Source organism: Myxocyprinus asiaticus, chromosome 45 (genome assembly GCF_019703515.2).
Source record: "Myxocyprinus asiaticus isolate MX2 ecotype Aquarium Trade chromosome 45, UBuf_Myxa_2, whole genome shotgun sequence".
Classification (NCBI taxonomy): domain Eukaryota; kingdom Metazoa; phylum Chordata; class Actinopteri; order Cypriniformes; family Catostomidae; genus Myxocyprinus; species Myxocyprinus asiaticus.
In genome coordinates this window covers 22,216,477-22,351,350 of record NC_059388.1, presented here as the reverse complement: position 1 = coordinate 22,351,350, position 134,874 = coordinate 22,216,477, and the positions used below count along the sequence as shown (strand labels likewise).

The window sequence follows — 134,874 nt, the reverse complement described above, 5'->3', positions numbered from 1 at the left end:
ATTTCTTGGGTCCGGTAATGCTTGTCCTGTTTTCCTTAGAGCAGTAGAGGTTAAGTGTTATCCTTTCCACTCTGCTTAACATCAGATTGACAGCTGTTTGATGTGACATTGCAGGCTTATTCAGCCTAGTCCAGAGCTCTGGGGGGAATTTGTCCTCTGTGCGACCACAGATCTCAGCACGTCAATTAATGGGATCAAACAGCATTAGCTATGTGTTAAGCTCTGTATCACTAGTATCTGCTGTTGCCACTGCAAACATGATAAATACAATGACACAAGAGTCGCAGATTAAGATTATTGCTGTTTAGGATTATTCTGCACTCATTCCCTGTATTTCTCGCCCTCTCCCTCTCTCGTCTACAGTGATGAACGAGTGCCCAAAACAGATAGCTTTCCCCACACCCCACACAGGGCTGATCACTGGAGCGTACGCTAATGAGCTTTGAAGCGGAAGTACGTACACACATGCGCACACGCACGCACACACACACACACACACACACACACACACACACACTAGCAGCATAAACACCACATAGCCAAAGTGTTTAACCCTATATCTTTGTATAGGTTGACACATTAAGTTTAAAAGGTAAAATGTTAAATATACATAAAATTGTATATATTATATATATGTACACTCACTTAGCACTTTATTAGGAACACCTGTACACCTACTTATTCATGCGATTATCTAATCAGTCAATCATGTTGCAGCAGTGGAATGTAAAAAAGCACGCAGATATGGGTCAGGAGCTTCAGTTAATGTTCACATCAACCAGAATGGGGAAAAAATTTGATTTTGACTGTGGCATGATTGTTGGTGCCAGACAGGCAGTTTTGAGTATTTCTGTTACTGCTGATCTAATGGGATTTCCACACACAACAGTCTCTAGAGTTTACTTAGAATGGTGCCAAAAACAAAAAGCATCCAGTGAGAGAGGTCAACGGAGAATGGCCAGACTGGTTTGAGCTGACAGAAAAGCTACGGTTACTCAGATAACCACTCTGTACAATTGTAGTGAGCAGAATAGCATCTCAGAATGCACAATAAACTGAACCTTGAGGCGGATGGGCTACAACAGCAGAAGACCATGTTTGGCACTTTATTAGGACCATAGTTTTCCTAATAAAGTGCTCAATGAGTGTATATATGTGTGTGTGTGTGTGTGTGTGTGTTTAAACACATTTTTGCTGTCATTAGTTCATTTTTAATGATCCTGTGGTGTGACAAAGAGTTTTTTAAGTACAAACATTCCATGTAGTCATAAATGCTGCAAAAAAAAAAAAAAAAGCAAGCAAAATGCTGTTTTAAGCTGTTTGATTAAAGCATGTCACACCGCAGGACCTGTGAACTTTCTGAAAATATTTCACGTCAGCTACCCATCCCCATGTGTCACATAACCCCCACCTGTGGTTATATAGATATATAGACACAAAAAAGCATTAATAATTCTTTATAATAAGTCTGTGTGTGTTTCTGCGTGACATTTTGTATGCAATAGTGAGTGTGTATAGGTGACTTAAAGCGCACAGAGGAGCAGAGAAGTGTAACTGAAGCCTGAAACCTAATCACATACACTGTTCGTTGCTCATTAATTTTGAATATGTTCTTCAATACAGAAAATATGGCTTACATGACCCGACAGATATCTAAAACTGAGATAAAACATGAGCACAAAAAGTTACACACAGATTATGAGCTTCATATGAACCATGACTCTACAAAACAGTGGAGGGGCAGGTTTTAATACAGACTCTAAAAGTAATTTCAGTGCAATGAGATTGAGTTTCAGTCTATGCGTGAACCCAGTACTATTCCTGTCCAGGTGACACACCTCTTACACTCCAAAGTGACCGTGCAAGCATACATAACTCACTAACACACACAAACACTGTTATACAGGTGGCAAGAGTTATAAGTGCAGCTAAGCTGCAAGATGAACTGAGAAAATGGTGAGAAAGACTTCAAAATGAGATCCAAAAAAGTATAGGTCACATACCTTCTCTATGATCTGGGTTTCTGCTGGCTGTAATACTCGTGAGTGGACAGGTCCCTGTGTGCTCTGTTCCCTTGGGACGACATTTCATCTGTGGTATTTTAGTCGTCCTGATCTCCACATCCTTCTTAGACAGTCTGCATGCACCTAATTCCTCCCTTAGCACCCTGTTTTCCCTCCCATTGAGAATGAATAACTGCCCGGCTAAAAGGGACGGTGTCCCTCACCTCTCTGGCTTTGCCCAGCATCTGCCTTGGAAGAAAGCACACCTCCCTTTAATTCACACACAGCTCTAATCAGCTTTCTTATGAGCCATCAGCCAATCAGAGTGTCTAGGATAAGACACAGAAGTGAACAGTCACACATAAGAACATGTACTTACTCTACAAACACTTGAATGCATACAGTTACAGTATACTAATACACAGGAATTCTACAATTGGGCGAATTTCACGAAGCCCGTCAAGGACAGGTCTTGGTAATATTTATCCTCCAAATCAACATAAAAATATTAAGAAATTATATTTAGCATCAAGAAAATTAAGCTTTGTCTGAACCATTAAGATTTTGGCATCATGACATTTTCATGAAAATAAATTAAAGGAATATTCCCGGTTCAATACAAGTTCAGCTCAATCGACAGCATTTGCTGCATAATGCTGATTACCACAAAAATAATTTCGACCTGTCCCTCCTTAATTTAAAAAAAGAAGAAGCAAAAATCGAGGTTACAGTGAGGCACTTACAATGGAAAACCCTCCAATTTTTGGAGGGTTTAAAGGCAGAAATGTGAAGTCTGTAATTTTATGAAAAGCACTTACATTAATTATTTTTTAAAACTCCTGTATTAATTGATCTGTAAAGTTTCAGTGTTTGTTGATATTACATCATCATGGCAACTAAGTTGTAAAAGTGGCTATAACTTTACACAAAAAAGGTTAGTAAGCAATTTTATCACGCTAAAATCATGTTAACATGCATATTGTTTATGTCTTGTGGATATACTTTTGAAACAGTGAGTATTTTAATGTCTACAAATTGGCCCCATTCACTTCCACTGTCAATATCTCACTGTAACCCAGATATTTGCTTTTTTTAAGGAAAAGGATGGACGAGTCAAAATAATGTTTTTGCTAATCAGTATTATGCAACAAATGCTGTGGATTGAGCTAAACTTGTATTAAACCTGGAATATTCCTTTAAAAGCCAGTTTCTCCGATTTCCAATTCTTATTAGTGTGAAAATGAAAATAAGAATAAGAATTTTCAAATCATAGTATTCTTTGTTGTTTTGCCTTAAATGTCTGATTAAGAAAAAAACATTGTGAAATACTGAGAACAATGATAATTGCAAACAAACTCATTTTGATTTTGCGGTCAAGTAGAGTATGATCTTGATACGTGTTCATGAGATTCACCCAATCACCCAGATCAGTTTATTAGTACTGCTTTATACAGGGAGTCTTGCTATAAACGTCTTACCTTGATACAATGATGCACGGATGAGTTTACCTATAATCTTTGCTGGCAAGAAAAATCTCTATTTTTGTATAAAATCCAAAATATAAATATGCTGTCATTTTATGATACATCTGCCACCATAAAGTGACAACTGGCTCATTTATATAATATGTAATATTGAGACATTTTTGTAGATGATGGTCTACCCTCTCTATGTTTATGTTTAAGTTTAAAACATTTTAGCCAAATCATTACATAACAGGGCTTAAGTGTCTCTTATTCCGTGTGTTTGTACTTGGCTATTGTTTAGAGACAAATTTGTACCCAGAAGTGAGCTAAATCGGACAAAACCTCCCTTTGTGGACATTTTGGGATGTCTTGATTTGTAAAAACAATCTATTCATAAATTAAATAATGATTTTTAAAATTCTAATAATGAAAAAAAGTTTTCTATTAGAGTTAGGTTTAGGGTGTGGGTTAGTTTATAGTAATTATATAAAAACAATAGAAGTCTATGGTAGAGTATGTTCCTATTTAGATAGCTGAACAAATGTGTGTGTGTGTGTGTGTGTGTGTGTGTGTGTGTGTGTGTGTGTGTGTGTGTGTGAGAGAGAGAGAGAGAGAGAGAGAGAGAGAGAGAGAGAGAGATGGTGGATTAGGTGTTTTGCTCAGGCCAGAGTCAGACTAAGATTAAAGTATTTTGTTTGTGAAGGGCATACTGCTGTCTGTCACTCTCTCTTTTAATATGATTGTCAGGTCACTGTTGTGTCTAGGATGCTCTTCTGCCAGTGTGATCCTGCTCACCTCCAAGTTATCACCTGTCCATCAAACCACTAAGATGATACCCTGATATGTTTTGTTTAACATGTTTGCTGTATCACTTTAAATAAAGTTTTCACTGCCATTTTGTTTTCATCCAATTAACTTGTCATCATTTCTGTTATTTCTACTGGATAACATATGTTTTTAGAGTTTCAACTCAATATTCTTTATCAGTAAGTAAATTCAAAGTCAATGAACTTATGGCACCAAGTTTATTTTACTTACAATTTTAAGGAAGCGATTAAACTTATATTTTCATTTTTGTTTTTGTGTGTTGTAATTTTCATCACAAAATTCTCTCAACACTTTTCCAAGAAGAAAACAATTAGAAGTGAATCAGCATGAATTGACTGCATCAACTGAGACTTAGAAAGTTGTGATAATGTGCCAGTTCTGTTTGGGTATGATTGGACATGGTTTACAGGGTTAAAGTTTATGCCCTCCGGTCAAACTGGGTCTCTGTGTGCTCTAGCTTAGCTAATGAGAGAAAATAGAAATGTTCGAATTAATGCAAAAACATAGGTGAGATTGCCTTAATACTGCTCCAAGGGTGATGCCTTAAACTTTTAAATGAGAAAGAGAAACTGAATGATAGGAAGGGTATTAGGAAGAAAGGACAGGTTGAAAGGATGGGAAAAACAAGAAAATATAGGAGGATGAGGGAGACAAGGAAATACATTAGGTGTGGTGAAATGTACCATTCTCGTCTCGGACAGAGCTCTTTTTAACTCTATAATGAGCCTGAGATTAGGGGCTGAGGGGGGTTGTGCTGGGTGACTGACTGCTGACTTCATCACTTGTGCTGTGATGCTAAATATAAATGAACTGTTGGGAAGCAAGACAGCAGGGAGTCTTTTCTTTTATGTATTAAAAATAAAGATGCACTTTTATGCTAGAAACACTTCATGGCTGCCTTGCTGATTTACGGATGATTGTCAGGCCACTAGGGTACCTCCCTCAGGTATCCAGTGTTTGTTTCCATAGTTACTGTGCACTTCTGTCCACCTAGGGGATTGTAATTAGGAGGTTATTTTTTTACACTCTTCATACAACTGTGGGGAATGTGTGTTTGTAAAAAACCTAAAATTACTTACAAAACATTATTTAAAATGTTCAGAAGCGGTTTCCCACATAAAAAACAGTATAAATAATGTTTTCATTACAATATAAAAATGCAAAAAGGTTTCTGAGAGGGTTAAGTTTAGGTGTAGGTGGGTTAGAGGATTGAAAATATCATTAGCTCAGTATAAAAAACAATTGAAGTGAATGGAATGTCCCCACCATAATAGAAAAACAAATGTGTGTGTGTTTATGAAAGAGAGTGTGTGGTATAGGATAAGATTTGTTTAGTGTTCACTAATCAGAATCGAATACTCAGCAAAATTCATCTTCCAGCATAATCAGCAAAATCCGTAACAAATTTGTCATCATTTACTCACCTTAATGCCATCCAAGATTTTAGAAGAATATCTCAGCTCTGTTGGTCCTTACAATGCAATTGAATGGTGTCCAGACCATTGTAACTCCAAAAAGCACATGAAGGCAGCATAAAAGTAATCCATACTACTCCAATGGTTAAATCCATATATTACTAATTCCATTTACTTACAAAGAGAATGCGAGAGAGTCAGTGTCTTTTCTTTGGCACTGACCTGAATCCTTTCTACCCAGAATCCTCAGATCCAGGGTGGGTTTATGACTCGTGAAGAGACCTCTGATTCACGAGTGGGCAAACACTTACGCACGCACACACACACACGCTTGTATGCCATAAGCACACATTTATGTGAGCAGAAACACAAGCACATACACTCACAACTCTCGAGGATACATAGTGACACACTTGTATTCTGAAGACACTTTTTATGAGAGAGTCATGATGGATGTGTAGTGGGGAAGTTTTGTTTCTATTGCTCTCCTGTGAGTCACACACACACAAACACCCACACATAAACACATATAAACACACACACACACACACACACACACACAGAGAGTCTAATTACATTTTAGGTCAAACCTTGGCCACAAAATCGGTCATTTAAGTAAGTTTGATGTTTTCATCAAGTTTGTGTCATTAACAGTGTTGGGTAAGTTACTTAAAAATTGAAATCCACACGGGGCCTGGGTAGCTCAGTGGTAAAATACGCTGGCTACCACCCCTGGAGTTCACTAGTTCGCTAGTTTGAATCCCAGGGTGTGCTGAGTGACTCCAGCCAGGTCTCCTAAGCAACCAAATTGGCCCGGTTGCTAGGGAGGGTAGAGTCACATGGGGTAACCTCCTCGTGGTCGCTATAATGTGGTTTGTTCTCGGTGGGCACATGATGAATTGAGCATGTCTCCATGGCAACGCGCTCAATAAGCCACGTGATAAGATGTGCGGGTTGACTGTCTCAGACACAGAGGCAACTGGGATTCATCCTCCGCCACCTGAACTGAGGCAAATCACTATGCCACCACGAGGACTTAGAGCGCATTGGGAATTGGGCATTCCAAATTCGGAGAAAAAGGGGAAAAATCCTAAAAAAAAATTGAAATCCACTACAAATGACTAATTATTTATCTAAAATTGTAATCAGATTACTTTACTAATTACTTCATTACTAATTACTTATTACTTTCTAAAACACTTTCCGCTCAAAAACTTCAAAAAATGTCAATATTTCTTTCTTGTTCATTGTTACACACAAGTCATACACTCCGCATCTCACATTTCTCCTTCACAATGATTCATTACCAGAGCATAATTAATGTAGAGAATGGGTTCAATCTTTAGCCACTGGCAGATGGGGAGACAACAGTGGCAGCTCACAAGACCTGGCAGTCTGTACTGGTAGGCAGGGTTGGGAGAGTTACTTTTGAAATGTATTCCACTACAGATTACAGAATACATGCTGTAAAATGTAATTTGTAACATATTCCGTTAGATTACTTAAGGTCGGTAATGTATTCTAAATACTTTGGATTACTTCTTCAGCACTGGTAGATTTTTTCACTTGTTTTGACTATAAAAATTCTGTCGGTACAGTAAGACAAAATACAAATGTTAAAAATACATTCTCTGAAAAACCGAAATATCTTATGCAGTGTTGTTTCTAAAACAAGATTAATCTAACTGATCTTGTTTTAAGGATTTTTAGATATTTTTACAGGAAAACAATACAAAAATTATCATCAAGAATACGATTTTTGCCCTAATATCAAAGGTCTTTCTAAAAAAAAAAAATTATGATCCAACGTGAATTTTTCTGATAAAAATATATGATTGTGCCTGTTAACATGTGCATGTAAAATGGCTAGAAATAGCATTTTAGCTTACAATTTACACAAGGTTTATTTCTATTTCTTCTGCTCCAAACTTACTTCTCTGTCTGCTCGTATGAATGTAACACATCATAAGAGTTTCACCTCTGTTCAAATGCACTTTGGATCGCATCATTTATATGTATAAATGTTTTCCATCTGAAAGGACTAAATATTAAATGAAACAAATGACAATAAAATGCAAAGTAATCTCTTCAAAATACTTTTTACCAATGATATAAATTGTAAATTATATAAATTGTAACTGTAGTGGAATACAGTTACTTATATTTTGAATTTTAAATACGTAATCCCGTTACATGTATTTCATTACTCCCCAACCCTGCTGGTAGGAGGCAGCCACCTAGTGGCAGGTCACGTGACCATTCACGTCTTCAAATGGCTGGAACAACTGTCAGATTTATGAGGATTTTTAATCTCTTAAATCAATTTACAAAGCTCGGAATTGTGCTCCCTTCCTTCCACTGTCACTCCAAGGAATTATAATAATTTGTTCTCTTGGATATAATCATGGATCTAATGCTGTTTTACAGAACTTGCCTTTAAAGCGGTGGAATTAACATGATCAACAGCCCACCACTATTGCCTTTAATAGCCCTGATTTTTCCATATTTCTTCCATTATCACTTTCCGAGAATATCATTCATTCGTTAATGAATGTGATCCCAGCTTGCTGAAAATTTCTGGTAGTTCTGAGGGCCAAATTTCCCGATAATGATGGATCTTAACTCATAAGAGCGTTCTCTATGGTTCTCTAGAATTTAATTTCTAATAAATCAAGTGGCCATTTTGTACCAATGTCATGCACACAAATCTGTGTGTTTAACTGATTTAGGCCTAATTATTTGATCATTCATTAATTGTTTATTTTTATTTAATTAATATTATTATGTCTTTATTTTAAATTGTATAATTATATATTGTTATACATTAGTTCATAAAAATTGGCCCACAGGCATATGTATATGCTAAGTAGATCTACAAAATTATGTTAATTCAAATATAAATAAAAAAATAAATACAAATTATTATAAATTTTAAGAATCTCAAAATAAATGTATTAACCATATTAAATTGAATGTGTGATTTTGCAAATTGTGAAAGTGTGATTTCGCAATTGTCCTGCAGGTGTCAGCATAAAGGCAGGTGTATATGGTGCAAATTTTGGCTGTCGTGCGAGCTCCCGACCGATTTTTTTCCATTCGGGAGAGATCGCGTAGAAATTGTTGGTGCTCATGTGGTCATTGCTCGCATGTGTAAGAGGAATTACAAGCGAGGCCGAGCGGCTTACAAGCAACTCTTGACCTCCCGATTATTTTTAAAACTTTCTAAAAACATTTGGCTGCTGTCGCTTGAATCGGCTCATGAACAAAGTAATTAAATTAATTTAAAGTCAGTAACTGTAATCTGATTTCAAGAATTTAAAATGTAATTTATTACATTACTTTTTCATACTAAAAAGTAACTAATTACTTTGTGATTGGATTACACCCAACACTGGTCATAAAACAATATTCTCCCAGGAATGGATGTGGATTTGGAAAAAAGTTTGCACCCCATCTAGTGGTGATTCGTATTCACTGCGGCCTTTCACACATTACATCATGAGGTCACGTAATCAAGTTTCCAAATTGGTATATATTGTAATTAAATTTAAATTTCTATAATATTTGTTAGAACAGCAAAGCATGACTAATACGGTTGCTGGACACATTATCAACAATGACCAAAAATGAGGGGGGCCTGTGTAGCTCAGCAAGGATTGACGCTGACTACCACCCCTGGAGTCGCAAGTTTGAATCCAGGGTGTGCTGAGTGACTCCAGCCAGGTCTCCTAAGCAACCAAATTGGCCCGGTTGCTAGGGAGGGTAGAGTCACATGGGGTAACCTCCTCGTGGTCGCGATTAGTGGTTCTTGTTCTCAGTGGGGCACATGGTAAATTGTGCGTGGATCGCAGAGAGTAGCATAAGCCTTCACATGCTGGGATTCCCCGTGGTGTCATGCACAGCGAGCCACGTGATAAGATGCGCGGATTGACTGTCTCAGAAGTGGAGGCAATTGAGACTTGTCCTTCGCCACCTAGATTGAGGTGAGTAACCGCGCCACCACAAGGACCTACTAAGTATTGGGAATTGGGCATTCCAAATTGGGCGAAAAAAAACAATGACCAAAAAAAAAAAAAAAAAAAGAACTGTGATCAAATCATGCATGCAGTGAAGCTATATCTTTATGACTGTTTACTCATTGTTTGCATAACAATCAATTTCTATGTTTACATTGTGTATAAATCAAAAATATGATTTAGTCTACTAATTCTGTAAATTTAGACATACATGTATGACTCCACATCGAACAACTAAGATGTACTGTTTTTTTATGTTATATTCCTGACATGCTATATTGTAAAGTCATGGTCTTTTATCACAACTTCAAACTTAAAGAAATTGTGAATATATCATGAACACCTCTTAATGTCTAATCCATTACAGAAGGGAAATCAACAATGAATACAGTGAATAAACTCGAGACACCCAAAAATGAAAATTCCGATATTATTTACTCATTCCACTCTAACCACGTATTATTTTTCTTTTAAATCTGTGAAACATAAATAAGGATCATAAAGTAGTCCACACGTCTCTTATGTATGAGAAACAGAAGGAAATGTGAGTCATTATTTGCTGAAAGTCTTGCTGCTTTCCCAAAGCTCTCTGATTTTGTTTAGCTCCTGCTCATTTTAACCTGGTTTGTCACGAGACATGGTAGAACAAATGAAGTCTGAGCACAGATTCTTCACCTCATCCTTCTTTTCCTTATATAGCATCAAGTGGTTGTACTTCCTTCCGCCTGTATGCAAATGCTTGAACTCGATAATCCCCAACATGTTGTCATTTTTTTTATGAGGTACAACAGCTTTTCAATAAGATTTATGAAGAATAAAAATGCCCTTTATACTAATGGATTTATTTGAAAGCCTTAGAATTACCTTATGTTTATGAAGAATGTGTTTTAGCTTTATTTTATTTACTTTATTGTTATATGTGCTCACTTTTGTCGAGATGTCTCAATGCCTTATTTAAAGGGAAAGTTCACCCAAAAATTTAAATTATGTCATCATTTACTCACCCTCATGCCAACCCAGCTGTGAATGGAGATTTTTTTTTTTTACAATAAATCTCCACTTTCACTTACAGATCTTAATGTGAAACTAAGCAGGCACCACATGTGACTTTCAAATGTGAAAGTGAAAGTAGAGATGTTAAAAAGGACTTAAATATTGATCTGTTTCGCACCCACACTTATCATATTGCTTTTGAATAAATGTATTTAACCACTGGAGTCTTATGGATTACTTTAATGCTGCTTTCAACTGCTTTTTTGACCTTCAGATTTCTGGTCACCATTCACTTGCATTTAAAGGACCTACAGAGCTGAGATATTCTTCTAAAAATCTTCATTTAGGTTCAGCAGAAAAAAGAAAGTCATACATATCTTGGATGACATGAGGGAGAGTTAATGATGAGAGAATTGTAGTTTTTGGGTGAACTATCCCTTTAATATATACAGTAAATGTATATATATTTTTTTAATGAACATGATGTTAAAATTCCAGGACATTGACATTTTTTTTTCCAGGATACATATATACAATTCCTCTTCCTCACTTATATTCATTTATCATTGGATGGTTGTCATGTGCCATGACTCATGACCAGGGTTGGGGAGTAACAGAATACATGTAATGGGATTACGTATTTAAAATACAAAATATAAGTAACTGTATTCCACTACAGTTACAATTGAAATCATTGGTATTTAGAATACAGTTACATTCAAAAAGTATTTCGATTACTGAAGAGATTCATTTGCATTTTATTGTCATTTGTTTCATTTAATATTTAGTCCTTTCAGATGGAAAACATTTATCCATATAAATGATGCGATCCAAAGTGCATTTGAACAGTGGTGAAACACTTTCTTATGATGTGCTACATTCATACGAGCAGACAGAGAAGTAAGTTTGGAGCAGAAGAAATAGAAATAAACCTTGTGTAAATTGTAAGCTAAAATGCTATTTCTAGCCATTTTACATGCACATGTTACCAGGCACAATCATATATTTTTATCAGAAAAATTCACATTAGATCATAATTTGTTTTATCTAGTAAGACCTTTGATATTAAGGCAAAAATCGTATTCTTGATGATAATTTTTGTATTGTTTTCCTGTAAAAATATCTAAAAATCCTTAAAACAAGATCAGTTTGATTGATCTTGTTTTAGAAACAACACTGCATAAGATATTTAGGTTTTTCAGAGAATGTATTTTTAACGTGTATTTTGTCTTACTGTGCCGACAGAATTTTTATAGTCAAAACAAGTGAAAAAATCTACCAGTGCTGAAGAAGTAATCCAAAGTATTTAGAATACGTTACTGACCTTGAGCAATCTAATGGAATATGTTACAAATTACATTTTACAGCATGTATTCTGTAATCTGTAGTGGAATACATTTCAAAAGTAACCCTCCCAACCCTGCTCATGGCAACAGGGTAAAAACATTTTCAATGTCTCAGATTCACTTATCGGTACTCAGAAAGTGGGAATTGCATTGTTCTCTTGGCAGACATTGGTTACATGTTTATTGAATCCATCATCATTTTTCCCAGAGACTTTCCACACAGGTCTGGTCCAGCTTGGATTAAAATATTTTATATTGGCAAATCAATTAGGGGCTGTTCCTTTTTCAGGCTCAAAAAGACATTTGTCCAAATTTACTAAGAATCCTGTACTATTCATCACATTCTTTCCTTGGGCAGGAAATCCATACACCTACCATCAAAAGGCATTTCAACAAAATTGTCTCATACTGTACCCCAAAGAAAATTCTTGAAGACTTTGGAGAAAATCTGGGGTTCTATTCTAAACATATAACTCAATCTACAGTTTATGTTATTTTAATTTGATAAAGCCTTTTAGTGTCCTTTATTGCCTAACAGGTGTTTTAAAAAGAAAGAAAAAACATCTGACTAAATTATGAACACTTTCTACAAGTTTCGCCGATACATATGTCCTCCAAATGCTACCAAAGAAACATCAAAGAAATATATAAATAATACACTCAAGAACACCCTGAAATTATAGAGGAAATATTTATTTGAACAACCAAATGCATGCCAGAAACACAGATTTTACACAACTGACAGCTCCCTTCTTCTCACTTGTTGCGCCAGCCAGCTTCAAAATTAAGTACATCTGGGGCAAGAAGTGGATGGGAGAGCCATCTAGTGGATATACCTCTGTATTGCATTAAAATGACAATTTTGCCAAACAGTGTGGGGACAAATTGCATGTATGAAAAGACTATAGACCTATAATACATAAAGGGACAGGGTATGGATTAGATGGTGTAATCTTTGCAAATGGCAAAAAAACAAAAACAAAAAACAAATAAAATTCACATCTCATACATTTTGCAAGGCACAGAAATGACCTCTCACACAACACTGACAATAAAAAATATGCACAATGGCAGAATTCACATGCAGTGTGTTCTTCGTGGTATTTAATCAGACCCACACATTTCTTAGGGAGATTCACAGCTAATCAATGGAGATGAATTATTATTATTTTATTTTTTTATTAGCTTTGCACAATGAATGAATTAGTAATTAGAGAGACCTGGCTGAAGAAGCTGTGAAAGAGAGAGCGAGATGTTTAAGAAAGGATGAATGAAAGTAAGTTTGAGAAGAAAGAGAGTAAAACAAAATTAAAACTGTTGAACTGAGCAATAAGAAACTTAGAAATAAAAATAAAAAAGTTAATAACAAATAATTGGTCCATCTATGGGTGTTGCGGCTGGTCGGCCACATATGTTTGCAAATGAATAGAAAAAAATATTAATATCAAAAATAAATGCAACCCTTTGAACATGAACAATAACCAGCAATAAATAATCAAGTGGTGTTCCGCTGTATATATTTACATATATTCAGCATTCAGCCTAACATAGACTGATTTAACAAATTAATACGATGCAACCATATGAAATATGAGTAATAATAATTTAGAAATACACTACAGACATTATGGAAATATCTTAAACACATCTTTAAAAAGATACTATGATTTGCACAAAGATGTTCTTTCATTTTTAATGCAACCAACATTGAGAACCATCATCTAGACTTCTGTAATCTAAAGATAGTTCAACTATGTAACTGGCTTGGAAGAGCTTATTCATTCATCTCATGCACATTGTATTTGAAACCTAAGTTTTGGCAGAAATGGTTACCACAGTTATTGACTTCTTAGTCAGGCCCACTTGATTATCTCAAACATAATTAAATACACTAACATCTAAGTCAAAACACTTCTGAGGATCATAGGTTAGACAAGCTGTTACTAAGGCATGCCTTATTTTCACCTTTGACCAGTTGTATCCATATTTACTTAGTGTTGTTCTATATACAGTACAATGCTTGCTCCTTTAATAGCTATTTTACAGTCTTTACAAGTTAGATAAACTGGCCTCCAGTTTCCTTTGTGCTCCATTTGCTCCCAAGCAAGCAGTAGTCCATGCCATCTCGTTCCCAACTATTGTCATATCAACAAATGATACAGACAAATACATTTAAGGGAACAAAGAACATCTCCTTTGATACCCAAAAGCAAATTTTTCCATTGGCACTATCCCATCTAATTGCAGAGCTTTTTTGGCAAACAACAGTCTCAGAATTGTCCTATTATCAAAGCAGGCTTGAAAAGATTTTGTAGATCGGTACACACTCCTTTGATATCCTTTGATGAAAGAACATCATGTATATGAAGTTGGATTTGTCTGTTTGGCTAGTGTAAAATTTATTTGCTGTTACATCACAACAACAAAGTGAATGTGCTTTCCCTGGCAAACAAGTGAGATGAACAAGATTCCAGTTGAGTTCACCATTTTATACTGTAAGTCTCTGTCAAGATGTTTAGGCTTTGCTTTTTATTCTTCGCAGTTTTGTTTTGTGCTCATTTGTATGTTTGCATATGAATGACTGATGAAGATGCTTGTATATTTGTTGACTGTGTGTGTATGTAATATTTATGCATATGTGAAATCAGTCAAAGTGTCTCTGTCACACACTGCGTGGTGGTCTTTGCTGTTCATGGGTCCTGCGGTTGCGCCCCCTCTTGTTCTCCTGGAGCTGATTCCACTTTGCTGTGTTAGAAAGTCCTCTCTGTGGGGTCTGGCTACCTCTCTTCCCCTGGTTTGGTTGTGCTCTATGGGTGTCTGAAGCAGTTTGGGCCATCTGTGCGTTCTGGGTGATTATACTATCTGGTTTGTTGTTTTGACCTTCAGTGCTTGCGGTACATGGTGGGATTTGACTCCTTTGCAGGCCAGCTGATTTTGGTAGAATCTGATCGCTTGGGTTGTTTGGCACTTTGGGTGTGTTCTGGTTTCTCTGTGTCGGGATCTGTAAGCTCTGAGCTGTTGTTTGAGGAGTTTTCTCAGTTTTCCCACTTGTTCCGGCATTAATTTTTGGAGCTTTCTTTCCTTTAGGCTTCCTCTCTCTCTTCCAAACTCGCTCGCAGAACTCATCCACACTGTTGAGATCCGGGTGCTCCAGTAGACTCATGAAATCCCGGTACCAGAGTTTGTGTTTGGGGGTAGGCTCCTTATCACTGGCCCCTGACCTTAGCAGCAGCTCTCCCACACGCTGAGAGGGGATAACCTGCAGGTTAATGCGTCGCAGGGGCTGGATGAAGCCGTGCTCAACTGCATGGCAGTGAAACACTCCTGAATCAGCTTGGGTTAGACTTCGGATCAGCAAACCTTGGCCCGTAAGACTTACCCTCTCATCAGCTGTAATCTAACAGAAAGAGAGAAAGAGATAAAATTAGGAGTGCAAAAATCGAAAAGTAAGATTTTACAGATACATGATACATTAAACAGGGTTATTATAGTGTTTATAGTATTTATTTATTTTTTTTTATTGTTTTCCATTGATCCATACAATTTAGTTCCATTTTCATTGGTTTTCATTCTTTGACTTAGTTTTAGTTTTCTGAGTGTTTTTTAGTTTTAGTTTTTAAGTATAATATATATATATATATATATATATATATATATATATATATATATATATGTATATATATATATATATTATTATTATTATTATTATTATTATTATTATTATTATTTAAAGGTGCACTCAGTAATTGTTTTCTCATTAAAAAAGTGTAACTTCTAAAGACATGAATTTTGCAATATATGTAGGAAATCATGACCACTCACATTAAATTGAAGACTCCAGTCATATCAGTAACCTTATAAAAGCTGTTTTATTCTAGATGGAGAGGGTCCGCACATGGGGGCTGCCATGTTAGAATCACATGAACAGCCAAATACAACTCACTTAATCTCAGTAACCATCCTGTTATTTTACACTTTCACTCATTTATTAAAGTAATCCTGACTGACTGTGAATAAAAAATTTCTACAATGGCATCTAAAACTGAAAACTATTGATTTAAAAGGATGCTGCATCCAAGCCACTAGGTGTCAGTTTAAGTCCAAGACGACAAAGACAAAAGTTACAGAGTGCACCTTTAATTTTCTGTTTTAGTATTTAAGGGCTGTCAAATTGAATATGTTCACTAATATAATTGTAATAATTTTAATGCCATTAAATTTCTCAGGGCCATCCAATGTTATCATCTAGTGCAATTTTTTATGTTTAAAGGAATGTTCTGGATTCAATACAAGTTTAGTTCAGTCAGCAGCATTTGTGGCATTATGTTGATTACCACATATAAAAATAATAATAAAATAAAATACAAAAATAAAATTTACAATGAAAGTAAAAGGGACAGTCCATAAACCTTAAAATACACACAACATGTAAGTGCCTTATTATAACCATGCTTTTTCACCTTTTTTTTTTTATTTATTTTTTTTATAAACGAGAGATTAGTCAAAATTAAGTTTTGTGGTAATCAGCATAATGCCACAAATGCTGTCAATTTAGCTTAACTTATATTGAACCCGGAACATTCCTTTAATGAAGGCAGAGTGTGAAGGTTTCAAATTTTATAATTTACTGTGCATCAGAAACTAAAATAAATCGTGGTCATTTTTGTTTTTTTATTTTAGTTAGTTTTGGAGTCGTAAAAATTTATTTTATTTTCAGCATTTAAATTGAAGCTGTTCATAATTTTTATCATGATTAAAGCTATTGGCAGGGAGAAACTGGTCCCAGGACAGAACGCAACCGTTGAGGTCACATCTAAGGTGAAAGTATACACTAGAGCACAGTCAGAGGATTTTCTTACACAGCAGGAAGGCTGAAATTTGACCGTTATTAAATTAACATAATGACTGTCTGGGGTGAGATGTTACTTTAGTGCTATTTTGGCCTGATCATATCTGAAAAAAACAAACAAAAAAAAAACAGCTGGAGTATGTGTGTTTCTATGGGAGGATGGTTATTATGTCATATCCTGTTCAATAAAATCCTATAATTTACTAGTAATAACATGCCCCTTCTCCTTCATAAATGACAACACTATTTAACAGTAATTACTTCAAAGGTGAAGTGTAAAGTACATTTTGATGTTACCCAGATTAAAAATGTTCATTCTGTATTCATAAATAACGATTGCAGCACTGGATAGTCTAGAGAGAACAGGAGTAACATTTAAATTAACTCAACACACAGTGTTAGACTATTAAAACTGTTAAGCTGCCAATTTTAAGGAAATCGTATCTGGCACGTGAAGACTCTTGAAACTGAACACAGCGAAATGAACTTTGTAGTGCAATCCTGTTTCAGCATGGATTTTGAAGAAAGCGCTGTGTTATACAGTCTGGTGTATGCATATGTATGTGTGTACCTCATGTTTACGTTCATCGTTTGGTCTCTGTAGCTGCCAGTAGATCAGAGCTCTCTGAGACTTTGGGCTGCATTCTAGAAACATACTGCTGTTTTCTACGCCATACACACTTCTCTCCTCCACACTGCTGTAACCCTCCAGATCATCTAATACAAACACACACCCAAGTTGGCCTTGTCATCAGAGCACTGAAATAGGAAATGTGTGTGTGTGTGTGTGTGTATACACGTATGTGTGTGTTTATTCTTACCATTGTGGTGCACATCTGAACACTGGGAGAGAGGATCTCCGTTTCTGATGTCTTGACGTCTTGTTCTCCTGTTAAATATGAAAAGATTTTATTAGCTGTCTGTGCTGTGATGTAGATCTTTTTCATTTTATTCAGTAAACATCATTGTTCCTTCTAAAACCCTTTGTTCATATTTACCTTAGTGCCTTTTGCATCATTACTATATTCCTACCACTAGAGTGCACTGTTCCTTTTATCATTTTTCAATATTTCCCAACACACTTCAATGAATGTAAGACATAATGTACCGTCAGCACATTATTATCCCAAAAGTGTAAGAGTCTTGTATCACCCTGAAGGGATTTATTTAGCAATATTAATGACTGTGCATTATCCTGATATATATATATATATATATATATATATATGAAATGTTGTTCAAAATATTTTATCATGTGAGAGGCGGTGATATGACATTAAACTAGCACAGCTATGTAGGAAATCAGTTGCCTAGGACAACAGTCAATTGTACAGTTAAGCAGTCATAATATAAAAATATCTGACAGCAAAATGTCGCAACTGACCAATCAGTATGCCAGAGAGCTGTGTAAAAAGAAAGAAGAAAATATGTGAACACTTGCTTGTTTGTCCCCCATTTGGTGTTCAGAGGTGTGACTCAGGGAGATATTTCATAAGGTCCATTATGTAAGAACTACACCTGAACTACACCTCAGAGGCCTCAAATATCTTGCAATAACAGTTCTGCACTTCATTCTTGGCTGAAAGAGTCTTTTAGTCTCTATCAGAGCCTTGCGGATTTGTGCCACTTTAAGACAGCAGCTTTACCTCTTAAACGCTAACACAGGCCAGGGCCTGAACAAAGGCTAGCATTCTTATTCCTTCACAAATGCCTAAAAAATCAGGTTTTGGTGTGAAGGTTGGCTGAAGTGGTTTAACTTCAGTAGATCTTGGAGAATGATAAGTGGAACATAAAAACCTGAGATTCTGTGTTAAACGAGTATTTAAAATACCCTCTTCATAATTTTCCATGATTTGTCTTCCTCCTAAATTCTTGCTTCTTTCATACATGCTGTGATGTAGATTTCTAAACTTTGTCTAGGTTCAAGATAGTGCACAAACAACAGCCAAGCAAGGCCAGCACTCTTATCCTTTCACAGACATATTCAAAGACTTAGAAGATTTCCTGTACTGAACTGAAAAACAGCATCTGGTGTGAAGGCTGGCTGATGTCGAGTGGTTTAGCGTCCTCTTAAATCTCCTCTACTGCTATATTCTTTGTGTCCTGACATTTCAGCATGTCCTTCTGTACTCCATTCAGTGTCTTTCCATTTTTCTTACATGTTTTGCTCACACAAACACATTCCATGACTTTGGCTGTTTAGGCATGTGCGGGAGGTGTGGTAAAATGTCTGTTTTTTATTTCAGGCACAGTGAAAATATTTGGAGTGACGTGGACCATACAGTGTTGAATAAAGTATCCATTTGTCATACCTGAGTAAAAGTAAAGATACCTTCATGGAAATTGACCCAAGTAAAAGTTAAAGTTGCTCATGAGAAAATGACTTAAGTAAAAGTATTAAAGTAACTGATATTAAATTAAATCAGAAGTACAAGAACATTCCATAAATTACAGAACAGTTCATTAAACCCATGGCAACTTATTTGATTGGTGGTGCTCATAGGTCAGTTCAATGCAAGTGAATGGTGGCCAGACATTTCAAGCTACAAAAAGCACATTAAGGGAGCATAAAGCTATCCATATTACTACAGTGGTTAAATCCATGCTCTCTTAAGCGATTCAGTTGGTTTTGGGTGAGAACAAACCAAATTGTAACTCATTTTCACTGTATATCTTGCCATTGCAATCTCTAGGCACGATCATGATTTCAAGCTTGATTTCACTGTCAAACTTGAAATCCTGATCGTCAAGGAGACTGCTAATGTCAAAATTTATAGTCGAAAAAGGAGTTATATTTTGGTCTATTCCCACCCAAAACCAATTGGATCCATTCAGAAGAAATGGGTGAAACCACCGGAGTCTTATGGATTACTCTTATGCCGCATTTATGTGCTTTTCGGAGCTTCAAAGTTCTGGCCACCATTCACTTACATTGAATTGACCAACATAACAGCAATATTCTTCTGAAAATCTTTTGTGTGTGTGTGTGTGTTCTGCAGAAAAAAATGAAAGTCATACACAGTTAAAACAACTTAACAACACCATAGCAACAACCTGACCACCACCTAGAACACCCTGTCAACTGCAGAGCAATGTGCAAAAAACACAGAAAAAAATCTTAGCAACAGCATAGTAACAACCTGGCAACCACATACTGTAGCAATGCGCCAAAACACACATCAGAGATCACCTTGACAACTGCATAGCATGCCCTAGCAACCATCCAGAAAACCCTAGTAAGCACATACTGTAGCATAAATGTGCTACAAAGCAAATATAACACTTTAGCAACCACCAGAAAACTAGTTTTGCTTAGGCAAAGACCATTCACATCTTCATAAAATATAAAACTAATATTGTTGGACATATTCATGAGCACTGGTAATTATTAATACACATCATACCTTGTTTAAATGTAGACGCATGTGATTGACTTTTATATGAACAGGTCTCCTGGAAAGGCGGGAGACTGATCGCACATTATTTAACGGCTTTCATAATGTTTAAACCCAAACTTATCAAATTAATTAGTCCAAAAAAAATGTCACTTGTGATTTTGATTCAGATTCGTGATTTGCAAAACAAATCATTCAGACCACTTTTTGAATCTTTTTGTTCAGTTCAAAGGAATTAAATGTAAAAGATTTGACTCAAATGATTCTTTCAATGAATCATACATCACTATCGCCGATCTGCATGCATTTTTACACGTACAGCTGTTATTTTTTTGCGGTGTTCAGTCGCCAAAGTAACAAAGGATCTGGAGAAATTTATCGGAGTAAAAGTATCAATTTTGAAATTCCTGTACATTTTCAAAAAAAAAAAACAAAAAAACTGAAATTCACAATGTAAAACATCATATAATGTGTAGTTGTAGTGCTTTCAATATAGCAAAGGGTGAATATAACTTACAAATCACTCCTTTTTGGGTTTTTTTAGCATTTTTCATACTTTCCCAACTTTTTTGGTATTGGGGTTGTAGTAAAATAGTTGTCAACTTGTCTAATTATGGCTTCTGTTTATGCTTACCTTTTAGCAGTGGGAAAATATCTAGAGCACTCTGTCCCATCCCAGGCACAATATGGATCTCTTGCAAGGCAGCACTCTGCACACGCCTTCCCGTACACCTCACAGCGGTGGAGGGGCATCTGGGATATGCCTAAATCTGAACCCAGGTACAGCTGTTGCTGTTGACAGATGAGAAAATATGCATTTTAGGACACAATTTAATCTCAGCTAATGGCTGGTCAAATGGCGAATGGTAACATGTGATCACTTGATTTTAATAGCAAGCAGACATACTTGTTTAGTGGATAGCTCCATGGCAGTAATGGGTGTTGTCTCCTAGATGAGGAAAACAGAGTTTAATCACATTTTAAGATCCAGGGATATCTTTTTGAAAGCATACTGTAGAGATGAAGACAGATTTATGAAGGAGCAATTAAACATAATGTAGTAAGGTGAAAATTATAGTTTTGGGATTTTGATTCCCATAGCAAGTGGAAACACACAGCTCTCCATACCCTGAACACAGTCATCTCTTCCAGCACCACTTCCTCCAGATCATGCCAGCTTTCCCTGGGAATGGTCACCACCTTCAGAACGGTGCCTAAATCTGTATGAGAAAACATATTTTCAAAGTTCATTCAAAGTAATACCCTGTTGATACCCAGTATTTCTGGACACTAGTGTAAGTTGTGTTTTGGTGTGCCCATCAGGCTTTTCAACAAGCTTAACCAGCAAGACAACTTTACCAGAAAGACCATGCTTGTTGACCAGCATTTTTTGCTGTTAAACAACATGGTTATGCTTGTCTGCCAAACCAACACTTAATAACATAATCAGCCTGGACCAGCATCACCCTTAAGTAATTACTGTCTATAGGACTAATTTCTTACCACAGAAATAATGCTTGTTTTAATATTGAAGGCTTTTAAGGAATTGCATTTCTGAAGTAAGATGTTTGGTTTTACTAGCCTGTGCCGATGAACATGACATCATACTGTCCATCCTCTGCTTCAACACGGTCCACCACCAGCTGAGTGAACTGGTATTCCACGTTTGTGCGCACCACAATGGGCTTTCCCCCCATCGACTGCACTGGGTTATACATGGCTGGGTGCAGACGCGCAAATGTGATTACTTCATCTGGCAGGTCTTTTGTGGAGTCAAAGCCTCCGAATGTTTTGCTGGGACACTACGGGAAGAGAGGGAGTAAAATAGGCAATATAAACACACCTGTGACCACACATCAAGTTCTATTGATTAGTAATATTAATGCACCAAGTCTACATATCTCCATGTGTACATGTCACCTACAGATAACTAATGAACTATTACCTGGAGGAAGAATTGCTTATTGTGAATATTATTATTATGAATAAATGTAATAATTTACTATAATAACAATGTTATACTGTAGTAAATTTTCTATAACATTGTTGCTTTATATAATAACAGTGATGTTAATATCACTAACACACAACGCTTTTGTGGCTTATTGCTTTATTTTAACACAGGTGTGCAGAAATAAAGCTGTAGTTTGTCAAAAAAATTAACAGGTTTTGTTCATGCCAAATGTATTGGCCATTGTACTCACTGTGCCAGGACGGGGGTATGGCACTCTGCCCTGAAAGGGCACCCACTGGTAGTTTGGCCCATCCCTGTGGGCATATGGACCTAGAAATACCCTTCGAATGTCTGCCATACTATACATGCAGATAGCTGATCCACGGAAGATATTACTGAAAAAATAAAAATAAATAAATAAAATTGGGGGAAGGTTTAAAAACATTTCACAATAATGTGTAACTTTCCATAAATGCTTTTTTCAAGGTGAACAATCCATTGTACTGGAGCATTTAAAGTTAACTGTTCATATTCACACCAATTTAACCTATGTAATCTGATGTATTTTTATGTGAAACAGGATATTAAACAAAAAATAAAAAATGTAGTTCTGGAATCTAATTTATCCATCAGTAATTGAATAGATCTTGAAAAGTGTGCATTCTATACCAGAACAGAACCAGGTTGAAAGAGAGGGGCTGAAAAATAAAGTGCATGGAAGCATCAGTTGAAAAGGAAGGTTGTTTTTGAGGGGGAGTAAGTTATTACATTTTGAAGAAACATTTCAAAGAAATTTTTTTGGAATAACGTGTACAGATGAATCCTACACAATAAGACTAGGAACATGTATGCAGAAAATAAATAGAGTACATTTTGATTTCAAGTTGGCTTTAATGTTTGTGCATGTGTACAACTGATGTACACATTTTCATTTGTATTTCAGTGTGTGTAAGTGTGTGTGTGTGTGTGTGATCAGCCTATTGCATTTGCAAAATGTTAATTAGTGAAAAGTTAAATTAACCACATTGCACAGGAACACACTTATTCTCTATTACACAGTCAGAGGCCCACACTCACACACACACATACAGGTTTATGCACACATGTGCTTACACATTTACACACACACAATGAGACAGTGAGAGATAAAATACAGCAGCGCTCAGGCCCCATTAAGTGGCAATATTAAAAGCAAGTTCCTAGAATGCGCTTCTATTCATCTCTGAAATGGCGCACTTAGAAAACCAATTAAAGCAGTCTAATTCTTTAAAGCCCGTAATTGAATTTTCGAGTGTTGTGTTCCCTGCATACATTAGGAAATCAGTGAGGTGGGAATACACATATGGGATGTGCTCGGTTTGGACGGCCGCCGCTTTCGCCTCTCTCACTGTTTGACAGTGATAAATCATGATATGTTTGTCTTCTTCCTCATATCATGTTTACATGCATGCACACCTACACACACACAAATGGTGTTTAGGTGTGTGAACACACCGTGCACTCATCCATCATCTTAAATGTCTTGCTCTCTTTTGAAAATAGTTTATCTGCTTTTGTTACATCCCCCATCCCACCGCTGCTCACCAGCAGGCCCAGAGGATAGCCTGTCTGGCTGGAGACGAGGTTCATGTTACCACCATAATCATATTTCCTCTCAGCTTTGCTAAGCCAAAGCTGAATGGGGAAACAGGTAAGAGGGGTCACGGAGCAGGATGAGGAAGAATTTCCCATCCAGAGCACAGTGACATGAAGCGTCTGTCTGAGTCTAACCAGATTACTGGACTGAAAAGCTCCTAAAAGGGCCAAACATATCGCTTCGCAAAATCACTTCACTTACAGAAGAGAAAGGAAGGAAGGACAAAAGAGGGAATGAAGGAAGGATGTAAGGAAGAGGGAAAAAAGGAAGGAAGGAAGAAAGAAATGAGGAAAAATAGATAAAAGGAAGAAAGGCAGGACAAAATGGGAAGGAAGGCAATATAAGAGGGAAGGAAGGAAGGATGGAAGTAAAGGAAGAGATGCAGGAAAAAGAGGGAAGAATGGAAATAGAGGAAAGGAAGAAAGCAGGAAAAATAAATAAAATAAAGGGAAAGAAATAAAGGGAAGGAAAGGCAGAAAAAAGAGGGAAAGAAAGAAATAGAGGGAAGGAAGTAAGGCAGGACAAAAGAGGTAGGAAGGAAGGAAAGAAATAGAGGGAAGGAAGAAAGGAAGGGACAAAATAGGGAAGGAATTAAGATAGAGGGGAAGAAGAAATGAAGAAAGAAGGAAGGTAATAGAAGGAAGGAAGGAAGGCATGAAGGAAAATAGAAAAAGGAAGAAATGTAGGGAAAAAGTGAATCAAGGAAGGAAATAGAGAAAAGTAAGAAAGGCAGGATAAAATAGGAAAAAAGAAATAGTGGAAAGGAAGAAAGGCAGGAAAAAATAGGGAAGGAAGGAAAATAGATGGAAAGAAGAAAAGCAGGAAGGAAGAAAGGATGGAAGGAAGGAAAGAAGGAAAAAAAGATGTGATGAATGTAGGAAAAAAATTTAGAAGGAAGGAAAAATAAAAATAAATAAAGAACAGTTCACATTAATTTCAGCATTACCTGGATGTGGTAAACACAGCGTAGATCACTGGATTCTTTGGGTCTTTAGCGCTCATTAGAAAGACGTCCTCTGGAAATATATATAGATATAGATATTGATAACAATAATAATAATAATAATAATAACAATAATAATAATATTATATATATATATATATATATATATATATATATATATATATATATATATATATATATATACACACACACACACACATTCTTTCAAAAATGTACAGCTATTAAGAAGCCGTTTCTGTACTCAACATCTGCAATAGGATTTATAATTGTGTTACACACTAACACACACACACACACACACACACACACACACATTACTTACGCAGCTCATCAAAATGTGTGTCTATGCCATTGAGGCCAGGCACTGAACAGGTCAGCTTGGCTTTCAGGAAGGTCGTCCATTTGTTCACAAGACTCCTGTGTCCACCCATGTCATTCTGGAAACACAAATAATCAGATTCATCACATGCTCACTAAAATATAACTAGCTGTAAAACATTTTTATATAGTTACACAGCCTTGGGTCATGTCCAAAATCATCCAAAGTATATGGATAGTGAGCATATTTTATGTTTCTGTATGTGTTGTTACCTTACACAGTTGTCCTATCCTGGAGATAGTAGCTTTGCCTGTATGTTCCCCGTCCATGGCATTCTCTTTGAAGAACAAGAAGATTTTGTCATCTTCAGGATTATCGCTCTCAGGGATCAGGTGTATTCCAACAAACCTGGGGTCTGGAACACACATACAGTACAATGCATCACAATCTACATAGGAAATCTATAAATCCAAAATTATGGGCTGTTAAAAGATATCAGAATGATTGCACTTGCATAAATCCATCTCAGCTTTTCCAAAATGAGCCAAGACATCAGTATTGGCCATGAGGGGATCACTCTTACTCAACCGTGTCCACTCTCTCGCAGAAACAAAATGTAACACATACCCCACCCACATGGGTGGCACACGCACACAGATACATGCAGGGCCACATTACAGCGCAATCGAGCTAACAGGATGTGAAGCATAAACAGCGGAACGAACAGCCGGAACGGACATTTACCACAGAGTGACTCTGTGTTGTGTATTCTGAGTGTGTGTGTATCCATAAAGACGTCCATGAGAAAGTTCCACTCATACTTCAGAGTAGGCTCATGTCATTCAATATACTTACTAATGCTAAAAGACCTCTTCATTTTGGCAATCTTAGACATTCCATGAAATCGCTTGATGAGCACAGCTCTCTTTCCCGAACTGATGTTTTTTAAATTGAAACAGGAAGTTTTGTTGGGACAATCTGTATGAATGTTTGCACTTTAGAGGCCGAGGCTCTCTGAAGTGCAGGTTGAACAACTCAGCCATTGGCTGTATTGTCTGAAGAGAGGCCCGTGTCTCTATTGATAAGGGCTTGATAGAATATCCATGTGACTAATCCTCCAAATGACACTGGCTCTTTTGTGAGAAAGACTGCTTTCGGAGGGGTGAAATGGATGTAACGTCTGATGTATCCGTGGCAACAGATGGTGAGAATTAAGGTGAGATGAGCATTTTCAAAAACACCTTTCCTCATGAATATATGGGGGTATTGATGGTGTGGGTGCTGACCCTGGGCACGATTGAAATGGGAGCCACTTGCAGGAACAGCTGAGAGCGGATTAACTACATGGGAAAACCCTGAGTGGCTCTTCAAGCTTGGTATTGACCTTTTGTGTTCCATAAGTCCACAAAAATGCAGGCAGGATGTCGGAGGAAACTCTTAACACCCCAGCCAAGCTAATCTCTACTGCAGACACTTACAAAGAAGTTATTTCTTTCTCTCACACAGATAAATGCACATACACACATGTGTGCAATGATATACACATAAATTGACATTTATTTTACAAATACCTTCTTGCCAGACACTTTCTTACAGAAGTAACAAGAAGTTGCATATATTGTCTGATTTCTTCAGCAGACAGCTAAAAGGATAAAAACTGAGCACTAAGACAAAAATCACAAAGGGCAAATAAAAGCACAGTGCCAATATGATCAGAACAACATCTTCTTCATGGCCAAGAGTTATGTTTTATTTTTTTAACACAAAATTAGGTTAAAATTACAAAATAATCCATTTTATTTTCAAGGTGGTAAATAGACACCAATCACTGAATATGCAGGCAATGAGGTCATGTGACTACAATAATCATACTAGTCGTTGAAATGTTTATCGTTGAATAATAGTTTCATATGCAATTTTTAAATAAATAACAGCAGGTACTGTATATACAATGTGTAGTTAGCAGTATGCTAGTATTCCATTCTAAACATAGCCTGAGTTTCAACATCATCTCAACTAACCAATCACTTGTCCTCTATAAAGCATTCTGTCCCATCAGGGGAATCCTGGCTTACCATTTAGCCATCTAGAGTCATGCTGCTCGGTTCTGATCGGATGCTGTGACCCGAGTGTTCGGAAAATGGCAAAGTCTCGTCCCATAAAGTCTGCTGATGTTCCAGAGTATAGTTCCCCATCTGCCAAATAGATGAGAGTGTTAGCTATCAAATGTTTAAACAGATCACAGCTAACTTCCAATCTAACAAATCAAAACCAATACATCAAATTCTCTCACTGACTCACCAAGCAAGAGGGATGAGGACTGCATCTTTGGATCATAGGGACTTTTCCCACGTCCATTCTCAAACTGGCTGACATCCAGCCTGAATATATTGTCCTGAAGAGAAAGATAGTGAAATAAACAACCACAGCAAGGAATGAATAGAACTCTGCAGAACCCCCAACATATAAAACTGGAACATGTTACATTATTTTACAAGCACCCATCAGAATGGCATGTGACACTGTGAAATTCAAAGGCCAAATCGAAAATTTACCCACATTTGCCGCTTGACGGGGGTTAATTACAGACCCTGTCTACAAGCACTCTTGTATGTTTGTTTATTAAAGGGGTCATGAGATGCCTTTTTTTTTTAAATATGTTCCTTGAGGTTTATTTATAAAAAAAAAAAAAAAAAAAAAAAAATACATTTGTAAAACGTGTTAATTTTCCACCCTCATTCTTAGCTCTCTGCTCTTGACTGACCTGCTCTCCCTACTTGCCATCTCACTGCTTTGCCATGCTGAGCAGGCTACGAAAGTGATAAGGTAAAGTAGGTGTTTTGATGTGTTGTTGTGCACAGTGTGACATCACAATGTGGAGGAAGTAGAGAATGAGTTGTTTTGGCAGCTTGGTTTCAACAAATGCTCTTTTTGCAGTGAGGAGGAAGTTTTGAGTTCTGAAACTTTCAAACTTATGTTTTTATAGAAAAAGGACCTCTTATATGTCAAAAGATCGAGGAAAATGTGATTCCTCATGCCATGACCCCTTTAAATATTTTGGTGAATCCGATTTAAGCTTTCAGCTACCAATAGGAGTGATGTACTATCAGCTCAACCATATTCAATTCCATTCCACAGAATTCCTAATATTTTTGTTGCATGGAAATCTAGGAAAAAGTCTACAGGTTCTATCTGGGCCTGCTGATGGTTATGGAGGGCTTAATGCCATAAGGATCCTGTTTAAAAGACACATTGGGAACAAGTCTCACATCAATAATAACACAGTGTGATTCTGAACAAAACAATTCGTAAAATACTTTCATTTCCATTTTAACAATTTGGCTCTCTAAGCTCATGCCAAAACCACACAGCTCTCAAGTTCTCTTCTCTTATGTTAAAAAACACCCTATACTGAGGCCATGATTAATCAGTGCGAATCAAATCTGAAAAATGCACTGACATTTTACCAGCATGGAAAGGCCATCTCATTTACCATAGTTAAGGCACTTGTAAATAACACACTCACTGCTTTGTGATGCTCTCATTTTCTACTTCATTGCTCTGAAATTGTTAACAAGGTTAACGTTAGCAGAAGATTGCCACCCTCAATTTCCTTTTCAATCCTTTGAATGTATTCACACCAGTGCGTTAGTATTTTTTTGTGAGATTGTGGAATTGGCCAAAGATAATTACATTTCCAATAATGGATATGAAGATTTTTGTGAGTGACTGTACCTCTGCTCGTTTGCCCATCTCCAGATAAGCACAAATAGGATGGAAGGCTCCGGTGCCACACACGTATATGTGTGTCTGGTTATACGGCTGAAGCACACGAACATAGTTTGAGCAGTCTTTCTGAAAAAGGCATAACACAAAAACATCATCCAACCTTAAAATGTAAAACAAGTCTAGCAGTATATTTACTTTATATTTAAACATCAATCAAACATGAAACAAATAAATGCTTTGCTAATGATACTGCATTATAGACAGCATATTAGTCCCTCTTTCCATGTAAGTCTATGGGATTTCTTTTAACCTTTTTTGTCATCTGCCAGATGAAAATCTTAAAGGTGCACTCAGTAATTTTTTCCTCGTTAAAAAAGTTCAACTCTTAAAGACATGAATTGTAATTATGCAATATATGTAGAAAATCATGACCCCTCACATTAAAATGAAGACTCCAGTCAGTAACCTTATAAAAGCTGTTTTATTCTACATGGAGAGGGGCTGCACATGGGGGCTGCCATTTTAGAATCACATGACCAGCTGAATACTACTCGCTTAATCTCAGTAACCATCCTGTTATTTGACACTTTCTCTCACTGATTAAAGTAATCATGGCTGAATTGTGAATACTAAATTTATACAATGACATCCAAATTGAAAACTATTGCTTTTAAATTATGCTGCATCCAAGCCACTAGGTGTCAGTGTAAATCCAAGATGACATAAACAAAAGTTACTGAGTGCACATTTAAATCTGAATAAAAAAAGTCATAGCACACTTTCCTTAACAAGCTGCACAATCTGAGGTATCATTTCACATCATTCTATAGTACTAAAAGTATTTTTAAAACCCCTAACCCTAAGTATTCTTCAGAAATCGATTTATCGAGTACACTTTCTGAGCCAACCAGTCGAGTATAAAAAAAAAACAAACAATACACGAATATCGCAAATTGACTTTCCTTTGCATATTTGACAGAATTATAACACTGTAGTTTCCCTCTGACTCTCTCACCAAATCTCGCAGTTACAATTGAGTCCACTGGGGGCGCTGTGGATGTGTGTTGTCGATGTGTTGGATGAGAGAGGAGGAGATATAATGGCGTCTGTGCTTTAAAGCAAAGCCAAGTGTGGCAATTCTATATTTTGATTCTATTTAAATTTGACCCTATTGGTATCTGGGGTCTTGTTGGAGTCATGCAAATCAACAGATGAGGTTTTGCTTTTATGGTAAAAAGAAAATGCCAAGCGGTATGAGAAACTCGGAAGCTTATCAGACCAGTATGTTTGTATGTGCGTTAAATCTTGTGGGCAGGGCGCACTTTACTTTCACCACTTGTTTATCTGAATAAGAATAAGAAAATGTGATAGCCTTTATGTATCTTCAAGAGTTTATATGTGTGCATTACCCAAATGTCATCAGTATTGGTTTCTATTTAAGCTCCGGGTGAGTGCAAATGTTTTTTTTACTGTTATTTATGTATTTATTCATTTTTTATTAATGCATATTACTAATGTTATTTTATTTTTTCAAAAGAAAAGTGTAGTTTATGGAAGTTATTTTATTTTGAAACAGTTCTTGGTAACTTCGTTGAATAAAACAAAATCTAAATTTCATGGACATGTTATACTTGCTATTTTTAATTTACATTTTAATTTACAAATAATCAATTTTTTGTTTTTTTGTGAGTTAGAGTACTCGACTACTAGGTTACTTGAAAATGCCCATCCCTAATCATAATTTCTCATTTTAAAGGCACATTTTGGCTCTGTATAACTTTTCAGCTGTGTTATGTTAATAATTTTTGATGACAGATTACACTGACCTTACATTACGAAAATACATCTAAAATGACACTAGATCTGTAAGCTACACATTTAAATTCTCTGTAACCCTAATATTAAGCTCCTGCTGTATGACTGATGACAATCCCACCTGTTTTACCATCTTAATATCCTGTCAGCCAACACTCATTAGTACTGTGCATGTGTGTGTGTGTGTGTGTGTGTGTGTGTGTGTGTGTGTGTGTATGTGTGAATGGTTTTGATGAAAGGTAAATGCATTGCATGTCTCACTCCTGGGGCCGTCTAAGTGGCTTGGCGAGAGCTGATGAGTGAATTGTTTAATGTAAGTGAATGCTCTTTAGCTCCCTTTCATTTGTAAGATAAGTGAGGGCCAGGTTTAACCATAATAAACCTATACCGCCAAATACAAACATACTGCACCCACAAACACACACTTGCACTCACACACAATACTATGCATTCATGCACCTATACACAAAGACACACACACCTTTCCACAGCTATTGAGAAAATAAAGCAGGTACATCTGTGTAAACACTGATGGTCTCGACCGATGTGTGCTGTCTGCACAGGGAGGGAAATTGGGTTGTCATTTAAGTGCACAGGAAAGGGTGTTGCCATCTCTATGTGTGTGTTTTCACCACAAAAAGGCACACACACTGTATGTGTTTGTTTAAGAGGAAAGCAAGAGAACAGAACAGAAAAAAACAGGCCGGTGTCCCCCTATTATATCCAGTTCAGTTTGTACAGGTCTATTCACAGTGATGGAAAGAGTACAGATTTTCTTTTACTTAAGTAAAAGTACTGCTACTGAAGAAATAATTCACTTGAGTTCAAGTAGAAGTACTGATAAATAATATGACTCAAGTAAGAGTAAATAAGTAGTTTGCCAAAAAACTAATTCCGTTACATGTTGCTTTATGAAAATTATATTATATAGTTTATACGCTTCCATTTAAGAATACGTAATTTATTTAAATACAATTAGCCATCTGTAACATTCTAAATGTCTCTAAATAGTCTCTAAACTACATAATGTGCATAGTGACTGAAACACATTCCTATTTCAGGTTTATTGTCATTCACGTTTGTCCAAGTATTTTAGCTATTATGTTAAAATACTGTACAAAACTAATATAATGCAATATCATAGAGAATGAAATGTATACTCTATGATATTACAGCAATTATCCAGATATGAAATGAGATTATTAAGCAAACTGTTATCAACTCCTATATGCCAGCTAAATAAAATAAGGCAAAAATAAACATTTCACACAGTATTTAGTGAGAGCTTTTCAGACAGATAAACAGCAGCACAGGGCAGGGAAGAACAGTACAGCACCGTGAGCGAGAGTGTTACCCGCTAGGACAATTTCTTTTGAACATGAGGGGTGAATGGTTACAGAATTTAACACGGGAGTACAATACCAAACTGATGCGGATTGACAGAAGCGGAGAGACCATCTGTGCATGCGATGGTGTGAGGAACAGGATGGCAGGAAAAAAAATAATGTTCAGTGAAAGGTCAAATGAAGATTTGGGTTTTTTTTGTTAATTTCGGTGGCATTTTTGCCCTGAGTCCCCCTTAATTTCCAACACTATTGGAATTGTATCTTTCTAAGGTATTTAAAAGTTTGTTTTAGACATATAGTAGCAAGTAAACAAGATATCCCCACATATATGACAAACTACATTGTGTTAATGTTTGACACAGTTAAAACATCTTAAAAACAAGTAAAGTTTGTTCAGTGGTTAAACGTGTTCAGACGGTTCCCTTGTACCTGAATGAACGGCTCCTTTCCAGAATAAAATGAAATATGCAGAAAATCAGAGTATTACAGATCTTGTATAGTGACAGGGCAGAAAGTCTTGGAGAAGCTAGAGAAGAGAGGACACCGGCGGCAGTTTATGCAAGCTGCTGTACTCATGATGCTGTGCCCTGAGGGCTTCCGTCATGCCACGCACAGCGCGTATTAGTTTATAAACAGATTTAGCGCTTATAACATTCTTCCTCCCAAAAATTCCAAAATATTATGGGTTTTTTTGTACTTTGTAATTGTGGTGAAAAATAACTATAGCGAAGTTGAATACTTGATTTGTAATCAACTCAAGTAAAAGTACTATTATTTATTTACATACTTAAAAAAGTAGAAAAATGTGAAAAATTTACTAAAGTACTGTAACGAGAGTAGCTGTAATTCGTTACTTTCCACCTCTGTCTATTCATAACAGATAATTATAAAATTGCTCTGTTTGCACAGTGCTCAGCATCAACAGATATTTTGGCAACAGGCTCAGTTCTTTTATAAAACCTTCTCGTGAAGCAGGGACTTACCTGTAACCTCTATACATCAGCCAGTCAGATTGCTCCTTCACACTGGGGCTAGTTGTCACACGGGGGAAGATAGCACATGGGCTATGTCTCAGTAACTAAATGATTTTGCAGGCCAAAACAATAGTTTGACTGTTTAAAGTGATAGTTTACCCAAAAATGAAACTTCTGTCATCATTTACTCACAACACTTATGTTGTTCCAAACGCATATGACTTTCTTTCTTCTGTAGAACACATAGGGAGATGTTAGGCAGAATATTAGTCTCAGTCACCATTCACTGTTTTTCCATGCAGTGAAAGTGATTTCATACACTCTCCATTATCTCCTTTCATTTTTCAAGAAAGAAAGTCATATGAGTTTAGAACAACACTTGGGGGGAATAAAAGATAACTCGAAAATAATTCATTTTTGGGTGAACTATCCTTTTCATGGCAGGTTCTGTTGTAACAATTTACCCCATATTATTTGAAGAAAAGTCAATGTATGGTTTTGTTTTTCTGGGCAATACCGTTGGAAATGTCCACAAATTTGTACTGTAGACAGGATTTCAAGGTATGTGTCTATACAGAAATTGACTTTCAAAAATAAACCAACCCTGCAGAAATGTTCACTGGCTTAACAAGTGTAACAACTAGCCCCGGTCTCCCCTATGTGTGACCCACCTTGGCCAACCCTCACAAATGCACTTTAGAGTGTCAGTGTAATGGCTTTTCCAAGCTAAAGGAAATGTGTGTATTCTTGACATAATCATTCCACATGTGCTATAAAACTTTATCTTTCCCTGAGCTGAGCGACATGTTTGAAATGTCCCATGGCTGTTATTATTTTACAAGCCCTGCCTGCTCAGATAGAGCCAAGTGTAGCGTTCACGTGATCGAGAGGTGGCTGAACTGGCACTTTTGCAGTTGCAGTTTACTATGTATACAAACCTCAACTTGTAATAACTGGGTGGTGTGCTGTAATTACAGTGTAACTACTGTGTAATTAGACACATATAACCCTGCTGTTTCATCTTCAAGGTCCATAAAGAAGCGGCCAAGTTTGCAAGGCAGAAAAGTGTGTGTACCTTCATAAAAGTGAAAGATATATGATACCTTTTCAGATAAAAGAAGAATTCTGGAGATTTCGATTCAGAGACAGCTGTAATTATGTACAATACTAACAACACAGAAGAGACTAATTTCATTCACACATGGGTGAAGTCACGAAAAGATAATAACAGTATAGAGGTTGTCATTGTCATAATCAATGCACAGTTTTTAAAAGACACTTGAAGTGCTGCCTTAAAGTCACACATGTGAATTTGTCATATTGTTGTTATACGTATTGTGAAACAAATTATTCCATGATGTGAATCTCACATTTAGGTGGCTAGTCACAACAATACAAAAATGTATAACACTTTATAAAAAAACTTTTATTAATAACTTAGTAACAAACATTATAAATGACTATAAAGATCAGTAGTTCATGTTCATTTAAATATGTATGAAAATAAATGAATCTAAGTTTTATGATTTTCTGAATGTACATTTAATAAAAATCTGTTAAACATTATATAATGTAATTTAATGTTTAATATTTTTTATTAAGGAAAGTGTTACCTGATAATTCTTACCATATTGTGATTACTATGACTGAACCAACCTGACTGGGTTACACTGACAAAAATAATTTTAAAGGGTCACGTCAGGTAGAAATAGCTTCTAAAAATAATGGCATGTTTTCACTTTTTACAGTGTATGTATGCTCTTTAATGTTTATTGCTGTAACTTGAATGAACACAGTTATGAATTGAGCTGCTAGGAAGTGGAAACCTCTGAATTTCACATGAAATACACCAATAGTTTAGACTGAGCGGTGAGGCAGTTGTACCAGCTGTCGTTCTGGGCTTGTTTTTTCTTCAATTGGCCAAGCCAAATGTGAGAATGAAGAGATTTATGGTTGCAGAGAGGGAAATGTGCTGGTAATACCCTAATCAAGCATTCATGCTCACTCACTAGCAGCTTTCAACAACTCCGTCTCCAGAACAAACAGCACGCAAATGCCTAATTCTGGGCTGGGTAAATTGTGTTTGTATATAATGCCAAATAAATACCACACTGCCTGTGTTTGTGTGCCTATATATGGCTGGGTGCATACAGCAGGCATGTGATTACTTGGCCCTAATTGCAACATTAGGTGACTGTATTTAAGGGTGCGAATCTTAGAAGAAGGTCTGGTAAGATATCTGTAATAATCCTGATCCCTTTCTGCCCCCCATCTCAGTGGGAACCCAGCCGTGAAATTACTATCAGATACACACGCACACATGCACACACACAGAGGGAGTGAGAGCTGGGTTGATAAATAAACCATCTCTGTTGTACAAAAGGGCCAAGGGTTGCCGGAGCCAAACACAGCATTCTGGGTATATAAACTCTCTAGAGGAACAGAAGAGTGCGTGCACCAGCAGAACTCCATCTCTAACGGCAACCATGATCAATCACGCCAAAGCACACACGCAACACCCGGTTGCTCAGTAATGCAGGTCAAGAGGCACATAACTAACATACAGTACACTTACACTCAAAATAGAGGTTATTCAGTGGTTCTTTGCAGAAATTTCAGTAGAGCAAAGAACAATCCTTTTTTGTTTTGGTTTTTTTTTGGGATTTTTTCCCCTTTTTCACCCAATTTGGAATGCCCAATTCCCAGTGCGCTTTTAAGTCCTCGTGGTCGCATAGTGATTCGCCTGGAGGATGAATCCCAGTTGCCTCCACGTCTGAGACCATCAACCCGCGCATCTTATCACGTGGCTTGTTGAGTGTGTTGCCACGGAGACATAGCGCATGTCGAGGCTTCACGCCATCCACCGTGGCATCCATGCTCAACTCACCATGTGCGACCACGAGGAGGTTACCCCATGTGACTCTACCCTCCCTAGCAACTGAGCCAATTTGGTTGCTTAGGAGACCTGGCTGGAGTCACTCAGCATGCCGTGGGATTCGAACTAGCGAACTAGTGAACTCCAGGGGTGGTAGCCAGCGTCTTTTACCACTGAGCTACCCAGGCCCCCCGCAAAGAACACTCTTGTTGTCAAGGACCATTTTTGTTTTCTACTGGGGGCCAGATGAAAAAAGAAATAAAATGTTGCGGGCCACATTGTTGTAATAATAATTAAAAAAAAAACTAAAAATGAGATGCCACTGTTTCATCATCTTTATATTCTATGCTTAATAGTATGCAAGTTTTAATCACTTTTTGTGTTAATAAAGGATATTTCTCTCACCAAGAACACTTGCAATAGAACAGTGATGCAGGGTCAGAAATTAAAGGGGGCTCGGGGCAAAAATACCCCCAAAAGTGACAAAAAAAGCCCTATAGTTCAAACTGTGGGTGCAAAAAATTGGCATGGTTCCTTTTTTTATTTTTTTATTTTTATACCATCTGATATAGTTCTTAAAATTCTTCTATAAGAGTAGTATTACACATTATGACATAAAATGCACTCATAAACATAAAAAATGGCCCTGAAAATTAATTCCAGTGGGCAATTATTGGACCCTTTATGGAAAAGTTCATTTCTGGCAATGCAGTAATGTAACATTATTATACAACATATTATACTGGGTAAGAGCTTGTTACTTTCAATGCAATTGAATTTTGTGTTTCTATTTTTTAAAGTCACTTTAACTTTTAAATGGTTGATGCACAAGTGCAAGCTAAGTCTGCGCAGTACAGGGAGAGATGCCTGAGTTTCTTGAGCTCTCTCTTATGTCCTAACTCTCAATTGGTGCTGAGAAGTCTGTGAATCATTTTTCATGTTTCAATGACAAATGAGAATGAACCAAATCACTACAATTAATTAAACTTCCCAGCGCTACAGACTGAGGACATTTTAGGAAAGTGTCCTCGGCTCGTGCGTCTCTGTGAGTGCTCAATAAACTCGGTGCACCCACTCGCGCTGCATAACGACAGCTGTACTCACTTGTATGATGTGTGGTGGTATCGGGACATTTTATCGAGAACGAGTACATGAGCAAAGTATACCTGTTAGCAATCCTTTCACAAGTGCATCTTTCTTTTTGTGTGGTGCTTCATCCATTCATTCCAAACTCCTGAACTATTCAAATGGATGAAGCAAGTGGCAGCTAAAGAGAATGCACTAATGAAGACAAATGCACTCTGAAATGTGGCTGCATGTGACAGCAACACCCAGTGTTCAGAATATGAATTTCGTATAATTTCTCAATAGCGGGCCAAATTCTGTTCTATTTCTAAAATCTCTCTGTTTGTGAGCCATAGTTGGGATACCTCTGGGCTATATGATTCTTTGGAAATCAGAAGAGGCTTTGATGATACATTTTAGGTTATTCAGATCAGTGTGGATATTCTAGGTATCATCCAATAGTCCAGCAGAAAAGCCCTCCAGGGCCTTTAAAGTATGTAGGTTTTAAGTATTATTAAGCATTATTTGTGGATTTTAAAAAGGATCTCCTATGGCATCAGTCTGTATATACACTTTTGAGTGTAACTGAACCTGCTAAGACAGGTATCACTACTATTGCTCAGACTTACGGCTAAGGATTCTAATAAATGCCAAATTTGAGGTACTGCACTTCAGAGCATAACTCATCTTGCACTATTTGTGCAGCCTAACCTCACAGTGAAATCTGAAAGAGTAGACTTTTCTTTCGTCAAAATCGTTATACATTGACCGAAATTTAGAATCACTGCCCCCAGAGGCCAAAGCAGTAAGTGTTGTAGGGCATATGGGCACGTGTGGGCTCCATTTATCTCCAGGAGAGATGGCCAAATGCTCGTAGTGAAGCTGATTGTTTTCAGCTTTACAGGACGTTATACAATGAAGAGAAAAGCATACATTTGTAGATTCTATCCCTATCCCTAACCCAAACCCAAACCCAAACCCAAACCTTACCTTAACCATTAGTGGAGTAAAAAAGTAATGATAGAGGGAAAAGTGAAACCTCCGAATCATGCTCATCATTGATTATTCAAACATGGTTACTGTCTGGCTTTGACCCCTTGTCTCCCATGAAGCTGTTGCAACGTGCTGCCAATCTCGCCAGGTGGAAAGGTAAATACATTGAAACCACTGCAAACATGTCTGATAAGAATACTGCATGTCAGCACATTAGCATACACTCGCTGATCCTAGGGTACCGAAATTATCGGAAACATCATGCCGACTTCATGTGTTATCATGTTGATTTGTACAGATGCAAATTATATCTCAAATCATGTGGCTTGTTCAGGAGAGGTGTGCTATTACCTTTCTAAGCAATTGGATGTTTTCAGGGCAAAAAAATCCCATATATTTAAAGTGAAGGAGGTAGCTAAGCCATTGTCTATGAACTAGAATATTATAGAGTCTTGGGGTTAGGCTCTTTTGTCTTGGTATAGTAAACAACCAATCATGGTGGCAAATTTTGCAAGCACCACATTTTAAGAGTGTAGATTAAGAGTGTAGACATACCCTAAACAAATGAGCATTGTAGTTTGATGTAGTTTTGGAGTTACTGTAAAAGGAGGTTTGCTTCATTCCCCCCACACTTACCCCCAGGTCTTTTCCTGCCCACTTGCATTCATCACGTTTGGAAGGTGTGGCAGGCCAGGTGATCTATAAAACAGCAAAAAAGAGAATGTGTGATAATGTGTGCTGGGTGAACACAATGAACTGCAAATGACTGACTAAGGCGCTCCGCATGAATCCTGGCTGTAAAATAATCAACGACTGCAGCCTGCCGTCCTTCTGCCGCATCCATCTGTGACAAGGATGAAAAGTACAACCATTCTTCTTATTTCAGGAGCGCGAGAGACTGCGTTTGAGAAAGCCAATTACACAAACACACACACACACACACACACACACACACACACAAACACACACACACTGTACAAAATGTTTTTATTCTGCATTATCTCTGAGATTAGCAACGGTATTCTTCCTGATAATTTGCCCAATCACTAGCCCCAAGTTCTTATCTTTAAACAATGGCATTGCTGAAGTATGTGTGTGGGGGTGTTCAATAAAAGACACCCTTAAAGGAATAGTACACCCTAAAATGAAAATTCTGTCATCATTTATTTATCCTTAACTTGGTTTCAGACACATACGAAAAATATAATAAAAGTGGTCCATATGACTCTTGATCTTTGTGTGACAAACAAACTAAAATTAAGGTTGTTATTCACTGATAATCTTCCCCTTCAGTAAGCTGTGACTGGATCACTGAGTCAGTTGAACTAGAGAACCAGATCAGTCTGATTCGTGAATGAATAATTCAGACCTACATTGAAAAAATGTCCAGTACATTCTTCAAAATGTCTCCCTTTATGTTCCACTAAAGAAAGAATATCATATGGGATTAGCATGGCAAGAGGGTGAGTAAATGGTGACATAATTCTTTTTTAAGGTGAACTAACCCTTTAACCCTTCCGAGGCAAGCTGATAGAAATATAAAGCAAATGGTCTGCTGCCCCCAGGACAAAGAGAGAATGAAAAAAGAAAGGAAAATCAAAGTAATGGAATCCAGAGACAGAAAAAGGAGCAATAGCGATAGAGGGAACAAGAGGCATTACGGTGCAGATATGATCAGAGAATCAGAAACAGAGAGAGGCAGGTCAAGATTAAATGATAGATAGAGAGAAGGAGAAATAAGAGCAAGTTGTGCAGAAATTGGCCGATCTCTGATGACCCTGGTTCTCTCTGGCAGACTCCATAAAACCTTTCACTGCTCTGCCATTCTAAAACTGGACAGCCAATTCAGACAGTAGCTACAACTTAACTGCAGACGCAGTCAGGCTAATCTTCAAATTAGCTGAATCAATGTTTGGAGGAGAGTTTTGCCAGCAGTGTTCTTAAGTTTTGCTGAATTTGCCAAATTTTGTATGTTCTTACAATTTAAAGCAATCTAGTCATCTCTGTGGGACAAGTTGACTATTAAGTTGTCATTTTGTTTTATTTCAGAAACAATACTTCTTTTTCATTCTTTACAGCTCAATCATGCCTATTTGTACATTAGGCTTATTATAGATTGTGCCTTAGTCACAAAACTCAGCACTATTTCACCTTGCACAATTAAAGTTGCGAAACATCGTGTAAACTGTATTTTATTTAACGTCCTGAGACCCGATCGTGACTGCTGTGTGCATTTTCCATTTCCCTTTTTGTTTTGTAACTAGTAGCCCCTAAAAAACATGCAAAAAAAAAAAAATAAATAAAAAAATAGTTCTCCAAAAAATGCATGTCCACATATGTAGACAGTAGAACTAAGTTGTGAAATGTTAAATAATACCAAGCTTTAGAACATAAGATTTTTTCAAATCAAATTGTTTATTATGTTTCCAGGAGTGTTATTCATGTTTTTAGACGTTACAGACATTACATTAGAAATTAGCATAAATAATTCTAATTAATGTCCAACATCATCCAATCACTGCCAACCATGTTAAAATAAATGTTTTTATGAAAATTATGAATCTATGTACTGATTACCATTGTCCAAACATTGAGTGGTTCAAACATCATCTGCAGCCTGAAACTGATCTTTTTTCTGGATTTTAGGAGTAAATGCACTTGGCTTCATACAGAGCTATAGGATGCTCCCTAATTAAGGAATGCACCTTGAAATGCACCTTATTTTCATCCTAACTCTATATAAAGCCTCTGAAAGCAACATTCATTGATTTTTGGTGTGATAATGCACAGTGAATATAGGATATTTGACAAGGAGGAGGGCGTGGCCAGGCCGTGAGGATGCACGCCTGGCGCTGAGTTGCCCCAATCAGCGGGAGAGAGAGATAAGGAGCCGGAGATGCCAGAGAGAGAGAGAGAGAGAGAGAGAGAGAGAGAGAGAGAGAGAGAGAGAGAGACGCATGCAGCAGCTGTGTGTGTGCGTCAATGTTTTGTTATGCTGAAAAGCAGTTTTATGTTGTGTTTAATTAAAAGTGTTTTTGGTTGATAACACGGTTCCTGCTTCCTCCTTTCTGATGAACAAGAGGCTTGTCTGCCACAATGGTGCCGAAACCCAGGATTGGAGGAAGACACACCGTCAAAGAGCCTTCACTGCTGTCGGAGGATTGTGACGCCAAGGATGCATGATCCGGTGGTACTTGAGTCCCCCCCCCCCTCTCTCTCCCACTGTCTTTTTCTCTCCCCTCTCCCTCCCCTCATCCTGCTCAAGTTCCCAGGAGGTGGGGAAGACCAGCCGGCGGCGGAACGGCCAAAGGGGCAACTCCTCCCCTCCAGGAAGGAGTAGGTCAGGCCGGTTGGTTCCTCGGCCTGAATCGGGCATTGGGGATATGTGACAAGGAGGAAGATGTGGCCGGGGCCGTGAGGATGCACGCCTGGCGCTGAGTTGCCCCAGTCAGCGGGAGAGAGAGATAAGAAGGAGCCAGAGATGCCAGAGAGAGAGAGAGAGGGAGAGAGAGAGAGAGAGAGAGAGAGAGAGAGAGAGAGAGAGAGAGAGAGAGATGCACGCAGCAGCGTCAATGTGTGTGTGTCAATGTTTTGTTATGCTGAAAAGCAGTTTTATGTTGTGTTGTGTTTAATTAAAAGTATTTTTGGTTGATAACCGGTTCCCGCTTCCTCCTTTCTGATGAACAAGAAGCTTGTCTGCCACAGGATATTTTAAGGAAAATGAGCCTATAGTCCACGTACGTGGTCGTTATGTTTAACAGCATGCCGTTTCGTGATAAATTGATTAAATTTTTTAAAATGGCATAAACTAGAGAATGGTATAAACGGAAGAAACTAGAGATTCTTCTCTTTTGAATCAAACAGGTTTTAATATAAAAACTTTATGAGGTTTCTTACCAGATGTAGTTTTGTTGCCGTTTCTCCCAAAGACAAACTCAGCTGAGATCGGCGCCATGTTGTTTTGTCACATGACTCTGTGCGGCAAAAGTTTAATCCTTTAATGACAGCCTAGAGTCTCCTGTACTGAGATCACTTAGTTTAAATGAAATTAAATTATGCATAGCCTATAGCGAAGCCAAAGTGTAATGTCCACGCATGTAGACGTGGGGTCTCAGGTTAAAAGAGATGTAAAGACAGCAGTAATTCATCAAATGATTATGAAATAATGGAGATGAGTGTTATAACCGGGCATATACGCAGACGAGCAGTGTAGACGAACACATTTTTAGCATTTTGAAGAGCCATTAAGTGCCTGGGGCCGGTTGCACCAGCTATGCGTAAGTTACAACTTAGCCTAGATGTGGCGTAAATGGGCACTAAGTCACAGCTTACACACTAGTAAATATTTGTGCGTTGCACCATTAAACTTAGGTAGGACTTAACCCTACGTATAAACTACATATTTACGGAAGACTTCAATCAGGAGTAATGGTTGGAATGAAAAAGAAGACTGATATTTTATGTCATCAATGAACTCATATTTTGTGTGACAGGCTTCAATCCTTTCGTCATCCAGTATGATGTTGACATTTACACACGTTTACATTTATGAGAGAAAAAACATACTTTAAGCAGCTCTTTAGCATGAAACTGTTCTAACGGTGCAGTTTTCAGGATGCGTTGCCCGGTGTCAAGTTTCAACCCATTCAAAATATATATAGGATATTTAAATGAATAAATGTCAATTTTTCCAGCCTGATGTATTAGTATTTATTTATCACCCCTTATTTATTTTAGATACAGTTCCTATATATTGTTATTTACACAGGGCATTTATACTATTTATCAAATCTACTTTTATTACGTATCGTATTTTAATGGGATATAATTTATTACAGCTGACAGTTACATGAGCCAACAAGGTTTGAATATCAACCGTCACAAGATCAAATTGAAGTTCACGGCTTTTTAACACTTCTGTGTTTATTGGATAAATACAGGTAAACATCATATTATGTGACTACGCATTAGTTTACGGAGAGCTTATGACCTACTAGTTAAGTCATGCATCAAGAACAGGTGGTGCAACCAAATTAAGCACTGACTTATTACAAACTAACTAATAGTTACTAAGCTCTTAGTGTGAACTTTATGTCCCAAATTACGTGAGACCTTACGCACAGCTGGTGCAACCCTACCCTGGAACCCAGAGATGGAGAGATGCTGTACAGTCACAGTAAAGTATGTCAGATCATGGCAGTCTGCTGCATCATCCACAACCTAGCACTCAGAAGAACAGACCTGCAATACAGGGATTTGTGCCGTGCAAATTGCGTTTAGCAAAAGAGTTTGTGCCGTTATTTGATTTCTATAATTCCTTTAGTGAATCAGGTGCTAAAACAACACAGACAGTGTGTGCAAATAAATGATGCTATCAGCGGGTGCATGAATAGCCCCCCCCCCCCATTTGAATGTAAGTCACCTGTTTGAGGTCTCGGTTGATGTTGACCAGGTCAAAAGAAAAGACATGGTCCTCTGCTCCAACCAGTAATCTCCCTCTCTCCTCGTCCAATAGGAACATGTCGTAACTTGAACTGTTTGCAAATCCAGTAAAAGTCACCAGATTACTGGATTCTAGCATTTCTGCAAGACAGAGAAAAATAATAAATAGAGAATAAGATATATAATTTCTGAAAACCAGTCTTCTTATCTTACACAATTTTGCTTCTGAAGTAAATGCATCTGGTTTGAGGTTTAGTTATTTTACTGGAAAACAAGACAAAAATACTGCTTAAGAAAATTATTTTTTACAATGGCCCCATGTAATTTTCTCGACTACACAAGCACATTACTACCATTTATTTGGAATCTTAGCAAATCAAGACCAGAGTGTCCACTAGCACCAGAGGAACAAGCAATCAAATAAAACCGCTGTTGTTTTGACAGTTCTCTTGACAGATACAGTCAAAGACACTTTCTGTAAAACAGCAATAGACACTGTGAAAATATAATGACCTGAGATATAAAAATTGTCACTATTCCAGTGAGCAAGGTGACAAGGTCCCAGAAAAGTACATGGTGAGGAGATGAAGTGAGAATGATAAGAAAGAGGTGAAAGAGAAATGTCTTTGGAAATGGCTTGCAGAAGCCACTGGCTGAACATCTGCTCATGGGAGAGGGTGAGGCCAAAATCACTGCAATGTTTCTGCAACACGCACACAAATCCTAATCAACAGTGACATGCAAAGACTTCAGCCCTTCTCTAGAGTCCAGATCAATCCGCTCCTATAGTAGCCGATCTGCATTTCTTTCTTCTAAGTATCTGGGCATCTGTCTGGTTGTGGAAGAGAGACAAAGAGATCGAGCAAGAGTAAGTGTTAAAGAGAAACAGACCATCTTCTCATGCCTGTGTCAATAACATTGCATATCAAATGTAGAACAGCATTCCCACAGGACCAAATGCACAATGGGCACAGTTCAGTCTGTTCATTCCAAGAGCATTCACTCGCTACCTCTAACACAAGAGTTTCATTAACCAATCACAAGCAATATCCAGATATATGGATACTGGGCCTGTCTGACAGACACTGGCTGAGTCAGTATATTAAAGCAATAAGTCACTAGAGGATGTAGGTTTCAGTGATTTTACCACAGGTAATTGGTGTTTTAGAGGCTTATTGCATTTATAAAACAGCGGCAACAGCAATTTGACAAATGACAATAATGTTCAATTAATAGAGATTCAGCTTAATTGAGATTAAACAACAAATCCTACCTCCCTACTCTAAACCTTAAACCTAACAGATATGTGAGATAAAAAAATGACACTTTTATGACACTTGCAGGACTTGTAATTTCAATAAGTTAAGCAACCATACAATTTGATCGCACCCCAACAAGCTTGTAAATGTAGTTGGTTACATAATACAGGCATTATGCAATATAGTAAAAGTGTTTCGATATCATAAGATAGCATTGTGTCAGGATCAGGGCAAAATATTGTGTTTATGAACTGATAATGTGCCCTTTTGCTCGTGATTTGTGCAAAAGGGAATAAAAGTAACTATTATTTTAGTACCTCTAGTGTTCATTTCACCAAAAAAGTGCAGTGAAATGTACTACAAGCCATGTACTGTAAGCCATTTCATTTAGCAAAAATGTGGGTACAGTATCATGCTTCTATGAGACCAGGTAGTCATTATTCAAACCGCAGGCTGTTAGTACATTATAATAAAATGACTGGTTGACTGTCTATTATCCCACTTATTACATGGCTACTTACCAACCAATTAAATTAATTAAATATTGATTTGGCTTTATTATGTGAAAAGAAAGAGATACGAGAGACATGCAACCTGCACCGCTATGTGGGAAATTGTTTGCCTAGGACAGTGGTCAGTGTGAAAAGGAGGAGGGTGGGGCGGGGCCATGACTACGCATGCCCGACCCCCAATCAGGCTAATCAGCCGAGGAGAGGGATAGGTGCAACGAGATGCGGCAGTTAGGGAGAGAGAGCTACAGGCAGCTGCCCTGTATGCGTTTATGTTTGTGTGTTTTTGTGCTTGAGTTTATTAAAACATTACTTTGATGCTTCATCCGGTTCCCACCTCCTCCCTTCCATTGAACCCTGTTACAGTCAATTATATAGTTTAGCCGTCATTTTAAAAGATATTTAACCGCAGAATGCTTTGATTGACCAATACGAGTAAGTATTCCAAAGAGCTGTCTAATAATTATGGAAAATGTGTTCTTCAAAGGTCAGTAAGGTGTGATCTTTCACATTATTGTGGAGATGTACAGTACAAAGCATAGTTTCATTTAAGATGCCTCTAAGCTCATTAAGGAGGAACAGATTTAATTGCTGCTGTGCTGCTTGTATAGAAAGGGTATAATAGACTAATGCCATATAGGAGGACCTCCACAAATAGGGGTTGTTTGGATAAGAAACCTCCTTCTCCATAAAGGAGAAGTTCCATAAAGTACTTTTCATTCTCTAGTTCTAAAAAAAAAATACCCAATACTTTATAAACCCATAAACCATTACCCTATAATGTAACATCAAGTGCTTTTTTAATCTTCAAAGAGCCTCAACTCAAGAAATATACTGGACAAAAAAAATTCTTGACAAGAAGATGGTTCTTTGTTGAACCTAAGGGGAAACCAAAGAACCATCGAGGAACCTTCATATCTTCAAGAGTCAGGAAAAGATCACATGGGGGTTCACAACAGGGTTTGTTCTTGTTCACATTCAGAAATTAAGAGGAAGTTCTAAAAATCATACTGATTTTCTCTTGCCAGACTTTAGGGGAGGACTGTGAGAACATAAAAGGACATCATGGAAAGAGACTTCATCTAAATTCTCTGTTTCTCTCCCCTCACTTCATCTTTATCTTTCTCACTCATTTAGCCCTTCTTTGCATCCCTTCATGTGCCAAATATTCTTATTCTTAGCCTACTTTCTTCCCTTTTCTCTGTCAGTCTCTCCATTACTGCCATTAGCAGTTCTCCACACCCTCACTCTCCTGCCATTCTGGCTCAAGATCTGACAGTCATGTCTGGCAGTTTCGCTATTCTTCAGCTGAAAGTGAGCGACTGCTGCTTGAACTCTGAAGACCTTAAATTGCTGCCTTGGCAAGGCCACCACATAAGGTAGCCATAATATGGTCCATGATCACACACACACACAAAATCACACATGCTTTATCTGAGGCTACATCTCTCTGGATAGGAGCTTAAAGCAAATGGAGTGTGAGTTTTAAAGAAATGGAAAGCTAAACAAAGGTTTCTCTCTTTCTCTTACTCATAGTTTATATAATACAAGGTTATCTTTTATTTACACTCCTTTCCAACAGATTAACATGCATAAAAAAATACTTATCCAGTGCAAAACTGCCTTACTACTCCAGAGCAGAGCCAATATGTCAGAGCCATAGTAGCAGTCCGACAAGTTGAGCTATGGTGCTCATGCGGGCAACACAAGTTCGGGTTTGGCTTCCAACATTTTCTGATCTCATTTCCCACTGCCTCATAATTTCCTGACCTCTCTCTTCTACAGTAAATGTATCACTACAGCAAAACTTTCTTGCTCAACCTGCTTCACCAGAAAGATTATGCTGCTTTGCCAGCATGTTTTGCTGGTGATCAGAATGACTTCGCTAGACCACCAGCTAGACCAGCACGAAACCAGCTCAATCCAGCCTGGACCAGCATGGAAATTCATGCATGCCAAAGCTGGCCTTTTCAGTAGGGAAGACCAAATAAAGACATTCTACTCAATCAAACTTGCAGAAAGCTAACCTATCTGTTTTTGTTTTTAGAAAGTGAAAATCAAAGAGTAGAGGCAATATGAGTCTCAAGGACTAAACCAGATGATATAACTTTGGAGAGGGCATACAGTTATGTATCTCTGCATCTGTAAGTGTCTAGGTGAGTGTATGTGTGTTTGAGTGGTGTAACGCGTGTGTGCGCGTGTTCTACTGCCTCTGTGCTCTGGGTCCGCCTCAGGCTACTCACCACCCCAGGAGAGCGAGGGAAGTGTGGAAAGAAGGAATAAAAAGTGAAAGAGTGCTGCAGATGGTTTTGGGCGCTACCTGTTTATTTAAGACAGAACAATGGCGTGCTTCAAAACATAGGTTGTCTACCATGACACGGTTTTGGCAAAAGTTCTCCTGCTCTCCTTTTCTCAATGGGCTAAGTGTGTGGTTCGGTCCTGTCGGTTTCGTGCTTGAGAGAACCTAGATTTTAGAAACAGAGATTTGCTTAACACGCTGTTTTGCATGTTGCTTTAAGCCCTGGGATATGAATAAGTGCCTAGTTTTGCTTCATTTTAACTTGCTCTCGCATGTAACTGGCTGCAGGTTTTGGTAAGTTGCCCCAGTAACCGTGTTGGATCTTGGCCTATGAGAGCCTCACACTGGCGTGAGAATGTTGGATTGACAGCTTGTGAAGGGCTGCTGAGAGAGGGCTGACATCCAAGGGGTAATTTGATTCCCAGTAACACCAACAGGAAACATAATGTAATCACAATGTATTTATGCCCATTAGTTTTAATAAAAGACGCCTCTGTACAAACAGACAATTTATGCTACTGCAAATTGGCTTAAACCTCAAGCTTCCCTTAACAAAGCCAACCAGAGATTGAAAGACTGATGTCTGCTTTACAGAAGACACACATACTGCTACTTAAAGATAAAAAAATAATAAAAAAATCAGCTTAAAGCTGAAATATGTAATTTCTGCAACACTAGCACCTCAAAAATAAAAAAATGTTTTTAAAACAGCTTACCGAACATGCCCCTCATCTGCTGTTGTTCAAACAGTCAGATAGTCCCAACCCCAACTCACACCATTGGTTGAGTAACATTGTTGGGTGGGGTCTAACTTGGTTGCTCAAAACAAACACAGGGATTTTTATAGTGCCACAGAGACACTGGAAAAATGAATAGTGCCCACTAAAAGCGGCGTTTTTTTACATGTGCTAACTGCACTCGTTTAGCACCCGATTCACTAAAGAAATTATGCAGATCAGACAATGGTGCAAATGCGCCCACAAAATCGCTGCTGCAAGCGCAATTCTGATCTTGCGGTCTGGTTCTGAGAGCAATATAGCTGAGGATGCTGCAGACCACCGTATCTGACCCACCCTGCCGGGACTGAACAGCATCACTTTGATCCAGACACCTAGATCATCTCTTAAACATGCAGAACGTGCGCTTGACAACACCGTGCATCTGGATATATGCCAGGTTATAACGCTCTTCAACATAATTTGATAAGTATTTGATTAATTACTGCTGACGTTATGACGTTAAGTCATCATGGCAATGGATATACTGTAATATTGGACAATCGTTTACACAGGTATGGTTAGTAAGCAATTTTGTCTTACTAAAATCAGTTTAACGTAAAATGTTTAAGTCTTGTGGCTTTACTTTAAAAACATTTTTTAACGATTATGGTCCCCATAGACTTCAATTGTAAGTGCCTAACATTTTTTATTTTTTTTATGGCACATAACATATGGCACAAATTATGTCAATTGAGCCTGACTTTTATTGAAACTGGAACATTCCTTTAACAGGCACAATGCAGCAAGTTTAAAGCAAGTAATTTGTCTGTCCCCACAAAAAGTGAAAATGCAGTGTGATGCGACACAATCACTGCCAATCAGCACATATTTGATGTTTAATGTTGAGTTATGTACAGCAGGATTTTGGACCAATCCAGTGGTTTAGAGGTGACTGAAGAGGTGGAAGAGGTGGGCATACTGTGAATTTATCAGTCACAGAAATTGTGTAAGAAATGTTTATTTATATATATATATATATATAAAAGTATGGTCTGTTGTTATCAAAGTCCTTTCTGAGCATCCAAAATGCATGTCAAGGTAAGAAAGTTTCTTGCTGGCATGATGTACAGTACACAACTAAAAACCACATGGTAGCTTGATTTTTGTCTATTTTAATTAATAGGCTTGATTACAGGTGCATCTCAATAAATTAGAATGTCGTGGAAAAGTTCATTTATTTCAGTAATTCAACTCAAATTGTGAAACTCGTATATTAAATAAATTCAATGCACACAGACTGAAGTAGTTTAAGTCTTTGGTTCTTTTAATTGTGATGATTTTGGCTCACATTTAACAAAAACCCACCAATTCACTATCTCAAAAAATTAGAATACATCATAAGACCAAGAAAAAAAACATTTTTAGTGAATTGTTGGCCTTCTGGAAAGTATGTTCATTTACTGTATATGTACTCAATACTTGCTAGGGGCTCTTTTTGCTTTAATTTCTGCCTCAATTCGGCGTGGCATGGAGGTGACCAGTTTGTGGCACTGCTGAGGTGGTATGGAAGCCCAGGTTTCTTTGACAGTGGCCTTCAGCTCATCTGCATTTTTTGGTCTCTTGTTTCTCATTTTCCTCTTGACAATACCCCATAGATTCTCTATGGGGTTCAGGTCTGGTGAGTTTGCTGGCCAGTCAAGCACACCAACACCATGGTCATTTAACCAACTTTTGGTGCTTTTGGCAGTGTGGGCAGGTGCCAAATCCTGCTGGAAAATGAAATCAGCATCTTTAAAAAGCTGGTCAGCAGAAGGAAGCCTGAAGTGCTCCAAAATTTCTTGGTAAACGGGTACAGTGACTTTGGTTTTCAAAAAACACAATGGACCAACACCAGCAGATGACATTGCACCCCAAATCATCACAGACTGTGGAAACTTAACACTGGACTTCAAGCAACTTGGGCTATGAGCTTCTCCACCCTTCCTCCAGACTCTAGGACCTTGGTTTCCAAATGAAATACAAAACTTGCTCTCATCTGAAAAGAGGACTTTGGACCACTGGGCAACAGTCCAGTTCTTCTTCTCCTTAGCCCAGGTAAGATGCCTCTGGCATTGTCTGTGGTTCAGGAGTGGCTTAACAAGAGGAATACGACAACTGTCCTTGACACGTCTTTGTGTGGTGGCTCTTGATGCCTTGACCCCAGCCTCAGTCCATTCCTTGTGGAGTTCACCCAAATTCTTGAATCGATTTTGCTTGACAATCCTCATAAGGCTGCGGTTCTCTCGGTTGGTTGTGCATCTTTTTCTTCCACACTTTTTCCTTCCACTCAACTTTCTGTTAACATGCTTGGATACAGCACTCTGTGAACAGCCAGCTTCTTTGGCAATGAATGTTTGAGGCTTACCCTCCTTGTGGAGGGTGTCAATGATTGTCTTCTGGACAACTGTCAGATCAGCAGTCTTCCCCATGATTGTGTAGCCTAGTGAACCAAACTGAGAGACCATTTTGAAGGCTCAGGAAACCTTTGCAGGTGTTTTGAGTTGATTAGCTGATTGTCATGTCACCATATTCTAATTTTTTGAGATAGTGAATTGGTGGGTTTTTGTTAAATGTGAGCCAAAATCATCACAATTTAAAGAACCAAAGACTTAAACTACTTCAGTCTGTGTGCATTGAATTTATTTAATACATGAGTTTCACAATTTGAGTTGAATTACTGAAATAAATGAACTTTTCCACGACATTCTAATTTATTGAGATGCACCTGTACATGTTCATTTTATTAATAGTAAAATGGGTAACACTAATTAATTAAAATTAATAAAACTAACTGTAGCTAATATGAGTGTAGTAATGCTATTTTATATTACTATAATTAAAGACTTAATGGCTATTTGCTTTATTTTTTGTGTACTATAATGTGCTTATCTGTTTAGTATAGTATAGTGAAATTGTTGTCTTACTAAGAAATACAAATTGAAACTATTTGATGTCACAAAACAAAAAACAAAAAAACAAACAAAAAAAAAAGGCTTCACTGACAGACGTAAAAGGCAGAAAACAATTACATTTGAAATAATTATGGGACAACTCAGATAACATCTACTTTGGCCAGCATCTGCACAGATCATAAAAAACTACCATGGGTACAGTCAGTACTTTCACAAAGTTTAAGAGGATAAGATGCATTTAAATGCATAAATATGTTCACGATTAGCAGTGAGTGAAGTAAATTTACAGTGGCAATTATGGCTACTTTTGCGCTGCTGGCGCATCAGCATTTCACTGAAGACGCTAGAAAAGTCCTGCCTCTTACTCAAATGGAAAGTATGATTGATTAGCAAATATCCAGTCTGAAACAAACATTCTGATTAGTTGCTCAGCTGAGTAGGACTTTCTACCATGCCACTGCTCTGTGTGCTTTTAGAGAGAAACACACAAGCACGCAGACACTTTTTAAAATAAGAAAATCAAAATTCACTCTCAGTGCTCCAGCATTGGCAGTAGATTGAAAAGATACAGGTCAAAAGCCTATCGTTGTTCTGGCGGCCATATGTATCATCACTCATTTTAGGTAAGGATATGCAAAATCCTTAGAACGATAGGTGGGCATATGGCCATTGTTGGGTGTAACAGGTTACAAAGTAACACGTTGCTGTAATTAAATTACTTTCTCCTTGAAAAAGTAAAGTAGGGATTACTCTTAATTTTTTCATAATTTAATTACAGATACTTATGATGTTCTTGCATTACATACTGTATAGACTTTCAACAATTCTATATAAAACACTTTTGAATTGAAAATCTAAATTTAACGTCTAATAATAACATTTGTTTTCTAATTCAATGCGTCCCCTTTAAATGCATTGGTAGTATGCCTGTGTACGCCACTGTGTTGAATCGCTCAAGTGAAAAGGTTTTGTAAAAAACGAGTGGCTGTTTTACTAAATGGAAATATCCCCATTACTACGAGTTTATGACAAATGCAGATAAGAAGACAAATGCAGATCTGAAGCACAAGTACCTACTAAAGCACTTGACACACAACATAGATATTAGGGCTGTGTCGATACAATCAAATATCGAAATATCGCAATACTTTTTCTCATGATATTTAGATCCATGTATTGTGATATATCGTGATATTTTTAGTGCAGTCACTTCTATGAGGCACGAAATAGATTGATCCTGCAGGATTCAGGGTTTCTCTCAAAGATATGCTGGAAAGATTGCTTTTTCTTTCTATCTGCAGTCCCCTACAATCATATGTGCATAAATACTTCCCATATGCTACAAACAATTTCAGTTTTTTTCTGATTTCACTCACCAGTGTTTGAGTGGTATAGTGGCGAAAAAGTTCAGCACCGAGATCTTTTCACTGCGTGTTGAGAGTAAAAGCTTTGACTCTTTCTGTGTGATGTGAGTCCAAAGACTAGATCCAAGCAAACCATTTGTTGTTTAATAATGTCTCTTTTAATATTCTTTATGTTCTCTTCAGTCAGTTATTTATCAAAAACAATAAAAGAAACATTTAATTCTAATTACACATAGCAAGGATTCTGTGAAGAAGCCATTCGACCAAACAAACACTACTGTCCCTGCCACAGGTCTTAAAGAGACAGTACCGTTTTAGCACTTTTTCTACATATATAAGTAAATACTTGTAAATAGTACAAATTAGGCATGTAAACAAACATGTAACAATATACTGTATATATGCAATATAACAGATGCAATTTCAATACATAATATTTATTGATGTAATACATGGACTACATTTTTTTTTCTCCCCAATTTGGAATGCCCAATTCCCCATGTGCTCTAAGTCCTCGTGGTGGTGTAGTGACTCACCTCAATCCGGGTGGCATAGGATGAATCTCAGATGCCTCTGCATCTCAGACCGTAAATCCGCGCATTTTATCACATGGCTTGTTGAGCGCGTTACGTTGGAGACATAGTGTGCGTGGAAGCTTCACGCTATTCTCCGCAGCATCCACGCACAACTCACCATGCGCCCCACCGAGAGCGAGAACCACATTACCACGAGGAGGTTACCCCATGTGACTCTACCCTCCCTGGAAACCGGGCCTCATGTCGAGTCACTCAACATGCCCTGGATTCGAACTCGCGACTCCAGGGGAGCTACTCAGGACCCCCATGGACTAAATAAAAAAAATAGCTAAAATGTCAAATGATGAAAACTAATGATAAAATAAAATTTGTAAAATGTATATGTCTGTAATTTAACAAGTTAGAAGGTCCCCTATATGATGAATAACAGCGTTATCTGAAAGATAATTTCTTTCATACTGTATGTAAGCAAAATGGACATTATATCTGAAATATACCCACATGAATGAAATTAAAAGCAAAATCAAAATCTAATCATAATATCGTGATGTATCGCGATATATATTAAATTGTGACGTGTATCGCAATACGTATTGTATCGTGAGGTGGCTGGCTGGCGATACGCAGCCCTAATAGATACACATTTTTAAGAGATTGCAGGGGCTGTTCACACCAAACGTTGTGTTTCAAATGTTTTCTGATGTAATCACGCACTAGACGGATGTCTTTGACAGCTGCAGTGCGTCTTGCTGTTTCTTTCGAGTCTCGCGCAATACCGATGTATTTTAGACACCATATCAAGCACCTCGAGAGACCTGCGTTCTGTTTCATTTGTTGCGCTGTGTCTAGCTTGTTTTTAGCACAGGTGTCACTAAGATTCGAGGTTCTGAAGAAGTTCAGGTGTCAAAGAGGACTTAATGTGACTGTACAAATAAAATTTCAGCACGCGATAATCGGTTAGCCAAGTATTTCCCTTTTGCTCTGGTTTGCTGAAGGGCCGCTGTGCATTGTTAAAACTGTTTGCTGTTACTATACTGTTATGAATGTTGCCTACGATACTTTCATGAAATACAGACTTTTGCAACAAATGTACTTGCTTGGAGAATAAATTATAAACATAGTGATCGATTTTGAGTAACAGATTTTTATCAACCATTTAGGAACAGTTTAAGAACAGTTCAAGAATAATTTATTTGATGTTCTAGGATTTATTTGAAAAAATTAAAATAATAATTTGATGTCTGTCCTTTTACTGTCCATCTGGTCAAAGTTGATATGGGTTTTAGAAAAGTAATTAGTAATGAGTAATTTAATTACTTTTCAAACAGAGTAATTAGTACAGTAATCTAATTACAATGTAGAAGATGTAATTAGTATTTAGTAATGAATTCCTTTTTTGCAGTAACATACCCAACACTGTATATGGCGTATGCTTGCTTATGCTCTAGACTACACTACTGGATCAATCAGATTCAACAGTGAGCGGGACTACACACTGCAGTCATGGCTGTTTAGGACATACATTTGTTTTTTTCAAGATTTATATTAAAGAGATTGCTTTTATCACATGTCACTTTATAGCATCGCTCCTCCTGTTTAGGGCACAGTACAAGAGTACACACTTCAAAAATAGAGCCCTAATTAAATATAAGGCATTTTGAGCTAAAACATAAGCATCCAGGGCTCAAAATTTAATTATCATGTTGTCTGTGGTGTTACATTTATGCGCTGCAATCTAAGTGCATGTGTTGCTCCACATGAATGCGCACGCACCGCTAAAACTCCAGTGTTTTCTCTGATCTCTCATCTCGCAGACTGCAACACAATATTTGAGCATGACCGCATGAGATTCCTGTGTTGCCCTGATCCACAGAGAGAGGGGAGAGTATGTGGAACCTTTTAATTACCCCTGAATCTGCCTGCGACATGACGGGTGAACCACAGAGTCTGTTTAAAGCTGGCCCTTGGCCACAGACTGTGCAGCCAGACACAGCTTAAGCTGAATCAATTCTCCGCTGCTACAGTGAAAACACAGAAAGACAGCTCATGTACAGAGAGCAAAAGATAATCTGGCATAAAAATTAGAGATGTCAAAATTAACACGTTAATTAAAATGTAATTAAATTAATTAAAATTAGCATGTGATTCATTTAAAATGTTTAATGCGTTGATTTTTCTTTAACGCGATTAACGCATTTACCAATTTTGACATTAGATACTGATACAAATGCCAGAGTCCCCAAACACTTTTTTTTTTTCTTTTTTTTTGCCATATTTTGTGTAGTACTCTACTAGTTTGCAATGATTGGTGGGTAAATTCCCATCTCCACTTCCTGTATCGATGTACCCTTATTCCCCATGATGTTTAGATTGCCCTTCTAACTGAACATACTGTATATGCACCCTTCAGATTAGAATCTCACTTAAGATGGCTGAATACCATATAAAGTCCACTTTGCAGGACACTGTTGGCTGATTGTAATGCACCTACACACAACTGCGATTCTATGTCAATGATCAAGCAATGGAGAAAGGACAACTTACAAAACAAAAACAAAAGAACAAGTGCTGTGCAGCCTTTGTGAGGCAGAATTTAATTACCATAGAAGCATGTCAAGACTTAACTTTGACCAAAAAGCCACCTGGCACTGATGAGGGACCGCTGTGGTAAGCTAGCTTGTTGGAGTTCTCCCAGTTCAAATAATTTAAACTTTGAACCCTTTGCTGCTGACCTTTTGAAGTGTCCTTTGCTGACCTTTTGAAGTGTCAGCAAATGATAACTGGACAATTCGGATGAAGTACCATTACATGAGCAGTGCCAGCGCGAAAAGCAGAAGTAGTTGGCCGTGTTTGGGATGGCATACAACCATACTACTCTTACTGTTTCTGCAATACATAAATAAGACAGCAGCAGTAAGAGTATGGGTAGTAAGCCATTTGTCTGCAGCACTTTTTATGTGGAGTTCAAAGTGGCGCATGATGTCCTGACATGAATCATGTGAATTCCATATCCAAAAAGGATAGCCTGCCGGCTGATTAATATTGTGGAGCATGAGGGTTTAAGAGATTTAATGCGCATTGCAACGAATAAGCAACCTATTGGGACTAGTTATTTCAATTAGTCAACCTCCCACTTAGACTCTGGGAAACATTTAAAAGTTACTTGAATTGGTGCCTTTCTTAATGCCTTAATCTTAATACCTTTCTATCTTTATAATGTTAAAAACTTTGTTTGGAAAATGTTAATAAATTTAATAAAATATTACAAATTATTTTGTTTTCTAAACAGGAAATAAATGCATTTGACAGGAAAAGAGGTATATATAGTCAAATTTCAGCACTGTGATTAATCGCAATTAACTTTGAAAAATCATGTGATTAATCGCATGTATTTAATTTGATCAACTGACAGCACTAATGAAAATAAATAGGAGTGGAGTTTGAGTAGAGTAAAAGATTAAGTGTTTTGTTAAATCATCAGAGGCAATGATGAACTTATACTACACAAATACTTGAGAAGATTTGAATTCTATCATTCTAGAATTAAGCTAATCATAATGAATATACCCGAATGACACTATTTCTTTAAAGACACCTTTTGGAATGTTTGTAGATTTTAATCAAGACATTATTTGGCCCATTTGTATACCTTGTTTTACTTGTAAAGATGCCAAATGCCCAAAAAAAAAAAAAAGTCTTAAGTATTTTTCTCTCTTAATAGATTTGTTTTCCAGTAAAAATATCTGAACGCCCTTAAAGCAAAATACATTTTGCAGAATTGTAATGCAAAATTATATGATGTTAAGACAATGTTAATTATTTGTATTGATGCATTCTTTAATTCCTTTTATTTACTGAATAAAGGTGTATTTTTATCACCCCATTTCCACATAGTTTTTACGCGTTTTATTTTAGAATAAACCTCTTTAGATTTTTAAATATTAGAGATTTTAAATATATTTAAATACAGATACATTTATTTGCTTCTCTGGTAAATCTATTTTGATTTAAGGATGTTTAGATATTTTTAATGGAAAACAAGGCAAAGACAATGATTAAGACCATTTTTCATAGTGGATCTTTACATGTCAGATTTAAGAGGTCTTACTATATTTGTGAGGACCTTTACTATATATTTGTGAGGACATCTCACGTTTGGCTTGCTCACTGGGGGATTTGTTTCACTGAGGCTCTATTTTCTGTAAAGGTGCTTTGAAACAATATACTGTGTATTGTAAAAAGTGCTATAAATGAAACTGACTTGACTGAAATAACAGAAATATGGCCCTCACAAAGCAAAACAAGCACACACACGAATACACACACACACACACACACACACACACACACACACTAAAGTCATAAGAAATCTGACTCGTCTGGAATGCTTGTCTATGGACACTATTGAAATTCAATGACAGGTGCATTGCCTCCTAACACACTACACTCAATATCCACTCAGTAACCTAATACGCAATATATGACACACAGGTGTAAATACACACTGCATCTGAATAATCGAACACATTGTTTATTAATAAATCTGTGTTATGGAGATTAAGCTTAATGTGCAAATCCCTGAGCCAAGTGGGTGTTGAAATGAAAACAGCCCTCTAACAGGACTAACAGAAGGCTGTCCACACAAGACTGCACACAACAGGACACTGTGGTACATAAAAAGGTCAATAGGGACGAACCTTTACCACAGCCACCGAGTAAATAATTCATGCAAAAGAAAGACTTCAGCTGACCTTCAAGTTCTCAACAGCACTCTGGACAGAAGAAAAGAGACACTGAAAGAGGGAATTAAACAGAAGGAGAGAGTGAATGAGAGACAGGACACGAAAGATAAAAGAAAAATCACAATCTTTGACAGAGATTGCAAACATAATAGACAGGTAAAAAGAAGTGTTGGGCAGCAACAAACTAACTAAATTTTTCTGTAGCATGACAGCAGCTCAGCTGTTTTCCTTTTGCTAGAGCCACAAAATGCTACATTGCCATATTGTTTTAACTGCTTTACTGTCAAACTGAAGTAATAATAATCATATTGAGGCATTGGAAAGTTCGTTTAGACATTTCATTTGAACTGATTAAATGGATTAACTTTTTTGTAGTGACACAACATAATATAATAATATTTATTATAATAATTTAACAAAAAACATAATATTTAGTTAAATATGCAGTTTATGTATATAGTTATCCCCCCTAGTAAAATAGTTGCAGTGTGTTTATGCACTACAACTATTTCAGTAGGGTGGACAACTATGCACAGGTTATGCCATTTTTATATCATATTCTGTATATACTGCATATATATACAGCACACACACACACACACACACACACACACACATCGGCCGTCCGCATCATGTAAAAGAAAACGGGACTCATTGGAACGGGCGACCTTCTTCTACTGCTCCAAGGTCCAGCTCCGATGCTTTTTCACAGTACTGTATGTATACACAGTATGTATATACTGTATATTAGGGCTGGGAAATTGAACGTTAATTTCTGAGATTAACAGTTTACTGTTTAAAACGTAAAAAAAAATACGCACTTAATAATGTATCTGGTTTTTTTTTTTTGTGTGTGTGTGTTTTTTTTTTTTTTACTTCCTGAAAGTTCACTAATGTTTTCCACCACTTTGTTTGGCTAAAATTGGCATTTATAAATTGACAGGCGGTACATGCTTATCTCGACTGCACATCCAAGCACAGAAACTGATTTTGTGGAGCAGTGCACGCTTATTCAATATGCGCTGTTCATGTCCCAAGCATAATAAACATGGGTCGGATTAACTTTATGGAAAATGGAGACCCACAAGTGGTGAAAAAGGTGTGGGAGAGATACGGACCATATCTCTTTGCAATACTCTAAAACACTCAGTCACTGTCATCTGAACCAGTGTAAAAAATGAAACTGCAAGAGAGAGACCTAGCATGTGTGCGACAGAGACTGAGAAGGACCTGGCCATTCAGCAAGCTGCAGCCAGTTATACCTGTAAAGACTGAGCGGCAGCCAAAGAAAATATTAGTTTTGAGATTTTAAACTACAGCAAATTAGACATTAGCATTCAATTTGTTTTATATCTGTATGTATAGTATCTAATAATGAATTGGCAATGTACGCTTAAGTTTATCTAGCCAATAAAGCTTGACGTGAACTGAATCTGCCCATTTGATCCTTTTATTAAAAAAGTCCACTGGAAAATGGCAGAAGATTTTGCCCAACTGATTTTATGACATATACATATGTATACATATACTTCTATCAAATATTTATACCTGTAAATATGTGTCTAATTAACTCTATCAGCATAAAACTAAATATATTTTAACATGTACATATTTAAATGAAGTAAAGAAGTATATATATATTTATGATTATATTTTTTTGTATTATTTATTTGTTGTAATGTATAATGTACCATGATTAATCATGATTAATCACAGACAACTGGTGAAGAATTAGTTCAAAAAAGAAAAAAAAGAAAAAAAGATTCACAGCCTAATATATAATGAAATAGTTGCAGTGTAATTAGAAACTCGTACAAGTATCTTGACTCTATTTTAAATTATGAGTAGCTTTTAGCTTGGCAAACTACAGTTTTAAAGTAGTTTCACCAACAATGATAAAGAGGAAGTGGGAGAGAAAGAAGAGAGACAGGGAGAGGCTAGATATCTACTGTGGATTTCTGGTGAAAAGAAACAGGAAAGAGACAGTGCTCTGAGCAGATGAAGCCGTGAGAGAAAGAGAGAGAGAGAGAGAGAGAGAGAGAGAGAGAGAGAGAGAGAGAGAGAGAGACCAACATCACTCCCAGCCTCTCCATATAATCATTCCCATCCAGCCCAAATAGTGGCTCAATGGCAACTTGTACTTCACCCAGCAGCCAGCGACCAGCCCGCTATTATGGGATGCCTCCAGTCTGCGTCCAGTGCGGTCGGGTGAGGAGTGTCTATTTCGGAAGATTTAGGCTGAATTCCGACGACTCAGAGTCTCTCCTCGTCCCAGTGTCGCCCATACCAATCAATCCCAGGAGGGATGGGGCAATGTAATCAAATGGGAAGCCCAGTAATTATGCTGTAGTAAGTAATTATCAGGTTGTTTCACAAGCACTTTAAAGTCACTGATGCACCATTTTACCAGCATGTTATAGCGGGGATTGCCTTTTTTTATTTTTTTTTTATTTCTTTTTTTTAACAAAGGAACCCCCCCTTCCCAATCACAGTCATGTGCCCGCACATTGCCACCTGCAGGGGGCACTGTCTTCATATACACTAACCACAACCACCCCATGCTTGCCCATCCACCTCAAATGGTATTTATGTGAGTTTTTGGGGAGCACATGGACTCTTTAAACCCACCACTAATCCTACAGTGTGAATTCACGACCTCATAACCACATGTTTGAGATACGAAAGGCAGTTTCAGCAGCATTTGACAAGTATATGAAGGCCTAGCCCACAAGTCTCTCTCTCCATACTGATGGATGTATGGGTGTGTTGATAGCCCTGACAAGAGAACATTTCACCAACGGCAGTTTAAAGCGTACAAGAGGAATAGAGAGAAGACATGGTGGTGGTATAATTACAGGGAGGGGAAACGAAGAGGAAAATCTATCACTCTGCCGTCATTTAATAACTGTGCCCTGTTAAGATGGATCTTTCCAACTGTGATCGTCCGACTGGCCTCCCCAGAGGCGACATGACTGCGAGTGTCCACGAATTGCAGACTCCATGTGCAACTCATGATAAATCTATGTGTGTGTGTGAGAAAGCGATACCCGTGAGTGTCTCTCTCCATGCTCGTTTGAGTGTGTGTCCCTGGAGATCATGTCTGCACGTTTATTTGGCTTAATTACTATGCTGTATTCACAGAGGGAGTGAGAATGAATGACACTTCACTTAACGACTATCCTCTCCTGGCCAACTACTGTCTACCCACCGCCTTCATTAAAACACCCGCTCTCTACCCACCCTAAGCCCCCCCTTCCACTCTTCCTCTAGCCTTTCCTCTCTTCCTCTCTCGTTTTAACACTCAGACACTGTGTGGGTGTGAACAGCGATCTGTCATACTGCACAGCATCAAAAGAGCCATCAAACACCTGTGGACATGACTATCTCTCTCCATTACACACACACACACACACAAAAACAGACACACAAAACACAGCTCTATCACCATGGCCAGGTGTCTAATTATCAAAGCCAGCCTCCGTTCTCACACATCCTACTGGCCGAAAATATATCAGACACATTTGTCTCACACACAAACAAAGACACACACAAACACACACACAAAGCATTTTTATCCAATGGGAAAACATCTTATTGTAGAGTGTGTGGGGCCATTTACCATCCTAAATGTTTTAAAGAGCCTATTTAAAACGATCCGGCTATTCTCTGTTTTTGACATCAAAATGTAAACAGGCATACACATAACACTTGCACACATTGGATAAGCCAATAAGATGGCGGTAAATGTGTTGACATGAAAAGTGAAATCGGTGTAGTGGCCAAAAATCAAAATTTTTGCTTGAACCGTTATAACCATAGCCCGATAAAGGAAAAGCAAAAAATGTTTACGGTGTTTAAATGGCCTTACACATTGTCGTGTAGGCTGTAAACCGCTTAATCGTCTGGATTCAGTCAGATTTCTACTGCACAGAAAGTGTTTGTGCCTATCACTGCATGCAGAAAAAGTCAGACAGACACTCCAGTGTTTTATTTTGCTCCATAAACCAATATCTTGCAAAAGGTCTTGGTGATAAATATGTCTACAGAGTGTAAAAAATAAGCTCAGTGGTAAACTACTTGTAGTGGCACGCTAGCTTAAAGGTATAGTTCACCAAAAAATTTAAATCCTCTCAACATTTCCTCACCCTCATGCCATCCCAGATGTGTATGACTTTCTTTCTTCTGCTGAACACAAACTAAGATTTTTAGAAGAATATCTCAGCTCTGTAGGTTCATACAATGCAAGTGAATGGTGGACAGAACTTTGAAGTTCCAAAATGCACATAAAGCCACCATGAAAGTAATCCATACGATTCTAGTGGTTAAATCCATGCCTTCAGAAGCAATATAATAGATGTGGGTGAGAAACAGATCAATATTTAAGTCTTTTTTTTTTTTTTTTACTATAAATCTCCAGTTTCACTTTCACACTCTTATTTTGTTTTTAGTGATTCACATTCTTTGTGCATACTGCCACCTACTGAGCAGGGAGGAGTATTTGTAGTAAAAAAAACACCCACACATATCATTATTGCTTCTGAAGATATGGATTAATGCACTGGAGTCATTTGAATTACTTTTATGCTGCCTTTATGTGCTTTTTGGACCTTCAAAGTTCTGGCCACCATTCACTTGCATTGTATGTACCTACAGAGCTGAAATGTTCTACTAAAAAACTTTGTTTGTATTCAGCAGAAGAAAGTCATACTCATGTGGGATGGCATGAGGGTGAGTAAATGATCAGAGAATTTTCATTTTTGGGTGAACTATCCCTTTAACATTACCTGTTAAAATGGCAGCTGAAAATAATATGCGCTACTACTTACACGCTGCTTACGCGAACTGTGAGAAACAGGCCTAACGCTTGTGAAATATGGACGACCTAACAGAAATCTGAGGAAGGTAAATTTCACAGGTGGTACAAGTTGGGAAAGAATTTTGATGACACAATGCAGGATTTTCCCCCCATAATGTTTTGGGCCTTCGAAGCACAATAACATTAACTCAATAACGCATGTGATTGGACACAGATGGACTCACATCTTTTTTATATTAAAGTCTCCATCCTTCCCTCTCAAAGTTAAACAACAGATGCCGATGCTTGGAGCAACAATTAATTTCTTAAATAAAATGTCCTGACAGATCTTCCTCTCTCTCCACTTTGCATGCTCTAAGTACTCGGCGTTCCTAACAACACGTTCTCAGACAAAAATGTATCTTTCTTTGCACTCCTTTTTCATTCTATCTATAAAAGAAATGAGAGGTCATTAAATGGACCGTGGTGGGGTAAACCCATGTCACACACAGACCTTACAATCAACACAAACATCAGATGCACAGATTCACTAACAGAACAGAAGGCTATATTTACAAAATGAGGTCGAATGAGGGCAAGAGAGATCACCACCATGCATAGATCCATATACTTTTGGTCATGTTCCTGAACAAGAACCACAGCAATCCCATGGAGCTTACATTAAAAAGGAAACAGCCCAAAATATGCCAAAAATGCTGCCACTTATTTCCATGGGAGATAAAAGCTCTGGTTTACAAAGAGGCTGCTATAGTCTGAATCTCTCCACTGTCTCTTTTAAAATAGCACAGCCCAGAGAATAACATGTTTGCTATTACCACCATTCAAGCATAGTGGCCAGCATCACCCGAGCATTCGAGTGCAATGTACAGAGTATAGTAGAAAGAATCATGCTTGTATTTTTAAAATACCTGTAGATCCCTAGCCTCTATCTATCTATCTATCTATCTATCTATCTATCTATCTATCTATCTATCTATCGCATGTAACCCTTTAAGATGAGAGAGTGTTAGTACTTTCCTTGAAAACCCAGACAAAGCTAATAAACTCGAAGTATTGCTGTAAAATCAATTTGGAGACACGAGAGGAATTGGAGGAATTTAGACTAATGCCCACAGACTCCTGGTCGCAACTGCAGAGTCAAGATACCTCACTCAGAATTCATAAACGTATAGGATAATTCACTAGAAAAATCATGTGGGAGAGCCAACACATACAGGTCCATATCACTAAGACCACTTGTTAACATATGGAAACAATCTATCAGCACAAAATGAGATTAGATCATATGTAAGTGAGAGAGAGAGAGAGAGAGAAGAGAGAGAGAGAGAGAGAGAGAGAGAGAGAGAGAGAGAGAGAGAGAGAGAGAGAGAAACTGGACAGAAATGATACACTGGAGTAACAGAGTGAAGCAAGCAGAATATATATAAGGTTGCTTGTATATGTTAACATTAGTTAATGCAATAGTAAACATGAACAATGATTTGAGTTATGACTTATTTAATTTGTACATACACTAATGCATTTTAACATTAAACGTTACCATTAGTTAAAGAACTAACATAAACTAACAATAAACATTCGATATTTATAAATGTACATTTACCAAAACTAATCAAAGCTGTAAACAATTATTGTACATTGTTAGTTCATAACACCTAACATGCATTAAATACTATAGGACACATAAAACCTTCTTGTAAAGCATACCAAAATAATAATAATAATAATAATAATAATAATAATAATAATAATAATAATAATAATTATTATTATTATTATTATTAATTTAAAAAAGTGTCCATTTTGAGAATAGAAATAGGTATGGGATAGAAGAAAAGATAAAAAAACCTAATTTCCAAAAAAAAAAATATATATATATATATAAAGTTTCTATTCCATGCATTATAATATGGTGATTGGTCTGATTTTAAAACTTACCCTTGTAAGAGAGCTTGAGTCTGGGCACATTTTCTTTGGTGTGCTGGGGTGCCACACTTCCAGGTAACACCACCCCACACAACAGGAGAAAAATCCCAACTAGGTAATCCATGGTGCTGGAGCGCTGGCCTCCAGCCCAGGGGGGCTTGAAGCCCACAGTGCCCAGAGCAAAGTGCTTCCCTCTGGGATAGCAGAGATCCTCACAGTTCCACCTTATTTCAAAAGATCCAGTGCCTGGAGTTCGTCCCCAAGGGGGAAATACGAAATCAGATCCCAAGCCAGGCAGGAGATGGGGGTTCACAGGGCTCCATGTGGGGGCCGTTTCAGTGGTCGTGGGGGTAAAGGTGTACTCCTCTGGGATGGGTTCTCCAGACCTGCTGTGCTGGACTGCTGAGTGGGACTCTGTGTTCACAGAAGAGGTAGAGTTTCAGCAGGGATCCGGCAGAGCCACTCCACTCCGGCTTCACACACACATACTCTCACACACACTCTCACAGACTGCTTCTGCTTGTGTCCATAGCTCAGGCTGAATGAGAGGCAGAGGGAGAGAGAGAGCAGTACACCATCCACCGGAGCGCAAAAAGGGAGGGGAGGAGGAGGAAGGGAGAGCAGCTGAAGGGAGGGGAGGGGGGTGAATTAGGGAGCGGAGCTGAAAGAAGAGGCATGAGAGACTTCTGCACAGGTTCGTTTGGTCTTTCATTTCTGCATTGCTTAAATGCTATAGCCATAATGCATTCTCTTCCCAACTTCTCTCTCGTTTTCTCTCCTATCTATCTATCTATCTATCTATCTATCTATCTATCTATCTATCTATCGCCAGAAATTTGTTCCTCTTTGTTCTCTATGAAGAAACTTTAACCTTTTTACTAAAATATAAGGAAAGCAAATAAGATGTACTGATAATCCTAAAAACCTAAACAAAATAGCAATGTCTCATAAGTGGTAAAACCTCAGCTACACTAAAATTGTTAATTTTTACCTCTCACTCAATGTTTGTTGTAACAAAGCCTCTGATAGACAGAGGTGTTTATGTGTGATATTTCATCCCTTAGTGCTAAAGACAAAAGTGCCTAACAAGCAGCAGCTGAGTGTGTGTTTAGGTATTTCATAAGCTTGCTAAATGTGTGCTTAACCAGTCACTATACATAACCCTGAAAAAAAAAAAAACAAACAAAAAAAAAACACCATGAATCTCTCAGTGCCTTTGGCATCTCCACATGTAAGTGTTTCCTGCTTTCATGGGCAGGTTTGTGTTAATATCTCATCACCTTTACAAGCAAACAAGCTCTTAAGGTGTTTACACCAAACAGACTTGCAGAGATGATAGACATACCCTATACACCCACACCTTAAGTACCAGTAGGGTAAAAATCATCAACCTGCAAACTCTGGCAGAACTTCACACACAAATTTTCAAGCTGGTCTCAGCTGGTTTATTCTGGTTTGGTGCGGGTCTAGCTGGTGGACCAACATAGACATGTTTTTCACCAGCAAAACTTACCTCGTGAAGTTGCTGGACCAAGGATACTTTGCCAGGTAAGCTAATCAAAAAGGACCCACTTTATATTAGGTGGCCTTAACTACTATGTACTTAACTATTTGATACAATGTACTTATTATGTATATACATGTTGTTGCATTGTAATTACATTTAAAGTTCTTGCATTTAATTACATTTGTAGTTACATTGCTAACTTTACCCCTAACCCAACCCTTATCCCAAAACCTAACTCTAACCCCTAATCCTAACCCTAACCCTACCCTTACTCCTAAACCTACCAATACCTCAACCTCAGTAACAGCAAATTTGGGAATTTTGCAGAACAACATGTAGTTAAACAGTAAATACATAGTCTTGTATGTAATTAATGTTAGTACATAGTAGTTAAGGCCACCTAATATAAAGTGTGACCATCAAAAAGCCTGATGAAGAGACCAGCATCCAAAGCACAACATATGCTGGTCTTTTCAGCAGGGAACACTCTGCTCTCCATCCACCAACTGTAGATACCACATCCCAAGTATGTCCAGTGACGTGTCAAACTTTGCCTCTGGTCTTTGCTCTCCTATACAGTAGAAATATGCAGGGGATTTGTCAGGGTGCTCTGACTAATGATGTCTTAATGAACTGCGACTCGCTATGCACTAAAATGAGATAGCTCATTGACAACTAGCTTCCAGGGGCCTGTCAGTGTCAATGTGGTAAATATAGCCTCCGAAACATGAGATGCACAGAGGAGTGGCCACCTTTGAAACACAGCAAATGGATCCTGTCAGTCAGAAGTTGTGTTGGGAATATTATAGTTTGTATAGTGGTCCTTGTAATCTCTTGATCTAATGCAGCAAGTAATTGTGAGGTTAACAGTTGTGCAATCTACTGTTTGTAACCAAATCTTGTAAATGATTACCTGTGCACGACTTACTACTAGGTCTAGAGGCAAACTGCATTCATATTGCGCTGACATGCATAAACATGCAGGGGCACACAACATGTGCATGCACATGGAAACAATGTATATGGAAACCTGGTTCTAATGAATGGCTTTGGCTATTTCTGCTACACCCATTACTAGCAGGTGCATAAATTCAATATACAACCATGCAATCTTCTTAGACAAACATTTTCGGTAGAATGGGGCCCTTTTCTGTTCCAGCGTGACAATGCCCCTATGCACAAAGCAAGGTCCATGAAGAAATGATTTACTCTGTCTGGTGTGAAAGAACTTGACTGGCCTGCACAAAGCCCAGACCTGAATCCCTATTAAACACACCTAGGATGAATTGGAATGCAAACTGTGAGCCAGGCCCCATTGCCCAACATCAGTAACTGACCTCAATAATGCTCTTGTGTCTAAATAGGAGCAAATCCCATTGCCCCATTGCCCCATTGCACCAAATCAGCGCTAACCATCTTGAACCAGCCTGAACCAGCATGGATCTGGATTTTCCAGTTAATTAGGAAGCCTACTAGAGACCAGCCGTACAGATATTTGGTGACCTTCAGCAATTTAATAGCTGTCAGAGTGAATGCCCCTTTACGGAAGCTAAAACTGCACTCTCATGTTCTACTTGCCTTTCCCTTCCTGGAGTGTGTCCTTTGAGGTCATTGTCATGACTAACTGATGGCCATGTTCAAGGTTCCACTCTTCCAGAAGTAACTTCCTGTTTGAGAGGGCACACTTCCTGCTTGACTAAGTAAAGCAGTGACGTCTCTTCCCATCACTTTGTTGTGCAAACCCTGAACACAAAGTCAGAAGATACTAGTAAACCACACATGCACACTCACTCGTCCTGTAATCCCTCCAGGAGTTTCAGTTTAGGTGAGAGGGGAAAGACATAAGTGGAGGAGAGCAGAGATAAATGGAAAAATCGAGAGAGGAGGGAAAAGAGGTGCAATGTTTGCCTGGCATAAGAACTCAGTCTCCATTCTACGCACATCCTCCACTCCCTGTGATGCCAGCTCAGAAGCCTTGGTCTGCTCTGTCAACACATGGCCCAGTGAGACAAAGAGAAAGTGAGAGTGACCAGTAAAACACACAGATCAGGAAACCAGTTACTTATTCAGACATGTTCAGATCACATCTGCTCATGAGGAAAAGGCATGTAAAATAATGCATGCAGTTTTTGGGATGGATGGATATATTGGAAAGAAAAAGTGATACATAGATAGATAGATGGATGGATGGATGGATAGATAGATAGATAGATAGATAGATAGATAGATAGATAGATAGATAGATAGATAGATAGAAACAACTGCACCCCTCATTCTTGCATCACACAGCATTTTACAGGATGACACAGGATTTGCATGGTAATAACAGCAATAAAAGAGGGGAAATTTCACTGTAGACAGGGCCAAAAAGCTTCCCTCTCTCAAGAGAGTGTGTAAGTAAACTGAGGGCTGTATCAGACTCCAGAATGAGAGATTGGAAAGAAAAAAGTGACAGACAGGCAGACAGGCAGACAGACAGACAGACAGACAGACAGGCAGGCAGACAGACAGACAGACAGACAGACAGACAGATAGATAGATAGATAGATAGATAGATAGATAGATAGATAGATAGATAGATAGATAGATAGATAGATTGTAAATAGTTTGGAAGGAAAAAAGTGACAGACAGACAGACAGATGAGACATTGCTTTTTTGTTTAGGTTTTTAGGATTATCAGTACATCTTATTTGCTTGCCTTATATTTTAGTAAAGAGGTTAAAGTTTCTTCATGGAGACCAAAGAGGAACACATTTCTGGTGATAGATAGATAGATAGATAGATAGATAGATAGATAGATAGATAGATAGATAGATAGATAGATAGATAGATAGATAGATAGATAGATAGATAGATAGATAGGAAAGAAAAAGTGACAGACAGACAGACAGACAGACAGACAGACAGACAGATAGATAGATAGATAGATAGATAGATAGATAGATAGATAGATAGACAGATAGATTGATACTGTAAATAGATTGGAAAGAAAAAAGTGACAGACAGACAGACAGATAGACAGATAGACAGATAGATAGATAGATAGATAGATAGATAGATAGATAGATAGATAGATAGATAGAAACAACTGCACCCCTCATTCTTGGATCACACAGCATTTTACAGGATGACACAGGATTTGCATGGTAATAACAGCAATAAAAGAGGAGAAATATCACTGTAGACAGGGCCAAAAAGCTTCCCTCTCTCAAGAGAGTGTGTAAGTAACCTGAGGGCTGTATCAGACTCCAGAATGAGAGAGACTGTGGCGTAATTACTTTACCAGAGATTCCTCCTGGAATGGCAAAGCCTCCTGCTGCCCTCCATGGCCTGATGTGATTGAGAGGTCTGTTATACCAGCGTGGAGGCGACAGGTGGTGATGAGATTGGACATTTATGGTGCTGTGGGAAAATATAAAGATGTTCTGTTGTTCACATAAATTGCATCTACAGTTAAAGTTGATTTTGGGGTAATGACACATATACCTCAATATACGTACCTGTACATTAAACATTTAATATCTTCTGGTTGGCTGAGACTGTATCACATCATGCAGATTTTTTCGCGTTCAGTATGGATAGACAAATATCTTTTCGCTGGAAACTTGTCACATTGTGTCTGGTTAGATATTTTAAAAATATATTAACTTTGTTTATTTATGTTGATTTACAATTTTTTATTTATTTTTATTTATTTTTTAAAAAAGCTCTAAGCTTTTATAACTGTAAAAACCACAGTTACCAAGTTTCATGACGCAGCACACAGAAGCTGTACTGCATTTGGCATTGTACTCAGAACTTGAGGGTGTGTTCAGTTCATTTAGTATCTCCTGCCCATTTCCACTTCGGAAAAGGGGTGTTTCCTCTGTTTCACCAGAGGTGCAAAGATCAGAGGTCACTCTTTATTTCACTAAAGGGGTCACAGTCCTTGCCATGATGGTGACGGAAGTTTCATAATCCACTGTCACACCCTCCACCTCCAGATGCCCCCACCTTGACCCCCCCCCCAACCCCACCCCCATTCAGTCTTTTGATACTAAATCCTTCATTGTAATGTTTTGACATTAAACCATAAACATAATGTTTAGAGGCTATGTAAATAAACTGAGTAATCGCATTTTGCTGTAGAGGTGGAACAGCACCCTTATAAAACATTAGTAAAGATGTGTCGGGTTTAAAAACCTGATTTTTTAATTACTGGAAGGAATTACAGATTTTTTTATCAGTTATTCCTTCCCGTCCATCACGGTGAAGGAAGCATCCCGCAGTGTCTTTGCCACAGATGCATCCGTTCCAGCTGTGCATCAGCGGAGTCCTCGAGTTACAGGAGTGATTTACACAGCAGAACATAGGAAGAAGAAAAAACCCCAAAAACATTGATCTGATTCATAAAGTCTGACAGTGCCTGGACTTGTCTTGGGGGTGATGTAACGTGAGTTGGGGGACAACAGAATGAGATGGAGATATATCGTGGTGTGGTTTACTGTGTGACAATCTCCAGTTAAGATGAGTAAGAATGGAAAGACTTTGCGCACCTGGCTTCCATTGAAAGTATGTTTTTTGGGGTTGTCATTTTACCAAGTAAAACATTCATGCTAAGCTGATTTTTTTTTTTATAAGACTTTCTACAATCCAAGCTTAATATGCAGAGACAACTATACTGTAGGTTATTTCCTCAAAAGTCATAAATACTGTGGTGCTACAAAAATTGCAGTGAGCATCCCGACTAGACCGATATAGCAACATTAGCTCAACCAATTGCGCGAGTTTAGGACAGGACTATAAACAATGGTAGACAGGGGGAGTTTTCAGGAAACCTGTTTGAAAACTGTCAATCTTTTTGAAATTTCATTTGGTACCTTTTAGTTTCTAAAAACTACTTTTTGACAAAAAAAAAAAAAAAAAAAAAAAAAAAACAAACAAACAAAAAAAACTTGGTACTGAATGATTGCTAATAAATGTACCATAGTATTTACAATGTACTACAAGGTACTTCAAAGAATACCATGGAAGTACAGTTGTATATATCCTAAAAACAAAAACAAATACATGGAATACAGTGGTACCATGTAAAACCATTGGAACACAATGGTAATTTTGGTGCTACTTACATAGCAATTAAAACTCCCACAGTCTATTAAATAAAAAAAATAAAAAATAAATAAAGACCTACATTAAACTAATTTACTAAAGTTTTCAGTTCAGAACAAACACTAATTCACACTACATGCTGGGTAGATACTGAAAAGGCTTTCAATGGATATGCAGGTCTCAGCTTTGGATCACATGAGTTTATTGTCTGATAGAGCGCTCCTAAAAAGCGCTACTGATGTGGAAAGGCTGAGCAGAGTTTGTGAGGAAGCTGAACTAATCCAAGAGGCAAAAGGTCTTTTTAAATCTCATGTATATGTAAATGTAGTGTGGCGTCAGTAAATGGCCCGATCCACAGAGCTTAACTCCAGATAGGCTGAGACAACAGAAAAGCGCTCATTATTCCATCTGTATAACCCAATCAGAAAGATTAAGCTTGCAGAAAATCCCCCCAGCGCCCCTAGTCAAGGGGAATTGGGGTTAAGAAGGACAGAGAAAGAGCATTAACTTCTTTGCTTGGCTGCTGAAATTAAAATGTAACCTAATCAAATGGAGAGTTTCAGCAATGGGGAGTCAATTACAGTATTTGGACAAATATACAAGTCTTGTTAGGAAATGATAAATAGGCTTCACTTAATCTACCATTAAGCAAAATGGGAGTTCTTTCAATGACAGGTAAGTAAACAAGAGTTCGCTAATACTCCATATTCAAAGTCTTGTCCATAATCAGAGAGCAAAAGTATTTAAAAATCAACCAAATACACACAAAATACAGCTGTGAAAATCACTCACATCTCTTACATCAGCAAGGGTCAGAAAATAATGGCGCACAGAGTGTAAGCTGATCATTTGGACCACCGGCTACGATTTTTAGTCATCTAATGTTAGCCTACCAAAACACATGTTTGCTAATTGCCCTTGTCGCTTAAAGTAAGAAGAGGGGTCTGCCACTATGGGCAGCATAGGGTGTTGCCTCACAGGACGTGTGCTCATAGTCCAGGCTTGTGTTTACGTGAATTGTTCAGAATGTTAGAGGTGAAACTGAACAAATTGTTAAACCACCATAAATTCATCAAAGTCCTTTAAGCCCCATGTCAAAAACAGTGTTGACATTGTCAGATACAGCTGGACACTGGCCAACTTTGTCTGTGCCAAGGTTAAAGAGTCACATTGAGAAATTCAGCCAAAGTCTTACAGAAAAGAATCTTCCCCAAGTCACTTTTTTTTTCTTTTTTTTTTTTTTTTTTGTGCTTTTTTTTTTTTCTTGTTAACGAAGGGGGCTTATACAAATGTGACCTATGTATCATGAGTCTCTGGTCTTAGTTTATTTATCCCTGTTGTCAGGCATTGAGCTCTTCAGCTTGGGAAAACTGTCACAGTGATATTGCAGTTCAGCCTGCATCTCTATTAAACATTTACGTGGTTGTGAAACAAATAAAAACTAACCACCGGCACTCACGTTACAGCCAGGCTGAGGAGTCATATTAAATATGGAGCTGAAGTGCAGCCAAGAAATATCAGGGTACAAGAGAAAGAGAGAGACCAGCAACTGTAATCCTCTTTCAGGCTCTTAAACCTGACGATCTGTGGTTAAATCCATTTATATGTTCTTTATTTTATTTTTTTATTTTATGTAACGCCTAATTCGATTTTTATTACTATGCACTATTCTTCTGTTTTAGTGGGAAATCTACACTGTAAAAAATTGTTTTTAAATATAATTAACCTCCTGAGACCCGAGTGTGACTGCTATGATAATTTAACATTCCCCTTTCTGATTTTTAACTAGTAGCCCCTAAGAAGCATGCAAAAAAAAAAAAAAAAAAAAAAAATAATATATATATATATATTTTTTTTTTTCTGACCAAATAGCTTTCCTAAAAAAATAATGTCTGCATATTGCTCCCTACTTAGAGAATGACTTCCTCCAGAGTGCTGTCTGTCTGCACTGGTCTCAGAACAGTTCGAAATGCACAGTATTTTCATCCTAACTCCGTAAACAGCCTCTAAATTTAAGTCCTTTTTTACTACAAATTCTCCTCCCTTCCCAGTAGGTGGCGATATGCATGAAGAATGTCAATAGCTAAAAACAAAAGAAGAAGAATGTGAAAGTGAAAATGGAGATTTATAGCAAAAAAAGACTTAAATATTGATCTGTTTCTAACCCACACCTATCATATCGCTTTTGAAGATATTGATTTAACCACTGGAGTCATATGGATGACCTTTATGCTACCTGTATGTGCTTTTTGAAGCTTCAGATTTCTAGCCACCATTGACTTGCATTGTATGGACCTACAGAGCTGAGATAAAAATCTTTGCTTGTGTTCTGCAGAAGAAAGAAAGAAAGAAAGTCAAAAACCTCTGGGATGGCATGAGGGTGAGTAAAAGATGAGAGAATTTTAATTTTTGGCTGAAATATCCCTTTAAGCCAACTAACAATTTTAGATGCAACCAATTAATTAAAAAATTTTGTCAGAGAGAGCTTGTTTTTTACAGTGTAATGAGTAAGTCTGTGATGTTTAACCTTATGTGACTGTCTATGAACTTGAAAAGATTACATCATACATTAAAGCGTTAATGCCACAGGGGGAAAGAGGCCTTTGTTATAGAAGTGTGAGGGTGGCTTATTGCACAAATAACTGGATGCTCTTCAACGTAGGTACATTTTCAGCTGTACTGGTGCTCTTCCTGGACATTGAACGTTTCCTGCAAAAGAGCCGTTAATGCAATGTGGCATTGTGATGACTCACCGGGTGTTTGGCTGTAGTTATGAGACCCAGCTGTGGGCACGAGCGTGTTCGTTCACAGTGCAAGAAAACATTTTTTTTTGACATTGACACACAGCACAACTTCAGAAATGGCTTCAGATTTAGTTAGCAGCATTCTGTCTCTCACCTGATGTCAGTTTTCAAGTGTAACCCTTTCACAGCAAACGTGGATAGCATATAGACAAAGAAACATTGAAAAAAAATGTTTTTATTCCCTTAGTAGTTAATTTATTGACATAACATTACTTATCCAAAAGGAAATATGAATAGCATTGTTGGGCAGTAAAAGTAGCTTCGATATGCTGTATATTATACCCTCCTGCCCACAGCTTTAATGTCTAGCTATATACAGGTGCATCTCAATAAATTAGAATGTTGTGGAAAAGTTCATTTATTTCAGTAATTCAACTCAAATTGTGAAACTCGTATATTAAATAAATTCAATGCACACAGACTGAAGTAGTTTAAGTCTTTGGTTCTTTTAATTGTGATGATTTTGGCTCACATTTAACAAAAACCCACCAATTCACTATCTCAAAAAATTAGAATACATCATAAGACCAAGAAAAAAAACATTTTTAGTGAATTGTTGGCCTTCTGGAAAGTATGTTCATTTACTGTATATGTACTCAATACTTGCTAGGGGCTCTTTTTGCTTTAATTTCTGCCTCAATTCGGCGTGGCATGGAGGTGACCAGTTTGTGGCACTGCTGAGGTGGTATGGAAGCCCAGGTTTCTTTGACAGTGGCCTTCAGCTCATCTGCATTTTTTGGTCTCTTGTTTCTCATTTTCCTCTTGACAATACCCCATAGATTCTCTATGGGGTTCAGGTCTGGTGAGTTTGCTGGCCAGTCAAGCACACCAACACCATGGTCATTTAACCAACTTTTGGTGCTTTTGGCAGTGTGGGCAGGTGCCAAATCCTGCTGGAAAATGAAATCAGCATCTTTAAAAAGCTGGTCAGCAGAAGGAAGCCTGAAGTGCTCCAAAATTTCTTGGTAAACGGGTACAGTGACTTTGGTTTTCAAAAAACACAATGGACCAACACCAGCAGATGACATTGCACCCCAAATCATCACAGACTGTGGAAACTTAACACTGGACTTCAAGCAACTTGGGCTATGAGCTTCTCCACCCTTCCTCCAGACTCTAGGACCTTGGTTTCCAAATGAAATACAAAACTTGCTCTCATCTGAAAAGAGGACTTTGGACCACTGGGCAACAGTCCAGTTCTTCTTCTCCTTAGCCCAGGTAAGACGCCTCTGGCATTGTCTGTGGTTCAGGGGTGGCTTAACAAGAGGAATACGACAACTGTCCTTGACACGTCTTTGTGTGGTGGCTCTTGATGCCTTGACCCCAGCCTCAGTCCATTCCTTGTGGAGTTCACCCAAATTCTTGAATCGATTTTGCTTGACAATCCTCATAAGGCTGCGGTTCTCTCGGTTGGTTGTGCATCTTTTTCTTCCACACTTTTTCCTTCCACTCAACTTTCTGTTAACATGCTTGGATACAGCACTCTGTGAACAGCCAGCTTCTTTGGCAATGAATGTTTGAGGCTTACCCTCCTTGTGGAGGGTGTCAATGATTGTCTTCTGGACAACTGTCAGATCAGCAGTCTTCCCCATGATTGTGTAGCCTAGTGAACCAAACTGAGAGACCATTTTGAAGGCTCAGGAAACCTTTGCAGGTGTTTTGAGTTGATTAGCTGATTGTCATGTCACCATATTCTAATTTTTTGAGATAGTGAATTGGTGGGTTTTTGTTAAATGTGAGCCAAAATCATCACAATTTAAAGAACCAAAGACTTAAACTACTTCAGTCTGTGTGCATTGAATTTATTTAATACATGAGTTTCACAATTTGAGTTGAATTACTGAAATAAATGAACTTTTCCACGACATTCTAATTTATTGAGATGCACCTGTATATATATATATATATATATATATATATATATATATATATATATATATATTTTTTTTTTTTTTACAGCTTCTGATGTAGCTAACAAGCAGATTTTATGCTTAAGAGTTTTATATTAAAATGCTCTTCCAACATTGTCAGTGATAGTCATGATAGTTTTCACCTGTGTATCAAACCAGGGTTGAAACAGACTAATGGACACATTTCCATGTTATCCACAGGAAATCTTAATACGTAATGCAGAACACGCTTTTGGAAAGCTTACATGCTTTTGGTAAATGGTGCCCACAATTGGGTTACGTACACATTAGTGAACAAGGCAAGTCAAGAGCTATTCAGGAAATAATGGAGGGCAAGACAAATTGTTTGCTTGCCATTTAGGAAAATGAAGGTATGTTTCTGCATGCAAATGAAATGCTGTCACGCGTTCGTCCACACCGCCACTGTCCCTCTTATTTTTACAATCATGAAAATCACGCTTGCAAAAAATGAGGCTTCGCTTATGGGGACATTCTGCTTCATTGTAAATTAAATATAACTGACAAGCGCAGAAGATAAAATGCATGTCTTCACAATAAAGTTACTTTATTGGAATATCCTGTGTGAGGAGTTACTTCCAAAGACAAGCTCTCTTTACAGGTTAAACTGATTACCAGAGATAGACAGTTTATTCCTGGAGAGGTGTTTGACATATTCAAAGCAGATGTGATGGATAATATTTCAAACAATTTAATCTTTTTTGAGGAATAAATAGTGCTTTTTATCCACGCAAGTGTCTGTCACTTGCAATACTCGAGTTGAAATAAAGTAAAAATAATGTAATGGAACATCAAGAAAAAAAAGTTTTTTTTTTTTTTTTGGGAAAAATGGCTGCATGGTTTGCATGGTCTGAGTTGTTTCATGTAATTGCTTTTAAATCTAAGTTGTGTAGAATAATATCTGTTTTCTGTGTAATATGACATCCATTCCTTTGGCTATGATGTAATTCTGTAATCTGCTCACCAATAACATTTTTTATTATAATTTATTACCTCAAATGAAACACTTCATTATCTTTTATTGTCAAATAATAAGCATGTTTAGGGTATTTTGCAATAGGAGAAGGGGTCAAGTGATTAGAATGAGGACAACATTGATTTACACTGTGGGAATTCTTCAGTTAACCAAGACACTTAATTGAAATGAGATGTGCTTTGTCCCTGGTATGCATTTCACTGGGTCTGCAGGCTTTTGAACATAAATAAGCCTTTTTTTGTCCTCATTCCATTATGACATGCTATCCATCTGGGATGTCTTGAGTGCATTCTGTGGTTGCTTTTGAGAAACAGTAATAGGCTATTCAACGGCTGGCATAGGCGTTCATGAAAATGACTTTTGGCTCATGAAATAAAGACTTGGCTCATAGTTTGGGAACTGATGTCTCTTTGAGATATTACTGTACATGCTGATATGACCAGCATACTAGTGTCATATTGATGGACAGTTGTTAAAATACATGAAACCACATAATAATAATATAATCGTGACCATATTTCCCAAAATTGCCTTAATCTCATACAAGCTTCCGTATTGAAAGTGTTCAGAATACTATTATCAGGTATGTGTAATTCATCAAACTTTCAGAATAGTTATCGGCTGGCCTGAGCTTTTCTGGATGTATCCGCTGCAGAAATTCCCTGGCAAAAGATCAGTCAATTCATGCCTTTCCAGACAATATCATCCCCTCTCCCATCAACTAGACAGTTCAGAGAACTGACGTGCTATGCTTTGAAAACAGCCTCTTGTCCTGCTGGTGGGAACTGGGATAAAGGATCAGCTAATGACTGTGAATTATATCTTGTAAAATCCACACACAGTACACACACACATGCACACAGTCTATGATTTGATATCAATACTGAGCACGAAGTCAGGGATAATGGCTATGTGTAGGTTCTGAATATTGTTGCTACAGAGATACTGTTGGATAACCCTGCTGGAAAATCCAGATTAGGGCTGGTAGATCTGGAACATGGTAGCTGGTTTATACAGTAGCTGGTCATTAGCTGGTCCAAGATGGTAGATTATCTCAGACCAGCAAAAAAACAAACAAACAAGCAAGCAAAAAAAAAAAAAAAAAAAAAACAGCTACCAGTGTGTTTTACCAGATTAAGGTGGTCAAGCTTGTTTTGAAACATGGTCGCTGAGCACTACATCACACTCAGACAATTTTTTGTTTTTTACATTCCCTCACATTTCTTTGCACATAATTTCTACCTCTTGATGCATATATTGCACTGTTATGGTCACTGGCCATATATTATACCTCATTCTGTACAATTATATATACATATATACACTTCTGGTTATATGCTAACTGCATTTCATTGGCTCTGTACCTGTATGCTGCACAATGACAATAAAGTTGAATCATCATCATCATCACCATCATCATTAAGGTGGTCAATCTTAATTTTGGAATGTGATAGCTGGTTTCTAGCTAATATAAGATGTTCATAAGCTAGTCCAAACTGGTCATTAGCTGATTCAAGCAGGTCATTTCCTGGTCCAAGCTGGTAGACCATCTCAGTCAAGCAAAAATACAGCTACCAGTTGGTTTCACGAGATTAAGGTGGTCAGTCTTGTTTTGGAACATGGTAGCTGGTTTCTAGCCAGTCCAAGCTGGTTATTAGCTGATTCAAGCTGGTTATTTGCTGGTCCAAGCTGGTAGACCATCTCAGACCATCAAAAAAATTGCTACCAGTTGGTTTTGCCAGATTTAGGTGGTCAAACTTGTTTTGCAACATGGTAGCTGGTTTCTAGCAGGTCTAAGATCATCATTAGCTGATTCAAGCTGGTCATTTGCTAGTCCAAGCTGGTAGACCATCTCAGACCAGAAAAAAAAAAAAAAAAAAAAAAAAAAAAAAGCTACTAGGTAGTTTTACTAGATTAAGGTGGTCAAACTTGTTTTGGAACATGGTAGCTAGTTTCTAGCTGGTCTAAGATGGTCATTAGCTGATTCAAGCTGGTCATTTGCTGGCGCAAGCTGGTAGACCATCTCAGTTAAGCAAAAACACAGCTACCAGTTGGTTTTACCAGATTAAGGTGGTCAGTCTTGTTTTGGAACATGGTAGCTGGTTTCTGTCTGATTTAAGATGGTCATTAGCTGGCCCACGCTGGTCATTAGCTTATTCAAGCTGGTCATTTGCTGGCACAAGCTGGTAGACCATCTCAGTCAAGCAAAAACAGAGCTACCAGTTGGTTTTATCAGATTAAGGTGGTCAGGCTTGTTTTGGAACATGGTGCTGGTTTCAAGCGGGTCTAAAATGGTCATAAGTTCATTCGAGCCAGTTATTTGGTAGTCCAAGCTGCTAACAACCATCTTAGAGCACCTAGAAAACAGCTACTGTAGTTAAAATGTTTATAATGGACATAAAGTCAGTGATAATGGTTGTGTGAACATAAGTTAACACAAGTAAGTTAGCAAGTAACATCAGTAAGTGTTTTTGTTTGGAATATTGTAGCTACTAGCTAACATTACAAAAGATGATACCAGTGGATAACCGTGCTGGTGTTAGCTGTGGAAAATTTGAACATAGTACTGTAGCTTGTTTCTAGCTGGTCTAACATAGTCAATAAACCAGCCACCAGATGGTTATACCAGCTTCAATTGATGAAGCTTGTAACATGGTGGACTGACTTGAACTAGCTAATGATTAGCTTAGACCAGCTAGAAACCAGCTATCATGTTACAAAACACAGCCACCATCTTAAGATGAATATTCCAGTAGGGAAAATGGAGATTTTAGGGAGGGACATCACTTTGATGTGACTTCTGTGCTGATTGTAAAATTACACATGGGGGCTGGCGGCGAGAAAGCCACATCAATCATCTGTGCGGTTAGCGCCATGACTTGCAACCTTTAGCGCACCTGGAGGAATGCATACCTCAAGTCTCCTGTCCACTTAGTCTAAATATCACACCACCCCTTGCTTTCAAAGAGCCTTTGGCATTCATCAGGTCATTTCAGTCACTAAATATGCCGCATCCGGGCCAACTTTTTATTTATTACCTGTCATTGTACTGAAGAAGGTTTAGTGAGAGCACTACAATGTGGCCAAACACACCCCTTTTCCTTTAACAACAGAACTAAGAGAGGAGCATCAGTGTCCTAGGGCAACGAAACCAAACAACCATCTTGTTTTGAGAATGGCGTCTGTCAATATAGCAGCTCTGTGTTTGTCTTTGGGTTGGCCTGTGGGTTGTGTGATGAGTTTGTGCTCCCATCATGCTCTGTCTCTGATTTTTTATTTTTTTTTATGGGATTATCTGTTGGCCTAATGGTGTTTTAGTGCAGACTAGCTCCTGGCTCACTGTTGTTTCAGTTATTTTTTTAAGTAAGCCCTGCTTTTCTTTCATAGCGAGATGAGAGAATCCCTGTTAGCATTGTTAGTTTTGGATGGGGAGACACTTCAGAATTATGGGAATCTGTCATTTGGCTTTAAACCATTTTGGTGATTTCATAGAATGCCATACACTTACAATATGTTTTGTAAACCACTGATATTGATATGAGATCCAATGTATGACACCTCGGGGTATGAATCAAACTTTTAGAGGACACTAACAGTTTTAGCAGTCATTCTGACAAAGTAGGGACCAAAAGTCTGAAACCACTAGTGATTTTGCATTTTATAATTGCAAATTATTACATTAACATTTATTTCAGAATATTTTAGCATTCCCTTTTGCTTTAATGACAACATATACTTGAGCTGGCATAAACTGCACTTTTTAGTGCAGAATCTTACATATTTCTTGACCCCACTATATATGTCTTTCCTAAATTCTAAGCTCACATGTAATGTAACTACTAGGGATGGGACGATATATCACATTTCGATATATAGTGAACCAAAAAAAAAAATAAAAATAAATGAATTTATACAAATTAATGTAAACTCAATGTTATTACTTGTAAATTGTACACATTATTTCAAAGAGGTATAGCTCATATCATTATTATATATACAATTTCATGATATTATATTAATGAGTATAATGTAGAATTTTTTTTAAATTATTTTTTTAAGTTACATTTTGATTATAATAATGATGACAAACAAATTATAAAAATATAAATATAGACTTTCACACTTTTTTTTTTCAGGACAGGTTTTTTTTCCAGCTCTATTGCTTGTTCTACACCTGATCAGCCCACTATTTTTGAAAGCTTATTTGTTTATGATCTTTTCTTATAGAGAAATATATATTTGCAACTCTAATCATGTAAACTTCGAGAATTTATATTGTGTATTAAAGAACTTTATTTTGATGAGAAATTATAATGAGCATTTTGCTCAAACATTTTTTTTTCTTTTTTTCAGAAAATAAACAATTTTCTGTATGATTTGGTCATTTAAGTGTTATTATATCATATCAATATTATATCGAATTGTGAACTTCATATTGTATATCGAACCAAATCATGAGATAACCATATCATCCCATCCCTAGTAATTACCAACCATACAACACAGTTATAAGGAACATTTTCCTCTCATACTTGTTTTGTGAAAAAAAAAAAAAAAAAAATGTCTCTCCAGTTTCAACTTGAAAATTCAAGATTTGCATTTGTTGCCTGTTAACCTTAATCCCTTAAATAGGGTTTAGCCACCCAAAGAAAACGTTTTTTGTAAACGTTGGTTGTGCTGAAGACATGTTTCACCTTTTCATCTAATTCCTTCATGATTAGAGTGGCTTTGCATTATACATGTGAGATTTACTCCAAAACAACATTTGTCAGGAAAATATGTCATATGGACAGTCATGCAACGAACAGACTTGCCCTCCACCTTTACAGTTCTGTCAGCATGTGATCATGCATAAAGCCAATGAACCACAGCGAAACAACAAATACATACATAGCTCATGCAAGATTTCTCCAGTAAGTTCACACCCATCAGTCTGTCTGATTCTGTTTAGGGAGACCACCCTAAGTCAATAATTTTGTTTTGACAGACTGGCATAGATGAGATCTGAGATCAAGTAGTATGACTCATCTGAATGTGAATATCCACCATAGAACAAACTTGAGGCTAAAGATATTTAGCTGATGCGTGTAGCAACACATTGCATTAATAATAATAAGAGAGCAGAAAAAAATGTATAAGTTTTTGTGGAGAAGACTTTGCTAACTTTGCACAGTTGATGAGTCACAGAATAGGCAAATAAGATTACACATAATGTTGAGGAAGATTCTTTGAAACTTTGACTTGCCAAGCTACAAGCTACTCATAATATAGGGTATGCCATTCAATGCCATTCAATTCAATTCCATTTGATTCAATTCAATTCAATTCAATTCAATTTGGACTGTACTGGTGGGAGGTGGCTCAGAGGGTGGGAGATTAACTCAAGCTGCGCAAGCAAAACACTCAAGAGCCCTACAAAAAAGACCAGCTCTAGGCCCCCCGTCCCTTCAGCTAATCCGGTCCCAGCTGCACCCAATCCATCTGGGTTTGGCCCTGTGTCGCTACAACATGTGGCGCTAAGCCTCCAATAAGAGGCTCGGACGAGTCTGACAACCTGTCAAGCTGAGTACTTAATTAACCATCTAAAGTCAACCTGGCTAATAGAAAAGATGGGGGTCAAATTGTCCTCTTCCCACTTTTATTATGGATGTCAGACACACTGCAAAAATGCCCTTGACATTTTGCATGCCATAATGTCCATGTCAAATGCAAAGTGGCACCAAAAAAGTATTAGACTTATTGTCGTTCACCCAAAAATTAAAATTATGGCATCATCTACTCACATTCATGTTGTTCAAAACTTGTATAAAGTTTTATTTCCACCGTGGAAGGTAAAATGAGATGGTTGGTAAAACGATAAGTCTTAGTCATTATTCACTTGCACTGAATGTAAAAATTATGCAATGAAATGAATGGTGACTGAGACTGTCAGTCCCTAACATTTTGTCTAACATCTCCTTTAGTGTTCCACGGATGAAATAAAGTCAAACGGGTTTGGAACAACACAAGGGTGAGTAAATGATGACAGTTTTTCATTTTTAGGTAAAATATCCATATAAGGCACACCTAAAAATGTATAAATGTTATTGCATTACATGACAAAATATCAAAATAAAAGGCATTTATTTTAGGTTTACAATGTTTTTGTAAACGTTAGTTGTGCTGAAGACAAGTTTCACACTTTCAGCTAATTAATTTATGATTAGTGTGACTGCATTATACATGTGAAATAAAATAAAATAAATAAATAAAAACAATAGATATACTGTTTAAAGAATTTGGAGACTTTCCTGTTGTCAAACATTAGCAGAACATGCCCATATTTAATGTGATGAACTACACCTGTGGTAACTCAGCTAGGGCACCTATGTGATCTTCAGTGTAACTGACTTCATTACATCCACCACAAATCACCTTGACACCAGTTGCTTTAAAGACATGGCAAAAATACCTCAGAAAATTTAGTTCCGAGAAATGGTCCAGAATGCTTGTAGAAGCCACTTGGTTTGGTGCCACTGTACAGTAGACACTCTAAAGTTGGAGACAGCGATCGACTACTCATAACTTGTTTGTCAAAATTCAGTCAGCACTGAAGAGTCAAGAGGCACGTCACTAGCTCACTAACTCTGAGGTAAGACAGAGTCTCTCCTGACCTCCCTCTCTCTTGCCTTTTCATCAACGCTGACTGTTTAAGCACACCATCTCCCTTCCACCATAATGTATTTAGAAATGTCACATGCACCCCCCTCCTCTTAGTCACTGTAATGTGTTTGACTGTGCTAACCCTCTTACCTCTGGCCATTATGTGTGTAAAACTGTCATACACTCAGGCGATACTCTATCAAGGTAATGTGTTCGAGTATTCAAGCTCTCGCCCACCTTAAAATAATGGGTCTGTATCAAAACCTAGTGAGTTGCTTTGCTGTCTCCTGCCTACATAGGCAGCATCCTAATTGAAATGCAGCCTTATAAGAGACCGATTTGGAAAGTTTTACATAGGCCACAAATCCATGTGTCATTAAAAAAAGCACTCCTCATATGCAGCGCACGAGACTTTACTCGCAAATAACATCTTGGATTTATTTACCTGGATACATACAATGTTACCTTAGAATTTGGCCAAAACAACATATCTTATAAGGTAGCATAATTAAGGTACTTATCTTTTTAACAGCTTTCACATCGGAAGCAGGGGTTGTGTTAACTGAAAATTCTACGTAATTTACGTTTTTGTTTTTTTTTTTCAAATGCTGTCATTCTGATAGAGAAAAATAATAATAATAAATATATATATATATATATATATATATATATATATATATATATATATATATATATATAAAAGAAAGCCATTTTAACCTAGTGCATCAGTTTTGACTTCACTATCTCTCGCTCACACTCCCGCTGTATGTGTGTGTGTGTCCCCTGTTTATTGCCTGGAATCAAAGATGCATTTTGGGCGAGCCAATCACAAGTGGACAGGCACCATCGGTAATATGTGTCTCTTTACCACTTATGTTGGGATTTCGAGTAGAGGGTCTCTGATTTCATGACTGCATACATAAATCATTACTGTACGTCAGTGTGTTACTGCATGACAGTAAAGCGTAAAACAATTTAAGAACAAAAAGAAAGAGCGAAAAATTGGTGCATCCAACCGCCAATTTACTTGATGTTTAAACCAGACTTAGTTATTCTAGTGGCACACTGATTGAGCTTAGGTGTGTCTTTGTCATCTCTGTCATTTTATGTTGACATCAGGCACACTGAAAAAGTTCCTTGAATTTGTGCATAAATGCACTTTTTAATATTTTCCCATCGTACGGTTATTTCCTTTTAAAGCAGCACATAACCAGCAAAAAAAAAAAAAAAAAAATCTTGTTTTAGTGCAACGGTTGATTGACTCAATCAAGATTTTTTTCTAGCACAACCTCTAGTCAGAAGCACACCTATGATGCCTTAAAGTGTTTGGAATGTGTACCAAAAGCCCTTTGCCTGACTTTTTAGTGAGCTAAAGCCAAGTGCATACTACAAGACAGAAGCTTAGCCTTTGATGTTTAAATTCTGCAACTAGACTGCAACAAAAAACCCAAGATTGTAGACAACTAACAGCGTGTTCTTGTCTCCAACATTCCTCTAGTCACAGACTAAACATAGATACAGCAATACATTTCAAACTGAAATCTGGCCAAACAGTTGTCACATGTGCGCACTGTCCTGACAAGCAAGAGAGCAGCAATAAGCAACAGCCAATGAAATTGTGAGAAAGCAATTGAGCGCAAGAGGAGGGCATCTATATTTCTCATCTATATTTTCATCTCTTTTTTTACCATGATGTGCAACACTGCTACAAAAAGTAATTCTTCCATGTTTTTTGTTGACATGTTGTCAGTCAGCTCACGTTGCTATGTGCGGGAGTTTATGTAAGAACCAATTTGTAAAAAAAGAAAATAATAATATTGTAATTGATGCACCTAATCTGTGATTAGTTGAGTTATGTGTGCACAAACATTTCAGAAAACAAAAAACTGTGAGTCTTTAAGTGTGCCCAGGACTTTAAGTCAAGCTTTAGTCTTGTAGTGTGCACTTGGCATGTGCTGCCCTGGATGCAGTGCAGTATTTGAATTCCATGTATTGAGTAATCTGAGTCAGTATAATGTGTAATCCGTCTCTGTGACCTCCAGTTGAATGACTGTCTCAAGAGCTTCCAGGTGTATCATCAGATTTTCCACTTTTCTGCCCCCTTTAATCTCATTCTTTCTCTCCTGGCACCTTCCACCATTTCAGCCTAAGCCACTCTGTGTTTTTCCCCCTGTATTTCTTTAACTCCCCACTACACTGCCTTTTTTCCTGGCTGAAAGGGATAGTTCACCCTGTATATTTTACTTGGGGAGAAAGTTTTGGAGAATGGTGATGCTGCTCTTTTATCCATACAATGAAAGTTAATGGTGACTGAATCAAACATTTAGCCTAACATCTACTTTTGTGTTCCATAGAGGAAAAGAAAATCATATGGGATTGGAACAACATGAGGGTAATTCAGCCAATTCCTGTTTTTCTTTCACTACAATACACGCTGCATTGCCTCTTGTACTTTTTGTTAGTCTGTCCTTTCGTCCAATATTTTGCACCTAAATCATTTTCCGTCAACAGTCTCTTCCTCTCTCTCACTTTCTGTGCTAATGTTCCAAGATCCAGAGGTTGCAGAAGAAAAGGATGCAGCACCGTTGCAATAATAGCAAAGTTCCAGTGAAGTAGAGCTAATGATATGTAGCTGTTAACCTCCGAGGTGTAGACCCTGGCTGTGGAGAGATCACCCACCGAGCAGTAGCCCCAACTCCAAAAATGCCCCCAATTCACACCACATCATAAAACCTATGCACATTCTTTTAAACTGCATCCAAGTTGTTAACACACTTATTTGAACCTCAAGCTGTTATCCCAAGAATTACACACCAACTTCAGATTCCCCCCCCCCCCACCATTAGAGACTACGTAAAAAGCAAAAAAACAAAAAACAAAAAAAAAAAAAAAAAAACAAAAAAACAAAAAACAAAACAAAAGTTGGGGGATTCTTGTTCTAGAGAGCATTTTATTGGAAAAAAAATTGTGTAATGCAAGATGAATCTGCAGTATTTTTGGTCTGTTTTCACAGAAAAGAAAATGAATTTTAAGTATGTAAAGTGAGTTTTGTGAACTTTTAGGAAAACACTAGCATATACAGTAGATGACCTCAAAGCTAACATGCACGGATTGAAAGACACAAAACTCTTTAACAAATGATTTTCACCTAGTAGACTAAACATGGAGTTTTCCAGAACTTCTGATGTTATCTCAGCTGCGTACATTTCCCTGTTTTCTACTTGAAGGTTTCACCTTCAAATTCGCTGTAATTCTGAGCAGCATGTGGAAATCCCTTGGCACCTATTTACTTGTTAGCCAGTACTGTTGGTCTGTTTAGTGTCAAATGGAATGCTTACGGAGTCAAGAGAAGCAACAACGAGAATGTAATCAATTAAACTTTTCTCCATTGGAAACAATATAAGGAACATAGAAAGGAACTTACCCTGGTAACAAACCAAATGCTTTGCACACTCCACACATGAAGTGTGCATGTATTTGTAGTGTGTGTGTGCGTGAAGGAACCCGCGTGGTTGGGTACAATATGGAGAGCCCTCGCACAGAGGGCCTGACATTAATAAAGCCTAAATCAGACAGGGCTCACATAAACACTCTATTGTTCTTTGAAGTTTCTTTGCAGCCGTGCAGACGACAAGTCATACATCACACTCAGCCACACACGGGGGTCCTGGGGGCCACGGCTCCAGCCTGTCCCTCCACCCTCAAAAACCCAGCACCCTTTCAGCAGCTAGGACCCTGTGTGTCCCCCAAAATCATCTTTCCCAGAGGCATGGGCCCAAGGTTAACAATGGCTTGCTGTTTGAATATAGTCTACTAGAAGATCAGCTGACCTTCCCATGCATCACACAGCGGATAAAGCCAATGCCAAGTCACCAAAAAAAAGAGGGCCATCATTAGTGGTCAAGTACATTAGCAACTCTTTTGGGCCCACATATGTTGCTGATATTCCAGAGGAACAGACGACAAGACTTATGAAGTCCCAAGATTTCCTACAGACTATCTAGCTTAAACCAGATTAGCTAACAGACTGATCTCACTATGAATTCGGCAACAGTAGGTAAAAATTTCTGCTGCGGAAACCAGTCTGTGCTAAGTGAAATTCGAACCACTGCCCCCATTGGCCAAAGCTAGAAGTATTGTTGAACGTGTGTGCACGTGTGAGCTCCAATTTCTGGGTGAATTGTCCACAGAGTGGGGCCAAAAGTGAGTTGTAAAGTTATTTATATATTTTAGAGGTGCAGCGATACCAATTTTTGAAGGCTGATACAAGTACGAAGTATCTAGTTTTGGGTGTCGGTCGATACAGAGTACCGATACAAGTAGTATTGTGTTTTTAAACATATGCAATTCTATATGCATTTGATATCTTAATATTGCCAATATTAGCGTTTTCAGTATTTAAAAATACAGGACCGTTTTAATAGGGTGTAGCTTACCTTTAAAAGTATCCCAGCTAAGACGATTGACGATTGATTGCACTGTGTAACAAATTTTTATTTAATTTTTTTTCCTGGGTAGTAAGTGTTATTTCCTAATTGCTTATGCTACAAAAGTACAGAAAATGGCTATTATTCCCCACAAACTTTGCTTTTGTGACCAGGACATTGATATTTTGAAATTTACCTATTTCCAATGAGAAAATGGATTAATTTGTGTCTTTTCGTTCACATAAAGTCAGAAGAAAAAAAAAATATATATATGAATCCACTGTCCGCTAATCTTAAACATGATTTACACTAAATAATCTGTTTGGTGTAAACTATGATTTCGACAATTTTAACGATTTCTTTCTTAACTTTCTTGCTGTCTTTTATCTGTCAAAATGACATTTGGAATTATCCGTTAAAAATATCCTGTCCACACACATGGGAGGGAGAGAGAGAAGGCACATGCATGTGAGATAATCCACATTTATCATAAAAAAAACTGATGCTCTAGATTTAAATGGTTTAAACACATTAATATGTTTCTCATGTTTTCAAACTGGTCTTAGAAGCACTATGCACACATGTGCAGCCATGTCATTATATTAATGTACTCATACTCGGAAATATGAAATGATGACACCGATACCGAGTATGAATATTTACCCCCAGTATCGGCCCGATATGAGTACTACCGAGTAGTATCGTGCATCTCTAATATTTTTAGTAGTAAATGATGTAATACAGTCAACAGGAATGCACATTTTATTAACCCTACACCTGAACCATAACCCCAAACCTAAACCTAACCATCAATGGAGTAAAAAATTTAATCTTAAGCCCAAAGTATAGTTCGGTCAGACGTGACACAAATCTTGTCATCAGCAGAGTGCTTGATCACTGAACGTGACCGCGCGTCTTTTGAATACACAGACTACGCATGCACCTGGAATTATTTGCATGAATTAGTGGATCCACAAGGTGGCAATACTCACATTTAAGCCACTGCTGTCACAAAGAAGTGCTAGGAGAAGACATAATCATCTGTAAATAACAGGAGACAAAGGTAAAAACAACAACAGAAGATAAGCACGTCAAGAGCACGTGTGTCAGGAGACACCTACATTTGTATAACTCAAGTCTGAAGAAATATAAAGACATCTTTATAGGTCTAAACTCCTGAAGAGTAATTGTCTGGCATCTCATAGCAGTCGTAGCGCGCATGCGCCAAATGCCTGTATATGCGTGCACCGTCAAATGGAGTATACTTTGACAGGCTCATGTTCGACTATACGCAGATGCTGAGTGTTCACATCAACATCAAAGTATACTTTGGGCTTTAAAAGAAAAATGCAACCTACTGAATCAAGCTGATCATTGACTAACATGTTTACATCCTGGTTTCCAGGGGACCAGAGCCAGTGTCTCTGAGGGTGTTATACACAAGGTAAACACATTTGATTTAATGCAATAATTTCTAATGTCAATAATTAGTCAGAATTGGGCTGATTTCAGTAGCAACATGTCTATTTACGTGTGATCGTGTTGTAGCTAAAGAGCAGCTTGGCCAGGCTGGGAAACCAGCTAACTAGCTTAAAAGGGTTCAAAACAAGTTAAGCTCAATCAACAGCATTTGTGGCATAATACTGATTACAATAAAAATAATTTCGAAATTTTCTTTAAAAAAAAAATATGTATTGCAGTGAGGCAATTACAATGGAAGTGAATGGGGCCAGTCTTTAAACATTAAAATACTCACTGTTTCAAAAGTATAGCCACAAGACATGAACATATGCATGTTAACATGATTTTAGTGTGATAAAATCACTAACTAACCTGTTCTGTGTAATGTTATATCTATTTTACAACTTTATTGCCATGACTACATAACGCTAAAATGATGATTTAAACAACTTTACAGCTTAAATATAACACAAATTTTAGCAGAATTTATGTAATTGCTTTTATAAAATTATATGCTTCACATTTTTGCCTTCTCACCTTCCAAAAATTGGCCCCAATCTCTTCCATTTTAAGTGCCCAAGTGTAACCTCGATTTTTGCTTTTTTTTTATGAAAAGGACGAATGAGTCGAAATAAATTTTTGTGGTAATTATGCCAACATTATGTCACCAATGGTGTCGATTAAGCTTAACTTAACTGACATGTTTTTTAGCAAGCTACATGAGTAGTAACACTGGTTAAATGAAAAATAAATTTAAAGTTGAGTCTATCACCCTTTTAAGTACCGAAGTTTGTTACTGCCACAGCAATGCAAGAATCCATATTATGTATGTATACATGCTTGCAATCCGTTGACAATATGTGTCTGCACACTTGCATAGAGTGTTTCTGGCCTATAAGTAAACATGTCCTGAACAGTGTTGGGTAAGTTACTTTAAAATGGTAATCCACTACAATTTACTAATTATTTCTCTAAATTGTAATCAGATTACTTTAATAATTACTTAATTGAAAAAGTAATCACATTACTAATTACTTTTATTTTAAGTTACTTTCTAATACACTTTTCAACAAATTCAAAATAATGTCAAAATTTCTTTCTTGTTCATTGTTACACACAAGTCATACACACAGCACCTCACATTTCTCCTTCACAATGACTCATTATGTACTTAAATGTAATTAAAAGTAATTAAATTAATTGAAAGTCAGTAACTGTAATATGATTACAAGAATTAAAAATGTAATGCATTACACTTCTTTTTTTTACTAAAAAGGTAATTAGATTACACTAGCTAATTACTTTGTAATTGGATTACACTCAACAATGGTCCTGAATGTGTCATGATCCTGTGCAAAAATAAGTAAATTTGCTGGTATATGTGTGAATGCTACCAGCAGACTATTTTTCACCATTTCAGTGAGTGATGCTTTTGCTAAATGAGCAGCCTCATTGAAACTACACTCTTTTCAAAGCCCTTTGGCTGTGTTTGAGCAGGGGTCACCAGTTTAACACAAAGTCTCTTAATGGACACAGGTAAGAGAGTGAGGGTCAAAGTGTCATGTTTGCTGTGCCTGGGGCATATCACAACACAGAGGGCCAATGGCAGCCAGAGAGAGAGGGTTGAAAGAGCCAACGTTTGGACAAGCCGAAGCTTATCTGCATATAAGAGGAAAGAGTGTGATGGAGGAGGGGGGAAAGAGGAAGAGAAAAGACACAAAAAGAAAGACAAAAGCAGTACAGGTATACACCATTTAAGAAGTGTTTCTGAAACCAGGAAGTAGTCCAACTATACAGAGAGGGGAGGATAAAGACAAACAGGAGCTACATGTGGACAGGTTGATTCTTATCAGGGTGTGTGATGGAGAAGATAATAAGGTGATGACAGTAGTGACTGGAATCCAGCTCAGTCAATCACAGCAGGCTGTCAGTCAGAGCACTGATGCTTTATTGACAGAGTCGGGCATCACACCCCCGGAGGAGGGCATGGCCTGACTGTAAGGATGGATGCCTGGTGCTGAATCATCCCAATCAGATGGGAGAGAGAGAGAGAGAGAGAGAGAAAGAGAGAGAGAGATGCATGCAGAGTTGTGTGTTTGCGTTAGTGTTTGTGTTGTGTCTGATTAAAAGTCTTCATGATTGTTCATCCGGTTCGTGCCTCCTCCTTTCTGATAAGCAAGAGACCTTTTTGTTACAACGGTCCTATATCATTAACCCACATTTACATCCAGACTAAACAACACCACAAACTAAAACCTGTTGACAACATATGCCTTTGGCCAGTTCAATAATGCCACAAGTTTGTTAGAGAAAAAAAACACATTTAATGTTGGAGAGATAGTGAGATAGACAGACAATATTTAAGCTTTAATAACTACAGCAGTGTTGGGTGTAATGTATTGTAAAAGTAAAGTAAGGATTATTCTTAATTTTTCAGTAATTTCATTACAGTTACTTCTAATGTAATTGCGTTAAATACTATCTAGACTATAAAAAAATTCTATATAAAACAATAGTGAATTTAAAATCTAAATTTAACCTCTAATGTTAAAATATATTTTTCTAATTTAATGCTGCCCCCTTAAATTCTTTGACCAGTACATGAATAATTTGTTTGATTTTATATGATTTATTTAAAAGAAAAGTTTCATGTCTATCCTTGTATTTTTCATCTGGTCGAGGTTGATAAGGGTTTTAGAAAGTAATTAGTAATAAGTAATGCAATTACTTTTCAGACAGAGTATTTAGTACAGTAATCTAATTACACTGTAAAAGATTTAATTAGTAGTTAGTAATTAATTACTTTTTTAGAGTAACTTACCCAACACTGAACTACAGTGACATGATACCACTGCCCTACGACAACTTGTTCTTTGTGCTGACTATGAGGAACAGCAAGAAAATTGTCCTGTTAATCTCACATTGAGCCCCTCAGTGTGTTCAACCTTTGCGTGACTGAATGTTAATGCTTCACTTGTTCTATTAAAGCCCAGGATCACACGTCGATAAGAACCAGCCCGACATGAACTAAACCCTGAAGCCTGTATTAGCAGACTTGTCAATGTCATTGATGAGCCATTCGTTCCGGTTCGAACTGATACGAGACAAAACTGCAAGTGCAGCTCATTACCATTATGCTGCAGTGGCCAACACTATACAGTATCTATCCATTTAACCAAATAGCTTTCTTGACTATTCTATTCCCTTAGCATGTAAAGCTCCTTCCTTCCCACAAATGTGTGAAATATATAAATAAAAAACTAATGGTATTTTTTCCCCCTTCTGAACCCCATTAACACCCCAACAATATTCTACATCTTTTTATTTTCAATGCTGCATGTAAATTGTTTCTGCCACATTTTTCCCTCGGTTTCCATTTATATTTTCTTCTCTCTCTCTCTCTCTCTCTCTCTCTCTCTCTCTCTCTCTTCATCTCTTCACACTCCTGGCACACTTACACACACAGTTCCCTCAACCAGGCTCTTGGGGGAAGCTGAAATCAGACAGGACCAATTTTCTGCTAATTGGAGCTCAGGAAATTGCTCTTCATTTTAATTTACTGCCACACAACCAGAAAGACATGCGATACACCATCATCCTCCGCTACCTCTTACTACAGGTGTGTGTGTGTGTGTGTGTGTGTGTGTGTGTGTGTGTGTGTGTGAGTGAGAAATAGACAGACAGAGAAGGAAAGATACACTATCCATGGCCTCTATTCTTGTTGTCCACAGGTGCAGAGGTCATGCCTCTGGACATTAATATGACTTAAATACAACATGAACTCTCTTTGGGGTCAGACACATGGGGAGGAACGCACAAGCCCTTTGACATCAATTGCAGTTTTTACAATGTCTGACTTTAAAGATGCCACAGTAATTCAATTGATTTCATATTTTTCTTGAAACCCCACAAGGGATGAAGTCTGGTGATTTATTACGACTGTCATAACATTTCAATAGCCACAAGACACCTTTAAAAACATTTCTGAGCCCCAAAATGGACATGTGGCATATTCAGATGAGTCTTATCTATGAGGACATACCTGATTATAATTCATCACAGCAGAGTATCATATCTGTATAATCTGATGGCCATCATGAAATGACCTAAGCGGTCAGGGTGAAATCAGATAAAATCTAAATAAACATGGAAACAATAACATTTCTAAAGGGGATTACATTATTACCCATGACCTGAGCCCTCTTTAGGGAAATACAGCTTCCTGGTTGGATCTCCAAGATAAGCAAGAAATGGTTAGGAAATGTATACAGTTGGAGGAAAAAGTATGTGAACCCCTGAATTTACCCCAGACTTCTACATACATTTGCCATACAATTTTATTTTAGCATTTATTTGTTAATTAAATTACACACACACAGTTATGTACTTGTGGATGGTATTCTGAGCAAAAAACCCCATATATTTGTGCATTCTTCGGGTGCGTGGATTTAATGCTCAAGCAAGCCTAATTTTAACTGCAGCATGACTGTTTTGTGAAATGAATGTCAAAAATCATAATTTTTCATATGAATCTACCAAGGAGGTCTATAATACCTGGAAAAATCTATCGAATAATATTTGCGATTTAAATGTTGCTTGCAATAAATTTTGTTTTGTCAGGGTACACGGTTATGCTGCGTACCATTCAAGATGGATGTGGGATATACCCACTTGATATCTCCGACCATAAATGCATTCCATTCCCCGATATTCAGAATATGACGTTTAAGGAAACAAATCTGCAATGCTCCCGTTAGCTTAGCAGGGGTTTGACTCTTATTAGAGATGTCTCCTAGCAACCCAACTGATATACAATGCTGCAGCGCTAGCATTTGTGCTTCAGGTGCACGATTATCAAAAGAGATTATAACGTTTTATACATCTGTTTCTGCAGGCATTTGTTAAACAAGCTTTAATATCATGTAATGTGGAAACAAACTCATTTATCGATATTACATAATAAAGTGACTGTTTATCACTTACTTTGTATATCTCCCTGAGTTTCGACATGTTTGTGTGACATCATGCCCCTGCATCTCGGCAAAATCAGAGTTGAGAATTTCTACACGAGCCTACAAGTTGTAATTCTGACTTCAAGATGCATTCCTTTGCACTTTTCCTAGTAAGAAGTTGTAAAATCCGACTTTCCGAGAAAAAGCACTTACCAGTTTACCTGAAGTGAAAATCAGTCCTCCTTTCCTGTTTAATAAATTAAGCAATCACACGGTCATGCAGAACATCTCGTGTTTTTAAATCCATAAGGATCTCTTTCTCAACGGCGATAGTGGCAGTGATGATGATCTCGCACTCTTTGCTTTCAAATTACGTACATCACTTAAAGCGTGATTGCGTCACTCAAGAAGGCCTCGACTGGGACATATCCTAAAGATAACACCCACCATAAATCAATCTGAATGGCTGATGAATCTGTCAGTCTGACTTTAGATGCCTATTCACTTACACTGTTGAGAAATTCAGTGGAAATTCGGAAGGCCTGAGGGAGTGGAGCTCAGACTCACGCGCTGCCTCGGCTAAGGAGCTCGGCTTTCGGCATGCAATTTGTGAAACAGCTGTCACGCTTTGCTTGTAAGCATCAAGGAATAAATTCTGACTGGATAAACTTTTCGTTTTTCTCTATTTGATTGTAGATTAATTAAGAGTGGAAAGCGATTAAAAATACATAGGCAAAAAGGTGACTGAGAAAGAAAGGATGAAAAATATTTATTTATTTGCCATGTTAGGCCAGCAGTGAAGGCTTTGCTGGCCCTGAGAATTCGCCACTGGTGGATCGGTTGCATGTGGATTTCCGTGTGCATCTGTTGATCTATTGCGTGAATGTGTTCTGGCCACTCACAATGGTCAACACTGTGCAACTACAGACTCAGAAGATCCTAAACATTTTTGTGCGGAACCCGCTAAGCTTTCGTAGGCTATTTAGTGGAGAAAAGATAGAAATATTCCTTATTCCCCTAACAAATGTAGCCAGTTTCAGCTGGAACGCTGCTTTTGTGAATTTTCCCCCACAAAATTCACTCTGGGAGTTCCCCCGCGTTCCTCCCATTTCCAGACCTGTATGTGACCCAAATTTTATCATAAGTACAGTCTGTGCGGACTGTCCGCGTGCAGCCCAGATTTTCTCAACACGCAGACAGTCTTCGTCTGTGCACACTGTCAACACATGTGCCTGCTGTTTACTGCACTAAAAAAGGTATCACAAAGCAGTTGTACTGTGCAAGCATCAAATGCGTTTGTATTTGCTTGCTGTCAAAAGAGTATACTTTCAAAGGCAACACTCTCATATACCCGGGCCTTAGGCGCAGTCACCATTCACTTTCATTGTATGGAAAAAAAAAAAGATGCAATGAAAGTGAATGGTGACTGAGCCTAATCAAACATCTTTTGTTCAAAGAAAAAAAAAAGAGTCAAACAAGTTTGGAACAACATGAGAAAATTTAAAGGAAAGTAAAATCAAACTCAAGCAATCCAACCAAGTGTAAAAAATATCCTAAGAACTGTTTACTTCAAAAAATGTTAGAATCAATTTCATGACTAATTCCAAGGGTTCGAATACTTTCTCCTGCAACTGTATACACAGCTTTTGGATATCATTTAAAATATCGCTGTGTGGGTCTTTTAGTTTTTCACTAGGCTTACTCTCTTACTTCTGTTCTTTGTCTACCTCCATCTCAGCCCACCACAACCCCCATACAACCTTTAACATTCTACCGACTGCTTTTTCTCTGTGTGTCTGGATATCTCTCCGTGAATTCATTCTCTCTTCCCCTGCATGCCTGGTTGTTTCTCTGTTCGTTCATATTTGTTGTTTCAGAGCAGCAGGGTGAGATCTCGTAGCAGAGATGTCTGGAATGTTTATTTGGAATATGGGAGGCTCGCCACATCTTTGACAGTTTATATGCTTATGGAGACAATAACATCGCTTTTTGATGGATTTAGCGGTTCGGTATAGTTCCATTTTAATGGCACTGAATGGAACTTTTGAATGAGTGTGAGCATTTCTCCCGCCTGGACTAAATCCAAGCCTTGGATGACAAGAATCCAGCACATTGAGTTTATTTACTGGACTGGGGTAAAAACGAGACCACCACTCCTAATGAGAGGGAAATAACATTGAGACTGCAAAAGTTCGCCTTCGAACAGTGCCACACTTACCCATGAACAAATGCACCACAGATATTTGCTTTGAATAAAATATAGTGGCCCCAAAAAGTATTTGGACACTCAAGCCACACTTAAAAATGTCTAAACTTCATTGAATTAGATAGTATAATATCACAACACATGGCTTTTAAAAAATTCACCTTTCGTGTTCCAGAAAGTCATATGGGTTTGGAGCAACATTAGGCTAAATAAGAGTAAATAAAGACAGAATTTTCATTATATGCACAAATATTTTGTCTTCATTTTGAAGTGTATATATATCTTGTTTTATCATTTCAATCCAAACAAAATCAAATTCTATGTCAAATATTTTGCTAGAAAAGTGGTGCTTGTGCTTTCTTTATTCAATTAAATGCCACTTTGTTTGATATTTTGTATGTAATGCAATGACATTCATATCTTTTTAGTGTGGCTTAAGTGTTCAAATACTTCTTGGGGACTCTGTGTACAATATAACCCTACACATTATAATACACACAATTGATGCACCCTACATGCACAAGTTCAAGGGGTGGACACACACATTGAGGAATGAACATATCAGATCTTGCCCGACATTTCCTTTGGTCATTCGTATCCGAGAGGCTTGCGCTGACCTTGGCCTGCACCAATCGATACAGAGATGTTTTAGCACAGAATCGCTTACTAATCAATAGTGCGACATTGCCATCAGAGACGTCTATCACATGTGTATCACTCAATAAGACAGGTTTTAACCCTGCTCATCAGCGGTTCAATCGATGAATACTTCACGTTCCAAAAAGCTCATCCATCCTGTGCTGACATGTTTTCTAACATCTAATGCTGTCGTTTATCTTTGTGCGAAAGCATGCTGGTGGGATTGGATGTTGTGTTGATATGTAAGGAGTTTTAATGAGATTGTGACCTTTCTTCATGGAGCAGTGGACCCATGTTCTCTGTACTTGAATAAATCCTATGTCCCTGTCAAATCACATGGCTTTGGTAGCGCCATTTCAGTCTATCGATCTCTAGAGTGCACACACAGACAAACACACATAAATACATATTAAGAGCACACCCATTGGCCTACACACAGTTTTAGAGTCAAAACTTGTGTTATTGGTGCTTGCTATGGCTTTTCAAGTAAGGCTATTATGAATAGTATTCACTATTAGTATTCACGTTAGTGCTTATACACTTACTGAGCACTTTACTAGGAGCACTATGGTCCTGATAATGTGCCGACATGGTCCTATGTTGTTGTAGCCCATCCGCCTCAAGGTTCAACGTGTTGTGCATTCTGAGATATAGTTCTGCTCACTACAATTGTACAGAGGGTTTATCTGAGTTACCATAGCCTTTCTGTCAGCTCGAACCAGTTTGGCCAGTCTCTGTTGACCTGTCTCATCAACAAGGCATTTCCGTCTGCAGAATTGCCGCTCACTGGATGTTTTTTTTGTTTTTGGCACCATTCTGAGTAAACTCTATAGACTGTTGCGTGTGAAAATCCCAGGAGATCAGCAGTTACAGAAATACTCAAACCAGCCCATCTGGCACCAACAATCATGCCACGGTCGAAATCACTGAGATCACATTTTTTTCCCCGTTCTGGTGGTTGATGTTGACATTAAATGTAGCTTCTGACCCGTATCTGCATGATTTTATGCATTGCAATGCTGCCACATGATTGGCTGATCAAATAATTGATAAGTAGGTGTATAGGTGTTCAGTGAGTGTATGTAGGGTTAGAAATGTGGAAAAACACCTATGTTTTAAACTCATTGTGCACCATTTGTGCTACAAACATGAGTGATTGTGAGGCTTGTTCAGGTGAGATTTGCAATTACTTTTCTAATTGATGGTCAATAAATCCCATAGATTTATATTGAATGAATGAATGATTGGAGAGGCCCAAGCCATATCTAGGGACCAGAATATCATAGCATCTTTTAACATGGACCAGTAAGTAGGGTAAGGACTTGAGAACTGGTTCAGTAAAAAATACCAGAACCAAATGATTCTCATGACTTTCGGTTACATTAACAGTTGTCGAACATGCGTTCTTCATCCGATGTGGATGGAACACCTAAAAGATATTCGGACAGTGTTTCCTGCTACCACTCAGCAGCACTGCAACACTGCTACTAAATTAGCAGCATGAAATACATACAGAGCAACCAATGTAATCCAATTTCCGAACGAATGACTCTTATGACCTGTTTTTGTTTAATCTGCAGTGCGAAGCATACAGTACAATGTGAGTCATTACACTGACACACACAACACAAACTCACAACAGCGATTTCCTGTCAGTGATAAAATGATGGAGAAAGGACCTCTTAACAATATTTGTTGTACAAAACAAGCCCAGATGGGACTTGTTATAGAAATCAAGTACTTTGCAGCTTCTGTAATGCCCAATTTAATCACCACAAAAGCACATCAAGTCTAAACTATCATGAAAATACAGAAAGAGACGTTGTCTGCAAGCGCTTTTCATGTGGAGCTCAAAGTGGTTCTCGACACTGGAGTTGACACCCTGACACGAATCATGAAAGCAGCTTCATGACTGCTGTAGCAAAGCGGATAGCCACAGTCTACCGGCGGATTAATATTGTGGAGGATGAGAGTTTAAGAGATTTAATGCGCACTGCAATGACTACTCAACCTATAGGGGGACTAGTTCTTTTAATTTTTCAACCTCTCACTTAGACTTTGGGTAACGTTTAATGTTACTTGAATTGGTGCTATTTTAGTGCATTTCTATCTTTTTACTGTAGAAGGCTTTGTTTGGAAAATTTTAATAAACCATTATATTGTTACATTTTGTTTTGTTTCCATTCCTAAGAAGGAAATAAGTGCTTTTTGACAGGAAAATAAGTATAATGAGAGTAAAATTTCAGCACTTCGAAAAACTATAAAAAAATTATAGGATTAATTGCGAAAAAAAAATTAATCATCTGAGCCAGTTCTTTTGAATCTAAAGCACAAACCACACAGTGCGACCAGTATAGTCTGATTCCTTAATAAATGACTCTTATAAGCTGTTTTCTTTTTAATCTAAAGCGAAAAACATACAGCGCGAAGAGTGTAGCCTGATTATCAAAAGAATGATTTTCTTTTAATTAGTGGTGTTCTATAAAAGTGAATGAGTGAATAAAATATCTCAATTAAAAGTCTGCGTAAGCACCTTTTGCAAGAAACTGTTCTGTTAAAATATTACAATATTTCATAAACTTGGTAAATTTCTTATTTCTAAATATTTCTTCCTCAAATGTACTAAAATAATTATTAATGGAACCATTAAAAAACTGGTACTGGTAGGAGAAATCGGAACTGGAATCGTTAAATTCCTAATCCCCACCAGTAAGCAACCACCTAGCAATCACACAGAACATCCTAGCAACTGCATAGCAATGCCCTGGCAGCCGCCAACAACACCCTAGCATTGTGACAGGAAGTTGTGTACGGACAAGCACAACACAGAAAATGTAAATCTAGTTTCACAAAATCCATCACCAGAACATGGCCATCTCTTGGCTCGCACCTTTCCTCTGTAAAACACTCATTTGTGCAGCTCCACTGACTCCTCGAGGGATTGTAAGGGACAAAATGTCACATTATGGAAACACAATATATGTGTAGGTGTAAAAGGGGCATATGGAGGTTGTGAGTCTAGTGCTCAAAAGACCTCTAGAGCCAGTCCCACCAGCTCATTAGGAATTGTCATCTTGTGTTGACAAGCTCACTTGACTGACTCTCAACACTTCTGTGGCCTTTGCAATCTCTTGTCTCCTTCTCCTTTCATCCATCTCTATCCTTTCTTCTCCTTTTATGAGTTATTATCATCAGTTCAGACTTTTGAACATCTCTACAAGGTTTGGGGGGTTGTTTGGTTTGGGAACCCCATAAATAATTCCATTCAAGCTTGCACATCCTTCTGTCTCTTTGTCTCCCTATCATATTTTGCAGAGGGTCTATTAAAACAGGAGCCTCTGACAGTAAAAGTGAGCGGTCCATTGTGGCTGATACAACCATCCATCATAACACTCGGTATGAGTCTCCTGAGGGTCTTTCTCCACTTCTAGCCTTCCCCATAATGAACTGTTCCTATCACTCACACACCTGCAGTTGGGCCTGCATGTGTGGGCTTAGAGTCAATAAAACCCAAAACTAAGAACCCCCTTCAGGGCTAGGGGTGGAGGAGAAATTGATTCACATATTGCAATTCTTTCTCAAATGGTTCTGGGTCGGTCCACAAAAATTCATAATACAATTTTTTAATGAATTATTAATAATACTGTTTATTAAAAATGCATTCACAGTATATATATATATATATATATATATATATATATATATATATATATATATATATATATATAAAAAAACATGCCATGTGCCATGTGGAATGCAAAACAGCTCAGAAGGCACATCTGCAGCAATATTTACATATACCATGAAAAGGTGCGTACCAAGGACAAAAAGGCTGAAAATGCTTTATTTTACAACATCTTATAGAAAACAATCAACCAATGTTCTGCATCATGAACTCTACATTTAAAGGGAATAAATGTATTTACATATGAATCACAAACATAAATGTAGCACATGCTTGAAAGTTGATCAATCTTGAGCACAGCCATAGTCAACAAGGCATGTACCGATTTACAATGACAGTTTAAGGTGACTTTGATGTGGAATTTAATTTATACAGTATATAAAAAAATGATACTCACAGAGTCACCACTGATAGGTTTTTATACCCACTGATTATAGTCTATTCTACAGAATATATGCTGAATCTTTTGGGGCCTTCAAGTGGAGTCGGAAATATCTTAATTACAAGCACATGAATGACAAAGCTACAGTATGTCATATTTACCCGTGGGAAATTTGGGAATATGATACTGGAAATGATAGATGATGAGTTGTGAAGTTAGAAGTAGGGTGACCAGATTCCTGGTTGTGGAAAATGGGACAGACCCCTCCCAGCAAAAATGAAATTAAAGTATCCTTACCTAGGTGCAGATCAATGCGAAGTAGAGGGTACATCTGCATCTGTAACTGTTGTCACCTTGTACTTTTCGCTGGCAGCAATTTTTCTCAGTGTGCGCTTGTATTTCAAGAGTTTATCATAAAATGCAGAGCAGTCCAGTCCAAAAATAAGTCGTACGAAAAGCATTTTCTTCATGATTGTTACACTGAGTTGAGATATATCCGGTGTCCATGCTGCATTCATTAATAAGAACACACACTCCAATGATGCAGATGTCCCATGCAGGCATAAAACAAACTCCACAACCTTGGCTAAAATTCCGAAGTTGATGGTCTGGCTCTCCAGCTCATGAAAAACATCTGTCCATCTCTCAGACACGACCGTCTTGTTCATGCTCCACTCGGTGATGCAACAAGTGACAATGTTTTTCACGCAAGCCCACTCATCAGAGAGCATGATTTCATCAATAAAACTGAGAGCGGGATTCTGGAGTAGAAGTGTCCGAGGCTGCTCTGAAAGTCTTTCTACTCTGGGATGTCTCTCAGTAGAGCCCACTCAAGTTTTTCTGTGTTCTCCAATGAGCTGCTCCAATTTTTGAGGTAATCCACCAATGCTGAATAAAAGTTTCTCACTGCACAAAAGAAATCATCCGCTCGCATGTCACCAGCTTCAACCAGGGCATCCAACTGCTATTTAATGTCAGAGGGTATGAATGATTCCTCCAGCCTGGCCTGCAAGACTTTTCTCATGTCATGAATGTGCAAAGCCACTTCTGTGGCTGATATGTGGTCTTGCTCTACTATCTCCAGTGCATGTTTAAAAGTGGCTGTTTGCTTGAGTGTGAAGCCAATCCAAAGTTTAGTGCAAGGATCACTGAAATTGCCTCTGTGGTGAGCAGGGCGGGGCTGAGCGGCAACTGAAAGGGATGGCTGAGGGGTCCAGTGCTGTTGCCAAACATCGTAGATGGAAGCAGTGCAGTGTGCTGAGGACAGTCTGGCGGCGTGTACGCGGACCGGGGCGAGTTTTTTTCCCCCTTTCTCTCTCTCTCTCTCTCTTTCTGTGCGCATGTGCGGGCGTTTGTTGAGTGAGCGGAGTGAGTGGTGTGGTGAGTGTGTGGCTTTAAAAGATTTTTTTTTCTCCTTTTTTTTTTTTTTGTTGGGTTAGTTTTATTTTGTTGTGAAATTTGCAGAGAAGTCTATTTATTAAATGAGCGCCTAAACCAGTCTTCGTACTGGGAAGCATGGCGACTCAGGGAGCTAAGGCTCTAGATTCACTCACGCGGTGCCACGGAGTGAAGGTGGTGGCTGCAGGGAGTGTGGAGGAGTGTAGTGTGGTGGTTGGTGATGTAGTGGGTCATGAGTGTGTGTTAGCGGCGTCCAGAAAGAATAACTCCATTGTGCTGTTCCTGAGTACAGTAGAGAAAGCGAATTAAGTGGTTGGAAAGGGAATAAACATACGTGGAAGTACTACCTCTTTCTACCCCCGCTAAAAAAGTTACCATTTCAAATGCTCCCCCTTTCATTAAAGATGAGATGTTGACTAATGAATTGTCACGCTTTGGCAAACTGATTGCTCCCGTGAAAAACGCCACACTCCTTGTAGATTGTGCTCTAACCCGCAAGGGGGCGGGCACGGCCTGGGTCTGGTAGGCCAATGCAATGGCGTCCACGATCCAGTGGGCAAGCCTCTGTTTGGAGACGGTGTTCCCTTTCCACTGTCCACCAAAGCAGACAAAGAGCTGCTCAGAGCGTCTAAAGCTCTGCGTGCGATCCAAGTAGGTGCGCAAAGCATGCACCAGACACAGCAACGACAGGGCTGGGTCTGCCTCCTCCCGGGGCAGTGCTTGCAGGTTCACCACCTGATCCCTGAAGGGGGTCGTGGGAACCTTGGGCACATAGCCCGGTTGGGGTCTCAGGATCACGTGAGAATCTGCTGGACTGAACTCCAGGCAAGTGTCGCTGACATAGAAAGTTTGCAGGTCCTCCACCCTCTTGATGGAGGTGAGCACAATCAGGAGGGCCGTCTTTAAGGAGAGGGCTTTCAGCTCGACTGACTCTAGCGGCTCAAATGGGGCTCTCTCCGAAGGCCCAAGAAGACCACGGTGAGATCCCATGAGGGGAAGAGGCATGGCCTGGGAGTATTAAGCCTCCGGGCACCTTTGAGGAACCTGATGAGCAGGTCGTGCTGTCCAAGGGACTTACCGTCGACTGCGTCATGGTGAGTAGCTATAGCGGCTACATAAACCTTCAAGGTGGAGGGGGACAGCCGCCCCTCCAGCCTCTCCTGCAGAAATGAGAGCACTGACCCAACTGCGCATCTCTGGGGGTCTTCAGCTTGGGAAGAACACCAATTCGTGAACAAGCACCACTTTAGGGCATAAAGCTGCCTGGTAGAGGGAGCTCTGGTTTGAGTGATCGTGTCTATAACTGCTGGTGGTAGACCGCTTAGACCTTCCGTGTCCCATCCAGGGGCCAGACATGGAGATTCCAGAGGTCTGGGCGCAGATGCCAGAGGGTGCCCTGTTCCTGAGAAAGAAGGTCCTTCCTCAGGGGAATCCACCAGGGAGGTGCTGTCGCGAGGAGTGTGAGGTCCGAGAACCAAGTCTGAGTGGGCCAGTATGGGGCCACGAGGGTGACTTGTTCCTCGTCCTCCCTGACCTTGCACAGGGTCTGTGCAAGAAGGCTCACTGGGGGGAATGCGTATTTGCACAGCCCCCGGGACTAGCTGAGTGCCAGTGCATCTGTCCCATTCTCCCATCAGGGAATACCAGAGCGGGCAGTGGGAGGATTCCCAGGAAGTGAACAGGTCTACCTCTGCTTTGCCGGATCGACTCCAAATCAGCTGAACCACTTGGGAGTGGAGTCTCCACTCTCCGCTGAGCATTTCCTGCCGTGACAGCACGTCTACTGTGGTGTTGAGGCTGCCCGGGATATGAGTGGCCCGCAGCGACCTCAGCCGCTGCTGACTCCAGAGGAGGAGATGGCGGGCGAGTTGCGACATGCGACGAGAGCATACGCCGCCTTGGCGATTTATATATGCTACTGTCGCTGTGTTGTCGGACCGGACCAACACATGCTTGCCCTGGATCAACGGCAATAGCCTCCGCAGGGCGAGTAGTACAGCCAGAAACTCTAGGCAGTTGATGTGCCAACCCAGTCGTGGTCCTGACCAGGAACCGGCGACTGCGTGCCCATTGCACATGGCCCCCAGCCCAGTTTAGAGGCGTCTGTGGTGATCACGACATGTCTGGACACTTGCTTCAGGGTAACTACTTCCCATAGAAACGCAAGGTCTGTCCAAGGGCTGAATAAGTGAGCGGCGTGATAGCTACGCGATGTGTGCCACGGTGCCATGCCCTTCTCGGGACTCGAGTCTGAAGCCAGTGCTGAAGTGGTCTCATATGCATCAACCAGAGCGCCGTGACTGCCGCTGAGGAAGCCATATGCCCCAGGAGCCTCTGAAAATGTTTCAGTAGAACCGCTGTCCTCTGCCTGAATGACTTCAGGCAGTTCAACACCGACTGCACGTGCTCGCTTGTGAGACGCGCTATCATTGAGACTGAGTCAAACTCCATGCCGAGAAAAGAGATGCTCTGATCTGGGGAGAGCTTGCTCTTTTCCCAGTTGACCCGAAGCCCTAGATGGCTGAGGTGCCTGAGCACCAAATCCCTGTGTGCGCACAGCAACTCTCGAGAGTGTGCTAGAATCAGCCAGTCATCGAGGTAGTTGAGTATGCGGATGCCCATTTCCCTTAACGGGGCAAGAGCTGCCATCTTTCGTGAAGATGCGAGGGGACAGGGACAGGCCAAAGGGGAGGACCTTGCACTGATATGCTTGGCCGTGGAAAGCAACCCGTAGGAAGGGTCTGTGTCAAGGTAGAACTGAGACGTGAAAGTACGCGTCCTTCAGTCTACCGCTGCGAACAATCTAGATGCCGGACGCATGCCAGAATGTGTTTCTGCGTTAGCATCTTGAACGGGAGTTTGTTTAAGGCCCGGTTCAGAACTCGCAGATCCAAGATTGGCTGCAACCCACCGCCTTTCTTTGGTACGATGAAGTAAGGGCTGTAGAACCCTTTCCCTATCTCGGCTGGAGGGACAGGCTTTATTGCGCCCTTGCGTAGAAGGGTCATGATCTCCGCACACAGGGTGTCAGTGTTCTTGCCCTGCACTGAAGTGAAGCGGATGCCGCTGAACCAGGGCGGGTGCCTGGCGAACTGAATCGCATAGCCGAGTCGGATGGTCCTGGCCAGCCACCATGACGGGTTGGAAAGCGTTAGCCACGCGTCCAAGTTCCGGGCAAGGGGCACTAAGGGGATGATCACGTCTGACATACCTGGGGGTGGGGCCTCGCGGCGGGGGGAGCAGGCAACACCACGTCGAGGAGCTTTGCTTCGACACGAGGTGGCTGCACTGAGCACTTACCTTGCTCTGCGTACTCGGCATGGGGCGGGTTAGTGACTGAGGAGGAGGGCCTTTTGGGCCATCCACGAGACTCGTCACAACCGGCCAGCCGTAGGTGTGGTGCAGTCGGGCGCGAATGCAGGGGGGCCGCGTTCGTGGGCCCTGGCTGCGAATGCTCGGTGTCTGGCGGCTGTGACAATGGCGGCCGTGAACACCGATTATGTGACCCAAGGAGTGAGGAAACTGCTCTTTTTTTGACAGTTTGGGTACCGCAGCCCGTTTGGGGTGCGGCGAACAAAAAAGAAAAGGAAACAAAGAATTTACCTCCCAGCCCTCCAGCGGGGGATGGAGTGGTCTGGATACCAGCTCCGTAGCAGACGTCTCGCTCCCTGGGTCATCTGTCTCAGGGGCGCTTAGGAGCCTTTAGGGTCCTCGTGCCGGCCCGAGAGACGGGGGGGCATCAGCTTCCTGTGGGGGGGCTCCACGCTGGGGGCGAGCGCTAGGCTCGGACTGAGGTGGAGCTGCCTGGGCTTTCGCCGCCGCAGGGGGACGCCCTCGGCGAGCAGACGGGGTGCAGGATCTTGAGCCGGGGCAAGATGTGCTGGATGGCCTCCATCTGCTTCTTCACTGCCGAAAACTGCTGGGCGAAGTCCTCAACGGTGTTGCCGAAAAGTCCAATCTGGGAGATGGGTGCGTTGAGAAAGTATGCTTTGTCTGCATCCCTCATCTCGACCAGATTCAGCCACAGGTGGCGCTCCTGGACCACCAAGGTGGACATCGCCTGCCCGAGTGCTCGCGCCGTGACCTTCGTCGCTCGGAGGGTGAGGTCAGTTGCCGAACACAGCTACTGCAGCACATCAGGATCAGGACTACCCACGTGCAGTTCTTTTAGTGCCTTGGCCAGTTGTACCTGCAGGAGGGCCATGGCATGCAGGGCAGAGGTGGCCTGTCCAGCGGCACTGTAGGCTTTGGCCGCCAGAGGCGACATAGTCCTACAGGCTCTCGAGGGGAGCGCCAGACGATCCCGCCAGGTGGTGGTGTTTTGCGGGCACAGGTGCATCACAACCACTTGATCCACCTGAGGGACCTCCGTGTACCTATGGACTGTCCCACCATCAAGGGTATTGAGAGCGGACGAACCCGGAAGTCTGTTTCGGGCAGTGAAAGGTGCCCTCCACGACCTCGTGGGTTTGTCATGCACCTCCAGGAAGAAAGTGGGGGGGGGGGGGGGGGCGTGGTTGTGAGCAGTGCCCAGAACCCAGGAACCAATCATCAAGCCGTGAGTGCTCAGGGGAGGCTGGAGGGTTCCAGTCCAACACGATACTCGCGGCGGCCCGGGCAAGCTTGGCGGTCAGCTCTGTGTCAGCCTCAGACTGGGCGGGCAGACCCGAAGGTGGCAGCCCAGTCGAGTCCTCGGCATCCGACATCGCCAGTGCGCTCTCTGATGCAACAATCGAAGACTCATCCTGCTTGCGGGCCCCAAAAGAGACGTCAAGCCGGCCATGAGGCGGGCTGGTCTCATTTCGGAAACGGACGGGAGCAAACGAGCGTGCTGGGGAACGGGAGGTCCGCGGGGAATTACCTGGCGAGACCGCGCCCACTGAACTCCCAAATCGCCTCCAGCACCAACTGGGCCAGCCTCATACCCGTGGGTAGAAGGCACAGTGCGGGGGCGGCTAGAATGGCTTTCCCTCGGAAGAAGGAAAGCCGTGACCGCAACGTTGCCATGGTCATATCCTCGCAATGAGAACATGAACCATCCACAAACGCTGCCTCAGACTGATCGCTGCCCAGACATGTGAGGCAGCTCCCATGGCCGTAGGAGGTGGAGAGATAACGACCACATCCAGGAATCACACAAAGACGGATAGGCATCTTTAAAAAGACGCGTCTTTAAAAAGACATTCAACATCACTGTGTGTGCTCTAATAGAGAAAATATACTCTTTAACAGGAATATACACTCTTTTAGTGCTGTCGATAGGGGAGAAATCTGCACTCATCGTGCAGAAAGAGAGAAAGCCGCTGGAAATGCACCGTATATCCAACAGCATACGCTTCTTAATAGGTGAATGGAACAGCAGTTGTATTCAGCTCGCTGATAGTACAACCGCTCGGCTCCGAAGAAAAAATCTGAATGAATCCTGCATTCCAGCTCCCTTGTATACCCGTATGTCCGGGGGAGTGGCATGCAAATTCCACTCGCCAATTCTCATTGGCCTTTTCTCAAAGATCTGAGGTGATCGGGGCTCTCAAGAGTGACCCCTAGTGTCACTACATCGACACAATGTCGAGTGAGTGACAGAAGGGGAATGGAGGATTTTGATTACACAGTTTTTGTTACTACAGACACGATGAAGTGTTTTGGTTGTGGAAAGTCTGGTCATTTGAAACGCAGGTGCCCGGAAAATATCGCTCATCTCACTGAGCAGAATGATGACACTGCACAAAATGAAAACGGAGAAGTTGCCAGTACTTCTAATGCGCCAAGTTCTAGTGCTCAAAACAATTCTGATCTGACTAGACAAAGTGTCAAAAGTGATGAAATAAACGCCAAAAAATCCGATATGATAACCTGTGAGATTGATGAAAGCAACAACACTGATTGTGGATAGGCTCTGGTTAACACACAAACAAGTTTGATTCAGCTTTCTGATACTGAGTCAAACATGGACAGTGTAATTAAAATGATATCATGTTAATGGACATGGATCAGGTTGTTTTTGAAACACCTTTAAAGAGGAAAAATTTGACAAGATGGTTTTGAAACAGACCAGAAAAAATCAGCAAGAGAGTAAAGTGGACAAAGAAAGCAGTGAGAGCGAATGCTCTGATTCCAGTGTCTCAGTTGGCTCTCAATCCAGTTGGTCATGTCTTGACTATGGAGTAGAAGAGATAAGAAAGTTCTTGAAAGTGACCAAAAACATGAGAGGAGTGCAAATTGTTGAATATTTTCCAGATCTCAGAAGACTTCTGGAGAATATTAAGTGTTCAATGAGTGAAGGAAGATTTACAGATAAAGAAGTATATCGTTTAAAGAAAATCGTTACAAAAATCCAACTCCAATTGAGTAATGATGATGAAATGGTTTAGTTTGTATGCCCTTATTGGTTGTTTTGCTCAGTGTTTGTCTGGTTTCCTTTTCATTTTCAATGATGAACGACATTCGCATTGCATCTTTAAATGTGAATGGGTCTAGAGACTGCAGAAAGAGAGCACAGATCCATAAATAATAATAAAACAGAATAAAATAAATGTCCTGTTTTTACAGGAGACACATAGCAATGGAAAAATTGCTACTGAATGGGCTAAGGAGTGGGGCGGTCTCCTTTTTTTGAGTCATAATACTTCACTCAAAGGAGGAGTTGCAGTTTTGTTTAATAAGAATTTGACTCCCTCATCTTTTTCAGTTGAAGAGATTGTAAAAGGTAAATGTTTAAAGATTAAGACTCAATTTGAAGATCATGTTTTTGCTTTTGTTTGTATATATGCACCAAACTCACAAACAGAAAGAATGCTTTTTCTAGATAAATTGAATACAGTAATAGAAAAGTGTGATGATGGGGAATTTTTGGTTTTGGGAGGAGATTTTAATTGTGTTGAAAGAAACATAGATAGGAATCATGTAGAGCCACATATGGCTTCACGCCGAAAACTGATACAAATGATAGAAGCGAATGAGCAATGTGATGTATGGAGAAATTTAAATTCTAAAAATAAACAATATACATGGTCTGCACGCTCATGACAATTTGTTGTCAATGGCACGATTAGATAGATTTTATGTTCTCTTATCAGATCCAGTCGAATTGAGAAAAAGAGCAGTAACATTCTATAAAAATCTTTATAGTCATGATCATAGAACAGATAAAGATGTTAATCACATTTTCTTTGAAGATCTGCCAAAAATTTCAGAAAGTGCCAATGCAAAACTTAGTAATTACTTTAAAAGAACTGTATGAAGCCCTCCAGAGTATGCAGAACAGGAAAGTTCCAGGGATAGATGGAATTCCCTTTGAATTCTATAAAGCATACTGGGCCATCATAGGAGAGGACTTGCTTGCAGTTCTTAGTGACAGTTTAGTTCATGTTTTTTTACCACTGAGTAGTCAGAGAGTAGTTCTTACTCTCCTCCCAAAGAAAGGAAATTTAAGAGATATTAAAAACTGGACTCCAGTGTCATTACTGTGCTCTGACTATAAAATTCTGTCCAAAGTATTGGCGATTAGATTAGGGGAAGTTTTAGAGGACATAATTAATCCTGATCAATCATACTGTGTGCCTGGACAATCTATATTTGATAACATTTTTTTAATTCGAGACTTGATTGATTTTTCAAATATTTGTGGTGTAAATTTTGGCTTGATTTCCATTGACCAAGAAAAGGCATTTGACCACGTAGAGCATGATTATTTATGGAAGACTCTAGATGCCTTTGGTTTTAATTCAGTTTTTAAAGGCTATATTAAACTATTATATAATGACATAGAGAGTATGTTGAAAATTAATGGTGGCTTGTGTGCTCCTTTTAATATTCAGCATGGTGCAAGGCAAGGTTGTTCATTATCAGGCATGCTTTACACCTTGGCAACAGAACCACTTTTGCACAGATTAAGAAGGATTGTAAAAGGTCTATCCATGAAGAACTGTGAAAGTACTTGTGTTTTATCAGCTTATGTTGATGACATTATTGTTATTGTTAAAGAGCAAAATGATGTGAACGTTTTAATGAAAACTTTGGAAGATTTTGAGATGATTTCAGCTGCGAAGATTAATTGGGTAAAAAGTGAAGCTGTTTTGGTGGGAGAGTGGTTAACAGTGACCCCCAAACTCCCAAATGGTCTGATGTGGAAAAAAGATGGTTTAAAGTATTTGGGAGTTTATTTGGGAGATGAGTCTGTTCAATTATATAATTGCGAAGGGATGGCTGAGAAATTAAAGGGCCGTTTGGATAAATGGAAGTGGATCAAGCAAATATTGTCTTATAGAGGTCGAACCCTTATTATTAATAACCTTGTTGCTTCATCTCTTTGGCATCGACTGACTTGTGTTGACCTGCCACCACTTTTTCTTGCTAAGATCCAACCAATGTTGATAGACTTTTTCTGGGATAAAATGCACTGGGTGGTCCATAACGTCTTGTACTTACCAAAAGAAGAAGGTGGACAAGGACTTGTGCATTTGCAAAGCAGGAAGGCGACCTTTCGAGTACAGTTTTTCAATGTTTCCTGACAGGCCCAGAGTCTGTAAGTTTGAGACCCGTGGCAAGTGCTATTTTAAAAACTGTTGCAGGTCTAAGTCTGGACAAATCCTTATTTTTATTGGATCCAAAAACTTTAAATGTGGCGAATTTTCCAGTTTTTTAGCGGAACCTTTTTAAAGTATGAAGACTTTTAAACTCCAAAGGATAAACAATCCCACATCCTTGTAGTGGCTTCTGGAAGAGCCATTGGTTTATGGTGCAAGACTGGACATAACAAGTGCATTGTTTTCATTGACTGAAGCCTTTATAAATGCTAATGTGGTATCTCTTTGTCAACTTATAAGTTTGGCAGGACCAGATCTTATTGAGGTGGAGTAAGTCAGGCCAGATTGGCCCTGGCTCTCCAGCCAGGAGAGGGATAAGGTGGAGCCGGAGCTGCAGTTAGAGAGAGAGAGAGAGAGAGAGAGAGAGAGAGAGAGAGAGAGAGAGAGAGAGAGAGAGAGAGAGATGCATGAAGCCTGTCTGCGTGTGTGTGTGTCTTTCTGTTTATATGTAGCTGGCTGAAAAGCAGTGCGTGCTTTTATTTTGTTATACACTGACAGTGTTTATTAAATGTCTGACATGGATTGTTCACCCGGTCGGCGCTTCCTCCTTTCCACATTGAGAACCTGATTTGCCACAGTCTTTTAGAAACTTTGGGCATTTTTCTTGAGAAAGAAAGTACTGCACGCAGACCATTGAAAATGTGTAGTATTCTTTCAAGAGCTGGACCAGAAAAAGAGGAAACGTGTGTTGCCATGCTGCAGTAATTTCTGATAGTCCAGCTGCACAAAAGTTGCATATGACAGCTTCAGATGTGGTGCGGGCAGAAGAAAATTTCTTGATTAATTTTGCAGTGCAGTCAGCCGACCGAAAACTATGGCCATGCACAACAGAATGATAAGCAAAAAGTCCTTCACTTGCATGCACCTTGTCTGATTCGAAACTTTGCTTCACAAAAAAATTGCTAACACTTGGTGTGGCACACTTACTTTTAGCAGCATCCACATGCTTTTTTGTATGAACATGCTGCGCGATGTAGGTGTGGCCTCCATGGGCGATGGAAAAGCGAGCTCCACAAATCTCAGACCTCACTTTACTAGGCTCTGTCTGTGACTCCTTTTCTAGAAATTTAAACACTTTTTGAAGATCCTCATTAAATGTACATGCAAGCTTCCTTGACATTTTTCCAGCCGCAATTTCATCTGTGTGCTCTTTCAAACTGACTCTTCAATCAGTTCACTAACTGGACGTCTGTTGATAGGGGATTGTGATTGGATAGTTTAATCCAATCATGTACTTCAAATAACACGGTGTGATTTTATTGGTTTTACAAGTTGTATCCTTGGCTACCTTTGATTAGAATACTCACGGGACTGAGAAAGCCGCATAGGCTATAGTGAAATTTTAGGAGAGGGGAAATACGGGACAAAACATGATTTTTTTAGAATAAGTCAGGACACTAGAAAAAGTGCTTAAATACGGGACTGTCCCGGGAAAAACGGGACGTCTGGCCACCCTAGAAGTGGTGTTGTGACATGTTAGATGATGAAAAGCAATGTAACATTCCCTGGTTCATATAGTCCTAAGATTAGCTTTTGCCGTTCATTGGGCCCCATTCATGAAACACACACAGAACTAATTTTTGTGTCAATCGTTCGTAAAGCCGTTTTGACGTAAATTGTCAGATTCATGAAAGTTTTAGTATTTTCAAAATGTCAGTTGGTACGAACAAAATTTGTGTGTAATACATCCGAAGGCTTTGTGTTCTTTTAGAGAAGCTGCCATGACTACATTTTTACTGAAGTGAAATTAAACAATAAATTAATCAAAATAATCTTAAAAATAACAAATTAAAACAGCAGTTTGTCGTTTTCATTTTAAACCATACAGTATACATAAAAACGTTTCTTTGATGCTTGCGTTTATTTCTTGTATATCGTTTTTTCTGCAGAATTGCTTGGCAATCAGTTGATAACGTATGGTCAATGCTAATGCTGAACTAGAAATAAACACATCGGGGTCAGATGCATACACAATACAAAAGTAAAAAGAAAAAAGCCCTGCACACTGTCGTAACTTGCAAATCTTTATTATCTTACAGCATTTTGGTCAAAGACCTTCTTCAGGCATTCTATTAATTTCTCTAAAGATTCTTACAGTTGCAGGTATATCACTGTTACCATCATGATTTACCCGACAGGTTTATCAATGATGCTGACGATGTGCTCGACTGAGCCAGATAGGCTTATGTTAATGGTAGTTGACATCCTCCTTCTGGAATAAACTGATTTTTTTTTTTACACTAAATCTTCATGTCAAACCATTTTATTGACCTCTTGGACTGTTTGATTTACAAAAGAACCTATGACAGCTAAAACATGCAATGACATTAAGTTCCTCGTTTCTTTCTGACCACACCAGTGTGCTTACTATATTAAAATTTTGTGATTTGAATGCACTTCATTTTAAAACCCTATCTTTACTGTTCTGCATAGATGTTAACAGGGTAATTCTCACGAAAAACTGATTTCAATGAGGTCACACAAGATCTTTTTTTAAGTAAATTATATAGTAGGGCTGCACGATTTGGATATAAAGTCCTATTTTGATTATTTAGACAATTTTTGAACTGAGATTATGACAGACAAATAAAATGGTAATGTTTTTCACATGTTAAACTGCCAAAAGTCTGCTGGGGTTTTCACAACTGAGTCCGCTTAAAAAGAACCAAACTGAGACCTTTTTTTTTTTATTATTCATCCACTAACAAATACATTCATAAACAGTGAAACAAAGAAAAAACACTGTCTTCTTCATATTCAAATTGTACCCATCCACCGTGTACCTGTTTCTGTCCATTTTGTGATAGGGTTTCAGCCCACTATTCATAATCATTAGTTTGTGAAACCCAGTCAACTTGAACAAAAGGGATGCTCCAATCAGGATTTTAACATCCAACACCGATCTCCAATTTTCTTTTCATCAAATCATCCAATGCTGATTATTGAACTTTTTATCAGCAGTTCTTCAAAACTCAATGTCACTGTTAACTGAATTTTCCTGTTGGTAATACAGTAGTTGTTGCCTAGTTTTTGCTGTTGTACTGTTAGTTGGTTGAATAATTGAACAAACACAAAATATGAAATTTTACTCTTTACTCTAGGCCTTAAAAACAAGTAGGCTTATGCAACCTATTATCTACTGTATATAAGATAGTCCACAAGAACGAGGCTTAATGTCAAACTGAAGTTGAACTGATAAACCATTGGTGCAATTAAACTTAAACTGAATGTTTTAGTTAGTTTGTCACCATTCCATTTAATACTTTTTTTCCCCCATTATTTTATTATATTTAATTTGACAATGCATCATATTATAGTATCTAAATATTTTATATAGATTAATTATATGTACATTCCTTCCATTTAATTTTGTTGGATGTTGGTAATATTAGTTCCGCTTTCACTTGTTGCTGTTGGGAGTGTAATAAGAATGACACACTCTCATAAACAAATGACAGGAGAATGGAGGAAGAGCGCATGTTTCTGGACTCTACAGGTGCTACTGTTAATGTTGTTTGCTCAGCAATCATTTAATAAGATGTTTGAATTGTATCCCATCTTGTACTCTGCGTTATTATTATGATACCTGTGCCTGGCGGAGACTGAGATGCTGCTACCACAGAGGATAATAAAAACCGCTTTAAGCAGGAAGCGCCGGTTTAGTGTAAATAAAGCACTTAGCGCACGTTAAGGAAACGTAAGGAAACTCTGAGCACTTCTGTTACGCTAACTTTGGGTTGCAAAAACAAGGATTAATCTTAAATTTAGATTAAATCAAGGTTTATCTGATAATTTTGTTGCACTAAACTTTAAACCTTGTTTAAAACTAATCAGGGTTACATTTTAACCATCAATTTGATCCTGAAAATCTGTAAATCTGAATTAACTTTAATCCTGTTGCTCCAAAAGTTTAAACTCTTATTTAAATCTCAGTTAGGGATTAACTTTAAACTTGCAGCTGAGGTGGTTTAAATAAAAAAAACGGATCTACAATTAAACATGAGTGACTAGGTAAATGAACAGTGGATATGCCTTCAGCCCTCTGAGAGACGTTTATCATATTATTTATGTTTATTATGGTCCGAAATGTTGTGCTTCACAATGTGTGCTTTCAAATTCGGTGTGCAAGTGCGGTGGCTTGTCTCAATGGCGGCACAATTACCCGCTTCCCCATCCTTTACATGCAGAGACACCGGACAGAGACGGGTCTCTTGAGGAGAAGTGAGAGTAAAGCGTGAGTTCGTCATTTAACGAGAACTGTTACAAGTGTCATGTTATCGCTAATGCTCCACTCCGCTCTTATACTCGTTTCAGTCGGTTGCATGGGCTGTTCATTTCTGGCCACAATATTGGCACTGGCAAGGGGTGGTGGTCGATCCGAGACCTGTGTGGTCCTTTTTTATTAAATTATGATACCATATTTCAAAACTTATGATATTGAATATGCTGCTGCAACATTTTCTTAACCTTGATCGGCCCAGTGCACTAACGATCTACAGCTAAGTTCAGAATCCATCATGGCAGACAAATAATCACAGGTTACCCTTTTAATCACAGGTTAAAAGTTTAATCTCTGATTTGTTAAATCGTATTTAAAATGCAACACAACTCAAATTAAAATAAAACTTGGATCAGCAAACCCTGGATTAGCTCTAAACTCTGCTCAATTTAATCCGTATTGGTGCAACCCACCCTAAGCATGAGATGGAGTTGTGGAGCACAGAACTGCTCTGAAAACTTTGTAATAATGCTGTAACTTAATATAGACTGGACAGAGCAGCGCAAATAAATTTTAAAGCGAGCAGACTAATTATTTATTTAATTAAATCGCAGCCCTTTGTGATTTAATAATAAGGTCATATTGTGATTTTGATTTTATTTCGATTAATTGTGAAAGCCCTATGATATAGTTTATTTTCTTTTGGAACATGAAAAGGGAAGTCTGATGATAAAGACATATTTTAACATATTTCCACATTTTTTAAGACATTTTCTGGAGCATGTCCACAAATATTTCATTACTGCAACACACAAAATTGTGGCCAAAAAGCTAAGTAGCTGATTAGTTTGAAAATAATTCAAATTGAAATGAACTTTACATGCCAACCTTTATTAGATGCTCTAAACAAAAAAATCATTACTCACCAAATGTGACAAAACATCTTTTTTTTTTTTTATCTCATTATCGAAACACACCTACCAATTTCAAAAAATTATTATTTCTTTTTTTTCTTTTTTTTTTTTTTGTGTGTGTTTTTTTTTTCAGATCAACCCAAACATAATGATTAATAATGATATAATGATTGGTATAAGGATAACTGCCATTTAATAATTGTTAAAGTTTCTTGGCTGTGTAAATCTTTAAGGTATTGTTATGCATTTCGGTAATGATAAAAAATAAAAAGTTGCGGTAATGAGAATTCCATTCATACTTTAGTTAAATTCTATTAAGAAAATGATAAGATCCTTCCGCCCACCCTCGAGCACCTAAATCATTATTTATGCACATTAGTGGCTGCTAATATAAATATGAGAGCATTTTGTTTACCTGATTTACCCTGTATAAATGTTACAGTCTAGATCACTTTGATATCCTTTAAAATTGTGATACATTCAAGTCAAGGGTATTAGCACACCAGCTTTAAAGAAAAACTATTAGTACATATACACATAAATCAGTGTTTAAGAACTATTTAAAAACATGTATTTATTATAACAAAACTTGGCATATTTTGCTAACAGTAGAGAAGCTAACGAAAAGGTGAAATTATAGCAATATCTGATTTGTTTTCTATAAAAATATATAATTACATTTTCACAGAAACAGGTCTCTTCCTCAGGGCCTAGTGAAGAGGCTGAGAGACCTCAGAATGTTTTTCTAACAGTAGAGAAGCTAATGACTTGGCAAAATTATATTCTTACATAAATTGCATATTTGGACCCAAATCATTTATAAAATGGTTTAAAAACATTCTTTTAAACTTTTTTCTAAATATGGAAAAGAACATGTGTAACATGGGTAAGGTTGGGAAAGGAGGAGGCGGGAACCGGCTGAACAGTCAAAATAATATTTAATAAGAACTTAAACAAAATGACACACAGAACACAAACGCACACATGGCAGCTGCATGTGGCTCTCTCCCGAACTGCTGCGTTCCGCTGCGTTTATCCCTCTCCTTGGCCGATTAGCCCAGTTGGGGGCCGGGCATGCATAGTCACGGCCCGGCCCCGCCCTCCTCCTCGTCACAACATGTTTTAGTAAAAATCATATGCTCTGGCTGACAAGAGAACATTTAACTTATTTTGTAGCCATTTTGAAGGTCAAAGGTAAAGCTGTTTTTCTTAATTCCAAAAAATCAATCTTTATGAAAAATCTTGATGGACGGAGAATGAGAACATCCCTGATGGACATTTAAATTTTGTATACATATATATTCAATTTATGATTTTTCTTAATTTTGAAAACATTTAGTATGACATGCATAAGTTTTATTTATTTATTTATTTATTTTATTTGGTGTTACAAATGGACACATTGTGTAAATGAGAAATGTAAGTACATTTATTGAAAAGGTATGTAAAATATTGAAGGGGTCATAAAAAGGGTCCACTGAAAATGTCAGCAAAGTTTTTTTGCACCAAGACTGTCATAGTTTAGTAATAAATGATAATTTTCCACCCTGTCTCTGGCCCTCTGTCTGAAACACTCGGTTTTGGCATAAGCGTCTCCTTTAAACTTCAAAGTAAACATCCACTGTTCTGATTGGCTAATATCATACAGCCCTTCAAATACAGCCATATTTGAAACTCAATTGGAAGAGAATGAACAAGCTCCACAACCTTATAAAACTAAATTTCAGGGTTTACACATAACGCACATACAACACATTGCATCCAAATATATTAAGCTGTTCGCTCAAGCACATCAGCACAATAAACTATCAAACAGTCTATTATGAATGAAACTATGCATTAATGAAACTGTTTACTTACTGGTTTGCAATCGGATCCAAGGGTTTTTAACCCTCCCATTCTTTAATAACAGTTCCTTTGCAAAGCTTGAATCATATTATGACTGGTTTACAAGCAATCCATGCGGATATGAGCTGAAAAAACTCACATACTTAATCCAAAGCACGGTGGAACATGATGCACACAAACAGCCTCATCCTGTACTGATGCACACATCACCGGAAACACATTAAAATGGTCAGACGTGCATCTAGTGCTTGTTTACATACACCAGCAATTAAAAATATCACAAGAACAGCAAGACACAGAGCAGCTGAATGAAACTGAATGGCATCTCCTTTTCTTCTTTTAAAAGCGGCACGAGTTAATGCGTGCATGTTATATGCAAAATAAACGTCAAAACAGTCCAGATGGGTCCTCTTTGGTGTTCAGGAATAGTTGGTCACACTAGGCCTGTCTGTCCTGATCTCTCCCTCTCTGTTTACTATACGAACTGAGAGCCAGTGGGCAGAACCAAGGTGCGATGACACATGTTGTGGGGCATGTAAATACAACTGAGCAATGTCTCGTGACATCACGTACACACAGATTGCAAAACAAGATGTTTCAGAAGGGTGGAAACTATAAAATCTTTTTAGACTGGGGAGAAAGTTTTGAGTTCTGAAACATTCAGTATGATTTTATAATACAGTTACCTTTTATATCAAATCAAAATCAAATCACTTGTCACACAACCATATACACAAGTGCAATAGTGGGTGAAAGTCTTGGGTGCAGTTCCGAGAAACACAGCAGTCATGACAGTGATGAGACATATACAAATTTACAATAAACAGATTTACACATCACAATTTACATATCTAATATACACATAATTACACACAACACAATATACAAATAATAATATACAATGTACAGTATACAATACACACAATATAGAATACACATACACACAATATAGAATACACATTATACAATAAAAATAGTATATATAGTATATATAAAAATATACAGTAGGTTGTATTGTACTGTATTGACATTCAGGCTGTCGGTTGATAGTCAGTTGCCAGTGTGTTGTTAAGAGAGAATATAATTTATGACAGTCCAGTGTGAGATAATAAGATTAATAAAGTTCAGTGCTGATGTATATTGATCGTGAGAGATCAAGAGTTCAGAAGTCTGATTGCTTGGGGGAAGAAGCTGTCATGAAGTCGGCTGGTGCGGGTCCTGATGCTGCGATACTGCCTGCCTGATGGTAGCAGTGAGAGCAGCCTATGGCTTGGGTGGCTGGAGTCTCTGATGATCCTCCAAGCTTTTTTCACACACCGCCTGGTATATATGTCCTGGAGGGAGGAAAGCTCACCTCCGATGATGTGTCTGGCAGTTCGCACCACCCTTTGCAGGGCTTTGCGGTTGTGGGTGGTGCTATTGCCATACCAGGCAGTGATGCAGCCAGTCAGGATGCTCTCTACAGTGCTGTTGTAGAACCGTGTGAGGATGTGGTGGTTCATTCCAAACTTCCTCAGCCATCTCAGGAAGAAGAGGTGCTGATGAGCCTTCTTCACAATGGCCTCAGTGTGGACGGACAATGTGAGTTCCTCAGTGATGTGGACACCGAGGAACTTGAAGCTGCTGACTCTCTCCACTGGTGCTCCATTGATGGTGATGGGACTGTGTTCCCTGTCTTTTCTCCTGAAGTCCACCACAAGCTCCTTTGTCTTGCTGACACTGAGGGAGAGGTTGTGCTCCTGACACCAGCGTGTCAGAGAGTGCACCTCCTCTCTGTAGGCCGTTTCATCATTGTCAGTGATCAGACCTACCACCGTCGTATCATCAGCAAACTTAATGATGGCATTGGAGCTATGTGTTGCCACACAGTCATGTGTGTACAGGGAATACAGGAGTGGGCTGAGAACACAGCCCTGCGGGGCTCCAGTGTTGAGGGTCAGTGATGAGGAGATGTTGCTGCCTATTCTAACCACCTGGCGTCTGCTTGACAGGAAGTCCTGGATCCAGCTGCACAGCGAGCTGTTTAAGCCCAGAGCCCAGAGTTTCACATAAAGCTTGGATGGTATTATGGTGTTGAATTCTGAGCTGTAGTCTACAAACAGCATTCTCACATAAGTGTTCCTTTTTTCCAGGTGGGAGAGAGCAATGTGTATTGTAAATGCAATGGCATTATCAGTGGAGCGGTTGTTGCGGTAAGCAAACTGCAATGAGTCCAGTGATGGAGGCAGCACAGAGTATATTTAATCTCTGATTAGTCTCTCAAAGCATTTGCTGAAGATGGGGGTCAGAGCAACAGGATGCCAGTCATTTAAGCAAGTGATTTTGGATTGCTATGGTACAGGCACAATGGCGGACGTTTTAAAGCATGTGGGGACCACAGACAAGGAGAGGGAAAGGTTGAAAATGTCCGTAAAGACACCAGCCAGTTGGCAGGAACTTACCTGCCCATTTAATTATTTTGTTTGAGAGGAGACTGGGGCTAGTTTTTTTACCGCAATTAATATTTCTTAGGGTAGGGGGTATTTTTGAGTCAACTTCTCAACTTCTGCATTGCCACATACCTTAAAGTTTTGGCTAATTATATATAGTCATGGTTACTTTCATAACCTCCGTTCCCTGATGGAGGGAACGAGACGTTGTGTCGATGTAGTGACACTAGGGGTCACTCTTGGGAGTGCTTTTTTTTTAAAAAGGCCAATGGGAATTGGTGAGTGGAATTTGCATGCCACTCCCCCGGACATACGGGTATAAACGTTGTGTCGATGTAGTGACACTAGGGGTTCCTATACAAAACGCCACAACTATCTGAACTGTGTTACATGAACTGGCGGTGCATGACGGGCAGACCACTGTGTGCCTTGCAGCCAGCGCACCAGGCCATCACGTAACCTCCCCCAATGATCTTATGAGCGTCGAATGGTCCTTCAGGATCAAGTCGACTGCCCAACAATAGGGACAGGCTAGCCAAGCTGAGGCCTCTTTTCCTCTTTTTTTCTCCCCAAAAAGAGTGGAATTTGTTAACCGACTGGGAGCCATAAGTGTCTACGTCGGGGGTCTCCCTCCCAAGGGGAAGACACCGTGGAGACCACACCCCGCCCAAAAAGGGGGGGGGGGTATTTTGAGTGGAATACGTCACATGGTCTTACCGAGTCTTGTCGTAAGTATGTCACATGGAGAGGTCCCATGGTAGGTCCTACCCAAAGGGGGAGGAGTTTCTACAAAGCATGGTGACTGGGGGCAGAGGGGCCTCTGCCCAAGGAAGACACAGTTTACTGACAGGGAAACGATTTTGCGGAAGATATCACATGGGGTCGCCTTTGGGGAACCAGCACATGTGGAGCACCTACCTCAGTACAGGGCCTCATTAGCGCATGTACTGGGCCGGCAGCGAGTTTCTCCGCAAACTCAACTGCCACAGGGCTAAGGAGGAAAGTCATCCAGGCATCACAATCTGTGAACACGACTGGGAGCCAAGAGCGCACGTCTTCACCTCAAGGGAGGGGGAAGGTGCTATGCACAAGCAGTGCACCCAGCCAGCTGTCCCGGAACTTACCTGCTCATGCCTGCCAATACATAGGACGAGACCGGCTCAACCCGGAGATTGTAGAACCTCGCAAAGGTGTTGGGTGCTGCCCAGCCCGCTGCTCTGCAGATATCTGCCAAAGAGGCGCCACTGGCCAGGGCCCAGGAGGCCACCACACTGCTGGTAGAGTGGGCTCGTAACCCCGCAGGGGGTGGCACATCCTGACCCAGTGGGTGATCCTCTGTTTGGAGTGCTTCCTTTCTGCTGTCCACCAAAGCAGACAAAGAGCTGCTCGGAGATTCTAAAGCTCTGCGTGCAATCCAAATAGATGCGTAAAGCTCGCACCGGACACAGAAATGCCAAGGCTGGGTCTGCCTCCTCCTGGGGCAGTGCTTGCCGGTTCACCACCTGATCCCTAAAAGGGGTCGTGGGAACCTTGGGCACATAGCCCGGTCGGGGTCTCAGGATCACGTGAGAGTAACCCGGACCGAACTCCAGGCACGATTCGCTGACAGAAAATGCCTGCCGGTCCCCTACCGTCTTGATGGAAGTGAGTGCAGTCAGGAGGGCAGTCTTCAAAGAGAGTGCCTTAAGCTCAGCTGACTCCAAGGGCTCAAAGGGAGCTCCCTGTGGACCCCTGAAGGGCTACAGAGAGGTCCCACGAGGGGACGAGACACGGTCCCTCGCCTCTCAGGAACCTGATTATCAAGTCATGCTTCCCCAAGTACTAACCATCTACTGCATCGTGACGAGCTGAAATAGCAGCGACATACACCTTCAAGGTGGAGGGGGACAGTCGCCCCTCCAGCCTCTCCTGCAGGAAGGAAAGCACCAATCTGACTGCGCATCTCTGGGGGTCTTTGCGTCGGGAAGAACACCACTTAGCGAATAGACGCCACTTCAAGGCATACAGGCGCCTCGTAGAGGGAGCCCTAGCCTGAGTGATCGAGTCTAACACCGCGGGTGGTAGGCCACTTAGGTCTTCTGCGTCCCATCCAAGGGCCAGATGTGGAGATTCCAGAGGTCTGGTCATAGGTGCCAGATGGTGCCCCGTCCCTGAGAAAGAAGGTCCTTCCTCAGGGGAATTCGCCGGGGGGGGGGGGGTTTGGGGGCTGTCGCGAGGAGCGTGAGATCCGAGAACCATGTCTGGGTGGGCCAGTAGGGTGCTACTAGGACGATTTGCTCCTCATCCTCCCTGACCTTGCACAGGGTCGTGCAAGTAGGCTCAATGGGGGAAACGTGTATTTGCATAGTGCAGGGGGCCAGCTGTGTGCCAGCGCATCTATACCGAGGGGTGCCTCGGTAAGGGCGTACCAAAGCGGGCAGTGGGAGGATTCCCAGGAAGTAAACAGGTCTACCTGTGCTCGACCGAATCGACTCCAAATCAGCTCGACCACCTGGGGGTGGAGTCTCCACTCTCCCCTGAGGGTAACCTATCATGACAGTGCGTCCGCTGCGATGTTGAGGTCGCCTGGGATGTGAGTGGCTCGTAGCGACTTGAGGCACTGCTGACTCCAGAGGAGGAGGCGAGTTGTGACATGCAACGGGAGCGTAGACTGCCTTGACGGTTGATGTACGCTACCGTCGCTGTGTTGTCCGGCCGGACCAATACGTGCTTGCCCTGGATCAATGGCCGGCGAGCAGTACTGCCAACAACTCTAGGCAGTTGATGTGCCAACGCAGCTGCAGACTAGTCCAGGAGCCGGCCTTCAAAAATGGGACGGTGGACGGTGGTCGTGACGACGGCCGTACGCACCAGACATGTGACCCAGGAAATGAGAAAACCACTCTTTTGTCTAACTTTTGGGTACCACAGCCTGGGTCGACCGTCTCAGGGGTGCTTCGAAGCCTTCCTCGTGTTCTTGGCAGCCGGCCGTGAGACGGGTGGCATCTGCTTCCTGCGTTGGGCTCCACGCCGGGGCCGGGCCACGGGGGCGGGCTGCGGCAGAACCAGTGCTGTTGCTGCAGGAGGACGCCCTTGGTGATGAGCAGACGGGGTGCGGAGTCTTGAGCCAGGGCAGGATGTGTTGTATGGCCTCCCTCTGCTTCTTCACTGCCGAGAACTGCTGGGCAAAGTCCTCGACGGTGTCGCCGAACAGGCCAACCTGGAAGATGGGGGCGTCAAGGAACCATGCCTTGTCAGCCTCTCGCATCTCAACCAAGTTGAGCCAAAGGTGGCACTCCTGGACCACCAGGGTGGACATCGCCTGCCCGAGAGACCGCACCATGACCTTCGTCGCCTGGAGAGCGAGGTCGGTCGCCGAGTGCAGTTCCTGCATCAATCCCGGGTCAAAACTACCCTCGTGCAGCTCTTTTGGCGCCTTGGCTTGGTGTACTTGCAGGAGAGCCATGGCGTGCTGGGCGGAGGAGGCTTATCCATTGGCACTGTAGGCTCTAGTCGTCAGGGACGACGTAAACCTACAGGCCCAGGACGGGAGCTTTGGATCATTATTGAAATTTCTTTTTAAAAAAATTTATTTTGTTTATCCTACATTTAGTCCTTATTTTGAAGCTGGATGCATTGCGGTAATGAGAATTTAACCAGAATTTTTTTTAAATCTAAAATAAAACATGACATCCTTTGTAATCTTTATGTCTTAGATGTATATATATATATATATATATATATATATATATATATATATATATATATATATATATATATATATATATATTGTGTTCAATCATCAGAATATAATTTTATAGAGATTTTTATATAGAAATCCTCACTGCCGTGGTTCAAGCTCAGTTTCGTGAGAATTGCTCAACAGCATTTACTAGCGAGTATGGTGCCTTTCTTAAATGGTGTTTTCATGGGTGTAATTTATGATAATTGTGAATGGATGTGCACACATTTGGTTGCTTGGGAGACCTGGCTGGAGTCACTCAGCACACCCTGGATTTCGAACTCACGACTCCAGGAGTGGTACTCAGCGTCTTTACTCGCTGAGCTTCCCAGGCCCCAAATTACACAGAATTTACTCATATATTTACTAAAGTTTCATGAATGAGGCCCATTGTGTACTTGTTTTAGTGTGATTTCTTCAGTATTTTGTTTGCGTCTTAACTGCATGGCATGTCGTTATAACGAATGCCCAACTCGTATGTTGGAACTTCCCTTGAAGGCAGCATTTTGGACTCCCTGAATCGAAATTGAACTGAACCATGAGGTGCCTAAAGATTCTCAACCCTAATCTGTGCTGTGTCCTGGCTGTAGTTTCACAATACTTACAGTACTATGGTCTAGTTATTGAAGAAAACATGTTTCCCACATGCACATTATAACATAAACAGTGTCTGTCTGTCATTATAAACTGAGTCTGACAAGACATCATTTTTATCTTGGTTCCATTTGGATTATTTATATTTTTTGGATTCAGTGCTGAATATTTAAATTATATAAACAGTTCTGCAGCTCAGAATGCAGGCTAATCAGTAAACAGGCTGATGCAGCAATGCAGTGGCTGAACATACTGTATAATACTGAAGCAATTGAGCATTGCTGGACTACAAAACACAAAGAAACACACATCCAAGCCCTATTGTAGCTGCAGCAATGCAACCAGAGTAATTAATAAATTACTTGTGAAAACAAACACAAAGGCAGCTGACAGCTCTGTTATTAGGGTCAACGAGTTTATCGCTGACAGCTAGACTTCCCCTCTGTATATGTAAGGAATACCTGGGCAGCGGTAAACGTACGTTGATACACAACTAAGTGAGCAGATTTCAACAAAAAATAAAAAATGTCTGACATTTTTGAGTGACTGTGGTAATATGCGGAGACATTTGGGGGGGCTGGGGTGAATGATGTGGGTTTGGCTTTGTGAAAGTTATGTATAAGTTAAACCACTAGTCCTCCCTCACATTGGCTCAATTAGAAGGGTGAAAGATTGAGCCCAGAGGCAGGAAGGCAAGAATGCAGGGACATACATATACATAAAGACACATATGCTTACACATACAGTTTTCCTACAAAACCCAAAGTTAAACTTTCAGCATCTGCATATATATAATAAGGGTGAATTGTCCCAAATTCACATGTTACAGGTGACATTTACAGGTGACCCCTGAAACAGGCAAAGCCATCATGCCTTAAATAGCCCTGGAGATCCTCATGGTTGGGCACCCCATGACCTTTGACCTCAGCACCTGCTAACTTATTACTCAACACCTCGTGCAATTTTGAAATGTTCTGAGCCAATGGCAGCAAAGCTGCAGGGTGAGCCGTCAGTTTGATTCACTAATTGTTCCCTGAGTGTGAGCCAAAATGAGTATGTGATGAAAAAAAGAGCAGGCAAGATACAGAAAAACAAAGAGAAAATCTATCTTTTCATAACTTGAGATACTGAGAAAGAGGTTGAAATAGTACCTGGGGCTTATTGACTGCAAACACAGGGAGATAAGTGAGCTTATATTCCAAGCTATTGGTGGAAGTACTTCCATCCTGATACAAAATCCAGCAACAGTGGCTGTTTTTTCCCGTTGCAGGCCCTAACAATTGAAAAGCTCTCCAACTCACTCTCAAAATGAAATAGAACAATGTGTGCTTTTAAGCATTTATTGACTTCAAAGTATGAACCTGGTTGCAATATGATCCAATAGGTTTTTCAATACATATGCCATGCAAAAGGGCCAATGAAGTAACCTGTCTCTTTTTCTCTCTCACTTCTTTTGGACTGTAGAACACATATCACTCATAAACACCAATCAAACACACGTCATACACAACCTAAATGAACGTTTGGCCAGAGGAGTGGATTTCTCTCCCAGCACGTTACATTAAAGCAAATATTTGATCAATGGTAATAAAGTAGAATGGGATTGAAGTTTACATAAAAAGCCATTGTGAGTTGCTGAGGAGGTAGTACATAACAGAAGGTTTATAAATTTAAACCAGATGTGTGTTTGGAGAGAGAAAGAGCATTAAATGGGCTGGACAAAGACTGAATGGAGTATGTGGTTTTTTTTTTCAATGTCTTAAAGAAAGAAAGGAAAGTATAAAGGAAAAAAGAAGAAAGAAAGGAAGGTATAGAGGAAGAAAGGAAGAAAGAAAGAAAGAAAGAAAGAAAGAAAGAAAGAAGGAAAAAGAAAGACAGAAAGAAGGAAGGGAGAAAGGAAGGAAGGAAGGAATGAAGAAAGAATGGAAGGAAGAAAGGAAAAAGGAAAGAATGGAAGGAAGGAAGAAAAGAAAAAGGAAGGAAAGAAAGAACAGAAAGAATGAAGGGAGGAAGGAAGAAAGGAAGAACTAAAGAAGGGAAGGAAGAAAGAATGAAAGAAGGAAGAAAAGAAGGAAAGAAAGAAAGAAAAAAGAAAGGAAAGAAATAATAGAAGGAAGAAAGAAAGGAAAGAAAGAAGAAAATAGAATGGAAAAAGGAAAGAGAAAGAAAGAAATTAAGGAAACGAAAGAAAGAAAAAAGGAAAGAAGAAAGGAAGGAAGAAATTAAGGAAATGAAAGAAAAAAGAAGAAAGAAAGAAAGAAAAAAAGAAAGAAATTAAGGAAACGAAAGAAAGAAAAAAGGAAGAAAGAAAGAAAGAAAGAAAGGAAGGAAGGAAGGAAAGAAGAAAGAAAGAATGGAAGGAAGAAAGACAGAAAGAAATTAAGGAAACGAAAGAAAGAAAAAGGAAGGAAGAAAGAAAAGAAGGAAGAAATTAAGGAAATGAAAGAAAGAAAGAAAGAAAGAAAGAAATTAAGGAAACGAAAGAAAGAAAAAAGAAAAGAAGGAAGAAAGGAAGAAAGAAAGAAAGGATGGAAGGAAAAAAGGAGGAGAGAAAGAAAGAAAGAAAGGAAGGAGGAAAGAAAGGAAGAAAGGAAGGAAGGAATGAAAAGAAAGGATATTTGACAAAAAAAAAAAAAAATATATATATATATATATATATATATATATATATATATATATATAATCCATTACATTTTTCTTTGAAACATGTTTTGCATGCCAACTGTGTTACATTTAAAATAGTGTAACCATACAAAGAATATAATAAAATAATGGAATTTTATTTATAAAGGCATTTTGCATTACACACTAAACAGAGATAATAATGTGACTAAGTATCCTGTTGATTACATGAGTTTTATTAATTCATAAGGGGACACATAGCCCACAAATGGCACAATCTCCAGAGAATATACCGAGAGAGAATTAGGGAAATGAAGAGAGAAATAGGAAGAAAAAGAGAAAGACTGAATTGGTATGATGGAACAGAGATGGGTATTTATAACAGGAGGCCGTGACACAGCAGAATGCTGGGCCATGTTTGGTGTGCACTGTCACATCATGACATCCTGACTTCACATCACACTAACAAGGGAAAGGTCTCGACTTCAGCTCTTATAACTCATCTTGAACGTTGACCTTAGAACCCAGACATTTCACCACAGACTCTCAGCTTCAAAACTTCCACTCGACACTCTGGCACTGAAATGTATGCAGTAGCCACAACACATTAGAGCCGATGAAACCACTTCCACTTAACTGGGACAACAATCAGATGAGCTTTGACAGACATTGAAAAATGTTTTCAACTGACCTCCCCAAGGAAGCCATCTAACTGCTTTTATATGTTAAAAGCTGATTCTTTTTGGAGGGCTTCAGAATTCTGATCTCTTTTTCCATTGGTCTTTTTCAGTTACTTCCTACTAAGACAAACAGAAAGAAAGAAAGAAAGAAACATTATTTCAACCCTGTCACAGCAAAGTTTGGAATTTATATAATTTGAGTAAATTCTGGTTGTATCACTCAATTTTGGTGTGGCTTGTTAGAAATCTTGTATTATTACTGAAATAAATATATAAATAACCCATTAAATTTAATTTTTACAACGTTTCGTGAGAAACCTGTTACAAGGTCAGTGCGAAACTTTCTTAACTAGCAAACATAATTTCACCACACCATATTATTTTGTCAGTATTCCTGTGATTTGTGTCAAAAAAAATATATTCTTCATAAAAAAAAAAGACTTTGAATCATATCTTCAGCCGACCTCCCCAAGGAATTCATTTAACTGTTTTTACATGTTAAAAGCTGACATTTTTGGAGGGCTTTAGAATTTTCTTCCCATTTGGCTTGTCATTTTTCATTTACTCCCCCTGGAGTAAAACAAACCTTTAAAAAAAACACTCAGATTTCCAAACCAAACATGTTCCAGGTGTGTAGTGTGAATGCAAGTACTGGCAGTGTGAAAACTCAAAGCAAGACTCTGCGCTGTAAACAGGAGGTGTGAATTCAGTTCAGAGTTTATAACGGCTTCAAGTGCCCTTTATAAAGAACATATGTCACCCCATCTCCGCCTATGAGTTTTTATTGACAGATGTCAGCTGTACTGATTGTTCTGACATATGTTTCATAAACCTCAAGAGAGGTTGTAAATCAAGGGACGGCTATTAGAGTGACGCGCTAATATCTGGAGAACAAGGACATGGGTCTATTGGCCTTCAGCTATGGCTCAGTTCTTCTAGGAGGGAATAGCTTTACTCAGAAACCTGTCCAAAGGGATCTCCAGAGATGCCAGTAGGTAATTTAAGGAGAGGGTTGTAATGTAATGGTAAAATACTTATAACACATACACATTGTGATAAGTACCGCCTGCACTTTAGCACAGCAAAACGCTTAATAAACCTTCATGCAACCCAGCAATATGGGTCATGATGGTTGACTAGTCAACATGTGATCCAACAACCAATGCATTTCCATGATTTTTCTATGACCTTTCCAGGTGTTTGTAATTACAGGACACAGATTTTTAAAAATAATTTTGATTCCACTGTTAATTTATGAATCATTAAGACAGTGAACCATTTCAACAACTTAATTGAAAAGAATTGACTCAAAAGAATGATTCACTGACAAATGGGTCATCACTATGGCTTGTGAGCAAGTTTTCCTCCACAAAAGAGCTGTATCTAGCTTATGAAACATTTTAGAGCAGAGAAAAACTAGAAAAATATATATTCCCTATAAAAATGTCCATGACTTTTCCAGGCCTGGAAAACACAATTTTAAAATGACCTGATATTTCCAGGTTTTCCATGACCGTGGGAACCCTAGTTGATTAGTGAGGTTGACAAGTTAGAGACAGATTTTAACATCAGAAGTAAACCTGAAACCAGCTTTATCACAGATGGCTTCCTTAAAGGGATAGTTCATCCAAAAATGAAAATTCTCTCATCCTTTACTCACCCTCATGCCATCCCAGATGTATATGGATTTCTTTCTTCTGCTGAACACAATCGAAAATTTTTAGAAAAATATCTCAGCTCTGTAGGTCCATAATAGGCAAGTGAATGGTGGCCAGAACTGTGAAGGTCCAAAAAGCATACAGAGGCAGCATAAATGTAATCCATAAGACTCCAGTGCTTAAATCTATATCTTCAGAAGTGATATGATAGGTGTGAGTGAGAAACAAATCAATATTTAAGTCCTTTTTTACTATAAATTCTCCTCCCTGATCAGTGGGTGACGATATGCATGAATAATGGTAATCGCCAAAAACAAAAGAAAAAGAATGTGGAAGTGAAAGTGGAGATTTATAGTAAAAAATAATAATTTAAAATTTGATCTGTTTCTCACCCACACTTATCATATCGCTTCTGAATATATGGATTTAACCACTGGAGTCATATGGATTACTTTTATGCTGCCTTTATGTGCTTTTTGGAGCTTCAAAGTTCTGGCCACCATTCACTTGCGTTGCAAGGACCTACAAAGCTGAGATATTTTTGCGTAAACTATCCTTTTACGATTGACTGGTCTTTCATGCAGATGCCGCAGGCAAGTCGATTTTGAAAATACTGTATGTAGTTTTACACATCTCTTCCTAGCACTTGGTCCAGCAAAGAACAAAACCTGTACAGTAACATTCAACACTACTGTACACAAAGAACAGCATAGTAAGATAATGCACAGAGAGGCAATAACAAACTCTATGATCCCAAATGCAGATATATCTAACACACAGCACACTCTCTGACACACATTCACAACATTGACCATAATGAAATATTGGCCACTCTAAATTAATGACCAACTCACTGTATTGGCCAATGTAATTTATTGACAGCTGTTAGGTGATTGTGGCCTACTGGAGTGTGGAATGGCAAGTAGTCTGGGAAATCGACCTCTATTAAATACGGTTTGAATCAAGCCATTCTACGTGAGATTGCTTTGTGACATATTACCCCTCACTGATACTTTAAATAGCAGTTCACAGTGCTGAGCACACAATCTGCCTTTGAGTACTCAATCACTGTGCCTGCGCTCATCATTCAGAATGACAACACTTTCACACCATTCAGATTTACTCAGTCTTGTTTGATGGAGTAAACTTCATTTAGTGGGAATCAACATGTTGTTTTAATGGGAAAGATTTTGATTCAAGTTGTTTAAGGAATGTTTATTTCAAAGTATTACATCAAGAGTGACCACTATGATTTAAATTGTATCAAAATAATGAGAACTAGCCCTCAAATTTTGTTTTCTATTTCACGAGAGTTATGGCGTTTTAATCGTGTGTAAGCTCCATAACAGATAAAAAAATGAAAATGTTACATTAAGATTTACACGCGCATGATTTCTTTATTGCTGCTCCTATGGTGACATGCAAAAGTTTGGGCACCCCTGATCAAAATTTCTGTTGCTGTGAGCAAAAGGTGGCCTGATTTCCAAAAGGCTTAAAGTTAAAGATGACACATTTCTTTAATATTTTAAGCAATTTATATTCATCTTTTACTGTTTCTAAATAACAAAAAAGGAAAAGGCCCCGAAGCAAAAGTTTGGGCACCCTGCATGGTCAGTACTTAGTAACACCCCCTGGCAAGTATTACAGCTTGTAAAAGCTTTTTGTAGCCAGCTAAGTGTCTTTCAATTTTTTGTTTGGGGGATTTTTGCCCATTCTTCCTTGCAAAAGCCTTCTAGTTCTGTGAGATTCTTGGGCCGTCTTGCATGCACTGCTCTTTTGAGGTCTATCCACAGATTTTCTATGATGTTTAGGTCAGGGGACTGTGAGGGCCATGGCAAAACCTTCAGCTTGTGCCTCTTGAGGTAGTCCATTGTGGATTTTGAGGTGTGTTTAGGATCATTATCCTGGTGTAGAAGCAATCCTCTTTTCATCTTCAGCTTTTTTACAGATGCTGTGATGTTTGCTTCCAGAATTTGCTGGTATTTAATTTAATCCATTCTTTCCTCTACCAGTGAAATGTTCCCCTGTGCCACTGGCATCAACACAAGCCCAAAGCATGATCGATCCACCGTGCTTAACAGTTGGAGAGGTGTTCTTTTCATGAAATTCTGCACCCTTTTTTCTCCAAACATAACTTTGCTCATTGCGGCCAAAAAGTTATATTTTAACTTCATCAGTCCACAGGACTTGTTTCCAAAATGCATCAGGCTTGTTTAGATGTTCATTTGCAAACTTCTGATGCTAAAATTTGTGGTGAGGATGCAGGAAAGGTTTTCTTCTCATGACTCTTCCATGAAGGTCATATTTGTGCAGGTGTCGCTGCACAGTAGAACAGTGCACCACTACTCCAGAGTCTGCTAAATCTTCCTTAAGGTCTTTTGCAGTCAAACAGGGGTTTTGATTTGCCTTTCTAGCAATCTTACGAGGAGTTCTCTCTGAAAGTTTTCTTGGTCTTCCAGACCTCAACTTGAACTCCACCATTCCTGTTAACTGCCATTTCTTAATTAAATTACGAACTGAGGAAACGGCTACCTGAAAATGCTTTGCTATCTTCTTATAGCCTTCTCCTACTTTGTGGGCATCAATTATTTTAATTTTCAGAGTGCTAGGCAGCTGCTTAGAGGAGCCCATGGCTGCTGATTGTTGGGACAAGATTTGAGGAGTCAGAGTATGTATAAAGTTTTGAAATTTGCATCACCTGGCCTTTCCAAACGATGATTGTGAACAAGCCATAGCCCTAACAAGCTAATTAAGTTCTGAGACTTGGTAAAAGTTATCTGAGAGCTCAAATCTCTTAGGGTGTCCAAACTTTTGCATGGCGCTCCTTTCATTTTTTCACTCTAAAATTGTACAAAATAAAAATAATACACTAATATTGCTTAAAATGTTGAAAAGTATGTTTAATCTTTAACTTTATGCCTTTTGGAGATCAGTTCATCTTCTACTCACTTAATTATTCACAGCAACAGAAATTTTGACCAGGGGTGCAACTTTTGCATGCCACTGTATATAATAAAACAATTTCAATAAATAGCCATTTTAATTTCCTCTCAGCAGGTGGTTGCGTTAATGGCTGGTGCCAGCGAGAGGGCGAGAAGAAATAAAACACAAATGCCCTTCATAAGCAAAGTTAACATATCTGTCACTACAGGAGCAGAGTTCTGGAGTTGGCAGTTACTCCCTTCAGTACCTTATGTGTTCCCTCAAATGGAACAACATAATGGTCTGTATGACCTTCAGTACGAGAACACACCCATGAGAAATGTAAGATCTGTGACTTTTGTTTTGGTTAGGGAGCTTAATGTGGGCAGGATCCAGAAACTCCCTACAAGAGAGAAAGAAAGATTGAAAATGGAGTTAAGTAAGTGAAAAAAGGTTAGGGTTCACTAATGGGTAAATGACAAACGACATTTAAATTAAAACATTTTTCAACATCAAGTTTTAGGTAAAAAAAATAATACATACAGTAGAAAAATAATATTTCTACTGTATGTAAGGGACAATAATGTTTATTTAGGTCAAGTTACTTTTAAATAACTTTTAGCTTTTTTCAATTCAATTAAATAGTCTTATGGTATGACAAATTAATTTAAAAGTAGAAATACAGAATACAGAAAATGTTAATATTATCTATAAATCAATAAAACAAATTATTCATTTATTTGCGTATTTTCTTGCTAACTACATGAACACTCACTGAGTACTTTGTTAGGAACACCTGTACACCTACTTATTCATGCGATTATCTAATCAGTCAATCATGTGGCAGCAGAGTAATTCATAAAATCATTCAGATACGGGTCAGGAGCTTCAGTTAATGTTCATATCAACCACCTGAATGGGGAAAAAATGTGATCTCAGTGATTCTGACCATGGTGTGATTGTTGGTGACAGATGGGCTGGTTTGAGTATTTCTGTAACTTCTGATCTCCTGGGATTTTCCCGCACAACAGTCTCTAATGTTTCCTCAGACTGGTACCAAATACAAAAAAACATTCAGTGAGTGGCAGTTCTGCAAGCGGAAATGCCAGACTGGTTCGAGCTGATAGAAAGACTACAATAACTCAGATAACCACTCTGTACAACTGTAGTGAGCAGAATAGCATCTCAGAATGCACAACACGTCAAACCTTGTGGCAGATGGGCTACAACAGCAGAAGAACACATCAGGCACTTTATTAGGATCATAGTGTCCATAGTGCTCAGAGTGTATCTATGTGCCTAATTTATAATTGAGATTTCATCAAGAGTCACAATAAATTCCCATACTAATGTCTTTTCTCAAATTCTTCAACAGATACATGATTCTCAAAGACATGTCCATAGGCCATCAACAATAATACATAACTTTAACATAAGCCTATTTTTTACATCAACTGTTCCAGCAGAGTAGTTTTTGACAAATTAAATATTCTATTAATTGTAAATAGACAGTCCATTATTTCACATCAGATACATGGCAAAACCAATTTTATTGCAGCAACACACTTTCCAAATACCTTTGACCTACAGCGCAGTTGCAGGAAGTTGCAGATGTCAAGTGGCTGATGTTGGCACAGTGGAAATATTTCTGGCAGTGTTTCATCCATCTGATCTGGACGTGTTCATTTTCTGCTCTTTAAACTTGAATAAGACCCAAATGGCAGTTAACAATGGTTAGTTCCTGCCATGGGTCACTGCAACTGACTTCACATTCTCGGACTATGAAGCTTGATGTCTTAAAATGTGCAAAACATTGCTGAATGGCAAGTGTTTTATATGATTTTGGAGAACCAATCCATTAATTTAAAATAATTACAAGTTATAACCTTATAGACAGTGGGCTCCAAAAGTCAATACAATAATTTATTACATAACCACAATTAAATTTTGGGATTATTTCCCCATTTAAACTTGGAAATAAACATTACTGAAACATTTAAAACAAAGTTATGTAATAAATGTAAGGAATAATTAAGATT

The 134,874-nt window shown here is 38.8% G+C and overlaps 1 protein-coding gene across 4 annotated transcripts; it reads right to left on the bottom strand.

The window, feature by feature from the left end:
* Positions 1-13,235: 13,235 nt before the first annotated feature.
* LOC127435494 (semaphorin-3aa-like) lies at positions 13,236-101,609 on the bottom strand. Of its 4 annotated transcripts, none has more exons than XM_051689044.1 (17): positions 101,543-101,609; positions 43,404-43,564; positions 38,618-38,680; positions 28,920-29,039; positions 27,486-27,579; positions 27,260-27,379; positions 25,457-25,599; positions 25,188-25,302; positions 24,848-24,917; positions 22,516-22,660; positions 21,894-22,113; positions 21,440-21,531; positions 21,219-21,260; positions 20,946-21,103; positions 17,738-17,805; positions 17,488-17,633; positions 13,236-15,464 (listed from the first exon to the last, which is right to left on the bottom strand). In XM_051689044.1, the coding sequence occupies exons 1-17, from the start codon at positions 101,580-101,582 to the stop codon at positions 14,730-14,732; spliced, it is 2,532 nt and encodes an 843-aa protein (XP_051545004.1). In that variant the 5' UTR covers positions 101,583-101,609; the 3' UTR covers positions 13,236-14,729. The 4 variants fall into 4 exon arrangements, with proteins under 4 accessions (XP_051545004.1, XP_051545003.1, XP_051545005.1 ...); XM_051689043.1 differs by lacking the exon at positions 101,543-101,609 and adding an exon at positions 64,557-65,070; XM_051689045.1 differs by lacking the exon at positions 101,543-101,609 and adding an exon at positions 57,758-57,803.
* Between the last annotated feature and the right edge of the window lie 33,265 nt (positions 101,610-134,874).

What these genes read in the sequence shown, in the direction of transcription:
- LOC127435494 (XM_051689043.1), bottom strand. Translation starts at nt 64,668, where the DNA reads ATGGATTACCTAGTTGGGATTTTTCTCCTGTTGTGTGGGGTGGTGTTA. An exon ending in CACACATTTTGATGAGCTGC is followed by an intron (nt 24,918 to 25,187) that starts GTAAGTAATGTG and finishes ATATATTTCCAG; the next exon opens with AGGACGTCTTTCTAATGAGC. An exon ending in CATACCCCCGTCCTGGCACA is followed by an intron (nt 22,114 to 22,515) that starts GTGAGTACAATG and finishes CTCTTCCCGTAG; the next exon opens with TGTCCCAGCAAAACATTCGG.